The sequence below is a fragment of the Ceratotherium simum genome, chromosome 24 (genome assembly GCF_057802395.1).
Source record: "Ceratotherium simum simum isolate JZ-2026a chromosome 24, ASM5780239v1, whole genome shotgun sequence".
Lineage (NCBI taxonomy): Eukaryota > Metazoa > Chordata > Mammalia > Perissodactyla > Rhinocerotidae > Ceratotherium > Ceratotherium simum.
Genome location: NC_141923.1, coordinates 44,334,861 through 44,479,039, shown reverse-complemented (window position 1 = coordinate 44,479,039; position 144,179 = coordinate 44,334,861). Strand labels below are relative to the sequence as shown.

The 144,179-nt window shown below is 37.7% G+C and overlaps 2 protein-coding genes across 6 annotated transcripts; one reads left to right on the top strand and one right to left on the bottom strand.

Moving 5' to 3' along the window:
* Window positions 1-63,965: 63,965 nt before the first annotated feature.
* On the bottom strand, window positions 63,966-116,666 carry EXOC5 (exocyst complex component 5). The gene is made up of 18 exons (XM_004426190.3): window positions 116,451-116,666; window positions 98,466-98,560; window positions 97,679-97,826; window positions 95,603-95,797; window positions 91,364-91,428; window positions 89,275-89,303; window positions 88,004-88,113; window positions 86,669-86,713; window positions 86,420-86,560; window positions 85,318-85,400; window positions 83,804-84,013; window positions 82,395-82,542; window positions 75,472-75,580; window positions 71,414-71,534; window positions 70,362-70,448; window positions 67,663-67,771; window positions 67,255-67,470; window positions 63,966-66,183 (listed from the first exon to the last, which is right to left on the bottom strand). The coding sequence occupies exons 1-18, from the start codon at window positions 116,475-116,477 to the stop codon at window positions 65,995-65,997; spliced, it is 2,127 nt and encodes a 708-aa protein (XP_004426247.1). The 5' UTR covers window positions 116,478-116,666; the 3' UTR covers window positions 63,966-65,994.
* On the top strand, window positions 116,576-140,660 carry AP5M1 (adaptor related protein complex 5 subunit mu 1). 5 transcript variants are annotated; one of them, XM_087448450.1, is made up of 10 exons: window positions 116,576-117,221; window positions 121,694-122,342; window positions 125,368-125,595; window positions 126,980-127,119; window positions 127,842-127,927; window positions 128,021-128,139; window positions 131,827-131,923; window positions 134,675-134,753; window positions 138,141-138,192; window positions 140,565-140,660. In XM_087448450.1, the coding sequence occupies exons 1-10, from the start codon at window positions 117,148-117,150 to the stop codon at window positions 140,643-140,645; spliced, it is 1,605 nt and encodes a 534-aa protein (XP_087304576.1). In that variant the 5' UTR covers window positions 116,576-117,147; the 3' UTR covers window positions 140,646-140,660. The 5 variants fall into 5 exon arrangements, 2 of the variants coding, with proteins under 2 accessions (XP_087304576.1, XP_004426248.1); XR_015556181.1 differs by lacking the exons at window positions 138,141-138,192; window positions 140,565-140,660 and adding an exon at window positions 133,789-133,958 and having other exon boundaries at window positions 134,675-134,829; XR_015556182.1 differs by lacking the exons at window positions 134,675-134,753; window positions 138,141-138,192; window positions 140,565-140,660 and adding an exon at window positions 128,711-128,796.
* The last annotated feature ends 3,519 nt before the right edge of the window (window positions 140,661-144,179 follow it).

Here is a 144,179-nt window from a genome sequence, read left to right as displayed (position 1 = left end):
ATCTTCCTCATAAAAAATAAAAAAATAAATAAACAAAAACACACAAGGAACTATGTTCTTCGTGGAAACACGTGTAGAAAAATAGAGGGACGGGAAGAACAAGGACAGGAAGAATCCACACCAGGCTCACATTGTAGTTGCTTCAAATGGTGGAGAAGCAGGGTGAGACCAGGAAGTGCGCAGGGGAGAGTCCACTTTCATCTGTAGGATCTCATTTATTTTATTTTTGAAAAGACAACATGTTAAAATTAGATAGTTCTGGGTAACGCGTATGCTGTTTTTAAGTATATTTTACTCTGTACTTTGTATTTTTGTGAAACAATGTACATACAGAAAAGGGCATAAAATACATCTGTAGGGTTTCACAAACAATAACTAAGCAAACGCCCTGTGACCACCATCTGGGTCAAGATGGAGAATGTAGGAGCGCGTTAGCAGCCCGAGGGCCCTTCCCCAATCACCGAGCCGTGAGGCACCCCTCCCAGAGGTGACCTCTGTCCTGAGCTCTGTGATGTTCGTCGCCTTGTTCCTCCCCCACAATTCCACTGCCTATGTCTGCATCCTGAACAGTCCAGCCCCACTGTCCCAGTTGCTGAACTGTAATAAGTGGAAGCACGCAGTATGTACTTCATGGGTCTCTCTTGGTCAACATCGTATTCATGCGATTTATCTGTGCTGTTCCTTGTGCATCATCGTTGCTGAATAGACTTCCACATTTAGTTATCCTTTTCACTCTTGACTAACATTTGGACTGTCTTCTCTGTAATTTTCAAGCTCAGAAGAAAGGGCAGTTGTTTCATCCAGGAGATACCCAGGAATGAATACTCTCTTCAGATTGTTCCCAGCTCATCCTTTGGATGAGAGCAGCCTTAATTGTTTAATCAAGAAGGATATTTGCCGGGCCAGCCCGTGGTTTAGCAGTTAAGTGCGCATGCTCAGCTATTGGCGGCCCGGGTTCGGATCCCGGGCGCGCACCGAGGCCATGCTGAGGCCACGTCCCACATACAGCAACTAGCAGGATGTGCAACTATGACATACAACTATCTACTGGGGCTTTGGGGCAAAAAAAGGAGGAGGATTGGCAATAGATGTTAGCTCGGAGCCGATGTTCCTCAGCAAAAAGAGGAGGATTAGCACGGATGCCAGCTCAGGGCTGATCTTCCTCACACACAAAAAAAGAAGGATACTTTCCTTTGGCATTATTATTCATTTATTTTCTTTCATTTCTTATTCACTTCCCTTAGTCAACAGGTTGCTTTTCTTTGCTACCTCATTTGTCTTTATGTCATGAAGTATTGTAGCGCAGAATGGAATCGGCGAGGCCATAATCTAACCCAAACCCTTTGTTTTACACACGAGGAGACACTCGTTGTGTCCTGCAGCTCATTCTTAAACACATTTAGTGGTTCTGAGACCTATAGATGGTAACTTGGTCATTGGAATAGGAGTTTTAAATGTTCTATTGTCTCTGGCAGCTGGTTAATCATATGTTAAGAATAAAGTGTTTCCAACATTTCTCTGCAGGGCGAATCTACTCTATATGAGACCCATACCGAGTGCCACAAAGATGTTGCCAAACGTCTAAATGAATTTTTCCCCTCCTCATTATTAATCGCTACACAGCATTGCTTCTGAAAAAGCACCCCAGGCCCCAGTAGTGGGGAGGGAAGAGCCCACGAAACAGCATTCTTCTCCCAGCACATACCAGTAATTGGTCCAAGCAGCAAAGGCATTTCTTTATTGTAAGGACCTCAGCGATGGTGTGAAAGGCATCTTCCTGCTCTCCAATATTGCCATTAATATGTAAAAGCTTAAGCTTGCTAAAGGGATTATTGCACATCCTATCTGATGGTAAACTGGCATTGCAATGATTACATGTATCTTTTTGTCATTTTCTCGTAAAACATCTTAGTCTTGAACAGTATAATTGGCCTCTTACTACTATTAATGATTAAATCGGCATAAATGTAGCACACTGCTTTAAATGGAAGGCACGTTGGCAATCTCCAGGGTCTTGAATGTATGCTTTACAGCATCGCCATTATATTCATTATATATGTGTGTGTGTTTGCTTGTATGTGCAAACACACATATGTACATATATACATTATATGTAATATATACATATTATGGTAACAGGAAGCACAAATTTCACAAGTAGGTCATTGAGTGTGATAGTGAGTAGAGACGCCCTGACTTTCAACTTTGCTTCACAGACCCATATATTCTAGCTATTGGAGATAAAGGACCATATATCAGCCAATGGTTCCGTGCATATACCACTTCCCTGAAGACAGTGCCCCAATCATGCAAGATGTTGCCCTCCAGCCAAACAAAACCTTAGCTGAGACTTCAACAGGCTGTTCTACTATTTAATCCGGCAGACTACTGCTGGGTGATGAAGTACATGGTAATCCCTTGGTCATGAATCTGTTTTCACAGCTCTTTTTTGTGCCAACAAATGGATCACTCGGCCTGAAGCAATTTGTGGGATATATCACGTCAATGGATCAGATGGTAGTGCTAGTAGAGGCATTGCAAGCAAGCAAAGCAAACTCATATCCAAAGTATGTGTTGACTCCAATAAGGATGACCCACTACTCCCTCCCAGATGTGAGGGGTTAGTTGTAGTTGAGGCACCACCATGTGGCTGGCTGGCTTCCCTGAGGAATAGTGGCAAGTTGAAGGCTCAATATCCATCTCTGCTGCTAGCGGGTTGAACTCAGCCGTGGCAGGAGCTAGCTCAGACTTAATGAGAGTGACCCATGGTATTGGACCCATGTACAGCCTCAATCCCTTCTACTAGAATCACTATATTCATGGGTCGTTAAACAAGCATCAGAATGGCTAAAGGGAAAGGCTGGCTGACATCCACAGGATGGGTCAAACTCTTCACCTGTTTGTTAAGAGCCTCTTCTGTGGAGGTCATTCACAAGAGACTCAAAGGTACACATGCTTTGTGCCACTCCCAGAGGGTTTTTACATACCTCTCCCCTAGACTACTTTGTCTCCAGTCTTCCAGTTCTGTTCCTTGTAGTCTTCCTCACTATCCAGCCAAATTATTTGCCATTGCCCAGGAGCCCATGTACATACCACGTATATATGTCAAGCCACTTCTCCCTCCACACAGAGTAGACAATTCGTGTATAATTAGGAGGCCATAACTAATACTCATTATTCCCCTTCTCTACCACCCATTTTCAATTTCTGCTGGTTTAGGTGGCTTCCCTGGTGGGGTGATCCAGACTCTCATCTCTAAGGAACTTGAGTCCCTGGTTACTATGCCCTTCTCAAGCCATGGATACTGTACTTGTCCAATTATTGTTAAAATTGGTCATGGAAACACCAAGAGACACATCAATGGGTATACTGAGCACCAACCATATTCTTCCTTGCTCCCATTGTGTAGCAGCAGCCCTACCAACTCCTGGTAATTAACCATCTCATAGCTCCCTGCAAGTCAGACCTCCTCTGGCACCACTCTGACCTTGCTGCTAATTGCGGTAATTGCACCTACGTTGCTTCTAATGTTTAAAGACTGCTAACTATAATCCCCTTTGTTTTCAGAGAGCCCAGCATCTCCACCATCATCCCTGACCTAAGCTAGGGAAGAGGACAGCCACCACTGAGTTTCTCAACGTTACTGGTGTCCCTAACCTTCCTGCAGAAGCTAAAACATATTTGGTTAGTAAGAGGTTTTAGACTTATGCAGTACATCCATTTTAGCATGCCCATATCTTTGTGCCTTTTGATCCTTTCTTCTACCACCTGCCATGGCTGTTCTGGTACTTCTTCTTCACTTGGTGTGGTCATCACTTTTTCTAAGCTTCCAGGAGCATTCCAGCAATATATTAGCAGAGTCTCTGGGGTCCTTGACTGTCTATTAAATCCCGTTTCACAAGAGATTACTCTCATTTCAACAAACTTTCCCTTATTCAATTTTATGTTCTACCTTCTTCATTCAGCCCCTCCAGGACCCAGTCCCAAGCATACTCCCCTGGCCATAGCTCCTCCTATATTTAGTCTCTCCTCCTTACCCAGCTTAGCACATCCCCAGTCAGGCTATGCTGAGATCTGATCTTTGTTATTGGTCTAGTTATTAGGAGGGGAGATGGAGAGTAGGGAGGGAGGTAAGAGGGATATAGTGTGGCTTTTTAAGGCACTTGTATGATTTGAGCCTTCTGCATGTTCTTCAGTCAAGGGGTTCTATTATATTCTGACATGGAGGAGGGACTTCTGCAGGCCTAGTGGTTTTAGGAAATTTGGAAGTTCAAAATTCTCAAACACATATATTTAGTTAGCCCCATTCCAAATCACAGCGTCCACCCTAATCTTGGAGTGAAGCTCCACTACTTTCATGATTAAGTCCTGAGCCTGGTCCTCCATCTGTCTGCACTTTGGCTGCAAGATATTAAAGTCCACCTAAATTCTACCAAACAGGCCCTCTATCTTTCACATCTTGTGTTGAATTGGTTATTAGTAACTGGAGTCTGACTTTTTCTCTCTTCAACTAATCACTGGCACTCAATAATAGCCACACGATTCCATTGTCTTCATAGAAGCATTTCTCTCATACCTGTTACACAATAGAGGTATTGCACCAGATAGTGCATGCCCCCGCACTGGTCTCCCGTCGCAATTTACCACTGGTGAAAGTTTTAACAATTGCATGGTGACAGCATGCTAGGTGCTAACTGTAGTCCATGTAGTCTCAGTGATAGAGTTCTCATTGCTAGTTTGCTGGTGAGCAATCCAGTTCCAAAATCCACTTTTTTAGAGTCTGGTTCCTAGGACATTTGTGGTACCAGCTGTCGTAGTTGGGTTCCCTGGAAACACACTCTGCGTGAAAAGTTGCATGCAGAATGTTCATTGGGGAAGTGTTTTTAGGAGATACATCTGAGGGAAATGAAGAGAGAAAGGTTGGGCAGAGAGTGAAGCTGACCCACAATGCAGTTGTCAGTGAGGCCTCAGTTGGTTCAACAGAGAGCTCTAGAAGCAGGATGGCCTTTCAGAGTTGTCCAAAATAAAGGCAAGGGGGCCAGGCCTTTGTACCTCCATATCTTCAGTTATTGGCCAGAGGCCACTGGGGGAGGGGCATAACCTTGCGTGAGGCATTTCCCAGTGATAGACATGTCTGTGAGCTGTTAGCCACCAGTATTCCCAGCAGCAGGATGCACTGGCCCTGGACAGAGTACTGCTGTATCCACTATAGATAGTAAAGAGTTCCCTCCTGATCTCTGCTATTCTCCAATCCCATTATCCCCATTTGATAGTAGGGAGCCCAGTTCCAAGGCAGTATCCTCCTCTCAGAACCTCAACATAGCTATATAACACAGCCACCACCATGTTTATCAAAGATGTGCATGCCTCCCTCACCAGTGAATTCTTATTACTAAAATGAAGGCAGTGTCCTTTAGACACTCCCAGGGAATATAGTCAGCTGATGGGCTGTGAGTTTATACATCATAAATCTGTTCTATACTTCTCACATTCTTGAGTCTTCTGACCCTTTCCTTTATGCCAAGGAAGTTCTGACATCTCTACCTTATTTCAGAAGCCATCTTCAAATCCAGGTGTTAAGGAACAATCCCAGAAAACTCTTAGACTAGCTCCGCAGTACTTGACATAATATTGAGTCCTGAGTCACAGGTGAAGGTCCCCAGATCAATGAAGTTAGCCTTACATTCCACCCCCTGTTCTAAAACCCTCAAGATCTTTTCTACTTGTCTACTCCCCTTTCCTGCCAGTACGTAATAGCCAGATCTTACTATTCCTTTGCAGATCTTATAGCAACCGAGCTAATGGGAATTTATCAAGACCAGGAACCAGTCATGGGAAACTGAGGCAGGAGTATGGTCATGGAGAACAAAGCGGAGATTTGATCACAAGAAAAAGGTAGAAGAAGCAGAAGCTGAACGTGGCCAGATTTTACCATTCAGGGAAAGGAACATCTAAAATATGTCAACGCTCTGAGTTAACCTTCTTTCAGTGCTTGCAAAGGCTCACTTTTATCGAATGTTCTCCTTAGCCTTAGTCCCCCCAGTGTCTTCTCAGCAGTATCACTGAGCCGAAGTCCGTTTAGTGTGAATCAAGTGCAAGAGCAGAGGTGATATAGCAGCAAGGGTGACTTCAGATGCTGGGCTAGAGTTCCTTCATTTTCTCCAACTCAGAAGTGGATTGATTCCAGAGCCAAGGATGGACTGAGCCTAGAGATGGGTGACTCAGGACTTAGAGGCATTATATAGAATAGTTAAAAACAGGGATAGGAAGTATACAGCCTCCATTCAAATCTCAGCTACTTTACTTAGCACTTGAGTGTCCTTGAGGAAGTTACTGAGCTTGCTAAGTATCAATTAACCACTCATTTGTAAATTGGGGATGATAACACCCATCTCAGTGGCTTGCAGGGAGGACTAAATGAAATGTTACATGTGGAGTACTTAGAATCATGCCCAGCACATAGCTCATGCTCAATAAGTGGCCGTAGTAACAGCAGTAGTAGTTGTTCTTACTGTTAGGGATGAAGATGGAGGAGGCTGGGAGCAGAGAACCATGCTGTTAATTATAAACCCTGCCAAGAGAACTGTGGTCTCTGGCCAAGGCAACAAGGGAATACACAGGCCAATGCCAAGGAGACTTGGGAAGAGCTATAAATGCCCCGGAGACCTAGGCGATCTTGAGAGCCCACTAGCAGAAGACAGAGCATGTCAGGAGAGTGATGAGCACATCATACCACAAAGCAGATATTAGGAATCCCAGAAAAGCAACTTACATGCTATGAACACTGCTCCCTATAAATTTAAAAATATATGCAAAATTGGCAGGGGAGTAGGTGAAATAGGTAGTTTCATACATGGTGGGAGGGCAAATTGTTATATTCCATAGGAAAGCAGTTGGGTAATCTATTAGGAGTCTTAAAATGCTCATGACCCAATAATCCACTTCTGAGAAGTAACTTAAGGAAATAACCCCCAAAATGGAAAGATCTCTATATGTAAAAATTATTTCCATCATATTCATATCATACTATTTATAACAGCAAAACATTAGAAGAAAACTAAATGTTCAACATAAGGAAATAGTTATGCAAATAATAATGCCAATTTTATGAAATATATGCCTCCATTTAACATTGAACATTATGTGTATTAGGTGTTTATAATAACATTAAAATATACTTTTCATGATAAATAAAAAATAGAATATAAAATTGGTGCATATGTTATAATAATGACAATATAAAAAGAAACAAAAACTTTCATTAGAAAAAATACTGAAAGGAAAATCCACATGTCCTACGAACCTTCTCTCTAGGCCTACTAGATACATGGCTAACTAACTGATGCAGGAGAAGGACTTGATGTCCTGAAATCGGAATGGAAAATAGGTCTCCTCTCTTGCCCCAACACCAAAGGATGGGTAGTGGCTGCATAGAGAACTGTCTTGGAATGGATTCTAAAGCCTAGATTTGGTTCAATTGGAAAGAGGATCAAGATTGATTGATAATGTCTGCCATGGGCAAATTCAGGAACAGTGGCAGCAACTGCTCAGAATATTTGACATCCTTGGATATGATTCCCCTTACACATAATAATTACAGCATAAGAAATTTGGGTAACTGAGGGAAATTGTTGTAGAGGAGATCGCTTCACTGAGAAGAAAGTAGAAGTACATGACCTTCTACCTCTTAGCTTAGAAGGTTCCTTCCAACCCTGAGAGTTATAAGTCAAAATATGTCAGGCCCTCACAGGGTTAGCAAGGGAGATGTTTTGGGGGAACTAGGGGCAGAAATGAAGTTTCAGAGCCCCTCAAAAGTCACGACACAAACTGCTTACTTCACAGACTTGGTCCACAGGCTTCCCACACAAAACACTGTGATTACTGATTTCTCACTCAGCTCATCATCCCCAAAGAAAAGAAGATAAAAGCAATTTCACCAACAGTTCTGAAGAAGCAGTTTGCTTGTAAAGATTATGCCTGGAATCTATCAAATTGCAGGTGTATTTGCATATCAGGTTTCACTGCCTCCTGACCAGGCAGCAATCAGCCTGTACAAATGACAAACCTGAGAGTTTCTGAAAGTAAAACATAGAGCCCTCCAGCGTCACTCAAATTATTCACACGTCAACGATATTCTCACCATGCTAGTCAGCATCGTATTACTCAGTTGAGTATAAATTTTTCCCTCTAAGTTCAGTCAAAGGTTAACTTCTTCAAAGGCAACTGTCAAAGCCTGACATCACGTTTGGTTTGCAATGTGGTGGTGACACTAAACGTGCAAACATGCTTCCCTCTCTAAGCCTCCGGGTCATGGTGGAATCAACAGGTGTTTGAGTTCCGAGCAAAAGCTGGCCTGTGGCAGCTTACTTTGGAAGTGAGGCTCACCCCAGCAGGCAAAACACAACAAACAAACGTGGCTTAAAATAATTAGTTCCCATGCAGAGCGGTGCATGCAGAATGGTTTCCTAGACTATGTATTTGAAGCTTCCTTTTACATAAAGAAACGGGCTGATGGGCGGGGATGGGAGGCTTGAGATACAGGCTGAGAAAGGAGGCTGGAAGTTTCATATTATAAAGCAGAGATAAGAAAGCAAAAAAGAAACCTCAAGGTTTCAGACACACTGAAAGACCATATGAAGCCAAAATTTCCTGTGAATAATTAAAAGCTTTACTCCATCCGAGCATCTTTTAGTGGTCTAGCATCTTCCATTTCAGTTGAAAATTTTGTTTTATTTGTCAGTGCTCTCCAGTTGGGAAAGCCTGCTGTGATCCTTCTCACTAAAGCCAGTGTTTATTTTGGTACTAAGGACAACTAAAGTTTTGGCAAAAGTTTCCCCAGGCCAGGAGCTCTGGGGGGACGTTAGCTTTTGCCCATTGAGCTTATTTGCCAGAAGCATTTGGATGGGTGGGACAGTCAAAGCAGCCAAAAGTAGTTTTGCCTCATAACAGATTTTAACCAAGAGCTGTCAGGCCCAAACACAATCAAAATTAGAACATGAAGTGCAAGTGTGTCTGGACAATTGTAGCAATTCAAATGTGTCTCAGGTTTACAGAAAATGCTTATTGTAAGGGCAATGATGTAAGCTTAATTTCAGGTTCCCCAACAAAACAAGATCTTGAGGCCCTTTTTGTTTTTACTATTTACAAAATAGGCATCTCTGAAGGAAGGAGTGCCATTCTTTCATGCATCTCAGCCTGAATCTATTTTACCACTATGTTGAAAATTGTTAGCTTTCAAACATACTTACTGTATAGAAACAGAATTAATCTAGGTCTTGCTTCATTTAATAGGGCTTAGGAGCCCTGATGCCCATTCAATTGATTAATAATGGAAGAAGAGTCCAAATATCAGCCATTTCTAAAAGCTTTCCAGCATGATGAGCAGAGGAAGATAAGCGTTTCATTAGTGCAATGACCACTTGCATCTAATTCTTTGATGTGCCCCAGATAAGCAACTCTAAATGTAATTACAAGGGCATTCTTGGGAGATGGTTCCCAGCTGTCAAAAATAGAAATGGCTCTCATGGTTTTTTCTTTTTTTTTTATTCTAATAACTTAGTTCAAATAGATTCCCATTGAATAAACTGCATTTTCATATACGAAAATATTTAGAAGATAACCAGTAACAATTATGCATCAGATAAATTTCATGAACTGCTCTACTGCCCAAAGGTTAGAATATTCAGAATTTCATGTACGAAAACTTGCTCTTGTGGAATTCCTTCTACGATAACAGAAAATTTCACCAAACTTGGGATAACACAGAACGTTTAAGCCCATTCTCCATTCCAACCCATCTGATGCTTGGTTCTACTCTATCGCCTCCTAGCTTCAGAACAACACCTCCAATAGTGAGCAGCATGAGACACCCTCCTTAAGTAACCTACTCTACTTTCAAAGGTTGTAGCTTTAAAAAATTTTTTACCCTATGTTTTTTCCCGTAATTTCCACCAATTCATCTATGCACTGTCTTCTAGAATCACACTGAATGAACCTATTGAAATTCTCTTTTGCCAGGATAGTCATCCACAACATCTTCAACCTTTCCTCAGAGTTTCTCTTTTCAAGACCCCTTATTCCCATCATTCTCCTTTGGGTTCAAACCCCAGCTTCCCCACTCCTTAGCCGGCTGACCTTGGTAAGATACTCAGTGTCATTTTAAGTAACAGATTGCTCATTAATTTTTACAAGTGGGAACCATAATATCAACATCTTACAAGGTTGTCATAAGGATTAGATAAGGTGTTAAATGTAGTATATGCCCAATAAATGAGGTACCCATAACCAAATGAGATGAAATATAGTGTTTAGTGCACTATCCTTCTATTGATGTATGTATCAAGGCCTTAACTGTGGCTTGGTGTTTTCTGCAGCTGTGTCACACTGATGACTAATGTTGTGTGTTATGGACTGAATTGTGCTCCTTCAAGATTCATATGTTGAAGCCCTAACCCCCAATGTGATTGCAGTTGGAGATAGAGCCTATAAAGATGTAATTAAAGTTAAATGAGGTCATGGGGTGGGGCCCTAACGTGATAGGATTGGTATCCTTATAAGAAGAGGAAGAGAGACCAGCTGTCTCTTTCTCTCTCTCCTTCCGCCACAGAGGAAAGACCACGTGAGGATGCAATAAGAAGGTGGCCATCTACAAGCCAGGGAGAGAGGCCTCCCCAGAAACTGAAGTTGCTGGCACATTGAATATAGACTTCCGGCCTCCAGAACTGTAAGAAAGTAAATGTCTGTCATTTAAGCCACCCAGTCTGTGGTATTTTGTGACAGCAGCCTGAGAATACTAATACATGACGCCTATTGTCAATCAAGATCTCTATCTTTTTTCCCCGCGTATGCTGCTATTAAGACACATCCACCTAACATACCTCATGCTATGTGAGAAAGAGAGAGATGGAGAGACGTGCTCTTTGTGAAGGGAAGTGCTCAACACTACCTTTTAAATGATTCATAAATAATTCTTTCAACCAAATGCAACAGAATATATTGCATTTGATTCTGCAGTACTTACCACAGTTCATCAGGTTACAGTTGGTAGAATCATACAATTATGAGAGTTTGGAACCACATTTGCTCATCTCCAGGCTTCTAGAATCTCTCCATTTCCCCCTCTTTTATTTTTTCTCAAGAATAATAATAATTGCAGCCATCACTAGGCACTAGGCGTCACTAGGCTAAGTGTTCTTGATGGAGTAACTGACTTAATCTTTCTGTACCTCAGTTTTCTCTGCTATAAAATGTGGATGATAATAATAATCCTTACCTTATAAGGTTGTTGTAAAGATTAAGTAACTCGGCAAAGGTCACATAACTAATAAGTGGCAGAGTCCAGATTCAAGCTGGCTATAGGGTCTTGAGCAAGTTAATTGACCTCTTTGTGCCTCAGTCTTCTTATCTATAAAATGAGGGCAATAATAGTACTTATCATATAGGACTAGTCCAAGGATTAAACGGCTTAATACATGTGAAATGCTTAGAGCTCACATACTGTCCTATAAATCAGCAAATTCAGGCCTGGACCCAAGGGCTAGGATAGAACTGTCAGCCACATGAGGGGAGGGAACTGTTTCTGTCTCATTCACAGGTCTAGTCCCTGCTCCTAGTACAGTACTTGACACACAACTGCTATTCAATGGATATTTGTTGCGTGAGCCAAGGTAGGTACCAAGTGGTTAAAAGTCGTAGAAGAAAGGTCAAGAATAGGAAAACAGAAACTGGGCAAGGCCTTGGAGAAGTTTCTTTTATTTCCACTTACTATGTCTCCAGTTTTTCTCACTTCCTATTTTCTCTATACAGGCCACAAGGTGTTTCTGAGAAACCCTTGTTCCCCCGGAGGGGCAGCAAGGGTCCCAGCTGTGTACCCCCTGCCTTCCCAAACTTCCTTTTAGGGCACACGTCCTACCGCATTGCGGTGGCCTATTTTGGTCTTCCCTGCTGAACTGTAAATGCTGTGAGGACTGGGCTCTTCGCATCCTGCTACCACCGGGTCTCCAGGGCCCTGCACGTGGAAGTTGCTCAATAAATATTTGTGAAAGAAAGAAACAAAGGAAAGAAGAAGGGTCCAGGAGGAGAAAGGGATCTAGAGAGAGAAGGGAAGAAGGGAAACCACAAAGGTTCTCTGGGAAATTTTGTCCAGGATGTAGGGTGCTGTGGCAGAAACAGCAAGGAAGGCAAAGACATAGAGAGCAGAGCAGTTGGTACGTGATTCCCTGAGGCTGGAGACTTGAACATACTGCAAACAGATACTTGTTCTTTCATATTCGTCTCAATATCATGGATTTCAGCTCATCATGGCCAATGTTTAATCTCCCTTTCAATCTGATGATGATCATGTTCCTTAATCCTGGAGAGACTAAAACTGTGCACGCAGCATGATGACTAATGATGCAACACAGGAGATAAACTCCGGTGTCCAGGAGGAAAGCCCTACAGGAGTGCAGAGGTGGGGAAGACGGCTGTATGCCAGGGAGGTCAAGGGCATTTCCACAAAGGAGGATGAAAGAGCTGGCCCGAGAAGAGGTAATGACAAAGAGCGAGCAAAGATGAAGAAACAGGAACCTCAACTGTCAGCCTCACAGAAGATGACACCCAAGGACACCCTGATGATTATGAAAATCAAATAATGACACTACTAATGGCGAACATCGGGCACTTACTTTGAGCCAGGAATTGTGCTGTTTAACAATATATTAACTTTCTTAATATATACGATAACTATTCTATGTACAAATATACATAACACAACTATTATTACCACCATTTTACAAGAAGGAGCCATGTCACAGAGGGGTGAGCTAACTTGCCTACGATCACTCGGTGTATAAATGGCAGAACCAGAAGATAAGGATGTGGACCCAGGACCCTGGCAGTCTGGTAGACAAAAGAATACACAGATTGTCTTGGAAGAATGCAGACTCTAAAGCCAGTTATGCTACAAAATATAAAACTATAAACTTCAAGGCCTCAGGGATTGTATCAGGAAGCTGGGAGGAGCAGGAGGAGTTGCTCCCAGAAAATAAGGATGAGAGGGAGTGGATGAAAGGGATGGACGTGTATTGAGTGTCCACCTGACCTCTCACCCCATGGTCCTTCCACTAAATTCTAATACAGAGACAGGATTACTTGCTAGAATTCCCCTCCTTCTTTCCAGTTGAAGGAATTTCTCAGTTCTATGCCCATTTGTCTAGAGAAAGGAAGTAGCACAAAGAAAGTGATATACAGTTGTGGAGCCACCAGGAGCCACTGTCCCATCACCTCACCCAGTGGAGCCAGCACTGCCTCAGATGTGTGCAGTGAGAACTTTTGAGGACTAAGCTTCTTTTCCCTTGAATCCCTTTGGCTGGTCATAGCTCTGTTCTATAGCACAAGGTCCTGCTCTCTTCTCCAATAACAAACTCATGACTATAAGCAGACAGAAGAACTTATGTGTATAGTGTCAACCTTTTGGGTTAGACTCATCTTCAAAAAATTGTAAAGATTGTGGAATGGTAACATGGAGTTTGGGGATCGTGAGGCCTGAGCAAGGATCTGTAGTGGGCACTGTGGTGTGCCAGCCCACATCCTCCTTCAGGACTCAAGAATCGATTCAGCTTCTGGGAGTGCTGTTGGCACACAGCCCTTGGCTGTCGGCCCTCTCCGGGAACATCCTGGCTGAAGAGGTCTTCACATCGGGTACCTCATATCCAGTGATTGACTGATATGCAGTTCAGAGGCCCTGCCCATCGAGGCGCAACTCTGAAAGACCACCCTTGCTCAAGAGCTCCCTGGAGGCCGCCTGAGACCTTGACTGAAACTATATCACAGGCCAGCTTCTCCCTCCGCCCAGTCCTTTCCCTTCCTTACGTCAGTTGTCGATTCCAGAGCGCTCCTGATAAACATCCTGTATGCTAATCTCCATTTCAGATTTGGCATCCCAGGGAACCCCACTTGTGACAGGTTCTGATTAGACCATCTTTAAAGAAGAGAAAATATGCTCTAGCTGCCTCTCCACCCACCCACTCCCGTGAATAAGGAGTGCATTTTTAAAGCATGTTTCAGAAGAAATATCTGAGAGCTGGGGGAAACCTAATTGCTAGCTTATCTCATTAGAAGTAGATCTTGCTTTCCTTTCTTTCCACATCTCTGGTTCTCACACCTTCTCATTCTATTGCACTGTGAGTTGCTCCAGGGTAGAGCCATCCTTGCTCAGCCATCTTTGCTGCACCCATGGTGCCTCGCAGAGATCTGGAGTGCTCAATACCAGGCTTAATACCTGTCCTCTCCTCTCACCCTCACTAATCCCAAATGCATTCGTGTCTTATTCCTGCTGCTTTCCAACAGTTCCTCATAAATTACAGGCTAAGGTGATTTGGAGGTGAGTCCTATGATAATCGTTTGTTATGCCTTTAGTCACTAGAGCCAGACTTTTCATGCCACTGGCTTAGAAACCTTGGGATAGAGATTAGGTGTGGTGGGTTGAATCTTGGCCCTAAACAGATGTGCCCACATCCAAATCCCCAGAACCTATGAATGTGATCTTATGTGGAAAAAGGATCTTCGCAGATGTAATTAAGTTAAAGGTCTTGAGATGAGATCATCCTGGATTACAAGGGTGGGCCCTAAATCCAATGACAAGTGTCCTCCTAAAAGACAGAAGAGGAGGAGGCAATGAGACCAGGGAGGCAAAGGTTGGAGTAACACAGCTGTAAACCAAGGAAGGCCTGGAGCACCCCAGCAGCTGGAAAAGGCAAGGAACAGAATCTCCTTAGAGCCTTTCAAGGAAGTGCTGCCCTTGATTTCAGACTCTGGCTTCCAGAATGATGAGAGAATAAATTTCTGTTGTTTACACCACTGTGTCTGTGGTAATTTGTGACAGCAGCCACAGGAAATGAATACACTAGGTCCGGGACCTGGGAAGTGCACAGAGTGGGTTCTACCCGTGCTCGAAAATCTCTGTTTTGGGACTTCTACTCCAGCAGCTCCCAGACACCACCCTGCATCTCTCCCTTTGCAGACCACCTCGGCCACGTGTTCACAGGTAGAGCATTGAGGTCACCCAGTAAATCTGCAGCGGTGGCTCTGGCTCCTGTGGCACAGCACTGGTCAGGCCGGGGCCTGAAGAAAGGCCAGAGCACCTTTCTTCAGATACCCCAGAGGAGGCAGATGGTGCCTCATTTGGGTGACTTTCCCAACAATTAATAAAGATTTCCTCAAATTAATAATCCAACTGCTCAAAAAAAAAAAAAAAAACCCTCAAGAAAAGGCAATACTATTAGATAATGAATCACCGGCCTTATTGGAGGAGAATGGGATTTTCAGCAATCGTACACCAACCTTTATTTTAGATGAGAAAACTGAGGCAGCAATGTCTTGATGGCCCGTGGCCGTAAATCTCGTCAGAGCAGAGGCTGAAGGAGAACTCGGGAGCAGAAATTTGAGCCCAACATTCTTCCACCGCACCACACTAATGGATATTCTTGGAACAGCTCTCTTTTCAGTTGTCTCGACATTTCTAAATTAGCAAGCAGGTTTGCTTATCTATGTATTTCAAATGAGCTATATAAAAGTAAAGTATTAGTCTTAATAGTGAAAATAGCTGTGTTTTTGACAGATATTTAGAATTCCAAGCCAGTGTGCATCCTGGTGACATTCAGCTGGATGGAAACAGAAGCAAACAAACAAAAGGAAGGCTTAAGAACTGACCTCCCAGCTGCTCAGGAAAATGGCTTTGAGGCGTTAGCCCCAGCTCGGAGGAGCGCGGGAGCAGAGTGTCTACACTCTACACGTACAGATGCAGACGCTTTGTGGAAAAAGCCCAGTGCTGGCGCATTTCAATTAACAAAGTGGGATGGTTTACCTGATAAAATGCTCCCTGTGTGAGTGTAATTACATATTTACACCCCACAGAGATTTTTTAATTTCTGTTTGGTTTGTTTGCCTTGAACGTGTTTGTCACTGGGAGTGTTCTTGATGTGCAATTTTAAAGCAATGTTGGCCAACTATGTGGCTTGTTTTCATTTTAGATTCATTACAGTTTGAAGATGATGCTTTCCCTCTTCTCCGCACAGTATTGATACTTCCCTAGAAGACAACGCATCAAGGAACGGAAAGAGCGTTAAAGGCATCTTGTGAAGTCCCCGTCTTCTGGTTCTCCCTAGCAGTTTCCTCTTCTTGAATCTACCAGAGGCTACTAATCGAATCTGAAATGCTTGAAAATATGTTTTCTTTCTTTGAAGTTTGCTTGTTTCCCGTCTCCTGTTCATAAAGCTCTTCCTTCACCCCTGCCCCATCAACACAGCAAATAAAGCTGCAGACCTGCGGTCCGTGCTGTGGCCCTCTTCCCCTCTGTTCCATGACGAACACACAAACACGCGGGCACCTGTTGCTGATTAACTGGGGTGGCTTTCCCTCCATCGCTCAGCAGCAGAGCCCCTGCTATGTCCTGGGGACCACTGCTCAGCTTTCGGTACACGGAGATAAATCTTAGTCTGTGATCTTGGAAAGCTGTGTGCTACCAGAGAACCAGCCGTGCAGAGATGCAATTACAGCCCAGCATAGCAAGTGCTGTCACCGAGGTGCGCGTGAGGTATGGTGGTGGCACCATGGAGGCGGAAATCAATTCTGCCCAAGGCAGCTTCCTGGAGGAGGAGGTGGTTCTTAGAGAGATCACCCTGCAGACAGGAAAGCTCACCAACTTCTCAGGCCAGAGATAAAGCCCTGAATAAGACCAGCATGGTCCCTGCATTCATTCTTCTGGGAGGGAGCAGACATTAAGGAAGAGAACAAACAAAGAAGATAATTGCAGATTGTGCTAAGTGCTGTGGAGGGAATAATGACGGAGATGACATGGGGAAGGAAACTCCTTTATATGGGCTGGTCAGGGAGGGCCTCTCTGAGGAGGTGATATTTGAATTGAGACATGAAGAATGACAAGGAGCTAGTCATGTGCAAAGCTAAGGGAAGAGCAAGTGCCAGGCCCGGGTAGGGGCTGAGCAGGCCAGAAGCAGAGAGGAGGCAGGTGTTGCCAGACAGAGCAAGGCAGAGACAGTGGGGAGCTCAGCAGGAGTCAGGGCCCAGAGAGCCTTCAAGGCCAGAGTAAATGTTAGGATTTTATTTGCAGAAGTGCAAATCAAAACCACAATAACACCTCACACCCGTTAGAATGGCTATCATCAAAAAGACAAGAGATAACACGTGTTGGTGAGGATGTGGAGGAAAGGGAACACTTGTATGCTGCTGGTAGGAATGTAAATTGATGCAGCCACTAAGGAAAACAGTATGGAGGTTCCTCAAAGAAATTAAAAATAGAACTACCATATGATTCAACAATCCCACTTCTGGGTATATATCCAAGGGAAATGAAAACAGGATCTCAAAGAGATATCTGCACTCCCGTGTCCATTGCAGCATTATTCACAACAGCCAAGATATGGAAACAACCTAAATGTCTATCAACAGATGCATGGGTAAAGAATATGTGGTGTGTGTGTGTGTGTGTGTGTGTGTGTGTGTGTGTATATATATATAAAATGTATATAGTATTATATATCATTCAGCCATGAGAAAGAAGGAAATCCTTCCATTCACTACAACATGGATAAAACTTGAGGGCATTATGCTAAGAGAAATAAGTCAAATAGAAAAAGACAAATACTGTATGATCTCACTTAATATGTGGAATCTAAAAAAGCTGAATCCATAAAAACAGAGAGTACAGTGGTGGTTACCAGGGGCTAGGGGGTGGAGGAAATGGAGAGATGTTGGTCAAAAGGTACAAACTTCTGGTTATAAAATGAATAAGTTCTGGGGATTTAATGTACATCATGGTAATTATAGTTAATAATACTGTATTATACACTTGAACGTTGCTAACAGAGGAGATTTTAAATGTTCTCACCACAAAAAAGAAATGGTAATTATGTGACATGATGGAGCTGTCAGCTAACACTACGGTGGTGATCAGTTTGCAATATAGACATGTATCAAATCAACACTTTTACACTTTAAATTTACACAATGTTATATGTCAATTATATCTTGATAAAGCTGGGAACATATTTAAAAAATAAAAAAGAAAGATTTTGTTCCCAGAAAAACAAAGTCATCGAAGGATTTCAAGCAGGGGAGTGACATGAGTTAAGCTGTTAGGAGATCAGTCTGGCTGCTGTATGGAGAATGGGTAAGGAAGCACCAGTTGAAGCGATGACAAAATTGAGGCGGTAATCTGGGTAATTTCTTGGTTACCATCTATCCTCTCTAATAGACTATGAGCTCCAGGAGGGCAAGAGCAGTGTAACAGACACACGGTAGCCCCTCTAGAAAGAACTGCTGAGTAAATGGCATTCTGAGCCAAAACCAGCCTATGCAAAGGCAAGGGAGCTTGTTGACCTTACAGCTCGTCACAGACCAGAATACCTTCCATCCTGAGAGATGGGTTTTGTGCAATGGATCTAGCCAGTGGCGTTCCCATACGCGCCCACAAGGAAGCAAACCTACCCTGTGGTTCCCTCACGCAGCTCACCCCACTCACTCACATTCATCATAGGCCCCCAGGAGGGGGCATGTGTTCGGAGAAGAGGCAATCAACCCGTTGAGTGGATTGAGTTGTGCTGGGCTAGGAAAAACAGTACTTAGTGCCATTGAATGCCCAGCACTGGATGCAATATGGGTCACCGAGTCCAAGATGCATGCTGTCAGTAGCTTTCCTCCCTGTCAACTGACCCTGGCATCCCACCCCTACACTGCACAGTTTTATTCCAAAACATGTTCTGAGTGGCTGTTGGAACTCCTGTTTTCATCTGTTTGGTATGTTTCCCTCATCCCCCTCCTTCCTGGGAAAAGCACTCCTATTTCCTTAACTCCTTGTTTATTTCAAATGATCTTTAGTGGAATTCTCAGTCATTGCACCTCACTTTCCCTTTGGCTTCAATGCTGAACAGGTGACTCAGATTTGGCCAATTATGGTATCCTTTGGCCCTGACCATACTGAGTGGTCCATGAGATAAGCATGTGACACAAGCAGGGCCAATTGGAGTCTCACCCTAGGAGCTGATATGTGAGCCCTGAAAGAGATAGAGGCTCTCTTCCTTTTGGATCATGAAATGCAAAACTGTGGAATTAAGGTTGCTAATAGACTTCTGTCCTCCACATGGTAAGAATTTCTGGGCAGCAGGAAAGAATGAGACTAATATACAAAGAGAAGGAGAAATGCATAAGTCAAGAGACAGAGAGAGATAGAACAGACCTCATCATTGAGGTCCTGGATTCAGCAGTGCCTGACTTCCAGGTAACATAAGTTAATGGATTTACATTTGTTTTTTTTTCTTTTTGTTTTTTTTTTTTTTTTTTTTTTTTACAATGAAGGATTCACCCTGAGCTAACATCTGTTGCCAATCTTCTTCTTTTTTCTTTTCTCCTCCCCAAAGCCCCAGTGCATGGTTGTATACCCTAGCTATAAGTCCTTCTAGTTCTTCTATGTGAGCCACCGCCTCAGCATGGCAACTGACAGATGGGTGGTATGGTTCTGCAACCCAGAATGAACCTGAGCCACCGAATAAGTGAGAGCACCAAACTTTAACCACTAGACTATCAGGAGTGGCTCATGGATTTGCATTTTTGTTTAATCTAATTGAAGCTGGAATTCTGCTGATTGCAACCAAAGAGTCACTATGAGCTGCTCTCCCTGGCTCCATCCAATTCTCCTGCTCCAGGAACCTAGAACAGAAGCAGAGAGCATAGGTGGGAAACCGAGAGGTCAGGTTGTCAATTCTTAGCTGAGAGCCAGAGGGACAAACTCCACATAAAAATATGCCAGTTCAGTTTTTGTAGTAGGTCTCTGAATTTCAACATTCTATACTCACAGGCTAGCCTCTTTTGTCACGCCCAGAAGAGCCACATCCAACAGGGTGTCCAACAGAAGCTGTTTACTGGCTACTCTGAATATCCAGGCCCTGAGTTACTTACTTCTTGCGGTGTCACCTTTGAGTACAAGAGTATTAACTGTTTAGTAATAGTTGTGCCAGCTCTCTTGGAGCCAGTATATCCAGATTTTGCCACTGACTGTCATTGTGATCTTGAACAAATTACCCTCTGCTGTGTGCCCCCTGCTCCCCCAATTTTCCTAAACTGGTTTTTCAAACTTTTAATTTCTCTTCAAATACAGTGAACATGCCACTGGATGTTCCAATAAGCTCACGCTGGATACTACTGAGTCGAATTGAAGATTTCATCACTATTCATTGTTCACTGACACAAAAATAATCAGTAATAAAAACGTATGCCAAAGAGTAGAGAACTTAGAGTCGGGGTGTGTTGTGAACTAGACAAAAGGCTCCTCTTCATCAGATCTTTATACCATGGCCTCAAGATTTAGTTTGAATTTTGATGCTGTGGACACCTGTAGCCTACAGCACACTCAAATACAAAGAATATACAGAAACACAAGCTGATACCACTTAAAAATGATTTTGAGGCCCCCATCCTCCTTCTAGGCATTCCTCATTGTTCTTTATCTTTAGAATTACTCTCGAAATTTCACCCAGTGTTTGTTTTGCCTTAGTTTTTCTTAATTATATTTTATTAGCCAACCAGTCAGTATGGACTGGGGCGCTCCTGTTCAGTTTCGTGTGCTGGTGGACCCTCAGGGAAGGGAATAAGGAAGGCTCTAAGTGGGAAAGGGATGCACAGGAAAGGTGATAGGGGGTGCAGACACCCCTGCAGGGTACATGCCACCCCAGGAGGGTGATTCACGGAGGGACTGAAAGAACTCCATGGCATCAACCTCGAGGACCACCATACGGCCAGCTCCAGGCTGTACACCTTGTTATCCTGGGGTTTGGAGGGCTACCTGGAGAACGTCTCTGGAGAGACTGGTGGGTGAGAACAACGCAACTCCGCAGGCCAACCAGAATGGTTACTTTTTAGTAACCATTTAGTTTCTTCAAAATATGTCATGAAGCTAGTTATATGGTAGCAATTAATAGTTAAGGTGTATTGAGCATTTATGATGTGTTCTGCACTGTCCTAAACACCGTACACACATTAACTTATTTTATCCTCATATATTGTCCCCGTTTTTAGATGGGGAAAATAACATACAGAGATGTTAAGTGACTTGTCCAAGGACACACAGCCAGTCAATAATAGAACGGAGATTTGAGGCCCATACTGAACCACACCGACACCCACCACAATGTGATATCCACACTGTCACTCGCAATCCATTCCTCTCCTTTGCATTTTGCTCACTTTGGTCCTTCATTTTAGGAATGTAACTGATATTTCCTGAGGAGAAATTAAATATCTGCATTCATTCTCTGTAGATATCCTATTTCGCCTAATACAAGTGTGAAATTTAGAAACCCACAGCCCTTCACAGAAATAAAAGTCCACACACCATGCATGTGTCCATCTTTCAAATTTTCACCTGCTCTCAGTATAGGATTTGCCCCACTGACTCCAATTTGAGGACATGCTTGGTGATCCACTGGCTATTGTGAAGAGTCAACTCAAGGTCTCTCCCACGTCATTTCAAATGGTAATGTGTGAAGTTCAAATGCTTGGGAAGTTTGCTATATATATCAATAAATAATAATAATAATTGCATATTTATCCACTAAGCCACCTGGAATATAGTCATGTTATTTTACTCAGCATTCAGGGAAATGCAAGGTTTTCATTTTCTCTTTTTTGGAAGGAAGCATGCTGCTGAGACTATTAAAGAAAATGCAAATCCCCCGGCTGTTTGGGAAGCCTCCAAAGGAGTGAAAGTGAGCAGTTGTTACCGGCAGCGTTTGGGTGGAAATGTAAAATCTTTGTCTTTAAAAATGTTTGTTTAACTGAGGAGAGTTTACACAGTTTGTGGAGAATTATGGTGGAAGAAATTACATTTCGCTTCTACCATCATCCATTTTCTCCACCTGCCAATTGTCCCCATTTTCGTCTGCTGGAGCATTAGTGATGCTTAAAATGATCAGAAAGAAATACCAACATTTCTTATAAAGTTGAGGAAGAATGTAATTAGCTCAAAATGAATTTGCATCCCTCCTGGTCCACTCAGATTCAGAATAATTTCTTCTGAAATAAGTTTGTCGATCAGATCTTATGTTCTGCTTTTCTCCTTGTCCATTGTTAATGAGCAGGACAGAGAATATTTAGAAAGTTCCTAAAACCACTGATCCTTTGGCAAGCATAGAACTCTGTACCATATAAATACTCTAAAAATATTTGTTGACTAAATTTTAAGAAGTGAATGCATATACAAATTATTGATCAATTATGGATTAATGATCAATTAATGGATTTATTTAAGTTCTTTTTGGAAAAAACTCCACTTGAGGCAAAGGTAAGGTAATGAATGTTTATGTTTCTTTGTAACATTCTCTTATCTCTTCCTCTCTAAACTCTTTCCTTACTTTCAGCCAACCCTAGGTATGGGCATCACAGGTAGATGCCCATTAATAATGGGCGAGCCAAAGTGTACCAGAACGGCCCCTTTGTTGCCAGTTTCTAGAGTCTAAGTCATAATACCCCCATGAACACTTTCTTCTTCTCATTTTAATATAGAAACTATAAATCCCATAAAAGCATATCTACTGCTTATCACATTGAGATGATAATATGGCCAAAAGGAAAGATACAAAAATAGCATATCAGGTTGTCAAATTGCAGTTTATGAGGCCCTGGGTGGTTCCTAAACCAGATCATGGGATTCATGTGGGGAAGCCTTTTTTAAAAGCTCATGTTTCTTTGGCCCACCCTCAAAAAAAATCTGATTGAGTGTTGGGGAGATCCAGGGATTTACATTTTTTTTTAAACTTCCATTCTTGGGATCAGCCATATCTGGGAACAATTTCTTCACATTGCAACAGTGTGGTCCCTCAGAAGCATTCAAGCACATGTATCTTTAGATGGCAGACACAAGGACAGGAGGTAGGGGTGTATTATAAAGCATATATTTGGTTTCCTATGAAGCAGAAACTTAGCTGACTAAGACACTGATGATGAGATTCTAGATCTCTTTCACTTTATGTTGATTGTTCTGCAATGGCCTGGAAAACAACTGAGTTGTTTTGAAATAGCACCTTGCTACTCTATCAAGGTCAAACCTTTTACTTGATGTACTTAACTAACCATGTAAAATATTACATCAGCAAGCCTACAAGGCACTTAGAGATATATTCACATTTGCATAATGTCCTCTGTAAGTTAGTCTTTGGTCCTTAAGGGTGTTTAGAATAACTGCATGCAAGAATATACTTAATCCAATCTCATTTTAGCTTTTGCTCTTTTAAGATTTCAAAATTAATAAATCCCCCTGATACTCCAAATTACCATGAGCTTTTATAAGCATAACTTTGTAACTTTAACCCATTTATGAACATACCCCACAGGCAAATGTACTAATGAATAAGAAATAACATTAGAAGTTTAAAAGATGGTCTTTTTATGAAGTAATGTAAGAAAATCCTGTTAGCTGGATCAAGTACAAAAGTGCAATTTCTTAAAAAATAGAAAATCCGTTACAAAATTACATGTAATTACAATAACCAAAGGATAGACAGTAAGAATAGTTGCAGTACCATGCATTATTTAACTCAGTACATGTTATCACTTGCTTGCAGATGAAAGCAGGAAGAAAGGCATCGACAAACTCTCCGCCTATGGCTGAAGATACTGTGGTATTTTGTACCTGACTTCCTGGTATGTGAACGCTTGACCAAAGCTATCAACATCACTGACAGGTAGGCTGTGCTTCAAGCTCCTTCCGTCATTCTCAGAGGCCCCATCTCTTCTCTAACGCCCTTCTAGCTGCCTGCCTCGTTACAATGTTCCACCATAGGGTAAAGGCAGTGCTAGTGTTTCCTTCAGAGCGGAAAGAAACACTAAAATCAGCTTGGTCGACAAGGCAGACCTCTCCTTTGACCGGGCAACAAAATTATGAGCCATATATTAATATTCTAGGCATGGCTACATGTGAATTTCTACCTTCCAAACCATTTTCTAGTGATTTTATTTACTACAAAAATATCATAAATACCACATTGCAAAAAGGCCGATTACACATACCTCTAGTTTATGGATTAGAACACTGAGACACAGAGCGGATAAATCACTTCCCAATGTCACATAGCTAGTCCCTGCCCGAGCAGAAAATAGAATTTAGATTCGCTGAGATTTCAATCTTTTACGGTTCACTGAAGTGATATCCAAAAAGAGGATGAAGTGTAGCCATAAAGAATTTGAAAGGAAGATTGTGAAGAGCAAGAAATGATATTATTAGCTAAGCCCTGACTACAGAGTGAGAGTCCAGCAGACGGACCATCGTCTTAACGGCAGAACAGAGTATCCAGAGCGTTATCTGTGACTGAGATCTCCTGGATCTGTCTGGCATGGGGAAGGTGGACCAGCAGGGATCCGGGGGATGTTCCCAGATTGGAAAAGTGGAGGCTGACTTCTGCAGGCCATTCCTGGAACAGGCATTCTCTTACTTTGCTGACAACCTTCCCGCAAAGGATCTTGGCAATCAAAAGTCTGTATCCTTCATGTTTTAAGTAAAACTGAAACGTGGGCAAAATCTTATGTTCAAAAGTTAACTGCAGACTTATTTATATGGTGAAAATTAAGAGTAACCTAAATATCCAACAACTAGAAAACAGTTAAGTAAATGATGGCATATTTGTGTGATAAAATAGCTAATGTCGTGGGCAAGTGCTTTCTGCATAACCCTGAGTGAAAAAAAGACAGAAACTGATACAAGAAAGTGATCCCTGAAGAAATACCTTGAAATGTTAATAGTGATTTTGTCTCTCTGTGGTAGAATTATGCAGGGGTTTAGTCTTTTGCCACTTTTCACATTTTCCAAATTCTCTACAATGGGCATGTATTAGTTTTATAAACAGAACTACAACAAACTTTTAAAAATTTCAACACTGGATTCTTTTACTCTGTTGATGGAAAGAAGAATTAGTGTCATTTAGTGTGCAAGAGTGTTATGTAAGGATGTATTATTACTTGTAAAAGTGAAAAATTAGAGAAAATATAAATGTCTATCAGAAGGAAATGGGCAAATAAATTAATAATAATAATTGCTACAATTGTTTTTGTCATTAAATAGGTAACTTTTATTGGTTCTTGCCATGTGCTAGACACAGTTCTAAGCACTTCAAACGTCTTAACCTTTTAATCCTCACCATAACTCTTTGAAATACATACTATTATTATCCCCATTTATAGTTGGGATATTATATTCATGTAATATTCATTATATCCAGCTTTTAAAGAATGAGGTAGTCTGATGTGCTGAAATGGAAAGATGTCCATGATATACTACTACGCAAATAAAGAAAATCATGAAAGAGAATATTTAGGATGATTATCTTTTTTTGTGAGGAAAATCAGCCCTGAGCTAACATCTATCAATCCTCCTCTTTTTTTTTTTTTTTTTTTTGCTAAGGAGGACTGGCGCTGGGCTAACATCCATGCCCATCTTCCTTTACTTTATATGGGGCACTGCCACAGCATGGCTTGACAAGCGGTGTGTCGGTGCATGCCCGGGATCCGAACTAGCGAACCCCGGGCCACCGCAGCAGAGCATGTGCACTTAACCACTTGTGCCACCGGGCCAGCCCCTAGGATGATTATCTTTTTTGTTCTTAAAAAAGGGGCATACAAAAATTTTTGTAAGAATTTGTACATAAAAAAGGTAATAAATATTTACTGTTGTAATTAAAATATAATTATGGTTTTAAAAAAACAAAGAAGAATAAAATTACCCTACTTTTGTATATCTAATACTTAGGAAGACAAAATACAGCCCAGCTGGAAAAAATCCACAAGAAACCTAACAGAAGTTGATGTCATAAGCCAAAAGATGCTTCATATCAGCTTAGCCAAGATTATACGGATAAATAAATGGGGATGCATGTGAGCAAAGTTACTCAGTGAAGAATGAGAACTACAAGCTTGGGGGCTACAAAGAGAACATCTTGGTTAAGCAAAGGGTATTTATTAGTAAACAAAGGAAATTAATTTGATGAGGCGAGATAGTCTGTTAACATTTGGGACTTGATCCAGTAAGCAGCAGGTAATTACTGTAAGTTCTAGGTCAAAGAAATGACATAGTATGGCATCAAATATTAGGAAAATTCATCTTATAGATGTTTCAGATGGCTCGGCAGGAGAAGAACCCATAGGTGGTTAGAGCTATTTCAACATCAAGGCATAAGATAAATGAAAACAGGACTAAGAAATGGAGAGGAAGAGACGTATCAGGACAGTCCCACCCTTAGATCCAGGCAAGAGGGCTGGGATCCCAAGCTTTAGGGGGCCCCACATATCACAAAATTAAAAAAAATTAAATTTAGTAAAGAGCACATAGACATGTTTTTCTGGATCCAGCGCTCTGACTGGCACAGCACAACCCATAACTCGCACACCCGCTCTGTCAACTACACCTCCTAGGCCCCAGGGAAATGATTGTCCACCTTTCTCGCCCCAGGCCCTTAAAACAAAATGCTGTGGTGTTCAGGCATCTGATGGTGATGGTTGTCTACTGCCCACACCGGCAGCCGGCACCGCTCTGGAGAAGAGCAGGGCTTAGATTCAAGAGAAGACAATCACTACAAGAGCCTTCCTCTCAGCGTGAATTCAGCAGATTCTTGCATCAAATACTTCTTTTCCTGGGAGTGCTGAGTGTCCATTTTCTTGCTTCTCTTCTTGTTCCCGTTTGTGCTTCTAGAGCCCTCGTGAACTCACGTATATTTAAAACAATTGCACGTGGGAGGTGAAGAACGTTTGGCAACGTTAGACAACTCATTTACTCTTACGCTTGAGGATCTAGATGTAACATGTATGTAATAAAAAGATTTTTCATTATTGCTAATAGTTTCATTTTGACAGGAATAGTTAATGAAATTGAATCCACTTTTTACAAAATAAATTAAAAGGTTAGCTTTATCTAAATAATTTTGCTTTAAAATACTGATATTCATTAGTATTTGTATTTTGCCTTTTTAACTTTAAGAGGCAAATTTAAATATTTTAGAAGAAAATAACTTTTTTGAAAATACATTGAAAAATAATTTCAATTTTTCAAATTAGTTTTAATTTTTCGATGCTTATTTTTAATTTACATTTTACTGAAAATATATTCAAATTTTGTATACTTGAATACAATTACATTTTATTTTTTAATCCTTTAGATCATCCCTGTTAATAGAATGCAAATTATGTGAAAATATTGATTATAACAACATAATTGGTGATTTTACTGAAAAGAAGACAAGAAAATAAATTTTATTGAATACAAGTATAATAACTTATGAAGTATGTATGTCTTTATTTTATTACTCATCTAAACGTTGCCAGCCCATCAACAATACACCCAGACATGTGCAATTATAATTAAATTCAGTTGTCTTTGACATTTTGCCAACTTTCAGTCACATATAAACCATAGCTTTACTCATATTTTTCTATTGTGTCATTATGAAGGTATTATTTGTCCAGGCAAAAGGAAACGTCTTTTATTCAATAGTTTGCGAGCTAGATTTTTTATAACTTTTAAGTATTTAGACACAGGGTATGTGGGCCGCTGTTACGTTATTCTTGCCCCAGATCTCTCAGATGATAGGGGCAGTCCTGGACTCCAGACAGTAGAAAGAAAGACATGGGGAGCATACAGGATACAGGGAGCAAAGGAAGTGGAGACTTGAAGGACAAAAACGATTATGAATCTGGTGGTCCCACAGACAAAAAGAGGGAACTTGGAGAGGGCAACTTGAGTCCATCTGTCCTTTCGTGGAGCCGTGAGGATGAGTAGTTGCAATCAGTCATAAACCCGAAGTCTTTGTAAACTGAGGAACTAAATTCAGAAGCAGTACCATCGGTCAGGAGCAACAGGAGGAGGACGCTGGCATCACCCCCGTCAGGACTCCACTTGTGTGGCAGTCACCGATGGGCAGTGGCTGGAGTGAGCAGATGCTCTGTTGGGTGGCCTCAGATGTAGCTGTTACTACTATGGACAATTCCAGAGTAGTTCTTGAATCAGATCTCAGAAACATAGGCATTATTTCAGAATTTCTGAATCACACCACAGGGTTGTTAGAAGCAAATTTTATTAAATAAAATATCTAGATCTTTTTTGTTACTGTAGTCTGAAAATCACTTCCTTTCTCTTAAGTAGCCTGTGCATCTGGGCATCATCTTAAATTATATGGGCTCAGACGACCCTTATCTTCATGTTCCTTACATTTTCTATCAAGGCTACATTTTTCTCTTAGGTCACCTGACACTTTAGAAAAAGCAACCAACCACTGTCTACTTGGCCTCAGGTCTATGACTTGACTGGTCACTTTTTCTCTCATCACATTCACCGCCCAGGCTGTCACAGCCAGTGGCTGTAGTGGCCACATACTAACTGTTTGCAAGGCCTCCGTCCTGCTGATCTGACTGATCTCAAGCTCCTCCAGCTCTGCCCTACATGATGCAGGTCTGGATGTGGTCCCCACAGATTTGAGTGGAGAAAGAGGAGGATCTCAGCAAAGAATCATGAGGCAGACCACCGCCACCCAAACAGGTAACTCAGCCTTTTCCTTTCTTTCAGATCCCTCTGTCCCCACCCCACTCCCAACCACCACCATCCAAGTCTTCAGGAATCTCCCAGGGTTAAAGTAATGCTTTCTGCAACTCTGACCACATAGGGCAGTCTTTCAATACTTTAACCCTTTAATATACTGTCCTACTCATTATATGAAGTTAAGATGTGGCATCCCTAACCCCTACTCACATTCAATTTATGCTGTTTTTTAAATTCAGCCCAAGTCAATTAATCATCTCTGGGATAGGGTTTACTAATGTGAGTATCCCCAGTCTCCACTCCCATTCTCCCGCCCACTCACACACGCATATCACCCCCACCAGCTAAAAGGCTGTGGTCCACTTCTCCCCACTCTCTCATCCTCTAAGCACATTTTGGCCTTTGCCAAACCCGTTTGGGCTCTTTGCAAGACAGAATTTGAGGAATGAGTAGACAGCAAAAGGACCCAAACAGGTCCTAGAAAGAGGAAAATAGGAAAGAATCTTGCTAGCATGGCCACTTCCATTGTCCTCCTTTGTTGTAAAAAAAGCTAGGGGATGGGAAAGCTGAAAGGAATTTTTTTTAAAAAGAAGCATGAACGGTTTAATTGGTCTACACAATAAAGAACAGAGAAAAAGAGGAGGGAGGTGACAGGAGAAAATACCACAGTGTGAGGTATCTAGAAATTATTTCTGGGGTACGGTTGGTAAATGAGAGTTTCTGGAACTGCTGCAGGGTGTGAAGAAGGGGGGAGGGGATTTTTGTCACTGTGGGATATGAAACATACCCCCTATAATGTTCTGTAACTGCTGCAGGCAAGAACTAGAATTCCTTTAATTTCTTTTGGTTGCTGGGCTTCTCAGAACGTAACTCCTCACAGACCTTGGGCTACTTGGGCCTTAGTGAATACTTAAGTTACAAATTATATAAGCCTCTGATTGGAAAGGTATTGTCAAATCCCCTTTTACATTCCACAGAGTGAAGGCTCTCCAAGCAGAGGGAAGAGTTGCGGCAAAGGCACAGAAATATGTTCAGGCAACAGTGAGAGTTCTAGAAGGTGTAGAGATGGGTCCTCAACACCTCAGATGAACTCAGGATTTCCCATTGACATGCTGTCCTTCTTTCTTCTCTTAGGAATTTTTCAAAGCTGGTTTCAAGTGTTCATTTTCTTACTTTTCCAAGAAGAAAGATAGAATTTCAAAATGATGGCCTGTATCTATCTGAAAATTTACCATAAGAGGGCTTGCCACATTCTATTCCTTGGCCTGGTGGTGGATCCACAAATGTTCTTCATGATAGATCATTGGCTGAACATTATTTTTGTAGTTTTCTGATGTGTGTGTATTTCACAATAAAAAGTTTAAAAATTATTAGAGATATTTCTTTCTGCTGTGTTGTTCGCTAATAACTGAAACTCAACTTAAAATGTGGGGAAAAATGAAAGTGCACCTTTATTCTTTTTAATCTGGGAGTTCAGTGAACAGCTGCTAAATTTGGAAACACCAAGTTTTCCACATTCGCTGTTCCTCTCTTGACCAGTTGAAAACATTCAGAATATGATTAACTCATTTAAAAAGTACTCTTCCCATGTTTAGAATTTAGGAAAATCTTGGAAATACTTTACCAAATACTACCCAGACCCATTTTTGTCACTTTCCTATTGAAATGTAAATATATTTTAAACTTAATAAGGTGATCTGGTTATTTGCTTATAACTCTGCCATGTTTATTGTTTCAAGAAGTATGGATTTTCATCTGTCAGAGAGTTTGAAATCAGATTCCAAAACAGTGGGCCTAACTCTGAAAAAGAACCATGGAAATTATTAGGATCCACATTCATGAGGATATAATCCAACTCTAGAAGCAGCCACAGTTTAAGTATACCAGATTTGGGGATAAAATCCCTTTTGGTCTGTGAAGAGGGTTGAAATTTTAATCAACTATTTTCTAGCTCATAGAATCCCATATGGTGTTGGGTCATTTTGAACATGGGAATACTCTGACACTGCACATCACTTTTGTTTCTCCCCCTACAGGAAAGCCACAACACCCTCTATTTGAGGAACTGCACCGAGTGGAAGCTACTTCCAAGAGCCCGTTGATATCTGCTGGCAAAGCCACCCGAGCAAGTCACGCGTGAGTAGTTTCCTTGCTAATGTTTTGGCATGTCACGATTATGCACTGCTAAGTCTTTGTCAGGAACAGACCTGTTGCCAATGTTTGTTGTTCATGCCTGTTGTTATTAAATTTCTTTCTTCCCCTCCCCTAGAGCCATCATGCTCTGTTGTAAATGCTAAGGAGAATGAGCAAGGAAGCTGAAGGTTGCTGTCTTTCCCGTTGGCTTGCAAGAGCAAAGGCAGATGAGGTGAAGGAGAGGGGGAGAGGAGTGAATCAAACAACCTCACAAAAGGAAGTTTGTTGGTACAAATTCCTAAGTCTAAAGCAGTTGTACACTACCTGGTTGCACATCGAATCACCGGGGGAGATCTGAAGGCTGATATCTGGACCCCACCCCCATGATTTAATGTGTCTGGGGATAGACCTAAGATCAGGATTTTTTAAAGTTCATCAGGTGATGTTGATGTGAAGTCGAGGTTGAGAACCACTGCTCTAGACTCAGGGAGCTATCATGATGATGATCTGCTCTTTAATCCTTTCTTCTCTTCCACTCAGACTCATTGAATTGCACCCTCTCAGACATCATGGGACCCTGTTACACGAGAGGATCCAGGACCTGCAAGATCAGCTAGTCTTGCCCTCTCTTTTGAGGCAGCCATGATGTGACAGAAAGAGCAACAGATCTAGGTCCAAGGACTAGACTCTTCTGCCTCATCTTTAAATGAACTATGAAAAGTCACGAATAAGTCATGGCGTCTCTCTGAGTCTCCTTTTTCTAGGATACCGGACTTTGGGGAAATTCAGTGACCATTACGAACGCACATAACTCAGTTGCAGGCATATGTCAATGCACAGTTGCTTGGTAAATATTTTTGTCTTTGTTTCTGTTTTTATAGATGAGGGCACGGCACCCTAAAGGGAGAAAGTAATTGCCCAGAGCTCTTTTATGATCTATGAAGCCATCAGCAGTTTTCTTGTTTGGGTGTAGGTTTTTTAGAGTTGGACCAATTAAAACACATCATTTTAACTCTATCTACCATTCACCCCTCATCTCCTTCCCCTAACATCATACAAACACACATACTCACAAATGTGTTCGAGAGAATCTACAATCCAGGAGCAAATAGACACGTTAATGCTGCCTCAGGATTTCTTGGGCTTGGACTGCTCACCAAATCCCAGCTCTGAACACCTTCCACTTTGGAGCCCAGACAATTTATCTACATCTCCTCCATCAACAAAATGGAAAAATTCCACCCGAGATTAATTCTTGCCTGCATGGCACTTTAAAGATTAAAATGCACTATGTGAAAAAGCAAAGCATTAGCCATAGGCAGGAATAGGAGAATCACCAAGAGAAGGGTCATAACAAGTGAACCAACCAGAAGGTAAGCCTTTGCGGAAAATGGGCTACACAATTCATATAAACTTAAATTTCTGCCTTGATCCCTGGAGTATCTGCGGTTTGCCTGATTGAGACTTAACTAAAATCAAGGTTTCAGGCAAAGCTGCTGTGTTTACATAAAGGGCAAGCCCATTTTTTAAATTAGAAAAATCCGAAGTAACAATTCTTAGGTGAGCCTTGGGGCACTTTCTCTCCCTCTCTGTCTTCTCTCTCTCTTTCTCTCTCATGTGTTGACCTTCACAGTCAAACAAGTCACAGTGGATGGTGTTTTCAGTCATGCATTAGTACAGCTAAACATGTACCTGTGAAAAGAAGCTTTTTCTTTACAGCCAAAAGTACTCAGGAGCCACTGAATAGTTCAAAAACAGAAAACACCATCAGGTACCAATACAGATTCTTGTCCCTCACTACCACCCAAAAAGATTCCCAAGTTCCCCAAATATATCTTATTTGGTCAAATACATGCCAAATCAGGTACATGGTTTCTAGAAAACTGCAAAATCAGGTAGGAGAATATTCTTTACTTGATATTACAAAGTTTGTCTTTCCTGAAATGCCTTCACTACCCCTTGAGACAACTTTATTTCACATTTCCATTAAGGTGCCCGCCTAACTTCTTTCAAGAAACCTTTGCTGCTACAACGTATATTGGAATAACTCCTCTCCAAGTTTGTAAAATAAAGAAACAAACAAAAATTTAAAAAACAGTGAAAGGTAAATTTGACTATGACAAAAGTGATGATTGGCTGTTGCTGCCTGCCCAGCACTGTTCTCCAAGATGCTGGTGCGTGGGAAGATGGGCTGCTTGGAAGGGAAAGGGGAGCGTATGCTGGTAACCCCATTAGTAAGCAGGGAAGCCAAAGGTGGGCTCCATGGCCCCAATTTCCCTGGATCGAGCTAGTGAGATGGGTGCCAACTATCTGGGAGATTCTGGGAATCACTGCCTTTTTCCTGGAAGTCCATCAACCACAGGGCCCAGAATCATTCCATGTATGTTTAAGCTGGAGTGGACAACTGCCACCAGGTGGCGCCACACTTCAGCCAGGACCAGGATGGACTCTGATGGCACAGACCCCTGGAACTCCCAGATGGCTAGTTGGGCAACCTTATTCTGGTCGTTTCATTAATCTTGCAATATGATGCCAGGTTTTAAGCAAGTGAATTTTTTGGACTGTGCTTTTCTCATCGTGGAGAGAGTTTTAATCTACTTGTTATTGTACTCAATTTTATATGGTATTATTTTTGAGTTTGTATATTTCAACCCCAGCCAAATTGCAAGCTCACTGAGAAGAAGAACCATGTTTCTATCTCTCTTGTTTACCCTACAGTGTGCTATGGATGAAGGGTAGATATTCAACAACTGTCAGTTTTATTGCATTATTGAAGCTTTAGGACAGTATGAATTGTCTCAGTGTGACTTTAACTGCCTGCATATAAACTATGTTCCACAGATACTCCTCCCACCATACATCCCCACATACACGGGAGCCTCCTGCGCTTGGCTCTATCATTGGCCAGACTTTCAGGATACAAGCAATTTATGCTTTTATCAGAGAAGTAAACAAAGGAACAAAACATCTTTATCCGAAACATCTTTGTGATTCCATTGTTCAGTTACAAATACACATTCTACTTTTTCTGATTTTCTCATTTTGCACATAGCTACTTATCAAACCTCTACTTATTTTTCCTATCTTTGCTAAGCAATTGAGGAAAACAGAAAACACACACACACACACACACACACACACACACAGTGTGCCCTTCTCAGGAGGAGCCACAAGCATAAAAGTCTGGAATGTGCTTGGCTGTGCACCCATCACAGCAAGGCATTAGAAATATTGGATTTAGTGTTGTGCGTCCACAGATATAAAATTATGCCGACAGAAGTCTGGATCTGGGCCTCGCTCCATCCTGCGCACTCGTAGAGCTGTGGTAGCCAAAAGGGTTTGGAACGGTTGTCTCTCTACAGACGCTGCCATTCATTTCTGTGGGAACAGGACCACTTACATCTAATTACAGTTTCTGCTTAAATTAACAGGACAGATATGACAGCAAAAACTTCTTCAGACTAACTGGTGGGGAGACCTTTAGCTGACACAGCTTATGAAGTAGTTGGCTTCCAGCAAAGTAATGTCAATTTTTAAAAGTAATTTAGAATTCATATGATTCCATCCAGCAATTTGTGGCGGCCAGAGAAAAACATGTGGGATGGGGGTAAGGCAGCAGAGAGGGCAGGCAGGAGCACACACCATTCTAGAAAGAGGAACAGATTATCTTATAGAGTCAACAATTTTAGAGAGATCAGGTATCTTACACAGTCCCATTACACAGCTAACAAGCGGTGGAGTTGAAGTTTGAACCCTGACAGTTGAACTTCAGGGCCCTTTCTTTTAACCTTGATTGCCTCCTAGCATATTTAAAGCCCTAACTCATGTGGAAAATGCCACAATTAAAGGAGATTCTGTGCCTAATATTCATTTAATGACAGTTTTACTGGACTTCATTCTGCCAGTGAGCTTCATGCTGTGGAATCCAAGGTGATTGACCCTTCCATACACTATAAATCCCTAGAATGGGTCACTAAGTAACCCACAGGGTTCAGTCACCATAAAAGTATACCTCCAGCCAGTAAAGGGTGCCAGGCTGCCCTTGAGAAGGGATGGCCCAGCAGATGCCCGGGATTCACAGAATCTGCCTCCCAACTGCCCTCTTGCCTGATCTACACCTGTTCCATCTCTTTTTCATTGCGCTAACCTCTCCTGTCCATCAACCTAACCTGCCAATCCAGCCTTGGTCTTCATGACCCGGGCTCTGATTACCATCCCTCTACCATGATCTAACAACATGGCAAACAACCCTTTTGGCAGGGGGTGACCTTAGAGCCACAGATACCCATGCCTCCTCCCATGGAGAGCTCTCACCTGGAACAGACCAACCCTGGAACCACCAACAGACATATGGCGGATCTGGGATGCTTGTTTCACCTGGAGTCTAAAGAAGGACAAGGAGAGACCCAGTCTCATTATCTGTGAAAGTAGCTACTAACAATAAAGTTTGAAAAAGCTGTAGGTTTTCACAGCATACTAGATATAAGCATAGATATATTAGATATATAGATACAATACATATGAATACATATATGCACACATACAATATGTTTTCATGAGGAACGTATCCCATTTAAAAGTTGTGTTTTAAAGTGAAGCACTTAAATCAAGTTCTCTTAGTTGCTCATCCTAATTCCTGACGTACGGACAGAAGTCCCTCTTCTCAAGGTGTAGTTCCGGAGACTGAATCATGGTCGGCATCATGAAGTGAGAGCTTCTTGTTTACAACTGACTGAGCTTTTTACTTTTTATCTGATATAATTTTCTACAGTTGAGAATAACAAATTTATCCCAAGAAGCTCCTAGACCAGTGGTCAGCAAACCACAGCCCTCGGGCCAAACTCTAGCGCACTGTATATTTTTGTAAATAAAGTTTTATTGGAACACAGCCATGCTCATTTGTTTACATATTGTTTACAGCCACTTTCACACTACAAATGGCTGAGTTGAGTAATCGCAACAGAGACCGTATGGCCCGCTAAAGGAAAAACTCCATTTGCTTTCTCTACTCATAACACTTCTGACACCAAATCTGTGGGTGTTTTTCCCCACACCAACCAGTTCTCCAACTCTCCAGACACCATCTGGGTGTCTACAATTCAATTCTGACACTATCTACTCGGAGTTGGCACAGACTCCCAGGTTAAGGGCTCAGTTCCACAGGACTGGCCCTGCGTCAGATGCCAATCACAAGTCCCAGGCTGTCATCTGTACCTCTGACCAACTGCTTTTAAATCGGGGGTTTGCACAAACCCCTCCGCAGGTTCGAAGATTTTCTATAACAGCTATAACGGCTCACAGAACTCAGGGAAACACTCAAGTTTATCTGTTTATTATAAAGGATGTAATAAGGGACATAGATGAACACCAGATGAAGAGGTACAGAGGGCGAGGTCTGGGCTGGTCCCGAGAGCAGGATCCTTGTTCTCACAGAGTTGGAGTACACCACCCTCCCAGCATGAGGATGTGTTCCCCAACACAAAGGCCCTCTGAAGCCTGTAGTTTAGCTTTTTATGGAGGCTTCATCATGTAGGTATGATTGATTATTCACTCAATCTCCAGCCCCAGAGGACTGGAAAGTGGGTCTGAGAGTTCCAAGCTTCTCATCCTGGCTTGGTCTGGTGACCAGCCTCCATCCTGAAGCTGTCTAGGGGCTCCCAGCCACCAGTCATCTCATTAGCACGCAAAAGACGTTGTTATCACTCCAGACATTCCAAGGGTCTTAGAAGCTCTTGTGTCAGGACCCTGAGTCACAGACCAAATATTAGAACAGAAGATGCTCCTAGCACCCCTATGGCTCGGGAAATTACAAGGGTTTTAGGAGCTCTGTGCCAGGAACCAGGGGCAGAGACCAAACATATTTCTTATTATATCATACCCACAAAACCTAAAATATTCACCATCTAGCCATTTACAGAAAAAGTTTGCCACCCCCTGTCCTAGATGAGTAACATAAGTTTTACCACCAAAAAGAAGCCTCTTGGTAGGTCTACTCTAAGACTAGCAAAAACACCATAACTGATGTCCAGAATTCAGGACAGACTGTTCCAAATAGCTAATTTTTAAATTCATACATTTCACAGTCAAATCATTGAAAACTCAACCTTGAACTTAAATACCAAGACATTTTTGCCAGTTACTTTCTCCAGGGGGTACTCAAGCTGTAAAATGAAATCATCATTCTTTATTCACATAGTCTCAGACTAGCAGGAGTACATATTTGCCTGGTTGATTTAAATAATGCAGAATAAATGACAAAAAGAAACTCACAGGGTTAATATAAAATCTCCATTTCTTTGGAGGTGAAGAGAAAAGAGCCGGGGAAAGAAATAGTGATACAAATTTATTTCTCCTGGGGGCCAGCCAGTGGCGCAAGCGGTTAAGTACACGCGCTCTGCTGTGGCGGCCCAGGGTTCGCCGGTTCGTATCCCGGGCGCGCACCGACGGACTGCCTGGCAAGCCATGCTGTGGCAGCGTCCCATATAAAGTAGAGGAAGATGGGCACGGATGTTAGCCCAGGGCCAGTCTTCCTCAGCAAAAAGAGGAGGATTGGCAGATGTTAGCACAGGGCTGATCTCCACACACACACAAAAAAAAAAAATTTATTTCCCCTTAGAGGAAAAAAATACTGCTTCCCACCAATGTAAATAATTACTCATTTAAATAGAATTTGACTGTGTAATAATAAGATAGGTCTGTAAGTTAGTGGTTTCTGCCCCTCTAAAATCTCTTCTAGACACAGAACATAATTCCAAAACGTGCACGGTGAACAAAGTGAAACACGCTTTTCCCTGTGAACTTAAGGAGGATGAAAAGGGGGCTTCTCGAGCCCACACTGCACCAGTGTTGAAGAAGCAGAGCTTGAGAAGTAATAAAGCATGTGCTGGGCTCATGGCAGAGTAAAACCATCTCTGAAACCGTGTGCACATACATAAACCTCTGTCCTCTTTTGAGTCTGATTCTCATTTTGTTCATTTACTCTCTTTTAACAAGGTGGTTCTCTTTTACTGATGCTAGACCATTATTTGGATTACTCTTTTGGTTTAAGGGAAGGAGAGTAAGTTTGCAGCATCTCAGCTGATATACTGACACACTGTCCAACACTCCTTACTTCAAGGAAGAGGTAGAAAGGGATTCGGGCTGGAAATCACAAGAATTGGTTTAGGTCTCCTCTCCACTCGTGTCCAGCTGTGTGATTTCAGGTTATTTCCCTGCTCTGTGTCTCAGGTTCCTCATCTGAAAAATGTAGATCATGAAAGAAGCCCCAACCTGCCAGAATGCAAAGCTGCAGGAGTAAAATGAGGTAGAAGAAAGAATAATTCTTAAAAAGTTAAAGGTTTAATTAAAATTAGCACTTCCCCCAGGGGTATGTTACTTGTGTTTTCAATTCAATTTATCAAACATGAATTGAAGCTTTTCTTACTTCGAGTGTGCTGACAATCTTCATACAGAAAGTATTAGTGTAGTTTGGATATACCAAGATCAGCAATTCTCAATCGGGGCTGGTTAAGGTTCTAACAGGGAAGCGGAGCACGGGGTCTCACAGTCCCACCCCTTCCCTGCCCAATCTCCCACCACTGGACGAACGCAAATATCTGGGAGATATTTGGAATTACTGCTACTGTCTTGTCAGTCCCAGACAGCCACAAGACTCAGACCCATTGATATATAAGCCAGGGCGAAAAATCGCCACAGGTGATGCCAACCAAAGTTGAGAGAGGGATAAATTTGGATGGTTCATTTTTACCCAGTACCCCACAGCTCATTGAACAGGATTGCCCTGGCCGTTTCCTTGTCACACTGTCACTTATATTTCAGCCAATTTATTTTTTCAGCTGCCACTTGTCACATTATAATGAGTCATGATGACAAAAATTGGCTTAAAATGGGGTGAAAGCCAAAAATCACTGGCTCTCCCCTGAAGTATTTGGTGGTGAGGAAATGAAAAAAATCTAGTGTATTGGCTTACTTATAAAGCTTTGCTGAAGGGCTGATTGCCACACAGTAGAATTTTGATTCGTCACGAGAGAAAGAGAGAATTTTGTCTAGTATGGGGCCTAGCTCATTGAATCTTAGAGCTGAATAGTAGTCGGAAACCACATTTGAATTTGTAGTTCCTGAGTGTCTCTTTTCCTTAACAATTAGAACCTGAGAAACAACCTTTTATGGCTCAAGACCAATAATAAGGTAAGGAAAATATTTTTCCCATGTCTCCCTAAGGTGACGACTCAGATATTAATATCATAGTGGTGATCATAAGCAAAACAAGAAAATATACATTACTGGCTATTGGTAAAAAGTGCCATTTCACACAGATCTCAAGCACACTTTGAAAGTAGAAACTGACACAGAACCCTACTTAGAGAGTGAGTATGGCCAACAGACCTTCAGATAGCCACTGGAGCAGGTAAAGAAAAAGTGATAGAAATGGAAATTTTAGCCTTCAGCATGCTGGTACTATCCTCCTTCAGGCCACCAATATGTGTTATGATCAAAGGAAAGGCAATTTAAATTTGTTGGGCAGAATTTTTTTCCCCAGCCTATGGGCAAAGGCTGTTTTATTTGCTTGACCCTCTCTGGTCCTAAAACTATTTATGGTCAGATATTACCAAACGTGTGAAGAGCCACAGAACAAAATTGCATTTCTTTTAACCACGGGTAGGGGAAATAAGTTAATTTCATGCTATTTCTTGAGGTCAGATAACAAAACGCACATTTACCCAGGAAGAAAAATCATAGGTTTTTCTTCCCAAAACTGCTAGGCCTGCAAGTAAAAGCAGCTGAATCCAGGAAGTTGATGAAGGGAAACTCAGAGAGTGCAGCCAGCTGGATGGAGAACCCAATGGCAGCCAGTCAGACTGCTTTCAGAGCACAAGGCCATTGATAATGGCTCCTTCATTGGGTGACTATAATGAGGGGACCTAAGAGAAGCCCCTGAAGATCGTCATTTCTACGTCTAGTGAACCCAGGAAAGAACACAGGTGGTCACAGCTTCCTAGGTAGCTGACTTCTCCATCAGTGGTTCTCAAACTTTAGTGAGCATCACAGTCACTGCAGGGCTTGTTAAAACACAGATTGCTGGCCCCCATATTCAGAGTTTCTAATTCAGAAGGTCTGAGGTGGAGCTGATGATTTATTTGCATTTTTAACAATTCCCTTGGTGATGCTGCTGCTGCTGGTCTGGGGATCACACTTTGAGAATCACTGTCCTAGATCAAGACTAGGACAGTCCTAGAGCAAGAAAGGATAAATAAACCCCCATAGTTCCTATTGAATTGTATTTGCATAGCAGATTCTATCATACAATATTGATGAACAACCACAAGTCCTACCAATAAAGTTCTTGCTCAGAGATTGCCTTGGATTGATGTTTTGGGAGACTCTCATATCCCTAGGGAATTACAGACCAAGAAAGAGGCCCTTTAAGGGCTGAGAGTTTGGTGGACCCAAAGCTAAGATAATGATCTTGAGAGGAAACTCTGTCCTGTATCCTCCAAGCCACATGGCTCCCTCTGATTATCGCAAACTGAAGTGGCTTAATCTAGAGCCCTACCCAATGTCCACCAACCCAGCAGTCCATACAAACCTCTCTGATGCCAGATTCTGGGGCAGAGCACCCAATGAGTGATGTGCCTAGAAGCTGGTGACCACGACTCTTGAGCCAAGGCTTCCGCCAGGCCAGAGGATGATCTCCACACATTTGTTCTGAGATGATCCATAGACCAAGAGCAAATGCCTTAAAAATATCCCCAATAATCCAGCCCTCATTCATGCTCTGCTGAAGAGCTTTAACAGGCCTTCCCTGTGAGAGGAACAAAGAGGAAAAAAATCCCTTGCACAGTATGTTATAGTTTACAAAGCAGTTTTCAAACGTTTTGTCATTCGATTCTAATAATTCTCCTGGTGTATTAGCACCGTTCCCATTTTACAGATGATGAAATGGAAATCAATAAGGTTTCCCCAAGAGCAAAGACTTGAGATTCAAACCCAGGCCGCCTGAGCTTGATGCATGACCCCACACTGCCTCTCAGAGGCCGTGGAACAGATGTACGGCAGCAGCCCTGTAAAATGTTCTCAACAAAAGTCAGGACAACCAGCAAAACTAATTAAAATTCTTCATGCTGAGCAAAGTGACAAGTGGACAGGGCAAGGGGCAACCTGTTTGGCCAACAAATGATGGAGAGACAAGCAAAAACAGATAAAATTGGACTGGTTTTTTCAAAAAGTAAGTCATTTACACAGTGATTTCACAATAACAAAATAAGACTCACTATTCTGAGGACACACTTCAAGGTTCTGACATCAACTATCCTGAGGCATCCTTAAGCAGATAGCCCTCTTACCACTACTCACATAGATATATTTTAATACTCAATTTTGCACTAGTTTTTATTTTAGAATTTTCTAGGAAGAATCAGTCCTACAGGAACTAAAACTGCTTTGTTAGAGGTGGTCAATTTCTGAAACCCAGGGATGTTGAGAATGCTTGTTGAGGCAGTTTTTAAATATGCATTCACAAAGATGCACTTTTCTCATAAGCCCATTCTCCTCCTCCCTCGCTTCTTATCTCTCTTACGTCCTGGGTCAGAGCTAGCCCCAGGCAAATCTGACAAATAGAAGTTTATTTTCAGCACCACCTCCTCATTCCTAATCTCCACTCTCCTCATCTTCCTGTAAAAACTCCAGGTACTTCTTCCTACCTCCCTTCACCCAAGGACTTGGTTTTCTTTCCTTCCCAATAAAAAGCTGCCCTCCAGAAAGGATATGATCAAATTTTTCACGCTCTAGACTAGTGGTTCCCAACTTGGGCTGCACATTAAAATCATCTTTTATTTTTTTAAAAAATATACTAATGCCTGGGCCCCACTCTAGATCAATTGACTCAGAATCTCTGACAATGGAGCTCTGGCTTCAGTATTTAAAAAAAAAAAAAAAAAAAAACCCACCTCCAAGTGATTCTAACATGTAGCCAGGGTTGAGAATCACTGCACATACATTAACAGGAAGGCCTATTATCTCCTTTCTGGAGATATTTGCATCTTATATCAAATAACAAAGTCTAAGTGGTGGGATTTTCAAGCAGGCCTAAGATGGATGCAGAGTAGAGGGAGAGTTGGAAGGAGAGGAGAAGCCCGCTGTGCTGAAATCGCCCCCGTATCCTATGGTTTTCATCTCCACTAGCGAGCTTCGTGGGACTGGTCACTGGAGGGTCCTTCAGACGTGTCATTTGGCTTAGGATCATTCTATCTCATAGTTTGCCTCTCAGCCACACCGCCCTCTGACTGGTGTTCATGTAGCCTGCACTGAGACCCTTCAGTTATCTCTATTTTCTCTCCTTGCTGTCAGATTATTTTCCTTCTTAGGCCTGATTCAAATACCCGCCCACAATTTCCACATTCAGCTAAGGGAGTAAGGGACCCTGACTTATTTAACATGGTAATGCTGTGACGACGGCTCCTGGGTCTCCCTGTAAAGAGATGGATTAAAGCTGACTGTCAGGGCCGGCTCCGTGGCTTAGCGGTTAAGTGCGCGTGCTCTGATGCTGGCGGCCTGGGTTCGGATCCCGGGAGCGCCCCGAGGCACCACTTCTCCGTCCAACGTGAGGCCGAGTCCCACGTACAGCAACTAAAAGGATGTGAACCTATGACATACAACTGTCTGCTGGGGCTTTGGGGGGAAAAAAAACTGAATAAATAAAAATCTTTAAAAAAATAAAAAAAATAAAAAAAAAAAAAGCTGACTGTCTTTCTGGACAAGTTTCATGCGGTGGCACTTTGGTAGGTCACCGAGAGAGCAGGGTCTGGTTCTCAGCTCTGTGGGATCTGAACCACAGTGTTATCATTGCACCGAGAGGGATCAGGCCTTCAGGAGGTAGCCCATACTAACCTACCACACAAGCCATAACCCCAAGATACTCATTTTTAGTGAGATCTTTGATTGCCAAATGGACTACTCCTGGGGGCCAGCCTACACCTCAGCTCAGGAAATTAAATTCAAGTCAAGAGCTCTCACGGTGAAAATAGAGTTAGAGCAAAGGTGTGCAACAAAGAATTGCCTCCACAAAACGCTTCCTGAGATCCCATCTGGCAATTCTAGAAAACCAGAGCTCCTACATTTTAGCCATACTCACTGCCTCTCCTTCTCGTTGCCTTTGAAACAGAGACCTGCTTTATGAGAGCAGACTTCGGGAGAGGCAGAAGTAACAGTCCAAGAGGACACCCTTGTTGAAGGGATGTGGCCAAAGAGAGTCAATCATCCATCGTCGGAGGCAGACTCTGCAACCAGACCCGTGGTTCTTAGACTCGTCTGCACAAGAAAATCACCTGGGAGCTTTAAAAAGTCCTAATACCTGGGCCACACCCCAGGCCGGTTAGCTGAGTGTCCCTAGGGGTGGGATCCCATGGCACCAATATATGAGGAGTTCTAAAAGTACCACAGAAATGTGTTGCCAGTGAACTCAGGTTCTTTTTTTGGACTACCCTGGGGCGAGTCCAAAGAAAAGCCAAGTTTGTGAACCACTGAACTAAATCTCTTAAACCAATAAGCATGTCCCCAGTCAGATTCCCCTTTCCCTCAGACAGGTCTGGAAATAAACCCCTACTCCCTTTTTTGTCTGCCCTCCTGCTTAGGCGTGTTCAGGGTAAGGAAAGTTTATATTATATTTATATGCCAGACATTGAAGAGGTCTTTACATGCTTTGTCTCTTTACAAAGGGCTGCACATCCCAATCTACGGAGCTGAGCTTCCTAAAATTACGTATGTCAACCACAGCCCTCCCAGGTCTATTTAGTCACCCACTCTGAGACTGGGTGCTGAGAATCTAAAAATTGTTATAACTCCCCAAATGAGCTGATTCAAAACTAGGGTTGAGAATCGCTGAGCCATGTAGATCACCTGGAAGTGACATCTTTCGGCTCTTGTTTTAATAATGTCAGTCTTTATACAGACCCAGATTATGGGGTGGGCCAACCAGACCAATGCCTGTGGTACCAATATATTAGAAGTCCTAAAAACAGTATGGAATGTGTCTAGTGAACGCAGGTCTCTATACATGCCTCCTAACATAAAGGGCAGGTGTAACACAGTCCCATTCTACTGAGGCAGACGACCTTCCAAAAGAAATTGAGGGAGAAAAGAAGGTATTTTTGCCGGTGTTGACCCCTCCCCACTAAACAAATGCTGAAGAAATATTTTCAGCATCCACAGTGCTCATGTACATCTATCCAGCCCTAATTACATGTCAGATTTTCACTGATGCTATTTGGCTGGGCTGGTTGTTTCCAGGTGGACTGTGTGATAAAATAACAAAGCCAATAGCACTGCCATTTCCTGAGCACTTACTATACATCTGGTGCTCAGTCTCACTATAACATCTTACCTGTTTCTTACCGAAACTTCTCACGTATAGGAAAAGCACCCATTCATTCAATCATTTATTCATTCAACAAGTATTGACTGCCTGCTGCAGAAAAAGGTAGTATTTGACATTGGTTAAGTACACAGGCTTTGGAATGAGACAGCATGAATTTGAGTCCCCGCCATGTGAGCTACTGGTTGCATGCCTTTGGATAGGTGATTTACTCCCAAACCTTAGAGTTTCCTCCTTTGTAAAATAATGATAATAATAAGATCACCATAAATGAGTAATTCATTAAGCACTGAATATAGTACCTGAGAACTTGCATTGGAAACTAATATCATTGCTACTACGCGCACTAACTGTGCTACTAGACTGGGTGCTGGACACCTTTATCTCAAGAGCAAATTCACCCATCCATTTGTTTATTCATCTATTTAAGAAGTCAACAAATCACTTTTTAATGCTGTGCTAAGCTTTGGGAACTCATGGGTAAGGGGGAGACAGAGAGTAAATCAATAGCGGAAGCCGGAGGTGAGGAGGGCTGCAGCTGAGGTGTGTGTGTGACACGTCCTGGCAGCACAGATGGAGGGGCCAGGGACCTTGCGGGGGGCAGCAGGCACAGGTTTCATGGCACAAGAGACATTGGGCAGCATCTCAGCCCGTGATGTGAAGGCGGGAGGGAGGGAAGGGAGAGTGTGCCAGGCAGAGGGAGAACCATGTGACAGGATAGGTTTCTGGGATGATGGCCATCGCTAACTGGAGAGGCAGGTCCTTGACTTTTCCCCGGATTTGGCATTCTGAGGGGTTTGGATTTAATTTGTGAGCCTGTAGACTTAGTGTTACCTACTATTCTCAGAAAATCCTCGTTAAGATTTGATGAGCTACCTATGCAGATCTTATGAATAAATTGAGCAAAGATGTAGGCAAGTAGTGTTTTCATTTTCACAATCACTCAATCATTTACTGGCAAGAAACTGCAAGTCCAAAGGCAAAAAGGAAATTTGGGTTTAATAACTGTTTGCAATGGATATTCCAGTATGATTTTCAAACTATTTTTCTATCACTTGGATTTATTTTATTAGTCTTTAAATATCAAACACATGATTCTGCAGCAAAAATGGGCTTTTGAAATGTTAACAGAAAGAAGTATTATCAACATTCACTTATTAGGTTAGAATATATTCTAAACACTACGGATCCCATCTCCGGGGCTTATATGGGAAGAAAGCTCTGCTGGCGCAGCCACAAAACAGACAAACCTGTAGCACTTGGTGTCGCTGCCCCCACCCTGGAGGACGCAGGGAACGCTTTCTGAATGCTTCTGTGTGCTCCTAGCAGCCAGGATGTCCCCTGCGAAGTGTATTGTAGCCCTTAAATTTGGACCTTTGCAACACAATAAGGGAAAAAAATTGATGACTATACACGACAGTGATTGTCTCTGAAAACTGGGACTGAGGGTAATATTTATTTTATTTTTATACTTTTCTGTATTCTCCAAATTTTTTGTAATGAATGTATTTTACTTCTTAATTTTTTTCCAAAATTACATAATTAAAAACATGAGAACACAGGTCAAACACTAAATCACTTAGGGTTCACATATTGCTCTCTCTCACTTCTCATAAGCCCATTTTGCTTTGTTTAATGCAACTGTGACAGAGACATTAACGCGAGTGCCTAAGTGCCTCGATGAAAATCACTGTTTATTGTTACTTTTGGAAAATTCATCTGTTAACTTTCATTCCCAGGCATTTTCTTTTCTTGGTTATATCTTGTTTTGGAGGTTGTGATTTAATTAATTAAATTCTAATAATGTGTGCTTTTAAATCAATTTTTTGTCACAACTGATAAAACAATAGGAATACAATGGCTGAACGTTGATCTACTCCTTACAGAAGCTTCACTAGAAACCTTGTAATAGAACAGGTGGCTGGGAGGTAATTCACTAAAATTTCTTCCAAAAACTTATAACAAACCACACGAAGCCAGTAACGACAACATTTTAATCATTTGTAAATACCAATGGCTAATATTATATTTTAAGAATCAAATCAGGATTAATATAATCTTACAGACTGCTTCTTTTCTCAAGAAATTAAATTATAGGGAAAAAAACGTCATCTCCTGGTCATAGTCTTGCACAACAAGAAACATTTTAATTGTAAATGTGCCTTTTAGAGCCTTTAAATTTCAAAAAGATGTTGAGGAGGACAGACCCCGTGTGCTTCCTAATCTGTAAATAGAGTACCAGGCCAGGAATCAATTCCGAAATGTGGCATCAATTGCACAGGCTTCCACTTAGTTTTAGTTGAATAAAAGCCCTACTAGATACGCAAATAACATCAAACTTGCCAGATTAAAGAGAAGCCCCTCATACTCTAAATCATGATTGTCAATCATCACCCAGGATTAAAGGATATATTTTAAAAACCTAAAAGCAAGCGCTTCCTTTTAACTTCTGCCTACTGCGCATTTTGGATTATCGCCCAGAAATAGTATTACTTGAAACAAGACTGCCTCCCTCCTACCATCTATGAGAAGTGCATTGTTACCATCTGCTGTTGTCTATTTGGAATAAAACTCAGCAAGGCACGCAGCTTACCGTGCAGAGCCCTTCAGCAGACTGTGCTCGTGTTTAGAAGGCAGCTTCATGTTTAAATGGAGCTGATTTTCGGTTTAGTCAGTGTTTTCTCAACATTGCTATCCTCCCCACCAGAAAGAAGCAAAATAGTCTGAGAACTAAGACGACCACAATGTATTCACATTGCAAAGTGGAAACTTCCTTTAAAACCTGTGCTTTTTATTTTCAACATGTAAATATATTAAATATGTTTTAGTGATAACCAATAATGCGATTACTTAAAATTGTGAAAAAGAAAGAAAATATATACTAACTCTTTAAATTTAAAACAAAACCACATTCCAGTACTAATCTTATCAAGAAATAACCTTTTAATAAGATTATTAAAATAAAGTGTTAATTTATGAACAGTTCAGTGTTCTATTAAATTGCTAACAAAACACTGAATTACAACCCAACAGGTTGCTTCATTGAATTCATTCATCCACTCCTGGCAAAGACATTCCAAATTTGAACTTAATTAATATTCCTTCTCCTGGTTTCCATAGTTTCTTTTTTAAAATGAGTACCAGCAGAAACTGGCAGTAACTTTACCCATATTCTCAATAATAACCGCCTCTGGCTGTCAATATGTAAGAAAAGGAAAATTTTTTTCAATTTCCAGAAGAGCTGTCATTTTCATGTCTTTTGTTTAAAAATATGCTGGTAACATTCCCTTCTCCCTCTTTCTCATTTGTGTACGCAGTCTGACATACTTAACTCTTTCCCAGTCTGTGGTTCACACAATGCTCAGCTAGAAAATGGATGCTCAAGAGCAGTGTTGCCATTCTGGATCCAAACAACAGCCTCCTGTTCTACCTTCCCATAACCTCAAGACTGCAGTGCTCTACGGAACTGGGGCCTGTCAACTGAGTGTTCTCGTGGAAACCAATATCATGGCTTGAAATTTAGCTGGGTGCAGAAGATTCTTTTGTGTCTATTCTGTTTTAATACCTGAATGAAGATCTCCTTGGCCACTGTAAAGAAAAGAATGAATTGGTAAGAAACTACATCGATACAAGTAAATGGTATGTGGGTACACTAAAGTGGCTCGTTTGGGCACAACTAATTCACTATATTCTGCACATTTTCTCTAAGGCCGGGTGTTTTCCTATAGCCCAAAGTGGACAGAAGCAGCCTCAGACCTAGTCTTGTGCCTCCTCCCTCTGCCTTGTCACCTCTTGGATCCATGCTTGTCCTTGCTGCCTTCTGTGAGTCACAGTGTCTCCAGCAGGATGCTGCGGCTGTAGCAGCATACCAAACACCTCTGTGTCCGCTCAATTTTAGTCTAGAATGCTCACCTCTTTCTGCCACGATGCCGTTGCTATTTTTCAGATTTTGCACATATTTTTCATCTAGCATCTCTGTGCATTTGCAAGTTCTGCACTGCCGGTGACATATTTCTGCTGACTAAATGTGTCTGTTGTGGTTTGCAGTAAGATTTACAGCCCTGTTGATCCGAGACGAGCTCCATTTCCCCTGGTTTGCACAAATCAGGCCTGGACCACACATCACATCAGCCCCTGTGGTCCCTGCTTGTGCTGCTCTTTGCATTCAGTCCTCATTGGCCGTCAGTGTCAAAGGTACATATATAAATCCCCCAAGAGGCCAAGGGGTCATTGACCTCTCTGGCTACTTCCCTTTGGTCTTGCTGACAACCATGGCTGTCGCAACAAGTAATGACACAGAGTAGTCTGTTCTCGCGGCCAGGACAGGCCTTGTCTTGTCCACTACTACTCTAACTTTGAGGCTCACTGAGCCCTCTGTTTTCCCCCGAAAGGGATGATTTATCCAATTCCAATGGGTTTGAGAGAGAAGAATAAACTTGCAAGCAAATGACAGCTAGGAATACAACATGCCAGTAAACAATAGACTATTTTGTTTCTGGTTGTATGTTGCTCCAAAACTTTCTCCCTTCTCCTGTGATTATAAATCAAAGGACAAAATGCTGGTTTTTAAGATGAAGATGTGCCTTGCATTGAGACTGCTGTCCCCCCAGAAAAGTCCTAGGAATAAATTCAAACAGAATTTAAATTCAAATAAATTAAAATAGAAATATGTTGACCCTTAATAGAAAATATCTATATAATATCACTGAAGGACATAAAACCAGACAGAAAAACACACCATCTTCTTGGATGGAGAGAACTTAATATTCTAAAAATTCCAGTTCTCCCCAAATTAATATACCAATGCAATGTAGTTTCAATTATAATCTCAACAGACATGGCAGACATGCAGATTGTGCATATCTCCTCTGCTTATACACATACTCCATTGTCCCATCAGACTTCATTTAAAAAACATTAAGTTCAAAGATAAAACTATTAAGAACTTCAAGATGATGTCAGCAGAGCATTAAACCAAGTGCAGTCCCTACTGCGTGTGGGCCTTGTGGCGCCGCACGGACTGCACACATATAAAGCTGACTCTGCCTCCTGACCACCATATCTAAAACAGAAACGCTTCCGTGCCAACTCTTCTTTTTCTCGATACCCTGATCTACTTTTTTCCCCAAAGCACTTACCACTTTCTAATGTACTGAAGAATTTACTCATTAATTAGTTGGCTTCTGCTACTAGAATGTAAGCTCAATAACATCTGAGACTTTGTTCACTGATGTATCCCACATGCCTAGAACAGTGCCTAGCACACAGTAGGTCTTCAGTAAATATATATGGAACTAAGTGAATGGTAAAGCAAACCCTCAGTGCTGACAGGGCCTATATCCTAGGCTAATAAAACTCTCTGAGGTTTTGTGGTGATTCCTCACCAGAAATGTGTTGCGTTGACTTCTGAACTTTGGGCAATCTTCCGTGAACAGCAAAGGAGACACTGGGGCAACTCCATTTACATACCTGCAATTGGGTAAAAGTAACCTTAAAATGGGTCCAAGTTGTCTTTATTGCCCATCTTTGAACCTGGACCATGCTTTGGGTCTGGCCTAGCCCAATATTTAGGCAACATTATTACCAACTGGCCTATGAATTCTTACCCACTGCCTCTAAATAACAAAGGAAAGGCTTACTCCCTAAACTCTTCATGTTGGTTCAGGCATTTCCAACCTCTGCTCATGCTATGAAGGGCCACATCAATGTTCAACTTGGTGCACATTTAAGCGTGAGAAGTATGGATTTCTTCAAGAGTGAGAACAAGTTTGAGAAGCTATACCAGTCAAAATCCATGTCAGGACATGGCTTGACTCTACAGAGTTAAGCTTTGAGAGAGATTATTGGGATTGTTCACTTTTTAAATGTTCTGGTTTGTTTGTTTTGTGAAATGATCTGGCTTTTAGGGGTTGCTGGATAGTTTAGATTGTTTGTAGTAGATAAATCCATTATATTCTGAGATGTACCCTTTGTTTGGAGAAAATTATCCAGGATAGACTCTTTGGTTACACGATATTAAGAGTCATCAGTTGATCTTGGAGAAACATGGGAAGTCATCAGAAGTCCAAATTCAGATGTTATAATCTGAGCAACTGATTTTCCAAGAAATGTAACATGATAGTTAAGAGTACAAGTACTAATGTCTGACTGCCCATGTTCAATCCTGGCTCTACCTTCCCCTACCTGGGTGGATTTCAATTGGGTTTCTCTATGCCTCGACTCTTTCATCCATAAAATGATGATGACAATATTAGTATCTACGTCATAGAGTTTTTGTGTAGATTGAATGTAAAATCATTAAAATAACATCTGGCACAAAGTAAATGCTCCATGAGTGTTAGCTGTCATCATTAGGAGTTCTGTTTAGTAACTGAATGTAGTGTTGGCTATGCTGGGCTCTTGAAGCGTTAGAGAAATGCTTTCCTATATGTAGATTTGGATGGGACCCTCAGTGTTCCTATGGAGTGGTATTAAAATGAACTGACTTGGACTTTGAAAAACCCATTCTACTGTGACTGGCCTTCTAGTCCCTCTCTCAGTCATTTTAAAGCAGAAAAATGAATGGGCCTTGGAATCAAGAGTGTGGGGATGGGGCAGAAAGCCTCTTTTAATCTGGATTTGGAGCATGAAAGTTCTTGGAGAGTTTTGTTGACGGGCGTTAAATTGGCCTCAACATCTGGGAGCCTGATAGAAACTCCACAGGGTCCCTGATATTGGATTCGGGGCTCATGAACCTGAAAAAAATCACTTCCAATGGCACAGTATATTACTTTTGGAGCTGTTCTTTGGTTATCCCCCAAGGATGCAGAAAAGCTTTATTAACCACTACGACCTTAGGTTTGGGGGAATTCAAGGTGTTGGACTGAATTGTTAAAATTTTAATAATTTTTAAAAATTGACCTTTTGTAGACCACGCTAGTAAAGCAGGAGTAAACTACACTATTTCTGGTTATACTACATTGTATATTTCTGTAATGTTTGGAGTATTCATAGCATGTATACATTACTTTAGAAATGAGAAAAAATATTTTATATACACTTGTTTTAATCCATCTACACAGGAATTTCTCTAGTAGTTCTTTTTTTTTTTTTTTTTAAAGATTTATTTATTTATTTTCACCCCAAAGCCCCAGTAGATAGTTGTATGTCATAGTTGCAGAGCTTTCTAGTTGCCGTATGTGGGACGCGGCCTCAGCGTAGCCGGAGAAGCGGTGCGTCGGTGTGCGCCCGGGATCCGAACCCGGGCCGCCAGCATCAGAGAGCACGCACTTAACCGCTAAGCCACAGGGCCGGCCCTCTCTAGTAGTTCTTATCCTTTGAGGTCAGATGATGTTAATTATTCAACAAAGAGCACAAGCCAAGAGTTGTAGTATATCCAGAAAGTTCTAGAAAATATGCCTCTGGCTTCTATAATATTTTTAACAGCACCATTAATGGCTATGAATACAAAATTGAATAGTGCTGTCTCATTCAATTACTTTCTTATAAATAACCTTTTTATTAAATATAACGAATTCAGAAAAGTGCACAAATCATAAATGTACTTCTCTACGAATTATTGCAACGGGAACACACTCATGTAACTGTACCCAGATCAAGAAATAAAACAACACCCCAGAAGCTACTCTCTTGAGACACTACTCTCCTCAGACACTACCTTTCCTTCTCCTCAAAGGAAAGAGTGGAATTGCTAGTTATGTATATGCAGTAGAAAACAGCAAATAGTATTCAAATAGCAATATATCTGCTCCCACCAGAAACATATATGAATTCCACTTGCTTCACATTTGCCAACACATGGAATTGTCAAGGCTTCTTAATTTTTGCTATTCTGGGGAATGTGTAATGGTATCTCATTGTGGTTTTAATTTGCAATTCTCTGGTAACCAATGAGGTTGAACACCTATTCATATGTCTACTGGGCATTGGATACCCTCCTTTGTGGATGTGTTTCAAATCCTTTGCCCATTTTCCTACTGGAATGTCTTTTTCTTAATGATTTGTAGAAGTTCTTCGTATATTTTTGGTATGAATCTTTTGTCAATTATGCACATTGCAAATATTTTTCCTACTCTTTTGCCTTTTCGATTTCTTAATTTTTAACTCCCATCAACAAATTTCTTCAATAATCTTCATACCTTTAAATCCAGTTTCCCAACCTCTAGGCCCCAGAGATTCAGGGGCTCTTTCTTTGCTGACCCCCTCGCTTCTGATTGCAAAGGCCTTTCATTTTCTGCCTTAGTGTGATTGGGAGTTCCTAATTTTAATGTAATTCAACTTAGAGTTCATTCTTTTTGTTACTTGCAAAGATATTTTTGCCTATACCATCATGAAGATATTTGCTTATTAACTTCTAGAAGCTTTATTGTTTTATCTTTCACAGTTAGGTGCATAATTCCACTTGGAACTTATTTTTGTGTATGGTAGTAGGTGTGTGGGGAGAAATCAAGTTTCATATATATATATATATACGTATATATATATATATACACACACTACTTCTCAGCACCAATTTTATCATAAATCAAGTATCCATGAACATGTCAGTCTATTGTGGACCCTCTATTCTACTCTATTGGTCTATTTTTCTATCCTTTTGTCAACACCACAGTGTCTTAATTACTGGAACTTTGTAATAAGTGTTGGTATTTAGTGATGAAAGTTCTCCAACATTTTCTTATCTATGAATATCTTGGCTATTATTGGACCTTTGCATTTCCATATGAATTTTAGAATCAGCCTGTCAATTTCCACAACAAACCAGCTGACATTTTGATTAGGATTTTATTAAATCTGTAGCTCGCTTTGTGGAGAACTGATTTATAATATTGAGTCTTCTGATTCATGAATACGGCCTTTCACTCCCTGTAATTTCTATCTCAGTAATGTTTTATAGACTTATGCATAGATGTCTTGCGTCCTTCACTATATTTGTTCTTAGGTATTGGATATTTTTGTGAAAGTTATCATTTTAAAAATTTTATTTTCATATTGTTTATTGGTGTAAAGAATAATTTGTATAGTTAATTTGTAGTATATTGATTTTGTATCCAGCAACCTTGCTAAATTCACTTATTGTGATAACTTATCTGTAGACTCTTTGGACTTTCTATGTACACAATCACATCATTTGCAAATAATGAGTTTTATTTCTTCTTTTCTGCCTTATAATTCTTTTTCTTGCATTGGCTAGGATCTCCATTACAATGTTAAACAAAAGTGGTGATAGCAAACATCTTTGCTTCATTACTGATCTCAGGAAGATAGCTTTCAGTATTTCATCACTATTATGTTTGCTGTATATTTTTTTGTAGATACTCTGCCAGATTAAGGAAATTCCTTTGATTCCTACTTTGCAAAGTGGTTATTATTATTATCAATGGATATTGAATTTCACTGTTTTTTCTGCTTCTACTGAGATGATTGTTCCCTTTAATACTGTTAATGTGGTAAATTTCATTGATTTTTCAAATATTTAATCAACCTATCATTCTTGAAATAAACCTGATATGGTTGTGATATATTTTCCTTTTTTATATGTCACTGGGTTTGTGTTGCTAATATTGTGTTTAGGATTTTAGAACCATGCTCTGAGATTCTATAATTTTCCTTTCTTCTAACGTCTTTGTTTTTGGCATCAAGGTTATGTTGGCTTCATAAAAGTGTTGGGAAGTTCTTCCTCCTTTTCTATTCTCTGAGTTTGCGACAAATTGGTATTGTTTCTTCCTTTATTCTTTGGAGGAATTAATCAGGGAAGTCATCTGAGCCTAAGTTTTCTTCACAGGAAAATCTTTATTTATGGATTCACTATTTATAATAGATATAGAATTGTTAATGTTTTCTATTTTGTCTTATATCATTACTGTTAAGTTTTTAAATTTTTTTTGTAGTATAACCACTTAAAGTTTCAAAAGTTTATTGGCAAAGAGTTGGTCATATTAACATTTTGTTTTCCTTTTAATGTCTGTGGAACATATACAGAAGTTTCTCTCTTCTTTCCTGATATTGGTTGTGTTTTCTCTTTTTTTCTTGATCTGTCTTGCAGAGGTTTTATCAGTTTCGTCAGTCTTTATAAAAAACCAACTTTTGTTTTTATTGATCCTCTCTCCTGGTATGCTTGTTTTATATTTTATTCTTTTCTGTTATTTTCCCTCCTCTTTTCCTTTCTATGTGTTTAATTTGATAATTTACTCTAACTTTTTGAAATGGATATTGAAATAAGTGTTTTCAGCTTTCCTTCTTTTCTAATATATTCATTTAAGGCTTTAAATTTTTATCTATGCATTATTTTAGCTGCATCCCACAAGTTTTGATTAGTTGTAATTTTACTATTCAGTTAAAATATTTTCTAATTTCCATTGTAATTTTTTTTGACTCCAAAGTCATTTAGAAATTCTTTAGTTTCCAAGTGTATGGAAAACTTTTATTTCCAGCTTAATTCCACTGTAGTAACAGAACATACTCTGAATAATTTCAAAATTTTGAAAATTGCTAGGACACTACAGTCTAGCATATAGTCAATTTTGTAAATTTCCTATATGAAATGAATGTGTATTCTGTGGTTATGTATGACTACCATTCACTTATATATAATCTTCTTTATAGAAAAATAAAAATACTAAAATCTATTTTAAAACACACTTCTCTTTACTGATAAAAGTATTAAAATTAAAATATTTACTAAATATAATTTCAGAATTTTAATGAAACTTGTATCCATAATTCTTAATTAATAAAAATACTCAATATTCTGTAAATGCTCTCTTTTGATCAAAGCTATTAGTAATCACAATAAAAATAATTTGATTTCATTGTGTTAATAAATTGCTAAAGCAGAATAGAAAGCGTCTAAAATATAAAGATGACAAGGTGTGGGGTGTTTTTTTCTATCAGATTCAGAAATAAATGACCTCTAGATTTTGCTAATCCCTTGGTTAATTAGTAGCCCACTTTAGACAACCCAGTTATGTCAAACTTCCAAAAAATCCAAAAATATGTTTTCAAAACACCTGATTGAAATCCAACAATAAAAATGTTTGTGGTATATCCATAATTTGTAATGACACTTTCCACAGACTATTGCCAAGGTGTCATTTTTGGTAACATTACTGAGATAAACATGCATTCTTCGGGATTACAGTTAAATATAATGGCTGAAAACTATGTTACAGATCTGCAGTGTCTCTAGATCTGCAGTGTCTTCCCAGAAGGAGCTACTTGACATCCTCAGAGTTAAAGTGGAAAATTCTGGCTCAGAATTGGGAATCAGGATATAAGGCATTCCTAGCATGTAAACAGTCCAACTATAGGAAGTCATCTATATACTTTCCAACTTAAACTTTTTAAATGATTGACTTCAGGGGGGAACTGGTGTCATTCCATTTGAGTCTAGTCATTATATCCATACACCAAGATGCTAGAAAGTTTTTTTTGTTTTGTTTTGTTTTTTGCTGTAAGTAAAAAACAAAAACTCAACAGTTATACATTTATCAAATAATGGATTATTCAAATTTCAAAATCATTCTCCTGTGTTTCAAAGCCATAGAGGAAGAATGGATTTTCTTCTTCTGTCACAATTTCTAGTATTTCAGGAAAAAATGCAGAAGATTAAAAAGTTTAATTTCTTTTACATGACCTTAACTAAGTTCTCCTGGTAAAAGAGCAGATGTCCTCCCAACACTCATTGACGTTCCCCCAAACCTACTTCTGCAAATATATATAACGTAAGTCAATAATATTGGTATTCACCAAGATATGTAAGCTAAGAATCTTGGAATCATCTTTGATTCCTTCTCTTCCTTGCCTTCCCCATCCAATAAGCAACAATAGATAAGATTTAATCTTCCAAGTGTCTCCTGAAGCCATCGCCTCCTCTTCATTCCTGTGCTACTCCCCTAGTTCAGGCCTTCACCATCCACATCAGTGTAGCAGCCTAGCTTCTGCTCTCCTCTCCTCTCATCCACCGTATACATTCCTGTCAGTCATCTTTTTAAAGAGTTGTTCATGTCTTTTACCTATGTAATCGTCAATGGTTGCTTCTCTGTTATCTTTATGAAAAAGCCTGAACAATTAGCATAACATTTAAGACTCTTATTAAGCTAACGCTGACCCAAGTATTCCAGCTTTACTTGCCTTTTTTGATAGACCACACACCCTGAGCTCTACTCACAGGAGTCTTCCCACTCAGTTAATAGACCAGTGACTCATGTGCCACACCTTTGCAAGTGTGTCACTTCTACCTGGAATGCCCCTTCCCCTGCCCCACTTCTTGAAATGCTCCTTACCTTTTTAAAGCCCAGTTGAAATGTAACCTCCTTTTGTGAAATCTTCTTAGAGGTAACGGACCAAAATGGTTAAAGCATTGACTCTGGTAGCCTGCAGGTTCAGTTTGAATTCTTACTATTACCGTTTAGACATATAACCTTGGTCAACTTATCTAACTTCTTTGTGCCTCAGTTTTCTCATTTGTAAAATGGGGATAATAACAGTACCTACCTTCCAGTGTGAGGATTAAGTGCAGTAACAAATCTATTTATTAGCAAGGTGCCTGACACTTAGCAGGTGTTTAATAAAAGATAACTTTAATAGCTTTAATTACCTACCCCATCCCCTACTAGCCCACAGATTTAATAACAGCTCCCTCTTGGCTGTCAGAGCACCTAGCTCCATGCCACTATTACAGCACTTAGTACAGAGTACTATAATTGGTTGCATACATTAACTCTCTCACCAGGCTAGACTCTTGAGGGCAGGATCTTTTTATTTATCTTAATATCCCTAACTTCTAATGCAGTGCCTCGCAAAGACTAGAATTTCCATAAATGTTTGTCAGATAAAGAATGAATGAATGAGGTGATCCCACACAGGGCCGGAAACACCTTCAAAAAGCTGATAGAAGTGGTGAGGATGAAAAACTATCACAAATGTCTTTTTTCCCCACTTTACAACACTTGCACAAGGTCACATAGTAAATGAGAAAGCCAAGATGCATATTAAGATGCCTTAGCTCTTAATTACACGGTCATTGCCTGCTGGTAGCAGTAGGGGACGCTTCAGCTTTCAGATATTCTCAGTTGGGCTCAGACACGACTTCTTGAGCTAGTCTATTTCTGACATCCCAATCAGCTCTTAATGGAATGCCTGCATTTTCTTGCATTTAGAATTGTAGAATTTTAGCCCTAGGAGTGATCATAGACCTAACAAGGAAACTGAGAGTTGAGTAATTTGCTCATGTACAGACTCTATTTCACATTAAGTTTTTTTGTTTGTTTGTTTGTTTTTGTGAGGAAGATCAGCCCTGAGCTTACACCGTGCTAATCCTCCTCTTTTTGCTGAGGAAGGCCCGCTCTGAGCTAACATCTATTGCCAATCCTCCTCCTTTCCCCCCCCCCCCAAAGCCCCAGTAGATAGTTGTATGTCATAGTTGCACATCCTTCTAGTTGCTGTATGTGGGACGCGGCCTCAGCATGGCCAGAGAAGCGGTGCGCCGGTGCACGCGTGGGATCCGAACCCGGGCCGCCAGTAGCAGAGCGCACGCACTTAACCGCTAAGCCACGGGGCCGGCCCCCACATGAAGTTTTAAATCCATCCCAGATATAGACTCCTTTTGCACATAAAGTCTATCTTACTTAAATGTATTTTTATTTTTTGCCCTACAAAACAACAATATTTTGATCATTTTTCCTTTCAACTTTGTTAGTAAAAAGATTCTATTGGTATTCAGTCCTTAATGGTCAGATTTCCATTCACACAATCAGTTTCTCTGATATACTCTATCATTAATTAGCAACTACTCATAATAGCAAGGAGATATATTATAGAAAAACATATGGTATGTATTTCAAGTTTAATTCCTTCAAAATGAAGTTCTGTATTTTTGGCATAAACACTTTACCCTTCTCAATTCAGCTTTACTAATTTGCTCACTACAGTAAAAGAAAACACATCAAAATATAGTTGTTTCTGAATGATGAAATTATGAGTAATTTTTATTTAGAATTTTTAAATCTTTACATTTTTTCTGTAATGACCATTTTCATTCCCCCAACTTTGTCCCAAAGCCAAAGCTTTGGTGGCTGAGTGGGGTGAGGAAGCCCTCCTCATGAGCAGGGGAGGACAGAAACCCTATACGGGGTGTTGGAGCTCAAGTAGGGTGAGAAGGGTGTCACATAGGGGATGGAGTGTATGTGTATGTGCGTGTAAATTTAAAATATATACATGTGTGTGCATATACACACATAAAGCCCCCTAGCAATGTCCACTGAGAAGGAGTGGGGGCAGTGACATCCCAATCATAATAAGCACATCTCACGTACAAATTGCGGTTTCTAAAGACCAATTTCCACTAAAAGGTAGAGAAATAGCTGATTCCAGAGCTGGGGCATGGCAAGTACAAGATGAGTTTGGAAAATCCTGTGTGCCCAAAAGTAGGAAAGTGCTTAAAAAATAATGGCAACATGCCAAATGAACACAGGAGCCAACTTGAAGGGGTTCCCACTGGCCAAATGTGGGACAATTGGAGATTCAAAATAACAGATTGTAATCCATTGACTAGAAAACTATGAATCCATACTGACATTAATAAATTGAAATTTTGATTAGGAACAGGATATATACATAGCTTCAATCTACCTCCCCACAAAATACTTCAAAGAGAAAAACAGTAATTTTACAGTAGAGAAGCCTGATAGGTATAGTACATTAAGCAAGTGATCAAAATAAACACCATTAGAAATGGGAAAATTCAAATTGTGCACTACCCAGATGCACTGAGAACACAGAATCGCTTCTGTAATATCCCTGCCAGAAAAGCACAACTGGAGTCTAATCATGAGGAAACAGACACATCTAAATTTAGGGACATTTTACAAAACAACTGGCCTATAATCAACAAAAGTGCTGAGGGTGGCAAAACTCAAGGAAAGACCGAGGAACTGTTCCAGAGTGAAAGAAATGAGAGATGCTACAACCTAGGACAACACGTGATTTTGAACTGGATTCTAATAAAACATTATTGGGACAGTTAGTAAAACTTGGATGAGGCCTGAGGATTACATGGGAGCAATATATCAACGTTAACTTCCTGATTTTGATGGTTGTATTGTGGTTATATAGAAGAATTCCTTCTTTTTGGGAGTACAAAAGTACTGGAGGGTGATGGGACATTATGATAGCAACTTACTCTCAAAGTGGAAAAATTTTATTTGTACAGTATTTACAACCTTTCTGTAAGTTTGAGATTGTTTCAAAAATTTTTCTTTAAAAAGAGGAATGCAGAAAACTAATCAATAGATTCTTGTTATTCTTAAAGAGTTGATAAAGAAATTCATTGAGATACATAACTCTAAAAAACATAATTTTAATTACGATGAACTCTGGCCAGTTCCTGGGTCCACTGTGCACATGTTCTTCAAAACTGTTTGAGTTTTGTAGCATGAATTCACCTAGAATTCTCATACATGACTTTCAGAATCTTATTTAAACACATACACACTCTTCCTATTAGTTAGGATAGTCATATGTTCACAGGTGCTGTTCAGTAGAGAGAAGCTATGTGAGTTCTATTTTTAAAATCAAACAAAAATATAGGTATTACTATAAAAATAACTTCTCCCCCTTGTGGCAAAAATTAAAAATACATTGTACCAGAGAATCCTAATAAAGAGGCACTTAGAGTTAGACCTTATAAAGTATTTTCGCAAAATTTCATGTGATTCCTCTAAATAGCACACAGCATTTGCAAACAATATACTTAGAGGTAGTTTCACAGTTTTCTTTGGGTCAGCATTGTCCAGATTCTATCTGGGTAATATTCTCTGTAGCAAAAAGCTGCAAGTTCGATAAAACTGCCACAACAAAATATCAGAGTTCAAAGGAACCAAATTCACCCACGGTATAAAGATTAAAATAATAGGCAGGTAAAAAGGAATGGCCTCATTCAAAGGCACCTGCCTATTTAAGGTTACAGAGGCATCAAGAAGACTTCCTACCTCTCAAAGTTCAATCTAAAAAATTTGCAAGTCCACCATTGGAGATTAGCTCCTTGGAGTTGATTCTACCCAGTGTTCAGACTTAGTTTATTAATACGAAGACACCCTGGCAGGGATAAGACATTCTCCTTCATTTAAGATTGCCCATGGTGAAAACAAAAGAAAGTCACTCATCTGAGCTATAATGAAACTCAGTCATTCCAGATTCCTATTCCTACCTATTCTCAACCCTCCACACTTCTTCCCACTAAGTCACCAGTCACTGACCTTCCCGTGATTATAAAGTAATTTAAGTGGGGTTTTTTTATCTTTTTTTTTTTTTGATGTTCCCATCTTTTTTTTTTGTGAGGAAGATCAGCCCTGAGCTAATATCCACGCCAATCCTCCTCTTTTTCCTGAGGAAGACCGGCCCTGAGCTAACAGCTATTGCCAATCCTCCTCCTTTTTTTTCCCCTTTTTCTCCCCAAAGCCCCAGTAGATAGTTGTATGTCATAGCTGCACATCCTTCTAGTTGCTGTATGTGGGACGCGGCCTCAGCATGGCCGGACAGGCGGTGCGTCGGTGCATGCCCGGGATCCGAACCTGAGCCGCCAGTCGCAGAGTGCGCACACTTAATCGCTAAGCCACAGGGCCGGCCCCTAAGTGGTTTTTGAAAATAAACTTAATTCCAGTTTTAGACTTTTAAATTAAAAGTGGCTCAGTTGGATACTGTCCCCTCAACACAGTAATATAAATATTAGTATCTTTGCTAAAATGAATTATTGACCATTTTAATACACGTTGCACAGTACATATTAATACAGAAAAATACGTTATCAGCAGCATAATGTTGACCATGTTCTAATCCATTCCACCTGCTCAAATATTAGTGCAAATAATTATATATTTGTAATGCATCACTGCAGTCTGGCACAAATCTATGCCTTCTGAATAAATGACTTTCCTCTGAGGTTGTTTGCTATTTGAAGTATGTGATATATTCATATTTAAATTGGCTTTGTATGGTGAGGCAGACTGCAACATTCTAAACCACTTAGAAAATGAGTGTGTTTAATTACCTGTCTCTTCCCCAAAAAGCAATATTAATCACACGAACTGAAGTTTACTATTATCTCTCAAATAATAGTGTTAAAGTATACAGGGCCTAGTTTAAAATATCGATCTTGTTGGGCCAGCGCCATGGCGTACCAGTTAAGTGCGTGTGCTCTGCTGCTGGCGGCCCAGGTTCGGATCCCGGGTGCACACTCATGCACCACTTGTCAGGCCATGTTGTGGCGGCGTCCCATATAAAGTGGAGGAAGATGGGCATGGATGTTAGCCCAGGGCCAGTCTTCCTCAGCAAAAAGAGGAGGATTGGCATGGATGTTAGCTCAGGGCTGATCTTCCTCACAAAAAAAATAAAATAAAATAAAAAAATAAAAAAAAATAAAAATATCAATCTTGTTAAAACAGCCCAGGGTTATCAGCCTAGCTGCTCCAAATCACCAATTAAAATTCTTACTCTCTAATGTGTCAGGTTTCTCTCCCATATACACTTGTGGGGTTGTTCCTCCCCTAAATTTGGAAAGACAAAGGATTGATCAGTGATAGGAATAAAAGTTAAGAGTTAAGGCAACTTTCAAAAGAATAAACGTGCATTTTTGATTACATGAAAATGACTGAGTACATTTTCCCCTACATTTTCACTTTAGCATTAGCCATTTAAAAACTACCAATGCACTAAATAATTAACAGAATTGGCAAACTTATGACACTGAAATAGTCTATTTTTGAAGGTAGAAGATATACTGATTTCCTCAAATCTTCCAAGGTAGAGTTGTCATTTACTGCTATGTTAAAAAACATGGTACAAAATACCTGGACTCTTCCTACTTTAAAAATTATTAAGCAGAAATAGTATTATGATTACATAACATAATACTCACTAAGGAGAACTTTTCGATGGAAAGATTTCTATTAGGTACAAACTTTATATTCAATTAAAATTTCATGACCACTAATAAAATTTTAAAAAACAAATTAAAAAAAGTATGACCACACATTGGACACATTAAAAAAATCCAATAATAAATTAGATACAGATCCTGTATACAAACTTTATAATCTGAACACTAAAATGAGAACCAAACACCAGATGAAAAGAAAATGAGATTAAGCAAAACTAATGAGCCTATCAAACTAAAGGACCTATTTAATGTTACATAAGGAGAACAGTGTATAGAACATAAAGAGTGAGCAAGAAAGATTTAGGTTTCAATCTGGGTCTTCTACTAGCTGTAGACTTTGAGCAGGTCTACTTAACCTTTTTGTGCCTTAGGTGTTTCATCTGTCAAATGGAGACAATAGTACCCAACTCCTAGGGCTGCCTTGGATCAACTGAGATAATACATGCAAAGGCTTAGCATAGCGCATGGGACTTAAAGTCAATAAATGTAACCATAATTATCTTTATTATGCATCAAAATTTAAAAATTGCTGTTTTTACTTTACGTAAAATTAATATGGACTGGTCTTTTTCTCCAAAGTACACAATGTATTTCAGGACAGACTTTCTCAAGCAGAGAGAAGTACTATAGGAACTGAATCAAGTTAAACACTAGTTTAACCATTAGATGGAAACCATTAGATGGAAGCACAGAATGCTTTGTATGTCAAATTCTCCATTAGAAATCAGGAGAATTCAGTAAGCTTCTAGAAAACATCTCACACTTCTGAGTCAATGGGCAACATATGGGTAATATGCAAAATATTTTTGCATTAAAAAAAAAGTTAAACTCCTAGATGTGAGCTTTTTAAGTCACTAACAAATTATGCACGGAGTGAACGCTGCTTACTCTCACATACAGTTCAAGCATGTCTTAGGCACTGCCTAATAAACATGACCACCTTAAGGGGTTTTGTGGCATTTCAGGAACCAAAATTTCTTTATCTGAATATGTGTAAATATTCACTATCACAGATGAGAAAAAGGCATTTTCAGAAAGCAGTAAATTCTCCACTTCGAAGCAATCTACTGGCTGATAATTAAATTATTTCACTGTGAGTCAGAAAGCTGATATTCAGATAGTGAAATATTTAAAGTAAAAGGGGAAAGAAAATGGTCTAAATCATAAATTAGCCTACTTAGCAGCTCTTTTTAAAACAAGGAAGGTGCTAAGGACTTGCAACCAATGGCAATACTCAAAATGAGGCTAGTAATTGTTGTGGAATAGCCAGATAGTCAACTGTCTAGTGATCCATCCAGCTATTATTTAATAATTGTCTATAAGAACTATTCATCTACTCTGGTTGACTGTCATTTTCAATATCATAACTAACAAAAGCTAGACATCCTTCTAAAACCTGTGTTCTGTATTTCACTTTCTGTACCATTTTATGCAAACATGCCAAGTTTTAGAAAAATAATCTGCAGTGTTTTAGAGCATATTTTCAACTTCAAAACATTATCTAAATATTGCATGTTAGCTCATATGGAACTGTGGAAAATTATAAAGATTCTCCTTATTCAAATGTTGGCTAAAATTACTAATATACAAAGTTCCATTATCACTACCTAAAATTTTACCATGCGCACATGAAAAACATTTTACTTACTGATCATCTCTTTTGAGCCATAAATTTTTGGCAAAATTTTGTAGTGGCCATAAATATGAAAAACACTTTAAAAATCAGAATACAAAGAACACAAAGAATGCACATTGGTTTATACAATTTTTTTTTTCTTAGAGAAAGACAATCTGTTTAGGCTAAATATCTAATCTTAGTCAATTATTTTTCTGTTAAAAAAGGAAGTGAGAAGACCTATGCTATGAAAAATAAGGAACATCTTAAACATTTAAATAAAAAATAATTTATAAGATTCAGTATGGATGTCCTTTAAAAGTAAAAATGGAGTGAAATAAAAAAACAATTGCAGGGAATTTGTTTATTGAGCATTAATGTTAACATTTCTAAATTAAGTATTCATTTATGAGTTTTCTTTGTCACTGCCTTGTCAATGGACATAATGGAAAATATTGCACAGAACTCAAGCATGGAAATAATAATAAACAAAACATCTAAGCAACAAGTATATGCTTTACATTTTAAAAATTAATCCAAACAAAATAATTTGAAGCATTTTTCTGATTTGCAAGTCTTAAAATGTTCTCTCATATTTTATTTGAGATTTCTTTTCCCTTTTTTTACAAATTGATACTGTGTACAAAGAGTTCAAATGGCCAGTAAAACTACTGCTTTAAAATTGTTGGCTTTAAGTAACAGAGGTATAATTTGAATTCACATCAGAGCTTTCTAAAATGGCAATATAGTACAAGCATATGACTTTCTCTAGTAGCCAAAACCTGTTCCGGCTTTCCCTTGGCTAAGGAATAGAAAACCAGACAGCCTTCTAAAGCTGCCACAACTTCCTAAAATGCTTTGATAAAAGTTGGCATACTTCATTTCTCTTGCTTACCTTGATAACACTGGGCTAAACAGAAAATGAAGAAAATTCAGTCAACAGTAACTTAAACAGTAGCTAGCTCTGGACCTGGAAATTTTGGTAAAACTGATGAACATTCAGAAACATTTTCTTAAAAGAAAAGTAGTTTTCCAAAATTAGGCCAAAAAGCCTACCTTTAATAAGGAAAAAAATGCCAATAATGAGTTCAACATTAAAGTTCATCTGTTCCTAGAAGACTGAACAACACAATGGAAGCTGAAACACTACATATAGTTAAGAATGCATTCTCTCAGAGCAAGTTCATAGAGTTTATAGAGTAACGGACTTTCTAAATTTCCACTTGATGTTTAAAATTTTATAAGTGATTTATTATGTCACCATATTAAGCCAATTCATTTAACTACATTCAGTAAGAACTGCTTCAGAAATGCCTTGAAAAACATAATGCAAAAACTATAGATTTGAAAAGGAAGTAGTCTTTGCAAAGGTCCTCTCCAGACTTAGAACATATAGTATTTATCAATTCCCAATTCCTCTTAAAATAGAAGACTACCTGCGTGTTTAGCCATCCCATTTTATTCCAGTTTAGCATTAAGACAGAAATCTTAAAAGACTGCATTGTTGCTAAACATTACCAATATTTCTCATATGCACCATTTAGACTATACCTCACTTTTTTATTTCCCTTATATTATTAAAATAATGAATAAATATGGTCCTTTAGTTAAGGTCCTCCACCTTATCTTAAGTGCAATATAAAATAAGGTAGTTTTATTAATTTCTTGCTAGCATTGGCTTAAAATCTGTTTGCCAAATAAGAAATAGTAAACTTTCTCAAGTCTTTTTACCCAAAAAGCAGATGTATTCTGATCCACTCCTAATATCTACATTAAAATATTTCATCATTTTAGTTAGTTTATAACATTTTTCTTGGAATAGTATTTTTGTTGTACCTCAGAAAAAAATCCAATCAACCAACCACAGAAATATGCTCAATTGTTAACCTTTTGAAAGAGGCATAAAGTTCTCTAGGAAAACCTAAAATAAGTTGATTAACAATTGCCAGTGCTGAAAAGGTCATGAAAAATTGATAAATAATAAACGCAGTTTTGCTGTATTTTACCCATTATTAATGCAAAACAGGATGGTGAAATTTCCCAGTGGAATATGTTAAAGAACATGAACTGGAATGCTGCTTACATCTCATTTGCCTTCTGCCACCAAGATTTTCCAGGATGAAAACAGTGATATATAGTTTCACAGAATTTGAAATTTTTAAGTTCAAGAATGAAATTAAAATTCAACTTAAGGGGAAAAAGCAAAATATGGCCAGTAGTGTCCAAATTTCAAATAAAATCTCAAGGGTAAGTATGGCTGCTGTTTTTCCAAACAGTCATTTTTCCATAAAATGTTGGCTGTGTCATAAGAAATCTCCTGTGCTTTCTATCAACCATGGCCTGCTGACGTACAACACATTTCCCTTGTGAATTCAACCTCAGCTGAAATGTCGAGCAAGGCGGGCAGATCTGTAGTCAGCACGAAGTTGTACAAAGGAGTGAAGAATGTTCTTGTCCAGATTAGCAAGTTGTTCTCCTGAGCAGACTTGCTTTAAGTTATCTGGGGCAACAACCAGAAGATTGCAAAGTGCATGCAGAGTATCAAAAAGCTGTAATACCAGTGGAATCTGAATTGAGATAAGAGAGGGAAAAAAATAACATTGAAACAAAATAATTTCTAGTTTTACAATTAGTTTGTAAATTCTCATTTATATACTGTTAGTCAGGACTCACTAATGTGGGAGAGTTCAATAGAGTCATGCGTTGCTTAATGACGGGGATAAAAAACGTTCTGAGAAATGTGTCGGTAGGTGATTTCATCGTTGTGCGAACATCACAGAGTGTGCTTCCACAGACCTAGATGGTATAGCCTACTACACACTAGGCTGTATAGTACTAATCCTATGGGGTGTGGTCTGTCATTGACAAACGTCATTATGCAGCGCATGACTATACTAGAATATTTAAAAGCTCCTCAAGAGTTAAAACTCAAATATTTCAGACTTGACATAAACTTGCTATAATCTTTTTGAAAAGATTCATGTCAGTTTTCTTCAATAGTAACAATCATTTATACATTTATAGACTACAACTAGTTATCATTAATTTAGCATTTTTCTTAAATAATTTAAACCTTAAGGAAAACTGATTTCAGAGAGATGTACATGAAGAAAGCACATCTTGGGCCGGCCCCGTGGCTTAGCGGTTAAGTGTGGGCACTCCGCTGCTGGCGGCCGGGGTTCGGATCCCGGGCGCGCACCGACACACCACTTCTCCGGCCATGCTGAGGCCGTGTCCCACATACAGCAACTGGAGGGATGTGCAGCTATGACATACAACAATCTACTGGGGCTTTGGGGGGGGAAATAAATAAATAAATAAAATCTAAAACAAAAAGAAAGCACATCTTTTCCTGACGTGTGACATGTACAGCATTAGTTATGGAAGTCAACAAGGTCATTTGGACTGTGGAACTGAAATATGGCCTTGTCTAAAATAAAGCACAAAGCAAAAGTGTGTTAATATTAAAAATATGATTGGTACAACACTTTTTCAGTTAGGAATGTTAGATCTGTCTCACTACAATATCAACAAAAGTTATAAACTTTTCACTAATGATTACAAGTCAGTACAGACTTTTAATGGTCTGACTCATGTTCTTGAGCCTATTTACAAGTTTGATATTTGTGAATACAGACCTTGAAGTCTTTGGCACACTTCCTATATTCGGCTACATCACAAATTGCTAACATGCCACCCATACAACTGTAGGAATATTGTTGAAGATGCTCATAAATAAGTCGATGAAATCGTACTCCAAGTTCCATCAAAACTGTATCCACATTCTTCCCATCCATGGAATTTTTAATCTTCTCCACTTGTTTTCTTACATAAGCACAGACTTTAACACAGGCCTGTAAAATTTTTTCTACATTTATTACATAGAAATGTATATCAGCTTTGCTAAGGAGAAAATACATATAGTTTCTCATTAATCTCTAAGTATAAAAGAAAAAATCTTAGAGCACAGTAAGATACACCAATGAAAATGTTAACAAAAGTATTAACAAAGCAGATATTCTTACTATCAAAATCATTTTACTCACATTAGTATACTGAATCAAAACATTGTTTTCATCTTCTGGCTTAAAATCTGTTTTCTTTTGTTCTGCAGCCAAGATATGCTTCATCTGTCCAATCATGCAATTTAATGTCCTAGAGAATTGAGAACACCATATATTTGATCCATTTAATTTATTGTATATTTACTGTTATATTATTTATACTAAATTAATGAAAATTACTTAATTTCATGTCACCACTATTTTACTATTGGTAGATGTTAGATTTTAGAAAAAGTAAATTCTAGGTCTTGATAGCAAAGAGCTCTTGGTTTTATTAGCTTCCTGCTCAAAACATGGGGCAAAGATTCATTTGCCCAATACTTTATTTAAAGAAATCTTAAAGATCTTAGAAGCCTGTCACTAATTTATGTCTTTAATAACTATATATAGAGAATGCTTAGGAAGGGGGCAAAATAGAGGGCTTATAAAGAATGGCCAAAGTTTGTAAGAAGAGGTGAAAAGTACATGGGTTTCACAGTCTAAGGACAAGCAGGAGGCTGGATACGTGGTACCAAAGACCCAGCTGAGAAATGAGAGCATGGGTTTGTAATGGGACCAATAACGTTTGAGTTACGTCATATTTTCCAACAGCAATCAGCAACCCAGTTATGGGAATAAAAGAAACTGCATTAATGCAGAGTTTAGGATCTGTAAGATAGTTACGGTTAAATGAAATGGATTTTAGAGTAATTATGAGGGAGTAATTCAAGAAATGGACCAAGCAATCTAAGCATGACAATGAATCAAAAGTAAAGCTAGGAAAAGGATAATAGACTGGCAAAGGATGAAGATATTAAGGGCTAGAGTTCCTGCTGAGGTCAGAAAACAGGTATACGGAGTTGAAAGGAGGTTGCCGGCACTGACTGGGATATTCAGGGTCAAGCTTTTTGTTACCAATGATAACAATATCTAGTAGGATATGGGAGTAGGTAGCCAAAGTGAAGATGATCAAGAAAATGAATGGGTCACACACAGGAAAATACAAATAACCTAAGACTTAAGGTTAAAAGAAAAATTGTGAGCCAGATGCCCAAATCCTCAACAAACGTAGGAGACTGACATAAATGACTGAGAGACAGCAGCAATAAGAAAGGGAACATGATGTGAGCTCCAAAGGCAAAGGGGTTCTGGCCTAATAGCAGATGCATACTAGTCTGAAAATATCAGCAGGGATGCAGGTGAATGCTGAGCTCACCTCTTGGCCCTATGGTACATGGGTAAATGAGAATTAGAAGTTCACTTTCAAGAGACCACCACAGACCACTGTGCCTTCAATTAGTCAACTAATGCAAAGACTTCGAGACTAAGGCTTACGTGGAAAGATGAAAAGAAATGATCATATATACATATTAAGAAGGCAACTAGGAAATATATTTCCTATACCTTTGAAGGCTTAACATATCCAACCTCCCCACCTACCAAATATGATTTTCAGGTATTCTAAGACAAAGCAAGAAGAAACAACTTAAGTTAATATGGGAGATTTAGGTTAGGAAAATATGTACTTCTTGAAGTGATGATTATAATGTATCTGTACACATTATACTAAATGAAGTTCTACGTATGTATAATCTCATGTGATCCTGACTAAAAATAAAGGGAGAGACCAGTTTTTAGAATTCTTCTAAGCATATAATTCTTCAGTAAACTAGTCTCAGTAATTAATTCTATAATATCCTTATTTCTTCCAGTTTTATTCTTCAATTTTATTTTTCTTCCCTTATCACCACATACTCTATGGTAGTTATCTTACTGAGAAGATAATTGGGAAGTGACTAGAGAGCTTGTTACTACTAATAAAGTAAAAATGATTTACTTTTTCATAAATTAGGGTGGATTCCAGGTTATCCTTACAACAGCACTGTAACTAACTTGCACTCAAATATGCTTTCTTGAATAGAAGAGAAAGGAGTAGAATTACAATAAATAAACAAGATCTGCCCACACCTGGTAGCATGGGCTTTGGAATTTGAGTCACAACTCTACCACCATTAACTGTGTGATCTTGAGCAAATTACTTAATTTCTGTAAGCCTCCATTTCCTCATCTATAAAATGGAAATTCAATTTCCTACCTAACAAATGAAATAATACAAATAAAGTTCCTTGCACTGTGCCTGGCACATAGTGAATGCTTGATAAATGGTAGCTATTATCATCATCAATAAATATATGCCATCATCTCAAAAAAAAGGTAGAGATTCACTGCTTTATACTATGAACAGGTAATTAACTACAATAAACATTACAAAATTTTTTAAATGTAGAGTTTGCATTCACTTAATGGAAGTTACTTTTAGAAAATTAGTATATTTATTTAAATCATTTCAGATATAAGCCTGAAAATTCTAAATGAAAATAAAATCCTCTACATTATATACCATTTTTAAGGAGTTTGAAATGTATGTGTGTGTAGAAGGGGAAGGCTTACAAAAAAAGGCTTTTAACTGAATCTGGTTTAAAAGTAAATCTAAACATATTGACTCCCAGAAATAATAAACTTAGGGATCCAATAAAAATAACTAATAAGGATGAAAGCAATATGTAAAAATAAAATCAAATGTTATAGAAGAATGATGGAATTAAGACAGACTTTTTCTTTTCTGACCATTTTCATTCTGCGATCATGGTGTTTTTACAATTTAAAAAAATGCAAGAGAAAAAGTAAAACTAATAACTTGCCTATCAATGCCAGTATCCAGTTTCATCTCCATTTGTTCAATTATTTCTTTTTTCTTCTGAAGGCATTCAGATAACTTAGGAGAAGAGCTAGTGAATATTTAAAGGGAAGAAAATCACATTAGTAGCCTCACAATTCTACAAGTTTTTCATATGCATATGTGTATTGTTATATACACACATATACATTATTTTAATGTGCTCACAAATCCAAGAAGCACATAAATAGTAATTATTTAGTATTCACTATGCCCAACTCATTATAATAGTCACACTAGGAAAAATTACCCAGTTAAAAGAGAAGCAAGATAAAGATTTAGATTTGTTACTTTTATCTCTGAGGAGATATACTTTAAGAATATAAACATGTGACTTTGAAATTCTGGAATTATTTGGCTTCCTTTTTAATTTAATATCTGGTATAAAAGTAAGAAAAGTCATAGGATATCACTAGAGTCTTAATAATAAAGTAAATTATACTAATTAAAATTTGGAGACTAAGAGCCAATCCAGTTGTATTTGGCTTTCCTATGTTAAAAAAAACAAACTTGACAATCATATTTGCCTTCTGAATGCTCCCTAAATGTCAAAAACACCCAAATTGTACCACACATACAATTTTGCAAAGCATGTTCAAATATACACTACCTTATTTAATCCTCACATACTTTAAAAGTTCACATAAATTTGATAGGAAGATATAAACGAAAATTTACCAATTCCCTCATCAAAATATATCCTATTAATCTCATAAAATTTTTATTGTATGTCTTTATATCATAACAAGTGGGTACAAGCTAGAGGTCCTCCTTCACATCAGATTTAGGTTTATGACAGATTCAATCTTTTCAAATAAACCAAAATTAATACCACAGTAGGAAGAGAAAACAGGAAGGCAAGGAAGAATAAAAAGGACTTTTGTTTTTTCTTTCACACCCTTCTGTCTTGTCTGATGTTTTTATGAACATGTATTACTTTTAAAACTTAACAAAAAGATATATAGAATATTATAATAGTCATTGAAATACCAATGAAAATAATACAATTTGACTAACCTTATTAGTGGCATAAGGTGATCATTAAACTGCTTGTCAAAAAGATGAAAAATAGTATTGGCTTGTTGCACAACATCCAAAAAATAGAGATTTGCATTCCTAGAATCTGAAGAGGGAATTCCTAAAATTGGAAGCAATGTACATGTTAGAGTCATATTTGAAGAAATTCATCTTGGTAATAAAAAAAGAAAGTAGTTTTACATATGCAACATGAATAAAAGTAACTGTTGTTTTAACAAACCAGCAATGATTTTTGTGAACAAGAGTAAAATTAAGCTTGTTAATAACTTAATAAAATTCATCCAAAGTTTTGATGCGCAAATTTTCGCCATCTACTCAGTTTTCATTATTTGATGAGACAAACTGAAAAACAAATCAACAAACGAACCATCTTGGACTATACCTTCCCCTTCCTTTCCCACTCTCTCGTGCCCAATGATTCACATGAGCCATGAATATACTTCCACCATTTTTCTTATAACCAGGCCTCATTATCTCCGATGACAGTTAAAATAATTTTCTTAGTAGTTTCCTGTTTCAAATCTCTTTATCTTTTATGCAATATATTGTTGCCACAGTAATGTACTTAAACTTACACATTTCACTCACCATGCTATCCACTATTTCCTCAAAAGTATTCAAAGTCTTCTGACTGTCTACAGAATAAATTCTTGATTTTCAGCATGGTATTCAAGCCACTCCACATTCTGACCCCACCAAAAGACAGGTGACCTCTCCAGATTTGCTTCCTCTTTTTTGTAAGAGAGTGATACATAAACTCTAGTGTCCCTTGTAACCCTAGATACTTACGTTTTTATTAGCTAAAATTAAAAAGCATAAGGGGTTAGGAAAACTATTCACAGCATTGAGAAAATAAAAAGTTTAATACCTAGAGTTCTTTACAGGATGATGGTTTTTTTTCAAAGTTTTAAAAATGGAAAACAAAGGTGTTTTATTTTCCCACAAAAGACAAAATCACCAATTACTAAGAAAGTTAAAGGCTCCAAGAAAAACTTACAACAGAAAAAAATAAAGTCAATACACACATACAAAAAACTAATCCTGGGGCCAGCCCCGTGGCTTAGCGGTTAAGTGTGCGCTCCGCTACGGGCGGCCCGGTTCGGATCCCAGGCGTGCACCAATGCACCGCTTCTCCGGCCATGCTGAGGCCGTGTCCCACATGCAGCAACTAGAAGGATGTGCAACTGTGACAAACAACTATCTACTGCGGCTTTGGGGGAAAAAAAAAAAAAGGAGGAGGACTGGCAATAGATGTTAGCTCAGAGCCGGTCTTCCTCAGCAAAAAGAGGAGGATTAGCACGGATGTTAGCTCAGGGCTGATCTTTCTCACAAAAAAAAAAAAAAAACAACTAATCCTTTCTGTTAACGAAAGAAATGAAAATTAAGGCAATAGTTATGTTTCTAACCACTAAATTATTAAATTTTTAAAGAATATTCAATGACATGCAGAAAAACTGGTACAGTGATGCATGCCAGTAGCAGTGTAAATCAGTGACAAAAAACCCTTTAGGAAAACAGCTTACATACATAGAAATTCTAAAAATTTGTAACACACTTTGGTCTGGCACTTTCATTTCTGGGATTTTATCCACAGCAAACAGTTCAAAATAAGGAAAGAACTTAAAGTTCTACAATGTTCAAGGTAGCATTATTTATATCACTAAATTGCTGAAAAGATCCAAGATGTCTAGTAATAGAGGATGATTAACTTTATAAAATATATCCATGACCAAATTTTATACAATCATTAGAAATAATAGCAGTAGGTACTAACTAAATAGCTGCAGAGAAAATATTTATGAACATAAGGGATGTTCTCATCCTACCAAGAAATTTCCTAAGCCCTTCCAAATTGTGAATTCTGCTACTAAAATGAAGATGCTAGGTTTCCATACTAGCTAAACCCTGTAACAAATCCTTCATACCACATGGATTCAAATTCATGTTACTTTTTTTCATTATCTTCTTCAATCTTCACATCTTTGAGATGAGTATTATTATCCCAATACAAATTACCACATTAAGTCATTTGCAAATGGAAAATGTTAAATACATGATGTCAAGAGTCTGCTGTAATTAAGTACAAAAAAAAGCAGGATATAAATGCTTATCTACATCATGAGAGCAACTATGTAAAAAATGAGTAATAATAAACCACAAAGTTACTGAATTATGGGTAATTTTGCTTCAATGTTAGAAACCTTATGGAATGATGTTATATGCAGTCAATAAACATTTTTTGGGCATCTGCTATGTGCTTTCTAGGTGCTAGACTATGACAGCAAAGAAGACAGGTACGATTCCTACCCACAAGAGCTTACATGCTGTTCTCTCTACTTAAAATACTCTTTCTCCAAATATTCAGTTTATTCCTTCACTTTATTCAGCTCTTTGGTTCATATGTCTCTATCCCTTACTCAATTTTACTTTTCTTCAATGCACTTTGTAGTCACTTGTCTATCTTTTCCACAAGAATGAAAGCTCCATGAGTACAGGAGTAGGCACTTAATAAGTACGTGTTGAGGGCTGGCCTGGTGGCATGGTGGCTGGGTTCGCGCACTCTGCTTCGGCGGCCTGGGCTCGCAGGTTCGGATCCTGGGTGCGGACCTAGGCAACACTCATCAAGCATGCTGTGGCAGCATCCCACATACAAATGGAGGACGACTGGCACAGATGTTAGCTCAGGAACAATCTTCCTCAAGCAAAAAGAGGAAGATTGGCAACAGATGTTAGCTCAAGGCCAGTCTTCCTCACCAAAAAAAAAAAAAAAAAAAAAGTATGTGTTGAAGGAATGAATTCTGGTGAGTGGAGGCAGACATTAACAGAGGAAAATTTAATTGTGATAAGTGCTCTGAAAAAAGTTAATTCAATGATGAAATAATGAGAAATAGGCTGGGAGAGGAGGGCTACTTTAGCCAGGGTGATCAGCAAAGGCTTCCCTGAGAAGGTGACATCTTAGTTGAGATTAGAAGGTTGAAAAGCCAGACGTGAGAGGAGCTGAAGGAAAAGGATTTGGGGGATGAGGAAACACCAAGGGCAAAGAGCCTGAGTGAGAAAAAAGAAGGAAGGCCAGAGTGGCATGGGTAGTGAGGGGAAATGCAATGAGAGGAGGCCAGATCAAAAGCCATGCTTTTATAAAAAGTTTGCTGTTGTTTTCCCCCTAAGAGTAACAGGAAGCCAATAAAGGTCTTAAACAAGGAAATGATAATGGAGGCAGTAATTTGGAGAGGCAAGAATGTACACAGGGAGATCAGTTAGTAGTGAATACAGATGACCGTGTTTAAATTAGGGTGGCATCAGTGGAGATGGAGAAAAGCAGATGAATTTGAATTATGTTTGGAAGTATACTGACAGGATTTGCTGACAGACTGGCTAACAGAAGTGACGAAAAGGAAGAATTAGGGCAACTCCTGGATTTGGGGCTTGAACAATTGGTAAATAGTAATGCCTTTTAAAGACATGGGGAAGCATGGGAGAAAAACAGCTTTAGGTGGAAGATAGAGTTTCATTTGTGATACGTCAAATTTGAGATGCACACTGAACAGGTGGAGAGGTCAAGGAAGCAACTGGATTAATGGGACTGCAATTTAGGGAAGAAGTCATTATTCTCCTATTAATACCAGTAAGACCAAAAGCAAAAGAAAAAATTTAATATGAATCTATTCCTTTCCAAGCTTATTTTGGAATATTTTCCTTTCTAAACCTTACATTACTCAAATGCATCAACCAGAATTGTTATCATCTTCATTTCTGCTCCTTTGGCAGTTTATAACTTAGAGCATTGTACTACATTCTGCCATACACTGTAGTGGCTTATGTACATACCCTGCCCTGCTCAATGTAAGCAATATGAGAGAACTGCGTCTTTGTATAGCTTTCAGCACCTGACAAATTCTTGCATTACAGAAGGTCAAAAATCATTATTCATCGCACTGAACTAAATTCAACAGAGTTGAATATATATAAACAACATTAAGTTGTTACCAAGCAGTATCAAAGGAATTTAACAAAAGTTGAAGACAAATAAATAAACTTACCAGCAAGTCCTGTTTCCAAAGCATAATCGATATGCTCAATACATAAAAATTCCACAAGTATGGTAAAAACTCTAAAGGCATTCCTTGGTAAATCAGAAGGATCAGAGAGCTTTAAAAAAAAAACCAAACGCATCACTCCTCAAGTCTACCTTTAAAAAAAGGCAACACTTTTTTTAGCTATCAATTTTGTAAAAGACTTTGTAGTCGGTATGCAGGTACCAGTATTCAGGTATCAAAATGATAACTTACACCTCTTCCTTCCCACCCCCAAAGCCTCTTTCACGTACATATACATATAGCTATAATACTCCATATTTGTCTACAACTCTCCTGGCTTAGACTAAATCAATGGCTTTCTGACCTGGATTGCAATCCATTAGCAGATTGTGACAAGAAAGAAAGAGAGAAGAGAAGAGAGAAAGAACCAACAGGAAATAAAGTATGATGTACACAGTAAAACATAGTTTCATGAAATACACACACACACACATATATGTATAACAAATGTATACTTAGCTGCCATGTAAAATGCATTTCTTATTGTGTATCATGGTCAAAGAAGTCTGAGAGCCACCGACTGAACAAAGGCTATTCTAGCAAAACTTAGAACAAAAACGATTCTTTATTTTATTGGGTTGTGGGGATGGGGAAATCAATAACAAATGCACTATAAACCACGACAGGCTCAAATCCCAGCTTCACGACTTCCTGGTTGAGTGAACCCTAGAGATGTTATTTAACCCCACTAAGCCTCAATTTCTTTATCTGTAAGGTGGGAATAATATTAATAGTACTTACATTCTAGCATTGAGGCGACAATAAAATATGAAGATACATGTAAAGTCTTTTTAGCACAGTGTTTGGCACATAGTAAGCTCACAATAATAAATGTTTGTTTTGATATTGATGTTGCTGCTGCTGATTAAACACTCAGTAAAGGAATTATTAGTAGTTATGCTGAGAAAATGAAATCCCTCTTCAAAAGTTAGAAAATTACCTCTTGACTTCTTATAATTGCTTCCTATATTATTTATCAATTGATTGTTGCCTATTTGTAGTTTCCATTCATGTACCCTCTTAGAGTAATGCTTATTATCTGATATATACAGCTGGGAGTTGAAGTGCATAACCCACCTTAAATCCCCTAAATCTCCACTAACTATAAACACTGATTTGGTATTATTCAATTCCCTCCCTGGTCTTCTTAATACCACCCCAACCTTCACCCTCCATCAGTGTCTCTACCACAACCCTCACCTCCCTTCTTTGCTCACTGATGCTCAACAGACGTCCTCAACAAGCCATAAAGAATAAATTTATTTTTTCACTTTCCTCTTGTTTACATCCATACTTCTATGCATAACTGATAGAAGAGGTGGACAGAAAATTGGTAAGGATATAGAAGACATAAAACACTCTCAATCAACTGGACCTAAATGACATTTACAGAATATTCCATCCAACAACATCAGGATATATATTCTTTTCAAGTATACACAAAACATTTACCAAGATGGATCATATTCTAGGCCAAAAACACAAGTCTCAATAAATTTAAAATGGATTCACATCACACAAAGCATGTTCTCTAACCACAATAGAATCAAATTTGAATCAATCACAGAAAGATATCTAAAAAATCCCCCAATATTTGGAAACTAAGTAACACACTTCTGAATCACCCTTGAGCCAAGGGAAATTTTAAAGTATTTTGAACTGAATGAAAATAAACACAATATATCAAAATTTGTGGTATGCAGCTAAAGCAGTATCTTAGAGGGAAATTTATAAAACTAAATGCCTGTATTAGAGGGGCCAGCCCCATGGCCTACTGGTTAAGTTTGGCGTGCTCTGCTTTGGTGGCCTGGGTTCGGTTCCCAGGCTGAGACCTATACCACTCATCAGCAGCCACGCTGTGGCGGCGACCCATACACAAAACAGAGGAAGACTGGCATGGATGTGAGGTCAGGGTGAATATTCCTCAAGCAAAAAGAGGAAGATTGGCAAGAGATGTTAGCTTAGGGCCAATCTTCCTCAGCAAAAAAAAAAAAAAAAAAAAGCCTGTATTACAAAAGAAAGGTCTCAAGACAATGACCTCAGCTTCCACCTTAAAAATTGTCTCGTTTTCTAAAAAACTGTCTCGTTTCTTTTTCTAAAGAAGGGCAAATGAAATCCAAGGAAGCAGAAGAAAAGTAATAAAGAGTGTAAACTGATGAACTACAGAACAAAAACAGAGAAAAATCAACAACACCAAAAGCTTATTCTTTGGGAAAATCAACAAAACACTCAGAGGGGCCGTCCTGGTGGCGTAGCAGTTAAGTTCGCGTGCTCCACTTTGGCGGCCCAGGGTTCACCGGTTCAGATCCTGGGCGCAGACCTATGCACCGCTCATCAAGCCGTGCTGAGGTGGTGTCCCACATACAGCAACTAGAAGGATGTACAACTATGACATACAACTATCTACTGGGGCTTTGGGAAGAAAAAAGGAGGAAGACTGGCAACAGATGTTAGCTCAGGGACAATCTTCCTCAAAAAAATAAATAAATAAATAAATAAAATGCTCAGAAAGCTAGGAATAAAAGAATTTTCTCAATCCGATAAAGAGCATCTACAAAAAACCTACAGTTAGAATCATATTTAATGGTGAAAGACTGAATACTTTATTCTTAAGATTAAAAATAATGCAAGGTGTCTGCTCTTACCACTTCTATGTAACATTGTTCTGGAGGTTCTGACCAGCACAAAAAGGCAAGAGAACAAAATAACAGGAATCTACATTGGAAAGGACTCTTCATTGGCAGAAAACATGATAGTCTATACAGAAAACCTTATGAAATCTACAAGAAAGGCTATTAGAATTAATAAGTGAGTTTAGCTAGGTTGCAGGTACAAAATCAACACATAAAAATCAACTGTTTCTATACACTAACAACAAAGTATCAAAAATATAAATTAAAAAAATACTATTTACATTATGTTAAAATAGCATAAAAATATTAAATACTTGGGGATAAATCTTGTGTGCTAAAAATTACAAAACACTGCTAAGAAAAATTAAAGATCTAAATAAATGGAGAGATACACTGGATTCATGGACTGAAAATTCAATATAGTTAAGATGTCAATTCTCCACAAAATTATAGGTTCAATGCAATCCCAACCAAAATCGCAAACTTTTTTTTCCAGAAACTAACAAACATTATAAGACACATATAACAATGAAAAATGACCTTCATGGAAATGTTAGAGGACTTACACTACCTGATTCAAGACTTATAGTTACAGTGATCAAGACAGTGTAGTATTGGCATAAAGACAGACAAATAGGTCAACGGAAAAGAACAGAGTCCAGAAATAGATCCTCATATAAATAGTCAAGTGATTTTTGACAAAGGTTCTAAAGCAATTCAGTGGAGAAAGGATAGTCTTTTCAATAAATAATGCTGAAACAATTGGATACCTAAACGCAAAAAAATGAACTTTGATCCACATATTACATGATATGCATAAATTAACTCAAAACTGATTATAGACTGAAATGTAAAACCTTAAGCTATAAAACTACTAGAAGAGAAAACATCTGTGATCTTGAGTTAGGCAAAGATTTCTTATATATGATACCAAAAATATTATCCATAACAGAAAAGTGTTAAATTGGATTTCATCAAATGCTGTTAAGAGATTAAAAAGACAAGCCACAGGCTGAAAGAAAACATTTGCAAATCACATTTGCAGATATAAATATCTGATAAATGAATTTTAACTAGAATAGAGTCATGTGCCGCATAATGACATTTCAGTCAACGACGGAGCACATATACAACAGTGGTCCCATAAGATAAGTGCCACACAGCCTAGGTGTGTAGAGGCTATACCATCTAGGTTTGTGTAAGTATACTCTATTTTGTTCACACAATTACAAAATCACCTAATGACACATTTCTCAGTATCCTCAACATTAAGCGACACATGACTGTACAGAACTTTCAAAAAATAATAAGAAAATAGACAATCTAATTTTAAAATTACAAAAAATACACCAAAGACCATATATGGATGGCAAAGAAACACATGAAAAGATGCTCAACATCCTTAGTCATTAGGAAAATGCAAACTAAAACCATAATGAAGTATCACTACATATCCTATTAGATTGTCTAAAATTAAAAAGACTGATCATATCAAATGTCCAAGAGCATATGGAGCAAATGGAATTCTCACACAGTTGGTGGGAACGTCAAATGAAACAAAAACTTTGGAAAACAGTTTGGTAGTTTCTTAAAAAGAAAGACCATTATGACTCGGTCACATTGTATATATTTAATATATACTCAAGAGAAATGAAAACATTTATCTGCATAAAGACATATACATGAATGTTCATAGCAACTTCATTCATAATAGTCAAACACTGGAACCAATCTAAATATCCATCAATAGATAAATGGATAAACAAATTGCAGTATATTCATGCAATGAAATACTACTCAGCAATAAAAAGATATGTACCAACTAATACACACAACAACATGGATGAATCTCAAAATAATTATGCTGAGTGAAAGAAGCCAGAAACACATGTACATACTATAATATACTATAATCCCATTTATAAAAAATTCTAGAAAATTAATCAACTTCTTGAATGTACAATTCACAAGTGTACACATAATTTATCAAAGTTATCAAATTGTGCAGTTTAAATATATACGCAGTTTACTGAATACCAATTTTATCTCTAAGTTATTTTTTACAAAAGGAAAAAAACACCAATCTGCTCATTACACTTTCCTTTTTTAATATCTTTTAAGCTTCCATCATCATCTACGAAGTCAAGTCCAAATTTCTAAGCATGGTATACAAAGAGTTTTTGTCTACCTTTTTCACTTCCTCTCTTATTACTCTCCCCGTGTACATTTTTATTTCAAGCATTTCATGTTGCAGGATTGATCTCTGTATATGTCTTTGTACATATACTATTCTCTCTGCCTGAAACAGCCTGCCAGCATCATCATCTTGAAGATATCCTATTCAGCTTTCAAGACCCTAACCTCTAATGTTTTCTTTTTGAAACCTTTCCTGATAAATACTCTTCCTCAATTCCTTAACCAGGCAGAGCTAGTTGCTTCCTCTTTGGTCCCTGCAGTGTATACCTCCCTTGCACTAATTCTTTATATATCTAACTTCTTTCTCCACACTCTTCAAAAGTAATATACATGTCTTATATTTATATCCTCAATGCCTAATATGGTAGCTGGTACAAAGCAAACACATAATAATTTTTGTTGAATTAGATCACACTGAATTTCACTGAATTTCAATTTCATGACTTTCTAGACAGAAGGTCGTGATTTAGAGCTAGTTGCTATGATTCAAACGATAAATGCTGATAGCTTCATGTTTGATGATTTGAGGCTTTAGAAATATTTTAACATATTTTCAGCATTCAGAAAAGTAGGGATATTACTGTACCAAGTATATCCATCACCCACCCAGCTGTGTCATATCTTAACATTTTTCCAAATGTACTTCAGATTTTTTTCTTTTTGGGGGGCAGGGGGAATCCAACATTATAAATATGGTCAAATATGGAGTACTCTTGGGTACTCCTCCCTCAAGGCAACCATTACTCTGAATTTATCATGCTGTGCTTGTGCAAATCCCTAAAAAATACATTGTTTTATCTTTTAAAACTTTATATAGTAGAATTATACTGAATATATTTTTTCCCATCCTGCTCTTTTCACTCAACATTGTATTTTTGAGACTTATTCATGTTGATACATGTAACTCTAGTTTAGTCATTTAAATTGTTGTATAGCTTTCTAGTGTATGAACAAGGTCAGTTTATCAATTCTCTTTTTGAGGTATACTTACTTTGTTTGTAATTTTTCACCATGACAAACAACGCTGTTATGATGTTAGACATGTCAAGTGCTCCTATGAATTTCTCTTAAGGAATTTCCACATACTCTCCAAAGGAACTATACCAATTTTTACTTCCATTAGCAGTGTATGGCAATTTCTATTGCTCCACATCCTTGCCAACACTTGGTATCATCAGATTTCTTAATTTTTGCCAACCTAATGAGAATGAGATAGTATTTTCCCTATTTAAGTTTCATTTCCCTACTAGTGAGATTGAATTATCTTATTGGTAATTTATATTTTCCACATTTATGTGTAGCCTCTGATTTGTTTTCTATTGATTTAATTTACATGTATAATTTATATTGGATTACTATCCATCAGTATAAATACATAGACCATATACATCAATACAATAAACAATTAAGACTGCTTCAACTCCCAATTCCACTACTTAAGAAGTATGTATCTCAGTTTCTTCATCTGTAAAACAGGAATAACAACCTCACAGGATTGTTATGATAAGTAAATGAGTTAATATATACCTAAAGTGCTTAGAATAGTGTCTAGAATTTGGTATGTTTATAATTATTAGCCACTATTATTTGTTTTATATAATCTGCTAGTAATATTGGTTACAAATACCTTCTCACAGGCTGTGATTTATCTGTTTCCTTTGTTAAAGTGTGTTTGTTGGATAGAAATTCTAAATTTTAATGGAGTCAATTTTTCATTCTTTTCCTTTGATATCTCTGTTCCTAAAACATCCTTCTCTCCCTAATGCTCTTTATGAGACAGGTTTAACTCTCCCTTTTAGATCTTGACTTAATATCTTACAGAAGAAAAATTTAGTATGCTGAACTTTAAAATTATATTAAAATATACTTCTAAATAATTTTAAAATAATTCTGTTCTCCAAAACAAAAATCCTATCTTTTGTATTACAAAAAACAGTTGTTCCTAACCAGAGAGCAGATTTATATCTTAGTATAAATACAGAAAAAATTAAAATACACAAGTATATATAAATAAAATAAATTTACAATGACTCTTACCCTATGACATCTTTCAAAGGCTTGTTTGGTTTCTTGTAAAAGATTAACCACCACTTCTTGGGATAGAAAAGTTTCCCCATGAGTATCAATACTTGGCCCCAGTGGTAAGTTGGTACGTTGTCTAATTCTCTCTTTCAAATCTTGAATACTAGTGTATCACATCAACAGACAAAAAAAAAAAAAAAAGCACCTTATTATACACAGATTTCAATTTCAAGTACTCTCAAACTTAGTATACATCAACAAAGAAAAATGGACCAATAGCTAGGAGACTCAAAAGTTGTAATTCCAATAATTAGTTCTGTAAACTGAAGCAAGCCTTAATCTCTAAGCAGAAGACTTTCATCTGAAAAATGAGTAGATCTAGAGTTATGATCTCTTTCAGATCTACAATTCTGACTCAACAGCTCAAAACTCCTTGTTTGGTTTCCTTAGGAAGCGGGCTATTCCAAATAAGTTAATATTCCAGATAACTAAACTGTCCTGCTTAAAATAAACTTTAAAATTTTAATGCTTTTTTAATATATTTAACCATTTAAACATGTTGCACATTTCATCATTATTATTAAACAAGATATATTAAATATAATTTAGCTTTTCTAAAAGACTGGGGGTCACTTTGAACATTTACTACAGGGTACCTTTAGAACGTTAGAATTTTTTTTTGCTCCCAGAACATACAGGCCCAGACTACTGTGAACTAATTTTTTTTTAATTCTAATAATAGTTCTTTAGTTTTCTTTTCCTTTACTTGATACTGCCTTTCAGATGTCACTTTTTACTCCTAATTATAACCTCTCCCTGGTCATTATTTAACATATGACAAACTGAAAAACAAGAAATTGATTTGGGTGTGTATGCAGGTGGACTCTGGATTCTGACTATATGACTCCACAGAAGTCATTCTGCTTCACCCTAGAATCAAATGGGTTCCAGATAGTCGAGATCTGGATAACTGAGGTGCCACTAATTCTTAAGAGCAAGTCATTTTCTTCTAGTATGTGAGTAATTGCAGGTTTTAAGGTATGTATTAAACAATTTTTTGCCCAAGTTATTACAAAGCTCAGGCTGCCTAAATTGTGAACTATTTGCTGTTTTTTCCACATCTGCAACAACAAAAAATGATGTGCTTCTTAGTCAATAACCTAGAATAATTTACTCAGTCTGGAAAAAAAACCCATAGAACTCTTTATATTACGTGTATTCTGCTTTACATTTTAATCATGTTATGGTAAGTCATTTCAACATGTGGTTCAAGAGGCAGGATTTGATCAAAGGTATAAACAAACTGGGTTAAGAGTTCTTCATAAAAAATTCCAATGACTGTCAACATTTGACAAGTTTGTCCAAATATAACAAAGTTCTTAATATCCTTAATTTTAACTATAACATTTAACAAAAACACTCACCCTCCTGTGCCAATGGATCTCTTTTGATGGTTTTTTGAATCATAATAGCGCTGCAGGATCATAGCACTTCTGCTTTTCAAATATCCAGTCTCCACCTCAATATAGTTCTCCAAATAGGAAACGAAAATGGATTTGATAAGCTTAGACAAGAAAGTCTGTTTATCAGTACCTAAATTAAACTCCATCAACTTGCTGGAAAGATTTGTGGTTCTTTTCAAGGAAAAGGGGGGAAAAAAAGATTAATGTATATTTTAGGTATAGCAACAGTACTAAGGAATATATATTTTTACACTGTGATTTTAATAACTTATGTTAAAGCACCATTTCTTAAACCTTGGGAAGGTACTTAGGATGCAGAGAGCAGCTGTATAGGGTTATATATAAAGTAGAATGGATATTACAAACAATATTATGGTTTTGAAAACTGCTGTAAACTCCTAGGGATGACTTAGGAGAGGAAACTGAGGCAACCAACCAGTCTAGAAAGGGCAACAGTGGCAGAATGACTTCAAGCATGCTCTAATGCCATTCATGACACGGTACTCAAGTCACAATACTGAGAGGTCTGCTCTCTGTTCATTCTCTTTTGTCTCTGTCACGTGGAGAGAGACACATTGTTTCCCATTGTTAAAGATAGGCTCACAATACTGTTGTTGTTGGGGCCGGCCCGGTGGCGCAAGCAGTTAAGAGTGCGCTCCGCTGCGGCGGCCCGGGGTTCGCTGGTTCGGATCCTGGGCACGCACCGACGCACTGCTTGGCAAGCCATGCTGTGGCGGCGTCCCATATAAAGTGGAGGAAGATGGGCACAGATGTTAGCCCAGGGCCTCTTCCTCAGCAAAAAAAAAAAGAGGAGGATTGGCGGATGTTAGCACAGGGCTGATCTCCTCACAAAAAAAAAAAAAAAAAAAAAAAACAATACTGTTGTTGTTGAGATGGACTTGCTGACTATGATTACTCTTGACAGCTCTCCTCCCAAAATGATGACACTACGGAATAGCATTAGGGTTCAAAAAAAAACTCCATATGAAGCTTCTGATATAATATTTCTAAATGTAACACTGCCATTTACAAAAGCACAAGATAAATTCTTGCTACAGACTTAAGGCTGAAATTGTCATTTAAGAATTTGTCACTTCCTTTCTCAATTTCTAAAGTTTTAATTGCAGATAAATGTAATTCTACTAGTTCTTAGAGAAAAAAACTAAAGAATAGTGAACTAGCTTACAATTAAAATCAGAAACAAAATTCTCGAGTCTTAGTTTAAACAGGTAAACGAAGTTTTATGTTTCATTAAAGTACATTTATATAAAGTGTAATATCCAATTCTTTAAGTTAACATACTAAGAATGTTGCTTTTTTATAATACTAGTCTACACAGCCAAGCATTTAATGCTAAAAGGTAAATATTGCTATCTGACAAACTGTTATTCAAAAAAACCTGAATATTTCCCCATTTTCTATTCAAAAAAGGAAATATGAGATCTGTTATAATTTTCTAATAACTAAAAATATACCTTGTGTATAAATCATAGAGATTTTTGAGATACTGCTCTGCATCGAACTTCCTACATTCTTCTAACTGGTCTTTCACAAAACTCTAAAAAAAAAAGAAAAGTCAACATTCTGTCAATTAAGTAAACACTAAATTATGTAGTCAAGATTTTTTTTCCTCTAAAATTACTCCACATTCTTGAACCGTTCTGACTTAAAACCCAATGGAAAAGGCAATGCACAGAAAATAGACCAATATAAAAAAAATAGGAAAATAGGTTTTTAATTTTTATTGCTTTCCATATTTATTTGTACATCTCTATCAGTCTTGGGTAAATAAGTATTAAGAAAGTCAAAATATCTTTTCTTTTGAAACTGGTTTATTCTGCCTCATGAAGTACATTTAAAAAAAAATCCAAAAAACAAAACCTGAGGCTAACCAATAGAGTCAATTCCTTAAAGTAGCATTTCCCAAACTGTGGTCTGGGTAACACTAGTGTCCCTTGAGACATTAACAGGCATTACTTTAAAACTGGGAAATGCTGTACATTACACCTCCACTTCTAGAGAATCACAATACATAGCAGTACCTTTAAAGGCTATTACAAGTCCTGAATTGTGTTTTAAAAACTTATTGAATGTTGCTTAATCCAGGGCTACACACAGTTTAGGAAATGTTGCTAAAGATATAGTGCTATGGGAGTCAAGGCTGTAAATTAAATTCCTGCGTTTCTTCTTTTCATGTTAGCTATCATATTATAAAAAATTCTATAGACTACACTTGTAATTCTTGTCCAATTTCACGAATGCCATCTACTAGTCAAGGTGAGGACCCAGTATAAACAAAACCTGAGGCTACCCTACTACAACCTGTTACTATTACTACTGCTACACAAATTTCAAACAAGTGCTCTGATCAGACTTAGTGATTAGCACCTTTTTTCTTGATGAGCAACAAAACATTTTTTAAAAAGCATGCCACTGTCATTCCTTTTCCCTTCACTGAATAAGTAGATTACTATTCCTAAGGGTATTACATAAGTAAACTAAATTTTAAAAAACTTTTAAAACACAGGAAAAAAAAATCACGTATTGCCTTGAGAACTAGTCCTCGTTTAAAATTACCTGTAGTTTGATTTCAAATACATTTTGAATAAGTTTAGCCAGGACTGTTTCTGGATTACTGAAGATATCTCCAACTTGTTTGTTCACCCGTTGACAGAGTATTGCTGCATCTTCAAATACATCATTCCTCAAGAAAGCACCCTAAACAGCAGAGGCATTTTACACAGTGAAGACATAATTTTTAAACAGTTTTCAACACAAATTAGCATAAAATAAAATAAAGTCCAATAAAGTGTACTGTTATGTTACCTCCTGGCACTGCTTTATATAAACATCAACACAATGGGAATAACCCTATGAAGAAGAAAGAAATACATTATCACTGTTTGGTTCAATTATGATAATACTCATAATCTCAATAAAAGAGGTATTATATGTAATAAAGCTATGTCTATATCCCTATGAATGGCCAATACTAATAGCTGTCGAACTTAAATAAAATTAATCATAGAAAACCAAAAACCTAATATCTTCTCCCAGTACCTTACTATCAAATTGATCAGCTAATTCACATCCTTGCAGGACTTTAGACTGAAAGAAGAAAACTGAGGTATAACTGAGTTCTTTATAGTCATTTTGCCCTATGATCACCTAGCCATCTCCTTCAACTCCAAAACATGCACATACATTTCACACACACAGACATATACACAGATTCAAGGTCTTGAGAAAAAGTTTTATGTATATATATTTCCTTCTTTCCCCTCTTGCATTCAAAGCATTTGCCTTCTCTTGCAAGAATCTCGACAGAGCTGTATTTAAGTGGCACTCTGGAAATTTACTTCTAAAATGGAATCCATTTTAATAGAATGTGTTTAAACACAATAATTTGTAAGCCCACTATAATGAGATTTTTGCCTATTAACAAATCATACATAAAAACAAGTAAGGTAAGCAATACAAAGTACACTATTGGCTTAAGAGTCATTCTCAAAACTCATTCAGACATGTTATTTAAATGAAAAGTCCAACAAATGGCTTCTATTTTCCTAATCTGATACAAACACAAAGAAAGACTGAAGGAATCACTACTTTTTTCAAGTACTTTCTTTGCAGAAATACACTGCAATACAGGGATTCTCTCCCTAATTCAAATTCCAGGAATTTAGTTCCATAATACAATATTCCTTTGTATTACCACCTGAGATCCTCTGGATTTAAGTCCTTTACTAGTCATATTCCATCTACTCTCTGGTTACTACATTCTACCATATAATTAAGGTCAAGTCTTCTTGCTTTTGACCTATTTCATAACATGTTTGACTAAAAAAAAAAAAGAATACATTGAAAACCAAGAAGGCAGACAATATGATTTTCTATTTCAAACTATATAAAAATTCATTGATAAAATATTAATATTATTGAATATAAAATACTGATTTAAAAAAATATTAAAACACTTAAAAATTTAACATCATTTATGGAGAGAGATATGAAATGTACATTCAACTTCTTCAAAACAATGAAAATTATCACTGTGACATAGTCACAACTACTAGGGGAAAATGAGAGGCTATAATATATAGAATTTATATACTCTCCAGTTTTGAAAACTAATCTTCATTTTTAATTTTTACTATTTACCTTAAAATGAAGTAAAACTGCTGCTACTTCTCTCATTCTGGAGATTTCACCTCTTCTTTGAGCACTAGTAAACTCTTGAATCAGTTGGCATTCTAAATCATGGTATTTACCTAAAAATAAAAAGAAAGTCATTCAGCTACAATGAGACAGACAAGGTATCCAAGTTATTTGCAAGTATATGAATTATTTACAAATACAATGATTATGGATCTAGCCTTCTTTTGAAAGAATTACAAAAACAATATGAGATTACAGGCAGTGAGCCTAGCCCCTACAATATACTGTGGTATGTAAATCTCTATTTTCAAGACAAAAAAATCTTCCCAACTGGTAAAACAGCTGAACTCCCACAGTCTGACTGCCATTTACCACTGTTACTTAAAAAAGTAGCTGACTGGGAAAAACTTTCTGGATGTCATTTCTGATAGCAAGAGATAGGAAAAATCTTAAACCTGAAGCTGTGGAAAGGGGGAGGAGGACTATAGAACTCTTTACTAGAATTCAGATGCCTTAACATGAACAATGGTGTATTTAACATCAAATTTCCCCTTAAGATAATATGTGGTATTTGATTCACTACGTCCTTGAGGCTATTATGGTTCTGAATGAACATCTGAACTTTGAAGTAATCTATTGTGATCAAAAACATTGCCAGGAAGTTCAACTAGCTATGTCATCTTTATCCTAACACTTTTGGGAAAATAAGTGGTTCTTTGAACCTTCTGTGCAATAGTCCCCCAAAGAGTGACTCAGGCTACCACGGGAGCCTGCAAATATAGTGGCTTTTTCAGAAACCTAAAATGATCTGCCTAAAATATAATCCAAAGATTGGCAAGAATCAAACTAATCATGTAAGGAGTTAAATAGGTACTGGAATGCTCATATGACCTTAGCTTTTTAAAAAAAGAACCTACTTTAGAGATATATGTATGGATACAAAACAATCTCCAAGATACATTATTAAATTAAAAACACAAGGTATAAAGCTATTTATATAGTATGCTACCAATTATTTAAAAACAAACGGGGACAGAACTAAATTCTACACATATATACATGATTTATGTTCTATGCTTGTATATCCATAGAATACTCTGGAAGAATACTCAAGAAACTGGTAATGGTTGTTTCAAGGAAGAGGACTCAAACTCAGGGATGGGGTGGGGTGATGACATTGTTCCCACTATCTCTCCTTTTACTATTTTGTTTTCTTTTACACAAGTAGCTTTATTACCTATTCAAAACAGTTAAATAAATAGAACCCCACTTACTTGCAATTTTGGATTTTACTTCTGAAAATCTGAAAGATAAAAACCAATTATAAGGTTCACTAGCTGTGACAAATGTACCATAGTAATGTAAGATGTTCATAAAAGAAGAAACTGGGTTTGGAGGTCTATGGGAACCCTCAGTACTGAAGGTCATCATCAAAAAAAGAAAGAAAAAAAAAAGACAAAGTCAGAGGGAAGAGAGTACTGACAAGAAACACGCCAGGTAACAAAACTGAATTTGGGCAATTCAGATGGGGTATCTGGTTCTCAGTTAGGAAATTCACATTGAAGAACCAATTCCCTTGTTAAGGAGGGAGGAGTTCTGTATGAGGCATTAACAACCTAGCCAGCCCCATCACTGAGTTACTGTCCCTACTCATATTCACTGGAATTTTAAATTCACTTGGTATTTGTCTATTTCCCCCTTCTGTTGAGATTTTTTCATACAAAGTTACATTATTGTTATTTAAAATAAAAACAATGATAAACTACGTATATATAAATGAGTTATTTTAAAACTAGAAAAACAAAAGAAAAGCCATAAAAAAAGACCCAGCAATGTGCCTGGTAGAGTAACCATTCAATTTTTGCAAATCCAGAAACTAAAATATCACTACCATACACTAGAATTTTTTCGAATTTTAAATTCAAGGCGGAATGCACATCATGGAAAATTAATGTTGCGAGACCCTATGCAATCAGTTTGAAGAGAGAGGAGAGTGGCTGGCAAAAGAGATGCCGAAGACAAGACAAAGAAGGTAAAAAAATTTAGAGTTATACAAAATTGATATATCAAAGTCATGGTGGATCACAGAGTGCATGTAAGGCCAAATTGTTCTTTGTGAAAAAATTAAATCTGATTGGGATCTATATTCAACTCCAAGGCTTAGTAGAGAGGCTAAAACAAAACCGTAAGAGAAGTTTGTAATTGGGAAGTGGGAGAAGATGAGTACACCCACACATGTTTTATAGGGGAAGAATAGGATGGAGAGAGGGGTGGGAGATGTAGCCAACAATTATCATGCACCTATTGTGAGCCACACATTTTACCCATTTAAGTAAATGGTCTAACTCTGAAATGAGATAAAGTCAAAGAGAGGTTTTTGTGGGTGACTTTGAAAATCATATAATACTAGGCAAGTATGACATTATTAATAATAGCTAAATGACAGATAATCATTACTGCTAATCCTTTATGATGATACAGAATTGAGAGTAAAATAAGATATACTTTAGGGGTAGGAAATTCACTCTCACTCTATATTTGGGACATAATGGTCAAGCTTTAAGTATAGCAATACATTTATATTCTACTTGCCCCTGAGGATCTTCGAGCATTACCAAAAGAATAACAGATACATTGTCTGTTATATGGGAAGACATACTTCTTTCAGATATTCACATGGGGAACTATTACTACCAAGATATTATTAGAGTCTGACATTCCATGGACTAGGAAATCATGAAAACATTTCCTTCTCAGTGAAGTTTCTTTTAGGATGAAACCATTAATACCTAACTTAGCAATGGCCCTAGAGCCCTGCATCTAAAGCAGAGGTTCTTAACTGGAAGTCCCCAGGGAGGAGTCTGTAGACAGGCTAAAGAGGCTAAAACTCCATGAAATTGTATACAATAATTTGTGGATATGATTTTTTTTTAAGAAACTTTATAGCTTTCATCAGCTTTTCAAAGGTATCCAAGACTCCAAAAAGCTTAAGAACTCTCATCTAGAGATAGGAAAAAGCAGCTGAATGGCCCCATGTTTAAACTTTCCCTGTCCCTGCCCACCCTAGTTATCAAAGTGCAAAAAATGAAAACTCAAAAATCTCACTCCAGTCAATTTCAAAATTCTCCTTCAATTTTTTTCAGAAGAAAAACGAAGGACTGAAATTATTTCAAGATATATCATTAAATTTAGATATTAAAAGAACATATTTTTTTCAATCAACCTTTATATACTGCACCTTGTACAAAGGAGGTGCTCAATAAATTCTTGTTGAATTAATGAGCAAAATCATACAGAGAAAATACAATTTTATTCTATAAATTACACCATATATCCAAATTAGCTCTTGAGAAATAAACTTGCCTATCAAAAGGTAACTCCTGGGCGATTAGGTGCAACTTCTGAATGATGTCTGCTGCCTCTTTTATCTATTAAAAAATAAATAAAAGCAATAATTTAAAAAAAAACCCTTATGCATATCAAAAAAAATAACTTATATTTGAAAACAGTAATATTCCCCCCATGTATGCACACAGACCCCACCCGAACAATTTTCTTTTAAAATCCACAACAAATAAAACCTTGTGAGCAACAGGAGTACATTTGGCGTATCACCAATAAAAAGTCAATAAAACATAAACATTTGTCTTTCTGGTACTGAACTCTTGAGATTTTATAATGTCACAATCCCTTCCCAATGAAACCTGCAGTTCAAGTTTACTCTGAAAAATTCGAATCATTGCTTGCTGAAAGCAGAAGTGCAAGTCTCTCTTGAGTTTGTGAACCCAAAAAAGGATAAAAAAGATTTATGAAAATAATTCAGATCATACTGCTGCACACCTCCCATTTTAAGCTAAGTGAATAAAACAACAACAAAAATGCCTGTCATTTAATGAACACAAATTTATAAAACATCTTCTAAAAACAGAGATAAAGTTTAATATGAAGTCTCCTGAATAAAACATGGTACAGAAATGTATGTACTTATTCAAGTTACGGAACTAACAGACTTAGGCAAGGAGTCTAAAATTCTTAAAATGCAGTTAATTGACTGTGCTTACTTACACTAATGTGTAGGGGAGTTATATAACGTTCACTTTTTTAAAAATTTCAAATAAGTACTGAGTTTTATTTTGGCAGACCTTCAGTAACTGATTTTATGATCATTTCTCTGTGGATAACAACAGCAGGGCCAAACAACATCGTTATTGCCAAATGATAGTGAATATAGCATTTCTGCTTCAGTTATCTCTTTTCTCCTAGTCAGCATGTCACTGTCATTTTCAGTTACCACTCACTCACTCTATCCTGCTGCATATGGGCACAGGTACCAATGCAGTATTATTTTTCACCACGCCATTTAGTCATCCTAGCAATGTCCATCCTTTTCTCCTCATCAATAACCCCTCCAGAAAGGACTAGCCTGGTACACAGCGAGCTCTGTTTCCTTCGGGAGTTTGTTATTATTCTCTTAAAAGGTAGAAGTCCCCATTATGTGCTGTCTTCAAATTTCACTTAATGTAGTAAGGAGTACAGCAGTAAATAATACTTGATTTTATTGAATTCCCACAGGTAATTATTTTGTAAAAATTGTTTAAAGCACAAGTAGCTCTTAAGGTCATCCGTCAGTTAAAATATACTACTACAATAAGTAGAGAAGCTGTCAAAATCACAATCCAATAATGTGCTCACATCTGTTAATTGATATTAGGGGTGAGGGGAGAGACCACCCATGCTAACAAACAGTGTTAAAGATAATCAGAGTCACCAGCATTACCTACATGAAGAACAATAAGCTGCAATTCTAGGGAGAAAAACAACTAACATACTTCGTAAGGACAGAGCTATGAGAGAATATATAATATGGATATAAAATAGGTTTTTTCCAGGAAAGAAAATTAGAAGATTCTGAAAAGTAAAGATTAAAAAAACAAAAATGACTATGGAACAGGAAGAAAAAGGAATAACACATGTTGATATTTTACTCTATTCTAAAGGAATAAGATGTGTTGATATCTTATCCTATTCTAATTTCTTCCACAATCATATACCTCCCTAGCTATGTGGGTGATTTTCCTATTCTTTCCATTGGGAAGGTGGCTGGCACAGAATGCAGAAATTGAGATTTCACAGTAGTTAACTGTGATAGTATCAGGCCAAAAATAATGATTCACAATTAGCAAACAGTAACCCAAAACTTATGGGAGACATGAGAGGAAAAACAAGACGATTAGGGAAAAAAAGAATAAAGTCTAAGAAAAAAGAAACACACAAGATAAAAGAAAATGGGATACAGAAGAGAGTGAAGCAAAGAAGAGAAAATAAGAGGAAACAGCTTAAACACTGTTAGTCTATACTTGTCCCTCAAAAATTATAGATGGCTGACTGACCAAGTGAATGAACTAGCAAGAATATGAAGATTTTTTTCTTTCAACTAAAACCGCAAAAATTAAGAGACAATAGTGAGGGCCGGCCCCGTGGCTTGGTGGTTAAGTGAGCGCGCTCCACTGCTGGCGACCCGGGTTCGGATCCCGGGCTCGCACCAACGCGCTGCTTCTCCGGCCATGCTGAGGCCGCATCCCACATACAGCAACTAGAAGGACATGCAGCTATGACACACAACTATCTACTGGGGTTTTGGGGGGAAAAAAATAAATAAATAAAATCTTTAAAAAAAAAAAAAAAAAAAAAAAAAAAGAGACAATAGTGACACCAAAAACTACATAATTACTTGAGGTTAATTCAAATGTTTTAAGTGTAAAGAACAAATTTCATAATTTCATAATGCAAAACATTACAAATCATACAAATAAGGTTAAAAATATGTCCAATTAGTCAACTTAAAAATCTTTATTTTCCCTAGATTCTAAATGGCTGCCTTGAGCTACATTCAAATAAACAGGCCAACTCACATTGGGTAAAATATCTGCATTTTGTTTATAAGAGAGCATAAATACACTATACAATCCAGCAGGTATAATCCAAGGTAATCTGAGGTATAAGACTTGAATTATATACAATCTTTCTATATATAAAACATATTTTTATAATATGTCTAAATATATACTTTTATAACATTATATTTATATATTATATTTATAAATTATTACATTGTATAATATATTATTATAAATTATATTATATTATTATAAATTATAAATATAATATATATTATAAATATAAATATATAAATATTATATATTTATATAATATTATATTTAGGAAACATAAAAGCATTCCATAATTGTCCTGAAAAACAATTTAGTGTTCCATCTCTGTGTGTGTGTAATATATACACACTCTTATACATAAAAATCACATCTGTACAAAAGCTAGAGATTGCCAGTGTTTTACAGGTGTTTAAGCATGATAACATTCTTGATGCTCATCTTATCAGTTCTACTTTATACTACAAATATAATTCCTGAAACTCATTCTTAAAAATACTGTCTTTTCTTTAGAGGAATTATCTATACATATGTAACCATTTTTTCCAAGATCTCTGAAAATCATAAATTCTATAGCTATATAGTTCCTACTCACAAAGAATGTGCTGCTTAATTCAAAATGAACTTCAACAATACTTAGCTTTTAACATTCCACTATCTGAGATATTCCATGGAGTAATCCTGGAATAATTCAGGAAGATTGTATTTAATATACTAGTGGACAATGTTACCATGTGCATATACTATCCATAAGAATGTCTAGTTTTTCATGCATTTTGATTTTTTTTTCCTGAGTGGAAGAAAGTGAGCTAAATAATCTTCTTTCAAAAGATTGTAGGGCAGCCAATACCATGTACCCTTAGACCAGGACTAAGTGACAGTGCTACAAAAAGGATTAACATAAACAATTAATTCAGATTTTTCAATTCTTTTTGGTCCAAACTATGCTTTAATTCTTTACAAGAGATTTTTATTCAAGTAATAAAAACTAGAAGCTCTCCAGGGGCCAGCCCTGTGGCGTAGTGGTTAAGTTCCCGAGCTCCGCTTTGGCAGCCCAGGGTTCACAGGTTTGACCCCAGATGCGGACCTACGCATCGCTCATCAAGCCATGCTGTGGCGGCGTCCCATATACAAAATAGAGGAAGATGGGCACAGATGTTAGCACAGAGACAACATTCCTCAAGCAAAAAGAGGAAGATTGGCAACAGGTGTTAGCTCAGGGCCAATCTTCCTCACTTAAAAACAAACAAAAAAAACCCTAGAAGCTCTGAATTCCTTGTACAGAAAGATACTTCAGCTTATTATTGATTTAGGTCAGACCACCCCCTTACTCAATGGAATGTAACTATTAAATTCTGTTGATATTAAAAGTCAATTATGGAAAAGAAATATTTACTAACAAAGTTACCTCAGCATTTCTAAACCACACATAATTTCATAAAGAAAAATGGCAATCCAATTAAAAATTGGAATATAAACACTTCATCAGCAATCTGCAGGCAAGTGTACTAATTTACATTTCAAAATAAAATTTTTTAATAAGTCAGCTACTCAGTGATTTGAAGTCTAACTCTGAAAAGTAATAACTGTAGTTCATAATTAGGGCATTGTTATTAATGCTGTCATTTGCTTTTATCCTTCTGATAGTGCTTACCTTTTCAGAATTTGTAAAAACATCAGATTTCAATTCTCCGTCTAGAAATTCATTAAAGTATTTCATCAACTTCTGAGCCTCCACTGCCCGTTGTCTGGGTGTGTTTACCCCCTCCAACTGGTCTCCAAGGTGACAGACCTTGGTTGCTACATAACTGATGTGCTCATCTAGTTCTTGGAAATGTTGGAAGGCAACCTAGGAAAAATGTGCATAAGCATAAAATACAACCAGAGAATTTAGTTTATGAGTTAATTCATATGAAAACTAAATCACCAATCTCATCACTACTCTCAAAGTTAGGTAACTAAAGATAACAAAGAAGTTATATATGAGACGATCCACAAAAACAATGCATGCCCATTAGCACTGCATGATCTGAAAACTTTTTAACCAAGTTGCAGACTTTTATACCTTTAACTATTAAAATAATCATATTTTATCAAGAATACATATGTTAATCAACAGAACAGCATGGCCACCTACTAGTCATCCTGTTTAACAAAGTTCCCTGTACCATTTAGTCCTAACTAATGATTCTGAAAACAAAGAACTAAGTACCAAAGGAACCAGTAATCTGAACAACTCGCTTGCTACTATACTAAAATGAGTCAAAAATATGTCAGAAGTAAAAGATACTATTTAAAAATAGAGTATTTAACATTTGTTTTAAATACTTAAAGAGCAATGCTAGTATTACAAATAAGGGAAAATGGTTTTTGCCCAGTCTTGAAAACAGAAAAGACTGTAATAATTATTCTACTGAGGCAAAGGTACATTACTTCCTAGAATAGTCTTCCTCCTTTCCCTGGGTATACTGGCTGTCCTGTGGTAGATGAAAATTACGTACAACAAATGCCTTAGAATTGCCAGTAACAAAATTACTGATAATTCAGTATTACACTTTTGTTCTATCCTTAAATTGAGGGGGAAAAAGCTGCAAACATTTACTCAGGACTTCCTCTGTGCTAGACACTCTTCTAAACATATTACATGTATTTACTTATTTAATCCTTATAATAACCCATTTTAAAGATGAAAAAACTGAGGCACAGAGAGGTTAAGTTGCTTGAGATTACACAGCTAATAAGTGGCAGAGCAGACAGGCTCCAGAGCTTGCTAGATTAACTATTAATACTATTATTATTACCCAGGGAAAACAGCATTAGAAGTATTTGGAATCTATCACCTAAACTACTTAAAAACACAGTCTCTATCTTATGTAAATTACTGACTTTATTAAATATTTTCTCACAGCCATCTATGCTTAAGTGAAGGAATCTAAATAAATGAAATTGAGCAGAAATTGGCTTGCTAATCTCTAACGCTAAAGAGAAAACAGCCCCTGGGAGGCAGCAACGCTAAATGATGCTCCTCAAACTACACTTAAAAAGAGCAATCAAGTTCCAGATCAGGTCCAGGCTGTGAAGGAGTTTAGAGGTTCCAGATTAAGTCTAGGGCCTAAGAATGGCTAAGAAGCTTGGTCTACTTACCCCAGGGCCAATCTAGTGACTTGGTTTTACTCTAAAAGAGTTCTACACCTGCTTTTCCCATGGTTACACTGGAATTTTCATTGGGGCACATGCCTCATGACTTCTGTGAAACTTCCCAGACCAGGTATCCTCCAGGGAAAAACCTGACCGAGGCAATAGTTGGTCTGGTATTACTTTGTTTCATGATTAAATGAGAATGCAAATAACTACCTAAATATCCAAGCTAATAATGAGCCCCTAAAATATAGGTCTGCTGAAGTGTCATTCTTGAAAGTTTGCATTGTTAGAAGGGAAGCAAGGACCACACTGTACTGGATACGACCCCATCCTAAGAAGGGGTGGTATCCAGTACAGTGTGGTCCTTGCTTCCCTTCTTTGCAATCCCAAACCAAGACTCAGTAGCAAGCCAGCACCAAGAGTTCCTGATAACGATTCATTAACATTCTTACCCTACGGGATGGAAGCAGTAGAGAGAAACCTCAACAGCTACTATCATTTGACTAGACTTTCTTAAGAACTTAAAACTGGAAGGAAATAAAGATATTATAGCCTATATAAACTATTCATTGCTTAGCTAAATGTTTACCTGATTGCTTTTCTGGAGCTCTTGTACTTTCTTGGCAAATTCCTTGGCTTCTTTCTGACACTGTTGCTCTAGTTTCTCTACTTTCCTTTGAATCCTTTCATCCATTATCTGGAGTTCTTGAATATGATTTACAAATTCTTCTAGTAATCTAACAGAGGAAAATTAGAATATGTATCAATCTATCCATGATTAATCATTAGGAACTGACCAATTTACTTATAATTGTAAATAAAGTATTAATGAGCATTCCTTGACGTAGGGATGATCATGTTAATTTTCTCTACAGCGTCTTGTTAGGGATTATCTCTGACGTGAATGAAAACCTCACTCAGAATCTCCATTAACCCCCAGAAGAGACAACAATTTTACAGCAACAGTCAAAAAGGTAAATGGAGTATATAAAAATAATATTGTGCATTCCAGGGTACAGTGACTTTCTGTTACCCCGATTCACAAATATACTTAACATATTCAACATGTTTTTATGTTAGCAGTATAACCAACCTTTTCTAATTTATTACCAATTTCTCCAATTATGGAGAAAATACTAAATTCTTATAATGCAATAGAATTCCTTCCCTCATACCCGTGAAAGTCCTCCTCTAAAATAAAACAAATGTAAAAGGAAAAAAATGAATCCCAAATTTCTAATGCTTGTGTCTTTTACTGGCCAATTGTTAACTAAAATCCCGTTACATGAATGTTGAAAGGAATTCCAACAGTCACCTCTATTCCAAACACAAATTTGTACTAGATTGTGTCTTCGAAGAAAACATTTTTACTTCACCTTTTAGGATCAAAAGCTTCAGGTCCCCCTCTAGAGCCTCCTCCTGGGGTTCTCCACACAAGACGTTCAATATACTCATCTGCCACAAAAGGCTCCTAGTTTACAAAATAAACATTCTTTAAAAAAGTTTCTTAGAAGAAAACTTAATACTACTTAAAAATTGAAACAGGTTCTAATATGGGAGAACTAAAATGAAATTAAATTACTAATTATTTAACTACAACTACAGTCATATGCCGCTTAACAACAGGGATACATTCTGAGAAATGCATCATTAGTTGATTTCATTATTGTGTGAACATCATAAAGTGTGAAGGGGAACAAAATTTGCCACCCAAATATATGACTCTTTAACACAAGGATTATTTTAGGCTCATTATTTTTAAGAAACAAAAGACTCAGATAATTTTTCTTGTTACCTACCCCTTACCTGCCTAAAAGAATTCAGATTAAAAAATCTGTCTCAGGAAGCAAGCATAAACAGGGAGGAACCTAGAAAAGTCTGTTGGGTTCCCTTCTGTGTTCTTCTGTTTCTGTGTGGCCAAACACTTGTTTTCCAAATGTTTGCTCCTTGTCACCTACCTGTGAATTGCCTGCCTTCCCTTTGAAGTCCCTGACTCTCCCCACTCCCAACATCTTTTGTCTTTAGCTGAGGATGGTATTTTTTTTTAATTTTATTTATTTATTTATTTTTTCCCCCAAAGCCCCAGTAGATAGCTGTACGTCATAGTTGCACATCCTTCTAGTTGGTGTATGTGGGACGCGGCCTCAGCATGGCCAGAGAAGCGGTGCGTCGGTGCGCATCCGGAATCCAAACCCGGGCCGCCAGCAGCGGAGCGCGCGCACTTAACCACTAAGCCACGGGGCCAGCCCCTGAGGATGGTATTTAAGGTGAGGGCTTCAGCCATTCTGGTGAGTTAGTTTTCCTGGGTTTCTCCAATGTATACATATATTAAACTTTTATTTGTTTTTTCTCCTGTTAATATGTCTCAAGTCAATTTAATTCTTAGACCAGCCAGAAGAGCCTAGAAGGGTAGATGAAAACTTCTTCCTCCCCTATAGTACTTTACACAAACCTAGATGGTATAGCCTACTACACACCCAGGCTATATGGTATCAATCTTAAGGGACCACTGTCATACATGTGGTCTGTCCTTGACCAAAACATCATTATGTGGCACATGACTGTATATTATTAAAATGTACAAGGTTTTTCCAACTTAAAACATGTTCAATTAACAAATTACTTAATCAAAATTAGGACATTAAAATATTAGAACAGTATTATGACCAGTTAGAACACTCCAATGGAAAAATGAACAAAAAACACAAAACAGTTTACAGAAGAAGTACAAATGGCCAAAAAACACAAGATACACGTGGCCTTGCTAATAATGAAACAAGGCCAAATTACCACTCTTTTTTTTTTTTTCACCTCAAACTGACAAGGTTTTTGTTTAATTAAAATATGCAACACAGGAGAGAGTAAGCCTAAATTTGCACTCTCATTATTGTTAGAAATATTAAGAGGTACAGTATTTTTGGAGGACAATAGGTAATAATTTGGTAACATCAACAGTATTACAAATGCTCGTACCCCTTAACCCAGTAATTCTACTTTTAAAATTCTAAGGAAAAAGCAGATATGAACACAAAAATGTTTGCAGAATGTTCACTATTATGTATAATATTAAAAAATTATTTACATAAATATTCAACAAAATCATTACTGAAAAATTACGGTAAACATATAGGATGAAAAACTATGTTCCTATTAAAATAATGTTGTAAAAAAATTTAATGAAATGAGAAAAAATACTCACATATGATATCTGATAGAAAAAGCAGGATACGAAAGTTTCTAAATTTTCTCATAAAAAAAGCACCAACTATTAAAAAAAAAGAATATTAGAGTAGAAGGACCAATCAAGAAAATAAACATTCAGGCACCGGCCCAGTGGCATAGTGGTTAAGTTCGCACACTCTGCTTTGGCAGCCGGGGGCTAACGGGTTCGGATTCTGGACGTGGACCTACACACCGCTCATCAAGCCATGCTGTGGTGGTGTCCCATATACAAAGTAGAGGAACATCGGCACAGATGTTAGCTCAGGGACAATCTTCCTCAAGTAAAAAGAGGAAGACTGGCAACAGATGTTAACTCAGGGCCAATCTTCCTCATCAGAAAAAAGAAAAGGAAACATTCAGCTGTTCACTGTCAGCTGGTAATGCATTTTTTAGACTAATATACACTAATTTACATATTTACATATTGTCCATACTACCCTCCTTCATGCAGATGGATATCATATATTGCCTCCCACTCAGTATGTAACTTAAACTGGTAGCATTTGCTGGTAATTCCAGTTTGAATTCTTACAACTGTAAAATTTTCCATTTGTTAATCATACTTTAAAAACATATTTTCATTAATAAACATTCACTGAACAATAAAATTTCCAGTGCCAAGCACTCTGTTAGGCTTCTGAATAAAAAGATGTATAGAACACAAACTACATCCTCAAGAAACTCATAGCTTACTTAATAGGTAAAAAAAATATAAATAAAGAATGCAATAGTATGTGATAAGTAAAATTAAAAATGTGTGCACAAACTTCAGGATTAACATTGCTGAGTGAGTTGTTAACTCAGCAGGTAGTTGGGCAATGGAAATGGGATATTCATTAATTCAGCAAATGTTTACTGAGCAACTACTATGTGCTGGGCACTGTGGTAGGCACTAAGAATACAGATATGAATTCAACAGACAGTGTCCCTGCAAGGCCTCACAGGCAAGGATGCCAACATTAAACGAGTAATTACAGAAATAACTAATTACAACTGTAATAAATGTGAAGGAAAGAAAAGTCCTGGATACTCTAAGAGTAGATAACAGGAACAAGGATGATGGGAAGAAGGTGAGGGATGGAAGAAGATGGGCAAGAAGTGGGTGCTGCAACAGGCAAACTTTCTGAGAACATAACACTTAAGCTGAGACCAGAAGAAGAAAAATCAGCCAAACAAAAATGGAACAGATGTTTTCCAGACCACTAGAGAAAAGAGAAGCAAGAACTTAACCCATTAGAAGAACTGAGAAGCATGGACTAGATCACAGGGACCATGTATGGAAGGATCCAGAGAGAGGTGACAATTAAGTCTAATAAATGATAACCTTGTCCTTTGAATCATTACTATCATCATATTGGAACTTGAGAGAATGGTTCACCAGTGTGATGTGAAGAGGACAAATGAGAGGATGAATTTCAGTTAGAATAAGAAAAACCATCAGAAGAAGAATAAGAATACCAAAAAGAATAACAGCTCACATAAACACTTCACGTGCATTATCTCATTTACTACTTTCAATAAGACCTATAAGAGAGCTCCTATTTTATCCCCACTTTATGATGAGGAAACTGAGATTTAGAGAGGTTAATTACTTGCCTAAGATAACACAAGTTGTATATGGCAGAGTTGAGATTTAAATCATTCTGTTCTACTATTGCTGTGTAAAATTGAATGGCAACTTTGGAAACTACAAGTAGCTCCTTGCACCTAAAGTTAGATGGTGAGGATAAGAGGTGAAGCTAAAAAGGTGAAAATTGCCACGTGAAGGCACATGCTCATCATTTATTTTGTCTTTTAAAATTTCTACTTATATTTATAAACATTTCAATCATTTCACACATCCATAATGCAAACCAATAATTTTACCAGATAATTGATAAACTGTCACACGCCTATCTGTACATAAAATCCATTATCAACTTTCAAACTGGTACATATTTTATAAGAAAACATCAAGCAGAAAGAACACAAAACAACATTAAGTAGGTATTAAAAATTTTTTAAAGACTTTTTACCTTTTACTATAAAAGGCTCTTTCATAGTGGTCAAATAACTGAAAAATAGCAGTCATATTAATCCAGTTTCTCTCATAAGATTTCCATTATAGGAAAGCCAGCTGATGTGATCAAGGCATAAAAAGTAAATAAGATTGCTAGTTACTTTAAAAAAATTCAGTTTATCTATGTGCTGACATGTTTGAGAACTAAATCCTAAGGAAGAATTAGCTATTCTGCAAAGTAAAACTTTTGGCCCTCTATCATCATTTAGATAATCATACCTCACTTCTGTTTAAACAAAAGAGTTGATGCACGTCTAACAATTCTTAATTTACATAAATAAATTGAAAAACATTGACTCAAGATAAAGGAATTTATGTTTAGAGCTACTTAGAACTTTAGAAACTGAGCTACTCAGAAACTTTAGAAAATCTGACAAGCACATGAAATACTCTTAAATAATGATGAGGTGGTGATGACAGCTAATTTTTTTTTAAGTTTTTACTATGTGCCAGATATACGCCTAGCACTTTACACACTTTTATCTCACTTAATACTTACTATGAGGTAGGTTCTACTAGTATTGATTCATTTTATACCTGTGAAATTATGTGATACAAAAAGGTTATTTAATCCAAGATCACATAGACTTATCTGATTTCAAAGGTCCAAGTCTTCAATTCTGGTAAAATGAAGAGCTTTTCCTTTAAAAGATGCTAAATCAATTTAGGAAGTAGTCAGCTCTTCCAAAAGTCCACAACACTTCCATTAAATAACTTTATATATTAATCATGGTTCTTTTCCCTGCAATTTTTTTGTGCATACATACTTGTATAAATATTTAATAATTTTAGTTTTTATGTGTTATTAATTTCATTTATTAGCTATTGAGTAATTGTGGTTTTCAATTAAACATGTTACACTGTTCATTAATTTCAATATACTAGCTTTATTAAATGATATATGCCCAAAACCTTACAAATCAATAAATATAACTGACATGGTGAAAAATAAGCATGCATTTTTCCATATGAAATATTTTCAATTTTCTCAAAATACAGTATTACTTCATTCAACAAATATTGAGAGCCTACTACATGCTACTGACTATTCCAAATACCCAGGAAACAGCAGTAAACAAGGAAGGAGAAAAATCTCTGCTCCTATGGATCTCAGGGAGGAGAGTGACAGATAGACAAATGAGCAGATATATGATAAAGCAATAAAAAATAAGAAGAAAACTAAAAAGGATCCAGAACGATGGATAGGAGTGGGACGATTTTGGTAGAAGTGATCAAGCAAGGCCTAACAAAATAAATTTTGAGCAAAGACCTGAATGCAGCTCCAGAATAAGCCATCTGGGGAAGGAATGCTCCAAGTACAGGGAGCAAACTTAGTACGCAAGCAATGACAGAAGGCCAGTGACTAAGGCAGAGTGAGTGAAGAGAAGAAGAGTTGCAGATGAGGTCAAGAGAGGGAGTGAGAGTCCAGAGCTTGTACCAAGATCTTGTAGGATGTACTATGATATATTCCCTATGATTGATTAAGAAAACACCAGGTTCCCAGGAGGAAGGACTCTGCAATATGCTGGCAAATATATGCAGGAATGATTCTACTATTCCTTCCCCCCAAAAGAGCTCCAACAATTTACTTGAGTAACTGTACGCTAGGAAAAGGGGAATACTCAAACTATTTTGAGGTCTGTTATACACAGGGTCCTAGCTGACAGTGACACTTGATTAACTCAAAGCATCATGGACTCAAGAGTGAAGACATATGAGAGCCAAGTAATAAACAGATTCCTAGCCAAGGTCCAGCTCACTATCGCTCCAATGGGTCCATCAGCCCAACAAGTGACCATTTCCCCAGTCTGCAAATGTATTACCAGGGACAGACACACTTGATGGTTGATGCAACTCCCACATTGGGTCCTTGGTAGATAGAGTAAGAGCTATTATAGTAGGGGAAGTCCAAGTAGAAGTCTCTGAAATTGCCCCTCTCTACTTGAGGTAGTAAATCAAGTGGAATGAATGGCAAAAGAATTAGTGCCACTCTTAAAGCTCTAAAGCAAGGATCAGCAAATTTTTTCTTAAAGGACCAGATAGTACATATTTTAGGCTTGCAGGCCATACAGTCTTTGGTACAATCATTCAGCTCTGCCTTTGTAGTATAAATGTAGCCATAGACGATACTAAACAAATGGGCATGGCTGTGTATCAATAACACTTTAAAAACAGACATCTATCCCGTGGGCTGGAAGTTTGCTGACGCCTGGTGTAAAAGATGCAGGGGCGGGCCGGCTCCGTGGCTTAGCGGTTGAGTGCGCGCGCTTTGATGCTGGCGGCCCGGGTTCGGATCCCGGGCGCGCCCCGAGGCACCACCTCTCCGTCCAACGCGAGGCCGAGTCCCACGTACAGCAACTAGAAGGATGTGAACCTATGACATACAACTATCTACTGGGGCTTTGGGGGGAAAAAAAATGAATAAATAAAATCTTTAAAAAAAAAAAAAAAAAAAAAGATGCAGGGGCAATGTTACCCATCATTTTCTCATTTAATTCATCAGTCTGGGTTTTGCAGAAACCAGACAAATCTTGGGATAACTACTTCAAAATCAACCAAAAAGTAGCCCCAGTTACATCTGTCATGCCAGATGTTGTATCTCCCAGCCTCATGGTATATGGCCAATGATTTGGCGGATACGTTCTTTTCTATCCCCATCAGTGAAGAGGATCAGACAGTTCACAGTCACATAGAACTGACAATGGTATACATTTACAGTTTTGCTTCAAAGCTGTGTGAACTCGCTTAGCCTCTATTATAACATGATCTGTACCATATGGACATCCTGAAGAACATCTTATTGATCCATCATAATAATTGACATCATGCTAATTTGGCCAAATGAGCAAGAAGTGGCAAGCACATTGGAGGGGCATTGGTAAGACACATGTGTTCCAGAGACTGGGACATATACTATACAAAGATTCAAGAGCACACTGAATCAGTAAAAATTTTAAGGTGGTCAGGGGCATGCTGAGACATCTCATCCAAAGTAAAGGACAAATTATTGTACCTTGTACCTACCACTACAAGAAAGGACACACAACAACTGGAAGGCCTTTTCAGGTTCTGGAGGCAGCATATTCCATACCCGCTCTGGCACATATATCAGGTGACACAAAAGCAGGAAAAGGCTCTGCAGAAGTGAGGGCCATACAATCAACCCTGCTGTCTGGGCCACACAACCTAGAAGACCCCATGGTATTAAAGTAATCAGTGTTTACCAAAGTATCAAAGGTATCAGTGTTGGGAAACAATGTCATGTGGAGTTATGGCAAGCCTCAGCGCGATAATCACAACACAGATCCCTGGATTGTGAAGCAAGATCATGCCATCTGCAGCAGAGAATTATATACCTTTTGTAAAACAACTCCTGGTGTGCTACTGGATCCTGGTAGAGATGGCAGACCTGATCACAGGACAGGGGGTGACCATGCATCCAGAACTATACAACACAAGCTAGGTTCTAAAAGACTCACCAAGTCCTTATGTCAAGGGAACCCAGAAACTAACCATCATAAGATGGAAGTGGTAAACCCAGGATCAAACATGAACAGGACCAGAAAGTAAACTTCATAAGTGGATAGCCCAAATTCCTATGTCTTCTACCACTATTGAACTAGCACCCCTCCCTCAACTCACAGGTATGGCCTCATAAGGGATCTCCTACAATCAGCTGATGAAGAAGGAAAAAGCCTGAGCTTGGTTCATAGAGTTGGCTAGGCACACGAGTGCCAAGTGAAAATGAACAGCAGCTGCAATTACAACCTCACTCACAGGTGGCCTTGAAATTCAATGGCAAGAAAAAAATCCTCCCAATAGGCAAAGCTTCAGGAAATACACCTGGTCATCCTCTTGGGTGAAGAGAGAATTGACCTGATGTTAGAATATATATGGACTCACACACAATAGCAAAGGGTCTGGCTATCAGAGGAGAAAGACTAGAAGACCAAGGACAGGGAAGTCTGGGGTAGAGGCATGTGGATGGATACATGAGAGCGAGCATGAAGTGTGAAGATCTTTGTATCACACATTAACACCCACCAGAGGACACCCACCCTGGAAGAAGAATTAAACAACCAAGTAGACAAAATGACTGTGCCAGCTGACATCAGCCAGCCTCTTCCCAGCATTTGCACACTGGGCACATGAACAGAGTGAATACAGTATAGAGACAACACGGCCCCAACAGCAGGAGGCCCTATTTACCAAGGCTGATCCAGCTACTGTCAAAGCCTAATATCTAGCCTAACAGTGACAGAGACCAACTATGAGTCCCTAAAACAGCCCCATCCTTCAAGTAGACCAATCAGCCATGTGGTGGCAAGTTGACTACACGGGGCTCTTTCCATTCTGGAAGAGTAATTAATTTTGACAGGAATAGAAACATTCTAAGTTGGGTTTACCTCTCTTCAGAGAGAGTATTTGATCCCCTGGCATGGGATCCTACATTTCACATCAGACTAAGAGACCTATTTTACAGCAAAGGAGAGGACCGTGGGATTCACTGGTCATATCACAAACACCACCAACCAGAAGCTGCCAGTCTAACAGAGCACTGGAACAGCCAGCTGAAGGCAAAGCTGAAGCACCAGCTCAGAAACAATAGTCTATAAAGATGGAACACTGTACTCCAAGATGCAGTAAATATTCTGAATTAAAAACCTTTATATGATGCTCTGCCCCCAACAGGAAAAACACATGAGTCTGGGAACAGGGAATAAAAACAGAAGGGGCCTTGCTTCTCATGACTCCCAATTTACGCTTGCTCTTCCTGCAATTCTTGGGTCTGCACGGTTACAGGTCTTGATCTCCAAAGGAAGAACACTTTTGCCTGAGAACATAATAAGAGTCCCATTAAACTATAACTACCGGTGCTGCCTGGGCACTTTGGCTTATAACTAGGGAATAAAAGGCAAGAAGAGGAGTGACTCTCTTCGGCAGGAGCAACTGACTCTGATCATGAGGAGGAGGCAGGACTGCTATTATACAATGGGTGCAGGGAACAATGTTTGACACATAGATCTCCTCACGGGGATCTCTTGATACTCCTTTGACCAATTCTTAAAGTACATGGACAAGTGCAGCAACCGTGGCCTAAGAAGGGTATGGTAACCAGTTAAGCCACCAAGAGTAGCAAAGGTACTAGCTGAAGGTAAAGGGGAGCCAGAATGGAGAGTAGAAGAGGGAAAGGACGAGTATAAGCTGCAACCTCAGATCTGCTGTAACAGTCAGGGCCTTACGTAGTTCAGCTCCCTAAACTACTTCTATTTCTTCTCCAGGATAAGAACCCCAAGTGGAATGCTGTAGGAGCTGCTCCCCAAACGTATATGAAGACTTAGTAGCACAGGGGCAGTCTGTGGTGGACACAGTGATGTGTCATCCAGATATCCCTTCAAGAAGGGACTTGCTCTAGCTGCTAGCAGACAGCCTTCACCTGGCAGTATTTTCAAGGATCCCCTCAGCTGCAGAGAGCCACTTCAGTCAGCGTCATACCTTTCCCAGTGCGGTCTATCTCCTATGACTGACTAAGATAGGGATATAAAGGCCTGATCATCCTGGTTCAAAGCAGAACAACTCTGACAGGTCATTTTAGTTCCAGAAGTCCCCAGAGGGGCCATCAACACTGTCACTGTGCCAGCATTATAAAGCTCTACTACTCCATAGGCCCTTGCTTCCTTACCCTGCCCCTTCACAGATATTCATCCCAAGGGTACTCCTAATAAATATTCTGAACACTAAACTCTGTCTCAAAGTCTGTTTCTCAGCGAACTCAACCTGAAATGTTGTAGTAGTCCACTCAAGAGATGATATTGGCTGAGATGAAAGTGGCAGCAGAGGGGGTGCTGAGAAATGTCAGGTTCATGACATTTTAAAGGTCAGGTTCGTGACATCTGTACCCATACAAATTGCTGATGGATTGGATGTGGAGAGAAATTTTAAAATGATGAATTTTAAAATGATGAGAATCATGATTACTCAGAGAGGTTTGCAGCCTGAACAACTGTGTAAATGGTGAGTGGTGCCATGTACTGAGACTGAGAAGACAGACAGAAGAGGGAGTGGGGAAACAACAGTTCTGCACATGATCTGTTCTTAGATGCCTATCAGATATACAAGCGAAAATGTAGAGCACATAGTCAGAAAAATAAGTTTGTATTAAAGGGAAGAAATCGGAGCTAGACATAATTTTAGAGTGATTTAAAACCTCAGAACTGGATGAGATCATCTAGGAAGGAGAAGAATACGCCAACATTTGGAGGTGAAGGAGGAAAAGGATCCGGCAAAAGAGACAAAGCAGGAGAGACCAGCGACGGAGAAAGAAAAACTAGGAGAGAACCATGTCCTGGAAGCAAAGTGCGGGTTTCATCCTCAGAGGCAATCAAATTTTTACAAAAGTTTAAGATGAATCAACTACCAAACTCAATGGAATGGAAGTTCCAAAAAAGCAAAAAATAAAAAGAAAACCTTTCTGCTTATAAAACCAAATCCCAATAACTTGCTGTCTAATACTTAACCTTGCTGCAAAGGCATTTACAATGAGAAAAAGATAGCCAAATTAACAAATTCTAAGACCTCCAAATGACCAAGTCCCCCCAAGAGGATTCTCAAAGATACTTATAAACAATTCCCCAAAAAATCTTTTAGAATTTCATGAACCTAACAAAAGTATATCTTTACCTTCTGTTTTACTATAGTAATTAAAAGCAAAAATTGCCAAAACAAAAACAAAAATCTAACAAGTATGTACTATCTATAGACTAAGATACTATCATATTAAATTCAACTTTACATAATTGATTACTGTGTTGCTCTGCTAAACTGATTTCATATTCTCTACAAATGCCACCAACTGTAAGAAAAACGTGGGGTTTGTGGTCTTCTTTATTAAAAATTAAACATCAAGCCCTTGGACAGAAACATAAATCCCTAATTTAACATTGTTTCTTTGAGAAAATCAAACTAAACTTTTATATTTTCTTATAGCATCTTTCCCAAAAATAGATCCAATACAATGTGTTACAATCACCCACAAACTCAAAGAAACTATAATATTTTCCCATAGCCTAGGTAAAAGGCTCAGAGGACTTCAGAGAAAAGTATTTCTGTGTCCTGTTAAACCAACTAATCCATGGGTTCACGTACTACCTATAAGGTGTTTTTCTTATATTTATTGGGCATACTAATCTTTAAAACATTGCTTCCGTGTAATCAGAAACTTCCCTATGCAATTCTAAAACTACCAAGTTCACATTCTTATGTCTATCCTTTAAGGTTCTTATCTTACACAACCTACCTAAATTTCTTTGCACCCCAAAATGGACAGCCATATTATCATCAGTCCATTCTAGTCTTCTCTTCAAATCCATGCTACTTCTGCTTCCTCACCTATGACCAGGTAACTCATCCCACAAGGATACTCTTTCTCCTCCAACAATTCAAACACCTTTATAAATTACTCAAAGCCCAGCTCAATTCCCATTTCCTCAGTGAAGAGTTCCTCCCATACATGATCTCCACTAATTTCTTCACTCTTAAACCTCTATAAGGTTTAAAAATTCAAATCCCAACACAGAACAATATATTACTGTCATTTTGTCATTTATCGTTTTATAATAACTTTTGTAAATTTCACTCTTCTCCACACTTAAATTGAAAGCAAGGGCAGGATCTGTCATATACTTCTCTTGCTTTCCAGCTGTGGTCAACAGAATAAGGTTGAGCACACCACAGATGCACAATAAACCAAAATACTTGCTAGTTGGAGCCACGGCCAAATCCCCTGCAAAAGATCTTGAAAATCAAGCCTTGATCCATATAGCCAAAACCAAAAAGGCAGATTACCGTCCCACACCTCAGAAATAAAGAACAGGCATTCTATGGTGCCATAAATCCAAGATCCTAATAGAAACCAAATATGAGCCTTATGCAATTCTGGCACTGGAACTAAATGAATTTTACTACATTTGGCCTCTCCTTTTTAACCCCATTTGATTTGGTTTTCATGAGACTCGATGTGTTTCATGGTGGATTAATAAATGAATTACATTTATTGAGTACTGATGTTTTTGAAAAGCACCACAAAATGTTTCATTTTGTCTCAGGCTAGCAAAATAGGATTCATTCTACCTATGGAAAGGTAGAAAGATAAAGGACATTAAGACACTTAAACACAACTAATGCAAATTTTGAAAAAGTATGTTTGAAAACTACCTGCAACACTATGAGATGAACAATTTTACTTTTTTAAATTAAAGTCAATTTTAACATTCAGTCTTGAAGGGGACACCAGCTCTTTAAACTATGATAAAATTAGCCAATTAATCATATTAGCAGAATTGTTTTGAAGACTATTAAATGTGGTACTTTAAAATTTTATAAAATATTTTAGATTCTCTTAAACAAAATCTCTCTCCAGGACAGACTATATCTCACTTCTGACAATAAAGTAATATCTGATTTCCATGCCCAAAAGAGAAAGGTAACAGAACGTTACAGTATTTTTTATACCAGTCTCAGCAAAATCATAGAATTAGATTTAAAATTTTTTAAACTAGAATGGTCTTTAAAGATTTTATTTATATTTATTTTTCCCCCAAAGCCCCAGTACATAGTTGTCTGTCATAGCTGCACATCCTTTGCTAGTTGCTGTATGTGGGACACGGCCTCAGCATGGCTGGAGGAGTGGTGCCTCGGTGCGCACCCGGGATCCGAACCCGGGCCGCCGGCAGCGGAGAGCACGCACTTAACCGCTAAGCCACGGGGCCGGCCCTAGAATGGTCTTTAAATATCATCTTAGCCCAGCCCTTTCATCTCATTTTTATATACAAGAAAACTGATGAAACGAAATTTAAGTCTTCTCAAGGCACTAAACTGGTATTTTAATCCAGAGATTTTTCCACTTTATTATGATGTCTTTTAAAATTATATAAAGACCATGAAAATTATCACCTAAAATGTCTAATAAAATCTTCTATTAGCATTTCAAATTAAATTAAGTGTATTTACAAATTTACATATTAAATATATTTACAGGCACTTAATAAATGCCTCTGGGATAAAATTAAGCAACCGAATCCAAAGAATCACTCACTTTTTTTGATTTATTATATCCTCAGTGATCAAAGATGTATATATTATATAGCTAACTATATTCTCTTATTATTATTTTCATATTTCAATTCCAAGGAAAGAAAATAGCACCAGAAAAGTTGGCTCAAGTTTTCAAAACATCTTATATATATAGACTTTTAACAATCAAAACTTTTAAACTATATACCACTCAATTAACCAGAACTTTCATCTAACTTGTGGGTTTTTTGTTTTTTGAGGGTATTATATAAAACTTGGACCTGCTATTAAGAGAACAGTACAAATCAATCTTTCAAATCACTCTTTAACACACACACCACACTATTCAATTTCCTGAGCATGCCAGGGACTCAATATTTTACACTAATTACACACACATGCAGCCAATAAATTATCCTCAATTTAACGACTTATTCCAAAAGTTCACTTCCCAGTTGGTTTGACTGGAGAACTCAGAATACAAAATACTTAAACGTAAACCCATTACTCCTAAGCATCTGCCTCTACCTCCACCACTCTACTAAGCGTAGTAGAAGTCTACTGGATCTTGGTGCAGATAAGAAGTTGATCAGCCCCTGTTCCAGTTATCTGCTGCTGCATAACAACCACTACAATAAATTAGTGGCTTAAAATAACAATAATAATTATTTTGTTCACAAATCTGCAATTTGGGCAGGACTCGGGGGAAACCTAGTCTCTGCTCCATGTGACATCAGCTGGGGCAGCTCAATTTGTGCGAATCTGATGTCAACTCCAGGTGAATAGTGTCAGAATTAAATTGAATTGTAGGACACAGCTGGTGTCTGCTGGAAAACTGAAATGAATTGTTGTGGGAAAAATCCCCACACATCTGGTGTCAGAAGTGAAGTACTGAGAGTAGCGGTCGAGTGTCGAGAGAAGAAACAGTTCTTTTCCTTTCACTCCCCCACCTATATTTTTAACTCCAACCATCTTTTAACTCCAGGACATGGAATGACTTCTGACCTAGGGTAGGTAAGGTACTCAATAAATATTTGCTGAATGAATACACTTTCTCCTATACATGATACTGTAATTGGTAGCCAGTTTCCACAAACACTTATTTAACAGCTAATAATGGCTAAACAAGTAGCATTTTAGCACCTTAAAGGTAAAGGAATGGTCCTTGTATATCTCACATTCATTAATACATATTTAGCTAGTAATTGAACAAGAGAGATCTTTCTCAATAAGTTTAAATAGTTTTTGTAACTCAGTTTGAAAATCTAAGAGACAGAAATGTGTTTGTGTGCAAAAATGTGTTCTTGGCTATTCAAATTCTAATCTGGAAGTCAAACAGCCATCGTTCACCACAGTCAAATTACCTGACCTCAAACACTATTATCAAGGAACCTATTTACAGGAAAGAAAAAAATCGAATTTCCAATCCGGGCTTTAGGACCGCCACAGTTAAACCCCAATTTACCTTACAGGCCACTCCTCTTCATGCATGCTATAATGAACCTTTCCCTTGTCTCTACGGTCCACACTTACCTCCCTTTATGCCTTGGCTTTCATTGTCTGCTTTACTGGCAAGTCCCTCCACCCAGTTCCACAAACTCAAATCTAACTTATCCTTTGTATATCATTCAAATACTACCTCCTAATCCTCTCCCACTTCTAGAGGTAATCTTCCCAACCTCTCAACTCCTACAGCACTTTATCTAGACCTCTCTGACACCATTCATAACTTTATTTCAAGAGTACATAGTTATATATCTATTTTCTCTCCCCCTATTTCACAATAAATGGCAGGTTCTATATATAATTCAACATTTTCCGAAGTATGTTCCATGGAATTCACAAAATTAACAAGCAGTAGAAAATAAAAGTCTCACGGTCAAAAAAGTTTGGGAAATGAACTTCTCAGGATCTTGAACATACTAAGGTATATTGTAAATCTCTAATGAAACACAATGCCCATTTCCAAAACTTATTTGGCCTCTCTACCGTTTTGGCTTTTTAATCTTTTAATCTCATAGGATTAATATTTCTAAGTCATGCCGTTTTGAGATATGTAGCCTCATTAATTTTGGGACCTTATCTTGAACTTAATAGGTACTCAACAAATATTTGTTGAATGAATGGGTAATTGACTCTAGTTAACAAAGAACTCTCCCATAAAGGTAGCTTGCCCAAAGAGAAGAAAAGACTCCAGAAGAATGATAGGAGAGAAAAAGAGCAAGCGAGAAGGGAGTACAAAGTCCTTAGCAGTACAGTAAGAAAAGAAATATTTTCAACAGCAGAAAAAGAATTTACTACCCCAGTCAATTTTTATATGTAGAGGTCATAATTAATCCCAACCACATAGGAATTCCTGTTTAGAATGTTCATCCTGAGGTGATTATTTAGAAACACTACAGATAGATTCTTTTAGAAAGATTTGTCAACAAGGGTTGAAACTAAGAAGGTATTCTGGTCAATTTCCAGGATACACACTATTAAAATAACTGATTCATCTACTACTAAATCATTTGTCAACTAAGGAAATATCCTGTAGTTTGATTTTGTTGGATGAAGGTGTTTATGTTAAAAAATGAAGTCTAGTAGGACTAATAACATTTTACAAGAAGTAAACACTTATGAAAGTTCATGGATTCAAAGCATAATTTTGTATTCATTTAACCTCTTTTTCAATGTGGAAAAACGAAAGCACAATTCAACTTAATAGCGCATTAAAACCAGGATGCATAAAAGCAAAATATCCTTGACTACATCCTGACCTCTGTTTCCCACAGTTCTCCAGCTGTGACTAAGAAAGGGAAGCAAAAGAAAAAGACACTCCCTGACTTGTCCTACAACCTAGATCATATGGCTGGAGCAACAGGAAATGGCAGCGATGACTGAGGTTTATTTTTTGCTTTTTTTCCCCTCCTCCCTCTAAAGCAAAGAGAACAACTTTTCACTTAGGGATGATAACTTACTCAAGAGTAGACAGAGTCCACTGTAGGGCTGAAAAGATGAAGACATTTCTCAATCATAACTATTAACATTTAATTGTAACTATTAATGTAATATCGTTTTAATTTTGATGAAGCAACAAGTTACATATGGTCAGGAAAGAGAACGTCACACGAGTTAAAACCCATAAGCATGTTTAAGCTTGCTCTATGAACCCTCTGGCCACAGGAATAGTCTGAGTCTATCATCACTGGTCAGTAAATGAATATTACTGCTATCACATAACTGGAGTCACTGAGTTTAAGGTAAACCCTAATTTGGTTTAACTACTTTACTAAATGGCAGGACCCCAAAAGCAAAACATACATCTATGTATGTACACACACACACATATATTTCTCTACCTCCTCCCCTATGCCCCTAGGGAGAGGGGAAGAGAAATCAAATATATTTTCAAATAAGTTATGTGGACTCATGTGGTCAAACATTTAAAGAAAAACAGACATAATATGGTCCGAAATACAACTGGGAATGTCGAGCAGGATTAACTGAAAGGTTAATGCCTTATGAACTGTAAGACAAAATAACAGTTTTCTTTTAATAGCTGGCTAATCATGTATTTCATTAAGTAAATTAAAGATCTCAACTTCATAGACAGATTTCTACCTTTATAAGATATGAAAAAGAAAACAAGGAACTACAGAACTACTTAGTGTCTTGCCCAGGAACACAGAGTAAAAGCTTTTAGCAGAACGAATGTCTCCCTGCTCCTGTCTCAATCAATAACCAGATGGCGCAATGTTGGAATTAGAGAAGTCAATGTAATATATCTCCCAACACTTAAACCTAAGGAAATGCAATTTCCAGATTCTTTCTTGTAATTGTAATCCTTCACTCACAAATTACTATTTTATTACAACTTATTATAACAATATGTTATTACTCTCAACAAAAGCATTATCTATCCAAAAGCTGAGAGAAACCCAAACTACAGAAACAGTAACAAATGAAAAGTTCCCAATTGTTATAAAAACTGAGGCATTCAAATTTTAAGCCAAGAAAACCTGCTGAATCTTAAGCAGAAAAAGGATCCAATTTTCACTTATGGAGAAATTCTCTGTCAACTGCAGTCTTCTCAGTGATTACACTTCTGTCACTAATCATGAAACACAAGCACACACAAACGGTCTTTCCTTCCTTTTTCTTCACATCTCTGTTTTCATTTCTTTCACAAAAGAAGATCCTTTATACGTTTCATTGTTTGGTGATCCAGTTAGAATTTCCCTATTCTATTACCTCAGTCATCACAGCTTCTTACATCGCATTTTACTAAATTAAATTTTAAGTTTTAGAGACTGAAAACGCTCAAAGAAACACATGAGAATGCTCCTTGTCTCCCGCGTCAAGGATTCTCCAGCTGGCAGTGAGGTGGTTTTACAAGACACTTAAATTCCTTAAGACCCGAACACAAATGTTAATTTTAGTTTTGCCTCTCTTCAGTCTGAAAAGCTAAGTAGGCCTTTATTGTCCTAAAAAATACTTCAGCCTTTTCAAATGTCAGAGTTAACTGGCAGGCATATGAGTGCCACTTCTGACATTTACTAACGGAAGAACTACTCAACATCGAGAGCCCCCCAAGTCGTCCCGATCTCAGGAGGCCCCCTTAGAATACCACGCGAGGATCCAAACGACAAGACGGGACTCGCCCAACCTGAGGCTCCCGCTCCTCTTTCCGCTCCCTGAGTCAGCCCTTCCCACCGCTCACCCTGAGCGCATCTTCCTGCGCCCGGACGCCCAGGGCGCCCCTCCACCCCTGCGGACACCACCAGTCCTCCCCGTCCGGGCCCCGGGCTCGCGTCCCTGCCCACCTCCCCACCCGGGTCCCCCAGCCTCCCCTCCCCCTTCCACGCCCCGCCCGCGCCGACACCGGAGCCGCCACCCCACCCCTTCGTGTCCGCGCCTTTCTTCCGAGGGCTGCTCCGGGCAGCCGGCGGACGCCCGCGCCTCTGCCCGCCCACCCCGCCGCCTGCACCGGGCCCGCCACTCCCCGAAGAGCCGCCGGACCCACCTCGAAGAGCTCGGCCGTCGTAGCCATCCCGGCCGGCGGAGAGGCTCGCCTCGCGCTGGATGCCGCCGCCTCTTCACATGCTGCGCCTCAGCGGCGGCGCGCACAGCTCCCCGCTCGGCTCGCGGGCTCCGGGCCGCCGCAGGCTCCGCCGCTCCCCACAGAGCCCAGGCGGGGCGGGAGAGCGGCCATGAAGCGAAGCCGCAGACGCCTGTCAGCTGCCTCCCGGCGCCGCCCGCGCCGCTCCCATTGTCACCGCCTCGCACGCCGGAAGTGGACCTGCGCGCGCACGGTTGGCTGTGGGGAGGGGCCGGCGAGGGAAGCCAGCAGCGGGCGAACCGCAGAGAGGCTCGTCGCTCGGGCGAGTGAGGAAGCGTGATCCTTGCGGGCCACCATCCCGGAAGTAGACTTTAGAGGAAGAAAGTACTGGGGTTGCTGGGGATAAGTAAGTTTGTCGGGCGTCTAGGTGGGGATTCGCAGAAATCTTTGTGGCAGGTGTTGGCCAGGAGAGACTCGGAGGTTTTAGTCGCTTCCCCTGAAGGAGCTAGCTTCTCTGCTGAGCCCGACCTGTTTGCGGTGAGGCGGAAGGTGGCTTGGGGTGAGCGAGCCTCGGGACTTCCGGAAGAGTCCATCTGAGAAAGCCAGTCTGTGTTCTCCCTCGGTGCGACCTTAGAGTGAGCTGATGCGTTAGAGGCTTAGCATGGCCCAGCGAGCGGTGTGGCTCATCAGCCACGAGCCGGGAACTCCACTGTGTGGCACCGTCAGATTCTCCAGGTAAATGCAAGTCTGAATCCTCGGGGATGATGGATCGGAGAGATGGATGGTGTAGCATAGTTTTGTGATGCGGTGTATCCCTGGTCCGTCATCTTGGGCAAGTTGCTTAACCTCTGTTTCATCTGTGAAATGGAGATTTTAATAATACTACCTCGTAGTGTTGTGAGAATTAAATGAGTTGATGCCTGGTACATATTACGTATTATGTGTTTTCTGATATTAACGTGACTCTATCTTAAAATTAACTCCGCCTGTTTAAGATTGCCCTGGACAACTGGAAGGATGTGCCACTAGGACATACAACTGGGGCTTTGGGGGGAAAAAAAAGAGGAGGAGGATTGGCAATAGATGTTAGCTCAGAGCCGGTCTTCCTCAGCAAAAAGAGGAGGATTAGCAGGGATGTTAGCTCAGGGCTGATCTTCCTCACAAAAAAAAAAAAAGATTGCCCTGGAGATGACGAAAGGAAAGGAAGGAACTAAACATGTTTCAGATTTCTCTACTGTCGTTAATAAAAATCATTGAAGGACATTTTCACTCATTCTTCTGGAAAATCCTTGCTGAGCACTATCGGACTATTTTCATCTTATGTTTCATTCCTAGCAATTTTCAAATAGTTTAAAGTTCCTAATTGTTGAAGAAACTTGAAAAGGTACAAAAAATTAAAGTGTTTTCACTTTTTCTTAGATTGCATAAGCTGATCTGGTTCCACTTGTAGAATTTGCCACATTTTATTGAAATAGCTCTGTGAAGAGAACAGTACAATAACTGATTGTAAAATTTGGATGGTAACTGAGTAATCTGTTTCACCTTTTATTCTCAGTGGCTGACGGTTCATTTTTGACAACAAATTCATTCTTCTCTGAGGAGAGCTCTATAGTGAAGAAATATAGCTCTGAATTGAGATTGAGGCAGATAAACATGAGTGTAATTTTAAATAAAAAGTAGTTGGATATGAAAAATTTCCTCTTTGCAACCTAACAATTTTTGTTACTGAGGGCATCAGAGTTGGAGTTGACCATTTAGCCACAGGATACCTGGCTTGCTTCTGTTGTTGTTGTTGTACCTCAAGTAAGGAGATTAATAATATTCTTTAGTGTGGTTCTTCAGCTTCATTAGTCCATCCAAGGTACTCCTCATTTTACTTATATATTTCCTTATATATTTTTTTTTTATTTCTGCCATTGTCTTCCCCCCAAACATATGATTATTACTATCGTTTTATTTCTGTTTGTGTGTGCATTTTTCAAATTACGTCATTAAGTGTGCTGTAGACTTCATTCCCCTTTCTTACATTTGTTAGATTTCTCAGCACTGTTTTTAAGAAGCATCCATGCAATCAGGGACATGGGAAATGTTCTAAATCTATTCTATCCAATATTGTAGCCACTAGCCACATGTAGCTATTGAGCTTTTGAAATGTGGCTATTGTAACTCAATTGTGTATAATTTTAATTTAAGTTTAGATAGCCGCATATGGCTAGTGGCTGCTATATTGAATAGTGCAGATCTAGGCCATTGCCTCTACTTGCTCTGTAGTAACTCCTTTGTTTACCTCCTCCAAATTTTACCTATCCTCTTCCCCTAGTGCTGATATCCCAGGTTGCCTTCAACTCGACCTTCAGAACAGTGTAAAGGGATCTTATTTTCATTTGCCTTTCTCTACGTAGCAATGATTGTTAGCCCTTTGGGCTGCGCCTTCTGTGAATTGCCTGTTCATTTCCATTTTTTCTTTGAGAGTTGCTGGTTTATTCCTGTTAATTTGCAGGAGTTCATTGTGTATTCTTGATGTTAGTCCTATGTCATTTTTAGCTATTACAAATATTTTCTCCTAATTTATCATTGTCAACTTTCTGTTGCCCTTGGTTAAACAGAAATCACTGATTTTTATTGCAATCAAAGTACTTAGCACTTTGGAGGATTTGTTGAAGTCTTGCCCTACCGTTATTTCCCAAAGATATCTTCCTACATTATCTTCTTTTAACTTTATTGTTTTATCTGTTATATTTAGGTCTTTAATCCATCTGTAGTCCATCTTTGGATGTGGTGTTAATATAGGAATCCCATTTTGTTTTTTTCTGTACCGTGGGCCAGTTTTCCTAACATCGCCTTCCAAACAGTATATATTGTCTTCATTGATTTGTGGGGCTATTGTTAGTTTATTATGTCTTCCATATAAACATTGGTATGTCTCACTTCTATTACTTTATTTATCTGTTCTTGTACAATACCATACTGTATTTATATCTGTGGCTTTGTAACTTATTTTACTATCTCATAGGGGTATGATTTTTTACTGCTTACAAAAATGAGTCCCTTGAAGAAGTCATGCTTGTTTTCAGAATTTTTTCCCACTGTGCTCAGAATGTATTTCAGAAGAAAAATTCAGACATGTTTGGGTGGGCTTTTCAATATCTCTATGGAAACAGCAAGAAAATTGGGTTCAAATAATTCATTTGTCACATTAATTCTGTATCATTAAATGAATTAGTTAAGTTTTATTATTTTCAGTTTTCTGACCTCTTGGGGCTGGTGTTAGGGCTAAACAGATACACTCTATCATATTATCCACATATATGCCAAAGGATAATGGCCATCATTTAAGATTTTAAAAAGGCAAATGATCTTTCCTGTATCTAACTACTTATTCACCACAACAAAACTTGTTTTAGATTCTGGTTTAGAGATTTGCTGTTGGATAGATAGTAATAGCATCAGCTTAAGTCTGGCTTAGGTTGGTATTGTATCCCATAGTTGTCAGACCATTTAAGGTTTGAGTCCTATTTTGGAAAAGGCCTAGAATAAATTTGAAATGACAGGATGAGTCATCCAACAAAAATATTTATTGAGCACATATTGAGGCATTGTATAAGGTCACAGATTAACTTCTTATCTTTACATTCAATCATGAGATTCTGACACTTAAGAAGAACTTTAATTATCGTGTAGATAACTAGAGAATAAGACACTAGACTAGAGGCCCGAGAATAAGACACTAGACTAGAGGGCCGGCCCCGTGGCTTAGCGGTTAAGTGCGCGCGCTCTGCTACTGGCGGCCTGGGTTCGATCCCGGGCGCACACCCACGCACCGCTTCTCCGGCCATGCTGAGGCCGTGTCCCACATACAGCAACTACAAGGATGTGCAGCTATGACATACAACTATCTACTGGGGCTTTGGGGGAAAAAATAAATAAATAAATTATTAATAAAGACACTAGACTAGAGGTTACTCCAAAATTCTCAACTATCCTTATCCAGAGATTCAAAGAAATGGCCATTACTAGGTAATTACTGGCCATTACTGAAGTGCTAGGTAATTCTTTCCCTTTCTCAATCAAGAAAATGCATCAGAATGTAAATGAGTGAGGTTCACTAATACATAGGTAACTTTGAATATATTCTTATTTTTCTTTTAAAAATTATTAGTAAACATCAATATTTTATTAGTGAAAAAAATTAATTAAATTAAAAATTAATTAATTAAAAATTAATATCAGTGAAAAAAATTATTTTGGCCACGTGTGTTCTTGATCCTTGGTAAGAATTGCTGATATGGTCTTCAGCCACCTCTTTATTTTACAAATAATAAAATAGACTTAGGGAAGTTAGGTGATTTACACAGAAGTTAATAGCCAATAGATGACTTTGTTCTGGACTTTGGAGTGGAGGGATAAGGAATAGGGAAAGTACTTTTTTGAACTAAGAAAATGTAATCTAACATTTCTGTAAACAAGCAAAAGCATCTTCTCTTCTGTTTCCCCAAAAAAAAAGGTGAATAGTAACTTCCCATTCAGCCTAGAGCGTGCAAACCATAAAAAGTTATTCACCTTTTATTCTTTTTATTACCTCATCATATTTTCCAGAGCCATAGAGATAAACTATTATTACTAAAATGATTGTACATATTTTTGTAAGGGTTGGCAAGAAGATCTGGGTACCTGTTATTCACTATAGGTTGAGTAGAATAAAACATTCCTTTTACAACTGTATCATCTCAACTAGTGAATCCAAAATTGTGGAGGGTAAATTGAGCCACTTCTTTTGATCCTACTCTACTAAGATGGAATCAGGAAAATAAAGTCCTGAAAGATGCCTAAAATGTATTCAGGTGTACACTTCTTGCCAACCAAGCAGGAATCTGAGTGGCCAAGAGCCTAGGATTTTGAATTCGAACTGTGTGCTCTACCTATTTAAAAAAGTAACTAAAATGAATTATTTTCAGTAGTAGATAATAACGCTTTATTATTTGAGATAATATACAAAGTATGCAGCAGTTAGTTACTTTAGTAGGAATTTAACATGTAATGTAGTATTTTTTTGGTTGTGGTTTTTGTGGATATGTGTATATATTTGTTATTGTGTTTTGTGGATATTACTGTTTGCCTTGTGTTTTGGGTTTGTTTTGTTTTTGGATTCTTCCATTTTTATTTTACTTGGAAGAATTGTTTACGCTGTTTTTGTTTCCATAATGCAGACGGTATCCAACTGTTGAAAAACGAGCCAAGGTCTTCAATGGAGCAAGTTATGTGCCTATTCCTGAAGATGATCCCTTTCTTAAAGCACTACTCTTCGAACTTAGATTATTGGATGATGATAAGGACTTCATGGAAAGTCGTGATAGCTGTTCATGCATCAATAAAACGTCTATCTATGGACTCCCAGGAGGAGGTGGAGAACTCTGGCCAGTTGTTGCTTTTCAGAAGAATGACATGATATATGCTTGTGTTCCACTAGTTGAACAAACTTTATCCCCTCGTCCACCATTAATTAGCATTAGTGGAATTTCACAAGGCTTTGAACTTCTTTTTGGAATACAGGATTTTTTATATTCGGGTCAAAAAAATGACACTGAGCTAAATACAAAATTGAGCCAGTTGCCTGACTTGCTTCTACAGGCTTGTCCATTTGGAACTTTGTTAGATGCCAACTTACAGAATTCATTGGATAGTATTAATTTTATTTCTGTGCAAAAACATCCACAAAAACAGCCAGCCTGGAAAGCTGGAACATACAAAGGAAAACCACAAGTTTCTATTTCTATCACTGAAAAGGTAAAATCCATGCAATATGATAAACAGGATGTAGCAGATACATGGCAAGTCGATGGTGCTGTCACTTGCAAGGTGAGATTTTCTCTGGTACTTGTTTTATTGTTCCAGTTAACATCTATGGAGAAAAGTAAAATTTGCTAACTTTATTTTACATTGTTTTATGACATTCTTGATTTTTATTATAAACAGCAGTCATTAGATGTTAGATTCATGTGAAATTTTTTAATATTACCTTTGTGCATTCCTTACTAATTGTATTGGTTATATATTGCTGCATAATGAATTGCCTTATTACTCCAACAATAAACATTTATTATCCTCCTAGTTTCTGTGGGTCAGGACTTGAGGAGCAGCTTAGCTGGGAACTTCTAGTGTGAAGTCTCTCATGAGATCACAGTCAGGATTTCAGCTGGAGCCTTAGTCACCTAAAAGTTTGATTGGGGCTGGAAGATCTACTTGCAAGGTGGCTTACTCACGTGGCTGGCAAGTTGGTGCTGGTTATTGGTGGGAGGCCTCGGTTCCTTTCCTTGTGGACTTCTCAACAAGCTGCTTAAGAATGGCCTCACAACTTGGTGACTGGCTTTTTGTAGATCAACTGATGAGAGAGAGAGAGAAATAAGGTTAGAAAATAGGAAAAGACAATAGAAATAACAATACAGTTAGCAGTGATCAGAGCCATGTTGAATAATGATCAAAAATAAAAACCCTCCAAGTACAATTTCTACAAGTGCATGTTAATAATAGTCTCAGATGTCTTTATTTTTCTACCTTCCTTTACTCTGTGCACTTATGAATATAAACTTTTTATATATCAAACTTAATGTTGATTGACTGTGTACAAATCCTATAGATAAAAGTAGATTTTAAGAGCAGAGAATTAGAACAGTCCTGGCAGACAAATTGGGTCTTTCTTTTCCCTTTTAACCTTAAAAGTGACTTAAGGGGCCAGCCCGGCGGCGTAGTGGTTAAGTTAGCACGCTCCGCTTTGTCGGCCCGGGGTTCACAGGTTCAGATCCCCAGCGCGGACCTACGCACCGCTCATCAAGCCACGCTGTGGCGGCATCCCACATATAAAGCAGAGGAAGATGGGCACAGATGTTAGCCCTGGGCCAATCTTCCTCACCAAAAAAAGAAAAAAGAAGAAGATTGGCAATGGATGTTAGCTCATGGCCAATCTTCCTCACAAAAAAAAACCAAAACTTTTTTTTCTTACTACTTCACATATAGTGGGAGTGAATTAGCAGATGGTTTAAAAGTTGAAACACTAAAATATTTTTAAGTTTTGTAGTCAGGGTGTTTGGCATTTTTATTTTCAAATGTGATTGACTTTATTGTAACTCACCAAAGCACCTTTATAAGGCACTAATTATACATGGTACTGTACATAATGCCTGCGTGCTCTCTAAGTGCTTACATTGTATAGTGGATATATTCTTGAATTCACACAATATGTCATGCAGTAGATAAAACATTAAAAAGTGAAACATTTCATATTAGAATGGAAAACAAAGGTAGGGTCCATAATTAGAAAAAGATATCCATTCAGCAAACATTTTTTTGAGTGTCTCTTAAACATAGCAATGTGCTGGGCACTAGAAGTAAAAAGAAAAATATAACAATTCTTGCTTTCAAAGAACTTAAAGCTTGAAGAGGGAAACAAACAGGGGCACAGAGAAATACCTATGGGGGTGGACAGTTATTACATGATCCAGACTGTATATATGATAGTCAGACTAACTGCTTTCATTTGGAGCTAAGCATTATACCTGCTGAGTTCCACTGACTTAAAATACTGTGCAGGTCTAGCCAAACAAAACATACCAATAAGCATTTTATGGCTCAATTGACTAGTTTTAATTGGGTGCTTTAATAGAGGTAAATGTCAAGTTAGAGTTGAGGTACAAAGGAAGAACCTGACCACACACACACACACACACGCACACACACACACAGAAGCCACTACAAGATTTATGGGAGTAAAGGTGTTTAATATAGGAATTAGGGCTTACTCAAGTGTAGGAGGAGCTGAGAGAATAAAAGTCTCTGATCCTCTGGCTGCGGCCTTCCAGAAATTGTCGCTAATGACTTATAGAGGTAGGTAGAGAAGCCAGAGTTCACAGAGAAGTCTGAGAAGCCTCTACGTCTATCTGTGTTACAACCTCAAAGCAGGAGTGCCTGGAAAGGTCTGTGAAAGTGCTGCATCTGGCCACCACAGCCGTAAAGCAGGAGCTCAGAGAGAGGTCTGTGAAGCTGTCATATCTAGCTTCCATGACCTTCCAAGAATACTTGCTTCCCTTTCCCTTCTACCTTGTATGTCTCTGATGAGTACCTCTTATTGGGAAACTAACCCAGACCACATAGGGAAAGGACATCCTGGGCTTCTCTACATGGCAGAGGTAGGCTGTGGAGGTGACAATGCAGAACGTAAAGCTTTACACAAAGCATCAAATGAGCTGAGTTTACAAGGAGAAAAGAAGATTGTAGCTGAAGAGACTAACACATACAAAAGCATGGCAGTATAAGACATTATGATTTATTCAGGGAAATTCAAGAATCCAATATGTCTGCAACCTAAGTTGCAGGGTAGAAAACGATTAAAGAGGTAGATGGAAGCCAAACAATGAAAGGCTTTTAAAAGTAATTCAACACCGAGGGGAAACTATTGAAAGGTGTTGAGCATGGATACAATATAATTAGAATTATGTTTCATTAGCTAGCTCTGACATTGATGGAGGGTAGAGTGATTAGAGGAAAGCAAATCGAGATACATGTAGAGGGCTATAACAGTAATTGTAAGGCCCTGTACCAATGTGTTTGCAAAAGGAATGGAGAGAAATTAGTGGATTTAAAATAGCTTTTTAAGGGTATTAGATGTAAGCAGAGGGCTCTAGGAAGGCTCTCCTGGTCTCTGGCTTGGGTGTCTGAGAGCATGATAGAACCATTAACCAGAAGACAGAAAGCGAGGAGAGCAATACTTTGAGAGAAAAGTGAATGACATTGTGGAAATTGACTCAGATGAATTCAGAAAAGCCTCACCCAGAAGAATATGCTTCTAAGATCTTGGAATATCTAATATCTGTTTCTATTTGTATTGCAGTGTGATTTAGAAGGAATCATGCCAAATGTTACCATCAGCTTGAGTCTCCCCACCAATGGATCTCCACTTCAGGATATTCTAGTTCATCCTTGTGTGACTTCTCTTGACTCTGCCATTCTGACTTCTAGTAGCATAGATGCAGTGGATGATTCTGCATTTAGTGGACCTTATAAATTTCCATTCACTCCACCTTTAGAGTCATTCAACTTATGCTACTACACTTCCCAGGTAAACAACCTTGGAAAAGTTGACACTTTGCTAATCTTCATATTTATGAATTCTATTGTAAGCAAATCATTCATACTTTTGGTCCAAATGAAAACTTTTCATGAGTTATTTACCAGACAATTGATGAATAAAGATGAAGATTCAGTTCTTTGAATAGGATGCTTCTTATCTCTGGTGTCTGTATCAGCATTGAATGGTTTTCAAAGACATGGGATTTATTGTTTTTTAATGTTCGCTAATTAGGAGTAGATCCTGGTATGATTTAGTCATGATTTGAACCATGGACATAAAATACCTCTAATCCCAGCAACTGTGGTTACAAATACGTAATATTATTAATAGCTATTTATTGCTTATTGAATAACTGCTGTCTATCAGACATTGTCCTAAGCACTTTACATGTATTTTCTCCAGTACTATCAGAACACTTCAGGTAGATATTATTAGCCCCATTTTATAGATGAGGAGAGTCTTAGAGAAGTTAAATAACTTGTACAAGTTCATATAACAATAAGTAGTAGGGCCTAGATTGGGACCCAAATTTTCCAGACTCAAAAACCCAACCTCTTTTCAACTGTACCATTTATCTCTTGTCCTAATTGTGAATCAGTAGTTTAGAAAAACCTACTCAAGCTAGCTTAACTAAAGAGTATTTCTTTTGAGAATGCAAGAGGCAATCTGATTGTCATTCAAGGATAAGAAGTAGACCCAGGCCGTACAGGGACCAGAACCAAAAAATTAAAATTAAAATCACTCGGTACTCAGGGTCTACACTGTCTGTTTCTTCTCTGCTTCTCAGTCTCCGCTTCCAACTGGTTTTCTCTGCTTGCGCATGACCTACACCTCTAGGACCTGTACTGTATAAGTAGAGTCTCTCTATTTCTTACTTCAAATGTACCAGAAAGAGTGGCTGGCTCACACCAGCCTACCTATTGTTTCCACTTCAGTCAGTTATTGATAACTAATTGAGTAAACTACTGCCGAGTCAGAGGGTGGGGGAGTCACGAGATACAAATGGGCCAGCAGGAACTGTGGGCAGGGCATCAATGATGGATATGTTATGTCTAGTGCACGTCCTATGTTGCAGTCATGGGGAGCCTGGAGGAAGGGAACCTGGGCGAGCAAGAGTAGGAAAAAGAATGGATTGCACACCTTTGTAAGGCACCTTTCTCATCTCTGGAAACAGAGATGGGAGAATCCCTGCCCTTAGAACAAATGTAGCTCCATGATCTATTATCAGAACAACTTGGAGTAACCCAGTAGTCATTAAAGACATCTGTATATAATGACTATATTACTGCAAGGCTATTTTCTCAGTCACCATTGATATTTTAGACCCATTAACCTGAGAATTATATAAAAATTTGTTTGTGTTTGTTTCCAGGTCCCTGTCCCACCAATTTTGGGTTTTTATCAAGTGAAAGAGGAAGAAGTACAACTAAAAATAACAGTTAATTTAAAACTTCATGAGAGTGTGAAAAATAATTTTGAATTCTGTGAAGCTCATATACCTTTTTACAATAGGTAGGAATAAAATAACATGATGCCATGATTTCTGCCTTCCTTAGTACCTTCCCACTGCCCTACAATAAATTGTCTTTGTTTTTTACCTTATTTTTAAGATCTAAAAATTTTATGGTATTCAAATGAATACTGATTCTGAACTAAAACATAGTCATAAAAATAATTTCTTCACCTTTAAATGTGTCTTTGTTTTTCTGGTTAAACTTGCTAGTAAATATAAACTTAAGCCAATGTAGCTTCCTCAGGGATTATTTCACTCCTGGCTTTATTTCTGGTAATTTCTCTGTACTCTACATACAAGTCAAGCCCAACTGTCAACTACCTGGTGAATTAAGCCAATAATGTCATAAGATTACTTCCTCATCAGTTCTACTTTTAAATTTGTTCTATAGCATACTTCTTTTCAAAACCTAAATATATAGTAAAATCAGTTTTAATGTTATATCAATCCATGTGGCTGTATTAATACATTCTATATGATTTTATAGTTGTCTTTAGAATTAATAATGAAATGTATGTCATCACCAAAAATGTTTATTGTGTTCCTGGTGTTTCTTGAGATGTAATATTCATTATTTGTTCTACTCTGTTCTTCAAACTTGAATACAGATCTGCTTTTATGCTGTCTTGTATTAAGTAGCAGTAGCAAGATTTGACTTAGATCTCTTAAAACTGTTAAATCTGTGATCATTTTTTCTATCGTGTCCTTTTCTTTTTTAAAGAGGTCCAGTCACACATGTGGAGTACAAAGTTAGTTTTGGCCAGCTTGAAGTATTTCGAGAGAAAAGCTTATTGATCTGGATTATTGGTGAGCTAGGTTTTGTTAATTGAATCTTTTTCATTTATTTGCTGTAGAATCTACTTAATTTAGAATAGTTGATTGGCATGTTTGTGTTTTTAGGACAGAAGTTCCCAAAATCAATGGAAATTAGTCTTGCTGGAACTGTAACTTTTGGAGCCAAGAGCCACAAGAAGCAGCCATTTGACCAGATTTGCATTGGAGGTACAGCATATTTAAAGGTAAATATATTTTTGTGGCTCACCACATTAGAAACCTTTCCTTTGTTTCTAAATTACACATATGTAATTGATTTTTAATGTTTTCTAGTCTTTTGGGGAAGGGCTTCTGTTCTTTTTGTTCATGGTAAGTTCTTATTTAGATTTTTGTGAGACTGTTTTTGTTTAGTATTAGTCACTTTCTATTTCACTTAATACTTAAAAAATTTTAAGGTGGAACAGTTAAGTATAACTTAAACACTTCAACTTAACCTACTTCTACCCAGCTTTTAGTTATCACATTTGAGATTTGTATACAAAAAATATAAGATGTAGTCTTTCCTTGACCACAATGGTCAAGGAAAGCTTTGCAGTAGAGATGGAGTTTAAACAAAACTCTGAGGCCCATATAAGCATGAATATGAAGCCTTGAAGAGTGACTAACATTTGTATAGGTAAAAAAATGATTTAATCACAGGAATGAAAGATAACAAGGCATGGTTAGGAACCAATGCTAGAAACATACATAAAGCTGAATAAGTGATTTAGGTCTGGATCATAGAGAGTTTGAATCTGATTTTTATTCCTTTGTTAGAAAATGTTATGCTTTTTTTGAGTATGAGAGTGGTCTTCCAGAAAGCGATACTTTATGAAGCTCAATCTCGAATGGATGTGAGAAAGGTGAGTGAAAAAAAAAACTAGAGACAAAAAAAGAAACTACTTTTTAGTTATATTAGTATTCCACATGAAAGGTAAAAAGTTAATGATGCTGAGCTAGTGTAGTGTCACAGAAAGAGAAAAGAAGAGAGAAAAAGGAAGAGACTGCTGTAAGAGCTGTGATAAAGGTAAGGCCTTGGTCACTAGTTAAATATGGAGACAAGAAATAGTTTTAAGTCAAAGATGGGGGAAGGGGGAGGGAGGAGGGTGAAAGGGATAATTCGGCACATGTGTGTGGTGATGGGTTGTAATTAGTATTTGGGTGGTGAACATGATGTAATGTATGCAGAAATAGAAGTATGATGTACACCTGAAATTTATACCATGTTATAAAGCAATGTTACTGCAATAAACAAAAAATTTTTAAAAATTAATTAATTTTAAAAAAAAGAAAGAAAGAACCAAAACTCATCACCTCCTAAAAAAAAAAAAAAAAAGTCAAAGATGGTTTTATTTAAAAAAATGTCTCTTAAACCAGACTTAAAGCTGCAAGAGGACAGAGACCATGGGAATCTCATTCATTCATTGTTTTATCACCAACATCTAGTTTAGTACCTAGCCCACAAATATTTCATTAATGGATGAATATACCTAGAAGAAAGTACGGATATGGAGAAAGTTGGGAGGAAGTAGGCTTCATGTATGTTGCTGGTGATAGCAACATATCCCAGTATAAGTGTCTGGTTGGTAGCTGAAAACCTGAAACCTGATTCTCGAGAGAGAGCTCAACTGTATATAAAGATTTAGGAGTTATCCATGGAGAAGAAATAGTTGAGGCAATGGAAATGAATAAGATTAGGAAAGAAAATAGGAAGAAGATTCAGAAGAACCAATGAGGGAAATTAGAGGTGATCAAAAAGTTAGTGGGAAAAGCTAAATAGAATGATATTAAAGAAGAGATATTGAAATCTATACATAGCAATTCCACTTCTGGATATTTATCCAAAAAAAATGAAAACACTAATTTGAAAAGATATATGCACTCCTGTGTTCATTGCAGCATTATTTACAATAACCAAGGTGTGGAAGCAAGCTAAGTGTCCATCAGTAGATGAAAGGTAAAGAAGATGTGGTATATATAGATATATAATGGGATATTACTCAGCTGTAAAAAAGAATGAAGTCTTGCCGTTTGTGACAACATGGATAGATCTAGAGGGTATTATCCTAAGTGAAATAAGTCAGAGAAAGAAGAATACCATATGATTTCACTTATATGTGGAATCTAAAAAAAACACAACAAACAAAACAAAACAGAAACCAACTGATAGATACAGAGAACAAATTGGTGGTTGCCAGAGGAGGTGGGGTAGAGGGAAGGGTGAAATAGATGAAGGGGATTAAGAGGTACAGGGATTAAGAGGTACAGACTTGCAGTCATAAAATAAATAAGTCATGGGGATGTAATGTACAGCATAGGGAATATAGTCAACAATATTGTAATAACTTTGTATGATGGCAGATGGTTATTAGTCTTATCAGGGTGATCATTTTGTAATGTATATAAATGTCGAATCACTATGTTGTACACCTAAAACTAGTACAATATTGTATGTCAACTATTCTTCAATAAAAAAATAATAATAATAAATGCTAATATTTTGGATATATTGGGTTATATAAAATACATTACTAAAATTAAAAAAAAAACAATTAGGGGAAATGGTGGTGAAGTCAGAAGTATACTAGTGATACTCATTTCTTCTGTCTTGGCTTCAACTGTGTCCACAAGCTTTGTTTCCATCACCTAACCAGTTATAGTCTCATTGAAAGCATGTAATAAATATTTGTGTTAACTGGATAGGTTTAATCTTACAATATCTAGTTATATGGAAATAACCTTGTAATAACTTCCTGCATCCAGAATTATCCCAAACAAGCAAGCAAAAGCCCTATACTATTAAAGACAATTTGAATTGCAATAGGAAAAATATTGCTGAGAAGACATAAAAATTACATTCTATACATGTGATCAGTTAGTTTGGCAATCAAAAGGAGAAAGTTAGGAAATAGGGGAAATTTGCAGGGAAGGAAGATAGAAGAAAAAAAGTATAGAAAAGATATCAGGATATTGCAAAACCGGGAGCCTTTAGCAGCTAAGATGAAGAGAAACACAGCAAAAGGAGATTAGAGCTCTGTAAGACATAGACCTTTCATTGTTCATGTGAATATCGTTGGGGCTCAGAGATACCCCTGCGCTATGCCTTCAGACAAGGTGCTAATGGCCCTCTCTATTATAGCACAATGTAATAATTGGCATTTATACTGATGACGCCACATTATCAATTAAATCCGGGAACTATGGATTACATTTTAGAAAGGTTTTTTAGATGAGAGAACAGGTGATTTTTAAGGTTAGTTCTATAAAAGTTAAATTTTAGTTTTCTGAAAAATTAAGTAGAGCATCTCATTCATTCCAAACACCAGAAACCGGTGTTTCTGTTTTAGTAATTGCATTCTTGTGTTTTGCTAGAAAGTGTATATGTTTCTGTTAAAGAAAGAATTATGATCTGAAATATATCACAACCACATAGCCTTAAGAGATAGAAGAGAATATATAGAACACCAGACACCATAGGGGAAGGAGCACCAGCTCTTGTAATCAGTCGAGTCTGAGTTCAAATGCCACCTCTGCTACTTGCATGCTGGGATGCTAATTGCTTCCATCTCTGAACCTCAGTTCCCTTGTTTGTAAACAGAGAGACTTTGCAGTATGGATTAGAGTTCATATTAGTGAAGTGCCTGATATGTGTTAAGCACTTCATAATGGCAACCTTACAAAGCAATGGCCCTAATGCAAAGGGGAAAAAGTGTGTGTATATGTGTACATATGCACACACACACATGCACACAATATTCAAGTTTAATATTTCTGATTTTTATTTTGTGAACTATGTGGAATAAAATTCCTCAAACTGTGTCAAGGGAAAAAAATGTGACTATCATTTTTACCAACTAATCACCTCAATTTGGTACATTTCTCTTCTTTTCTAGCTTCGTTTTAAGATCTTAGATTACACGCTCACTGGGTGTTACGCGGATCAGCATTCAGTTCAAGTTTTTGCATCAGGAAAACCAAAAATAAGTACAAGTAAGTTGTACAGATTCAAACTAACATGAGGGAATTAAAATGGTGTTATGTAATTATTACATAAGGTAAAATGTAACAGAAAGAGATCAGAGAATAATCCCAATTTTTATAAAGTCTGGCCTGATCTTGTCCTGTGTAACAGTTTGTGTACTTTACATTGCCCTTTGCCTTCTTTATGAAATGGTCTGGACAAACAAGGATTGGCATAGAGGTGGGCTTTAGTATAAAGTTGGGTTTGTCTTGCTCTAGTTATAATATACTCTTTGTTTCAGAGGTTGTTCACGGAGGCTTTGGTGTTAGACAGACAAGAGTTTGAGTCTGGCTCAGACAGTTTATAGTTTATTAGCTATGTAACTGGGCAAGTTAGTGAACTTCTCAAAGTTTTAATTTCCTCAGCTATAAACTGGAAATAATAGTATTATTTACCTCAAGATTGTTATGAGGTTTAAAAAAAATTATATGGACCAAGCACTTAGCATGATGCTTAGCATGTTGCATGGATTCAATAAATGTTAGATATTAATTATTATTTAAAATTTTAAATATTTTTAGCAAATGTTGTAGTCAATGAGTGTTATTAACCCCCCCCCTCTATTTTATGAATAGGAGGGCAATAGAAAGATTTCCTACCTTCAGCGAGTTTGTTGGTTGTAAAAATATATATATAGTGTATATGAAAATATAGAGAGATAAAAAGCAATTAATAAATGAACTCAAATTATTTAATTCAGATCAAATATGTATATGTGGATAGAACAGAAAAGTAGCTAGAATGAGTTGTAGAGTTAGCTAAACGTAAGCAGAAACCTTTTGCCTCATATATTAAGGAGAATAAAGCTATTATATTTAGATAAATATTTCTTAAACTAAGGATTAAACTAAAATAGGTAGGATAGGACTAGATTTTGTACTTGAAAGTTTCAAAAGAATTACAGGACTCAGAACTACAGAATTCTAAGCAATTACTTGTGAATGGCAATAGTAAATTCTATTTAATGTAACCAGAATAAGCCATATTCTTTACCTCCCTGGGCTTTCCCTGTGTTTTCTCTGACATCGTTTTTCTGGTTGCTTTTTAAAGAAGTGCATATATATAGGAGAGTCTTATGTCATTTTGGACAAACCAGTGGTTTTGTCCAAATGCAAACAGACCATTATTTTAGGTTGTAGGAAATATGTTGTCTCTTTAGATAATGTCTAAAGTATTTTAAGTATCTTATTAATGTTAACTAAACATATTGTAGTAATTCTCAGAGAGCATAATACAGGATGGGATGTTTCAGTAGTATACCTGCTTCTTAATATAAAATATATTGAATGAGGGCCGGCCCGGTGGCTTGGCGGTTGGGTGCGCGCCCTCCGCTGCTGGCGGCCCGGGTTCGGATCCCGGGCGTGCACCGACGCACCGCTTCTCCGGCCATGCTGAGGCCGCGTCCCACATACAGCAACTAGAGGGATGTGCGGCTATGACATACAGCTGTCTGCTGGGGCTTTGGGGGAAAAAATAAATAAATAAAATCTTTAAAAAAAAAAAAAAAAATATATATTGAATGAAAGAGGTCATTTTAAATGGATAATTATGACCAGTCTTTTATTTCCTTCCTCTGTTTCAGAACATGACTACCACTTTGTACAACTATGTAAAACCTTTATTTTGCCATTATCTTGACAATAAAATCTATGTTCACAATATACAACTTAGTTCTGAAAATAGTTTAGTAATGCTAATAATAATGTTAATTTAAATAATAATAGCTAGCATTTATTGCTTAGTATGTGCCAGGCACAGTTGTAAGTATTTTATGTGTGTTAGCTCGTTAATCCTCACAGCACCCTAGGTAAGTGTTGTTATGTCCATCTTACAGGTGAGGATGCTGGCGGAACAGAGAGATTAGAGTCACATAGCTGGTAAATGGCAGAACTGAGAATCAAACCCAAGCAGTGTGCCTGGCATCTGCCCACTTAACTAGTTTACTCTGTTGCCTTTCAATGTTACTAGGTTCTCAAACTGAAAAAAAAGAAAAAAGGCAGCAAGGTAATATATCCTTCCTTTATCCTTTTCATTATGAAGAAGAAAGGTAGAAAAGGCAGAATTGGTTATCTAGTGATGTGTGTAATAATAAGAGTTTACATGTGTCTAGCTCCAAATGAGCATTATTGTCTGAATTTTACATATCAGAAAACTTTAGTTCAAAGAGGTTGTCATTTGTCCAAAGCTATTAAAAACAAAAAGCCTAAATTTAATCAGAACTATAAGAAACCGCTAAAGCAACCTTTTTAAAACGTTACTGGAAAGTCAGGTGTTTATTTCTCTCTCTGAAACTTTGAATGGGTAAAGAATAGCAAGATCAGAATCAGGACCTGGTGAAGAGGTTACAGAAGGGAAACCAGTAAAAGAAATTTTAATGTCTTTGTAGTTGAAGTAATGGTCCATAAAAAACAGAATTTAGGGAAAATGTGAGGGAAAAAATCAACAGATTTGGCGTAAATGAGGGATATTGGTGTAAATTGGGCATAAATAAGCTCAGAGATTGATTCTGTAAATATTTAATAAACACATATTTTTAAAGTGGTAAAAGTTATAATAATCCCTTGATAAAGTCAAATTAAAATCAGTATTTCAAAGTACTACTGCCTTCCTTGAAATAATTGTGTTCTACAATCTTAAAATATCATGACTTTGTTCTCTCACTGAATTTTTGTTAAGATAATATAGTCTTATCATTTCTTTCTTTTTTTTTTTTTTTTTAGACCGGAAACTAATTTCTTCTGACTATTACATCTGGAATTCTAAAGCTCCTGCTCCAGTAACATATGGATCATTATTACTGTAATTGTCCCATGTTTACATGGGATTCATACAATAGTAACAAAGCTTAAATTAAATCACAGTCTTTCCTTTTTAATGTGTGTGCATATAACCTATGAATGAAAAATCATTGAATGAGTTAATTATAAAAATGCTCTTGTTTAATGTCTTTAGTCTGACATAGTTTGAAACGACATTTTGAAGACTAATGTCTCCAATTTTGTTACCCTTTGATTTTACTCAAATGTGATTTAGAGCATAAAACAGGTGATTCACTTTAGGCTGGTTTTGGACTAGTCCTGGGTCATCCTGCCACACATGTTCCTTCCTGCGCCTGTGGCAGACGTGGCTAATCAGTCACAGCCCCCTTCTCCACTGCTCCCTCCGGGATACTGGCTCGGGCTCCTCGGGGCAGAGCTGCAAGCGGCCGCTGCCACTGCATTGTGGATGGCTTCCAAGGCAAAAAGCCACCTGCTCTTCCAAACCTAAGTGCTAAGCTCCTGGTACAATATATTGTTACAGAATACCAGAGGCCACATTAGAAACATCTCTTGAAAAATCTCTTGTAAATCTCTTGAAAAAACAGCCAATGAAAGCAAAAGAAAATTGTTTAAATAGTAACTTGTACTTAATCAGAACTGTCGAATTGACTAATAAAGAATCTGCATAGTTCTATTTAAGGTGTTTATCTCTGTTCTAGAGTTACTTTTCCGGTGACCTTATTAATCTGCCACAATAACATTTCGCTTAGGATGTCAGTAGGCATATTAAGAGGGGTGGGATACCTTCAGAAGATGAGCATAGTGTTTTGTGATCACTTAATGTCTGCAGCCAAATTTTTAAAGATAAACTTAGGTGTAATATTGCTTTTCTCCTGTATTATATTGAAATTCATTAATGAATGAATTCAGGTAAAAATTCAAAAGCTGTTCTGTGGTTAGAGAGTATCATTTAATTTTATTTCAGTCTCACGTAGCATATTTTCTTTAAATTTGTCACTCGCACTTTCTTATTAGCATTCTTTTGGTTTCTTCAGGAGCCATCCAGTCATACTCTTTATTCTCTACCTTTTACAATTATATCTCTCATTCTGTTTTCAAAGCAGTTCATTGTCAGGTTAGACTTTAAACGACCATCAAGAAAAGATGAGGGGCCAGCCCGGTGGCACAGTGGTTAAGTTCGGCGCTCTCTGCTTCGGCAGCCCAGGGTTCACAGGTTCGGATCCTGGGTGCGGACCTACACCACTCATCAAGCCATGCTGTGATGGCAGCATCCCACATACAAAATAGAGGAAGATGGCCACGGATGTTAGCTCAGGGCCACTCTTCCTCACCGAGAAAAAAAAAGAGAGAGAGAGAAGATGAAATCTCAAGATCCTCAAAACTTAATCCATGTCAAGTTTCTTTTTACAAAACAGAATTAGAAGTATTACAGAAATATGCATTACAGGTTGATATTCAATTAAATTATCTCTTGGTTTCTGTTTTTTAATGTCTCCTAAGGAAAAGCTTTGGAAAAAGCTGCTAACTCTTGAAAGAGCTATGATAGTTTGAAGGGACGTTGCATATAAATTTAGGATTTGAAATATGATTTTTTAATTCAGATCAGTCCTACTCATTATAAACTCTCTTTCTGCAAGGTATTATCATGGCATAATGTTCTATGTTCAGAATTTTTCCGAGTAACAAAAAAAATTGAATAACTGCCTGACCAGGACTTTACCTTGTTATTCTCGCTTAATCATAGATAATCAGTAGTAAAAACTTTCCTTTTGAAAGAAGAAAAAAAACATTTACTTTAAGTTATTCGATCTCTCTTAAACTCAAGGAAATCTTTTTTTTTTTTTTTTTGTGAGGAAGATCAGCCCTGAGCTATACATCTGTGCCCATCTTCCTCCACTTTATATGGGTCGCCGCCACAGCATGGCCTGACAAGTGGTGCGTCGGTGCACGCCCGGGATCTGAACCCGGGCCACCAGCAGCGGAGCGTGCACACTTAACCACTACGCCACGGGGCCAGCCCCTTAAACTCAAGGAAATCTTAACATTTAACTTATGTTAATTTTAATGGAGCCATTTGGATATCTTGATTGTATAAATGTTTAGCAAAGTACCGTAAGGATAGGCAAGAGGCATTTATCTAGTGAGTAGGCAGAGATTCATATAATAATCCCTTAGGGGAAACTTTCTTTGTATGCAATCAGAAGAACCAGTGGATCTTTGATTTGACATTTCTGGAAACCTGAGGAAAATCTAGGGACTACTGGAAAAGTATAGGGGCTATGGGGAACCTGCTGCCATCTGTTGCCATTCCATTCTAACATAACGCTACAGAGCTAAAACCAACTCATGTTTTCATCCCGTTGAGATCAGCTGGGCACACTGTGATGCTTTTGATTTTGTCTAGAAACCTGTCACTTCAGGATAATTTCTGAAGACAAAGTCTGTTTCCCGTTTGGTAGGTGACCTGTTTAATGTTTTCCCTGTGTCTGGGAACTCCTTAGTGTAATTAGCGACCTTTGAACTCCACAACTAATCCTGAGCTATTTTGTATTCCTTACTCATCTTTAAGGCTGGACCTTTCTTTTCTTCAGAGTCTGCTGCCACAATTAAAGAAGAAACAGCTGCATTTCAAAGGGATTCCGATTCCAGAAGCTTAATCGTGATTGACATGTTCTTATTCTAAGCTATAAGACACTCTGAGAGTCCTTTCTTGGGTTAAAACTTCAATCATTTTCTAAAAAATTATCTCACTATGGATTTTATTCATTTCTTTGATAGCTATTCTTTGCATTTTTTAACTTGAAAGATGCATTGCATTTGCAGTGAATATGAGCACCTACTTCCAGTTAAAGATTTGGATGGTGTCAGACCTACTCTAGATGCAAAATTGCTAAATTCCCTTTTAGTGCCCAAGTATGATTATGAAATCTGATGTCTATCATATGGGTAATTATACTTTAGTAGACCCAAAAGGTACAAAAAGTGTTTGGTTTCTGAAAATGTACTCCAGAAAAATGGTTCATGATTTTGGTAAAACCCTTCCTTTCTTCATTTTTTTACTAAACAATATTGTTAAAACTTTTTAAAGCCAGCAATACCATTACAGTGTAAGGCAATACCTTTATAGTGGTGGGCGTTTTATACTTTTTACTTTTTAAATAATTGATTCAAATGTCAGGATTGAAGTAAATAGCCTTGTCAGGAATTCTTAAGAGGATTATTTGTTTAAAAAAATTTTTTTGATTAAACATTAGTCTCATAAAATTTAATTTTTTCACACCAACTCAATATTTATAAAGAGTTAAAATTATTGTGGTTTTATACATTGTGTGCTTTAAGATCTTTCAAAGCACAATTTTATACATAGTAACAACTGCTAACATTTTTCTTCTATTTTCTGTTATAGTGTTTCAAACTACTTTATAGACATTCATAGACTCCCGTACCACCCCAGAGAGGTAGGTAGGTCAAGTTATCATCCAAAGCCTCTGCAGGGACTGCTGCCACAGCAGAATGGTTGTTTCTAAGACAAAGGTCAGAAAAGGGATGTTAATAAACAGTCCTCAGGTTTAAGGGACTTTTTTAGGATTACATCTTAAATTCCAACAAATCAGATTTAGGAGTTACTGAAAGTGAAATTGATCCATCCCTCATCCAAACTTTGCAATACTTTCCTGTTCTGACATCATTTAGATAGTTAGCTGTATTATCAGATTAAAAACCATTGTACCCGGCTGCTGAAAGGAAAAGAAGGCAAAAAGCTAAACATGGGATGAATTCTGAACCTTTTAACCTGGCTGAAGTACATTGGTCCCTGTTATGCAAATACCTTCAATCCTCTGCTAAGTTCAGTGGAAATAATTTTCTTGAATGACAGGTTTATTCAGCAAGGATTCAGTTGGTGATTAATCCCCCTTTGATCTAGGGTATTTCACTTAACTACCAGTTACCTCGTTCTGACAAAGTGCAACTGAGATTAGGGAGATCACTAGAACACTACCAGGGTGTGCGTTTTTTCTCTCTAACCTTTTAAAGCAAGGGCCAAGAATGCAATTTATTTTCAGTATTTGAAGATGTAAAGTCCTGTCTGCTAAGTTAGAAAGTCAATTGAATACCAAATGAAGTTTATTTCTTACGTAATAGAACAAACATTTCTTTTTGCTTTGCCGAACAATGATTTTAGGAAACAGGCTTTGAAGAAAGAAGAAAGAAAAGACTACATTCTAAGTATATCTTCTAGTTTTGTTTCTTATACTAGAGTGTATACTTATTGGCCCTGAGATAGCCTAAAAATCAAAGTAGTGGCCCCAACTTCTGTTTTATTAAACTGCACGATTTCTCCCCACCGTCCCCCCATTAAAAAATGTCATGCCATGTAGTGAAGAAATCCCATTGGGGAAAACGTGTTCTAATACACAGTTATTCATCTTAAGACTTCTGATCTCAAAGCTTTATTTGTTAACTTTGTCCTTTATTGAGGAAAAGGAGCTTGTTATGTTCCCATCATAAGAATAATTGCATTCATTTTTAGAATGAATGTTTTTTTCATAACGGTAAATGATGCCATTACAAAAATACTTCAAAGTAATTATTTTAAATTATCAAAACAACCATTTTCCACAGTATTGTTTACTATTTTTTCTGCTTTTTTCTCATTTAACTGGGTACCACGTCTTCCATAACTTTAAACTTTGAAATATTCTATGGAATTTTGCATAATATTTTAAGAATAAAATTTTAAGATGTGTTTCATGCTAAGTTTCTCAAAGAATTCTCTTTTAAAAACTATTATCAATATCGATGTTAAATTGCAAGATGTCAAATTTGGGAATTTATTCTTTAAGTATATTTCAATACTTTTAAAAAAAGAAACATAATGATTCCTAAACAAATTTGTTTTTAAATATTAAATTATTATTAATGATTAATTCTATTATTGTAGATAAAGCATTTTTTTTAATTCTTAAAATTATTCATTATTCTATTCGCAGTTTGCAGTACAAGTTACGTATTTATATAATTTTTTTATACATTTTTTTGGCTCAAACTTTTTGTGATCCAGTTTCTAAATTGAAACAATGACTCAAAGAAGTGCATATCTAACTTATGTTGGTGGGAAACCAGCCTCTCTAGTTTCAATTTAGTAACCAAAACTGTTGCTAAGTATCTCTTGATAGCAAGTTACTTAAGCACAGCAAAATTGAGGATCAGAAAAAATACAAGATGGAAGGCAGGATCCCCCGGCTATGTTTCTAGGAAACTAGTATTTTTTATAAATAGCTATTCTATGTGGTAAATATTTAGTTAATAAAATGTTGCAATATATTTTGAAATATGCCATCAGAGAAAGAATCTCTATGAAACATATGTACGTGTGTGTATTTATGTAATGTTAGTGTGTCTGACTTGGGGGGCTACCTAATGAAATATTTCAGTATCATGTCAAAGGAAGAAGAATATTTAAAGTCAAATATTCAAATAGCTTCCCTCCAAACACCATGTTAGTTAACAGTAATGAAGAGGTTCATTAAAATGAAAATTGCCAAAGAACTCATGAGATTACTCTTACAAAATGGTTAAAGCTCTTTTGAGCTGAAGGCTTTTCAGCTAGCTTCTAATTTTTTTCATGAACTATTTTATGGCTATTGATGATATTATTGTCCATATATAGCCTGGAGCAGTGCAGTGCCTTTTCCATATTACTAGTTTACTGCTTTGTAAGCAGGTTACTCTTGAGGTCCAGGTTGATTTTTCTAAGGCCCTGGCTCTTCTGTGTGATTGTTCGCAGTGTGGTGTTAATGTCTGATGCACAACATTTATATATTGACAGGTGCCCTGGGATGGAAACCACCTGCTGAATTGTTTTTCCAGTAGGACATGTGAGAATTTGTGTATCTTAATAACCCATTAAACATTTAAAGTCAAACTGTATGTTTCTTTTAAATGTCTTCTTTTTAAGTGATAGTGTCTGTAAAAAAATGATTGTATGGTTAACATTACTAATAATAAAAATGAAAAATAAAAAATTATTGTGATCATGCTTAAAATTTTTACTTTTTCTTTCAAGAGACTTGAGTGCCCTCTGCAGGTTATAAAGAGATAATTAATGACCATCTTCATTTTTAAACCCTGTGATTTTTCCTTTTAGAAGCATAGCCTGCAGAAATGTGATCCATTTTATTTATATTGTTAACTTTGTTAACAATTAACAATATAACTGATTGAAACAGGAGTTTTCTTGTCTTTGCCAGTTTTTTAGTTGTGTTTAGTGTGAAGAGTGTAATACCATTGAATCTTCCAAATCACTTAGCTGGTGCTCTTTAAATGTTGGAACTATACACATTGGAGCTAATACACATTCCCTCACAGAAAGGAGATTAGGAAAACATTTAGTTATTTTGAAATTTATTGAACGTGGAGAATAACTTGATAATTTTCCATTACATTTTTAGAATATTATATGTTTGAAATAAGCCTTGCTTTGTCAGTATGCATTATATAGAATTTTAAAATTACATGAGAGTTCTATTTCGATCTTGTTGATGAGTGATATGAGTGATGTTTGTGTTCAAGCTAAAAAACAAGGCTTCTTAAAATTTCTTTATTTAAACAAAGGATTGAACAGATATAATGCTTTGGTATTTTTGTCGCATAGGTCTTCTAACTAGAAAGAATATTTCTTCTATTTGAAGAGCAAAAGGCTAAGGTTTCATTTCTGAGTCACTCATTTCAATGTACCCATACTTTCTCAATGGGTATAACAGATTTGTTTCTAAAGGATATAGGAGTTCACTTTGCTTATAAAACTATAGAACTGGAGCACCAGTGGCCCTTCTGATTCACTTAAAGCTGCCAGGGAAACTAAATATGATGAGACCAAGAGGAATGACTGGATCAAATTAATAGAAATAGATCTTTTTGCAAGCAGCGTAATAATCCTGATCATCAACCTTGAAAAGTAAATTAGAACAAGCAAATTGCTGTTGAAAAATTCTTTCAGCACTCTGCTGTTGCTACTCAGTCATGGCTCAGCCAGAGGCGAGGAAAAAATGCACTCAGTTTTGCATTAACAAAGGAAACATTATTAAAGTGAATGTTTACATTGTGTTTATTGAAGTGTTCAAAGAATATTTGTTGCATCTTCAACCTGCTGTTCTCCTAATTATTACAGTGCATGAGTAATAATAAAAAATTCATTTATACATTTTAAAAAAATAAATGACATTTAACTTGTGTTTCTGAACTATCTTCAAAATATTTAAGTATCAGACTTAATACGTTCTCTTTTAAAGATTTTTGTCCCTAGAAAACATATCCCATAAGAAATTTTTTGACTCATTTGCTTGAATATACCTTCCATTTACTTCCAAATGCTTTATGTAACTTTTCTCCCAGAAACTACAATGCATAAAAAATAAGCTGAAAATAATTTAAAAATGAATTGTGAAATTACTGGAGTGAGCATGTAGTTGAATGTATAATATGTGTATTGGAGAAATAGCTTGATAATTGTGAGAGCTTTCGTGACCTACAATTATCTTGAACTACATAAAAATTAAATTGAGAATAGACAAGACAGCAATTGAAAACAGGCATGCCAATATGACATTTAAAAATTTGACAAGTATTATATGTACTGGTAAAATAGAGGGAAAGTCAATAATTAAAAATTCAGAAAGAATTTTAGCTTTTGCCTGTCTAAAATGAACAATTTAATCATTTTTATATTTTAGAAGTAGAAGTATAGTATTTAACAGGGATTAAAGTACTATATTTTACTTGATCTCTTAGCAGGTGTTATTGAATACAATACAGTATTCTGCAATCTCTTGGGGATTGACTAATTTTTGAAGAACTATTTTCTTAGATTCACCAATAGGACAACTTGTCAGTGTTCCACATTTCAGCCTAAAAAATCTTATCACAGCAAAGATTATTAGTTCATGCTATAGGCTCTTGAGAACCGCTTAGCCAGATATTTTATTATTTACCATTTCTATAACATACATTTACAGAGCAGTATATACTTATTAAAGTCAAGAATTGATAAAAGTTATTTAAAAGTTATGAATTACTATATGAAGTTTATGTTTAAAATGAATATTTTAACATTTTCCTGAGGAACTCAGTCTTTGTCCATAATCTAAAAGAAAAATTTTGAGGCTAAAATAAAGCAAATGCCAAGCCTCGAACTCTGCTTTTGCCAAGGAGGTAATCAGAGGAGGTTAGTGATGCTTGTCGCAGCAAGAAGGCTTTTTAACTAATGTTATTATCCGTGGCTTCATGCCCATAATGTGTATTTCCCTCATATTAAAATAGGGCATGCCACGGTGGCGCAGGTGGTTAAGTGCGCGTGCTCTGCTGTGGCGGCCCGGGGTTCGCTGGTTCGGATCCCGGGTGTGCACCGATGCACTGCTTGGCAAGCCATGCTGTGGCGGCATCCCATGTAGAGTGGAGGAAGATGGGCACGGATGTTAGCCCAGGGCCAGTCTTCCTCAGCAAAAAAAGAGGAGGATTGGCAGATGTTAGCCCAGGGCTGATCTCACACACAAAAAAAAAATAGGGCATGCCATTTTATTTAACATTAAAGGCCGAAACACAGTCAAACATAAGTTATGACTTGGAATTAAAAAGTGCTGAGTAATCTAGTTGAAATGGAGACCTTAATTTAGTCAATAAAAACTCATGATTAATGTTAAATGCTCCTATTATATACCACTCCAGAACTAGACACAAAGACAAAGAATAGTACCTGATTTTGAATGGTACAATGTCACTCCTACAATGTGTTAGTATTGTAATATGGAAGACTACTTCTATACATTGTTAATACAGAAATTGTTCAAAGAGGTGATGGTTGAAGTTCACCAGGCAGACAAAGCAGTGAAGCGCATCCCAGGGGCAATATTGTATTTCTGCAGGTCTATCTCTCTGACAAACAGAATCCCAGAAACCCGAACATCTAATATAGTAAGTGTATACATGCCAGAGACTTATTTTTTGCTTCCAAATGTCTGAGATTTGGATATGTAGATAAATATAGATTTCTAAGGAAAGTAATTATTACTATATTTAATTTCCACCCTAATATACACACAAATATGAAAGCACTCCTACATGCTAAATATACACTCCCCCACTCTTTCTCCTCTTTCGGCCTCCCTCCCTCTATAATTTTTGAATGCATGTTCACATGTGCTAGTATGAGATTTCTCTCTGCATTATCCATCAAGAAAATATAATGAGTATGAATAGGATTATAAATAAAATATAAGTGAAGACCTGTTTATAGTCTGTTGATATGCTAATATATATTATACTTAGTCAATTGATAAGCTAAATTGTTCTTTAAGATAGTTCACATAGAGTAGAACTTCTACCTTGGAACACATTCTTGGCTTTGTTTCATTAGAATATGTATACATACTCAATATACGTGTGTGTG

Bases quoted from the DNA above. Each gene is read 5' to 3' on its own strand.
- EXOC5 (XM_004426190.3), bottom strand. From the start codon at position 116,477: ATGGCTACGACGGCCGAGCTCTTCGAG. The intron at 97,827-98,465 runs GTGAAGTAAAAA...TTCCTCTGTTAG, and splicing joins GAAGCTTTTGATCCTAAAAG to ATTACTAGAAGAATTTGTAA. The intron at 84,014-85,317 runs GTATATTTTTAG...TTCCTTGAAAAG, and splicing joins CTCTATGATTTATACACAAG to AACCACAAATCTTTCCAGCA.
- AP5M1 (XM_087448450.1), top strand. From the start codon at position 117,148: ATGGCCCAGCGAGCGGTGTGGCTCATCAGCCACGAGCCGGGAACTCCA. The intron at 117,222-121,693 runs GTAAATGCAAGT...TCCATAATGCAG, and splicing joins GGCACCGTCAGATTCTCCAG to ACGGTATCCAACTGTTGAAA. The intron at 134,754-138,140 runs GTAATTGTCCCA...TTTCTGTTATAG, and splicing joins ACATATGGATCATTATTACT to TGTTTCAAACTACTTTATAG.